The sequence below is a fragment of the Phyllobates terribilis genome, unplaced genomic scaffold, assembly GCF_046119375.1.
Source record: "Phyllobates terribilis strain yellow unplaced genomic scaffold, ASM4611937v1 Scaffold_7__3_contigs__length_470593459, whole genome shotgun sequence".
NCBI classification, from domain to species: domain Eukaryota; kingdom Metazoa; phylum Chordata; class Amphibia; order Anura; family Dendrobatidae; genus Phyllobates; species Phyllobates terribilis.
Genome location: NW_027362767.1, coordinates 119,563,050 through 119,707,228, shown reverse-complemented (window position 1 = coordinate 119,707,228; position 144,179 = coordinate 119,563,050).

Sequence of the window (144,179 nt, the reverse complement as noted above, 5' to 3'; positions counted from 1 at the left end):
AAAAGCAGGAAAATACAGATATTTGACCCGTGGAACTGCAAAACCACAGTTCTATTTCTCGGGCCTACACCAGACTATTTTCAACAGATATATTTGTGTCTGAACAATCAGGGAGACACTATTACAGTTTTTTTTTTTACAGCAAAAAATGCCAAAAGCAGGATAATAGTGATTTTTTTACCGTGGAGCAGCAAAACCACAGTTGTAATTTACTGGTGTATACCAGACTTTTTTAAATATATATATTTGCGTCTGAACAGTGAGCGACACACTCAAACTGTTTTTTTTTAGATACAAATGGCCCAAAAGTGGATAATACAGAGGTTTGAACCGTGGAACTTCAAAACCACACTTCTGTTTCTCTGGCCTACACCAGACTATTTTTAACAGATATATTTGTGTCTGAACTGTCACAGACACACTTTTTTTTTTTTTGGGGGGGTGGGATTAATAAGACTGGTATTTGTACAGTGTGAAGGAGGAAAAAAAAAGAGCATTTTGATGAAAAAAGAAGGATTTTTCCTGGCCCTCGAGACCTGAAGCTAAGTCCAGCAATTTCAGCAACAGGAGCACACAGGACTGTAATGAAGCGTTTGCTGGTATAACCACTGCATCTCCTATACAGCCTGCCTGCCTGCCTGATATCTGGGATAGATATTAGTCCTGAGAAGGACTGTTTGTTTGATCTGGCAGCCTTTACAGACCCTACACTAGCTATTTCGCAGTATATATCTCTCCCTAAATCAGCAGCGCTGTCCCTACACTGTCTGATCCCAGCCGTCTGTGTCCAAGAAGGCGGCGCCTGGTTTTAAATACTCGAGGTGATGCTGTGCGACCAGCCAATCAATGTAATGCCCACAACCAACATGGCTGCGGCATTACAGTGACTGGCTGGCAATCTCTGCATGTTGATTGGCTCTGTAAAGAGCGCCAAACATGCAGGGCGGAGACCGGAGATTCCGCCCGAGTAACCGGGAAATTCTCGGTGCTCGCCGAACATCCCGAGTAGCGTGATGCTCTGGCGAGTACCGAGCAGTGTTGAGCATGTTCGCTCAACACTAATGAACAACCACTCAACAGTCTCACACAGCCACGGGGGTGAGGGGTTGTTTAGTATTATACAGTAAATGCTCACAGATGAGGTTTGGATAAGTTGCCAGTCACACAGATACATGTGGTTCACCATGCTGGCTTATAGCCTATTAGTGACACCCATACTATTAGAACAGGTGGGCTGCCCAGCACTATGTAAGTGCGCTTCACAATTATGCATGCCTTAAGTTTGAAGTGCATTTATAAAGTGCTGAGAAGCCCACCTGATCCAATAGTATGGGTGTCACTAACAGACAGTATGCCAGCATGGTGAACTACATGTATTTGTGTGATCTGCACCTTATTCATGCCTTACCCTTGTACATGTATAAGACTAAAAGTATGGCTGATTTTTTTTGTGAAGTTTATAGGTAGAAGTGTTTTAGAATTATCACAACGTAAAGTGACACGTCAGATATGAAAAACAAAGCTTGGTCAGCATGTGTGCATATCAGGATAACATTCAGTTTGCATGAAGAGTAGTGTTGAGCGATACCTTCCAATATCGGGAAATATCGGATCGGATTGGATCGGACCGATACCCAAAAAGTATTGGATATCGCCGATTCCGATACCGTAAACCAATGCAAGTCAATGGGACAGAAATATCGGAATAAAAATAAACCCTTTCTTTCCTTGTAGGTTAATTCTACATGAAAGAAAACAACTAAGAATAATGTAGAATGTATTGGGGGAGGTGGGGGAGACAATAAAGGCATAGAGGTTTAGCCCAATCAAATGGAATAGCAGGAATTAATATATTTTTTAAGACGTTCGGAGTTACGGAAATATTGACTATGTTAAGCTTTTTTATATTTTGTCAGATATTTATGTTTCACTACTTCCATGCTCTTCACCTTCTTTTTTACTTCTCCCACACTTTCTCCTTCATCATCCTCAGCATCAGCATCTTTTTCATCAACTTCTTCTTCACCTTCTTCATCTTCTTCTTCTTCACCTTATTCATATTATTATTTTTTTTTACATTCTTCATATTCTTCTTATTCAACTATTATTCTTCTTCATATTCTACTTCTTCATCTTCTTCATATTCTTCTTCTTCATCATATTCTTATTTGTGACAGGCAGTCCTGTAGTTGTTATCTATAAAAGTTTGAACATTACACCTTTCGTTCTGCCTGTCACAAAAGATTTACAACAGGATTTGTCCGCGTTCAGTTTGGCCTGCAGCAGCAGGTCTTTTCCAGGGGCACCACGAGGAGGAAAGGACTCACCCCCATACACTGCTTAGTCTTCTTCTGCTTATAATTTAGATAATATCTTTTGCTCTGATTTTTAGTCTTATGCTTAATGTTCTTCCGCTTTTTGTTCTGCAGCTTCTTGTTCTTCTGCTTCTTGGTTTTCTGTCTCTTGTTCTTCTGTATCTTGGTGGTTGTCTTCTTGTTCTTTGTCCTCTTGGTCAACTTCTTCAGGGTCATCTTCTTGGTCTTCTTCGGGGTGGTCTTCAGGGTCGTCGTCTTCGGGGTCCTCGTCTTCTTCGGGGTGGTCTTCAGGGTCCTCGTGTTCAGGGTCGTCGTCTTCGGGGTCCTCCTCGTGTTCAGGGTCGTCATCTTCGGGGTCGTCGTCTTCAGGGTCGTCGGCTTCGGGGTCATCGTCTTCTTCGGGGTGGTCTTCAGGGTCCTCGTGTTCAGGGTCGTCATCTTCGGGGTCCTCGTCTTCTTCAGGGTGGTCTTCAGGGTCGTCGTCTTCAGGGTTGTGGTCTTCAGGGTCCTCGTCTTCGGGGTGGTCTTCAGGGTCCTCGTCTTCAGGGTCGTCATCTTCGGGGTCCTCGTCTTCTTCAGGTTGGTCTTCAGGGTCCTCGTCTTCAGGGTCCTCGTCAGGGAGATCCAGAGTGATTACCAAGAACCATTTCAAAAAGCTTGAACTTGGAAATGTAGCAGAAGGTACAAGAAGACTGAGGAACTGCCGAGAACCAGCTGATGGTACTGGAATCCGGATGGGTAGCAGAAGGTACAAGAGCAAATGGTACCGAGGACCAGCTGACGGTACTGGAACTCGGTTACTAAGCAGGAGGTACCTGTGCCAGAAAGCACTACCAAGGACCAGCAGACATTGGTGGAACTTGGATACCGAGAAGGAGGCACCTAAGCCAAAGGCACTGCCGAGAACCAGCTGACAGTACTGGAACTCGGATGGGTAACAGAAGGTACCCATGAAAAAAAAAGCTGCAAGGCCGCGAGCCGGCCGCAGTTACCGAAACCCACAGTCCTACAGGGGGTGCTTGTCTTATTGGCACTATTGAACCAGCCTTCATTGCCAGATCCCACAGCCCACATAGGGGTCACCTAAACTGCAGGCACCATAGAGTCGGCTAACCCGACCGCAACATGACAGGACAACGCATTGGAGGCAAAGTGACATTGACACTGCCCGGAAACAGCTGGCGTGCTGGAACCAGGCTGGGCCGGAGGGAGTACCCGTGCCAAAGACACTGCTGGGAAACAGCTGGCGGTGCTGGAACCCAGGGTAAATACTAAAAACAGAGTGGAGCCAGAGGCGTAATTGGAGCAACTTTAAAATCTGTAGTAGTGTGAATGTGGACAGAGCAGGAGAATTTGCCAGACACACAGCAGGGGAACAGCTGACGTTACTGAACCCCAATAACACTGGAGCAAGAGTTGACTGTGCAGACGGCACTTCTGAGCAGCAACTAGCGGTATTGGAGCCAAGGGTAAATACTAAAAACAGAGGAGCCAGAGGTGTAATTGGAGCAAGTTTTAAATCAGTAGTACAGTTGATGTGGACAAAGCAGGAGAATTTGCCGGACACACAGCTGGGGATCAGCTGACATTACTGAACCCCAATAACACTGAAGCAAGTGTTGACTGTGCAGACGGCACTTCTGAGCAGCAAATAGCGGTTTTAGAGCACAGGGTAAATACTAAAAACAGAGGAGGCAGAGGCGTAATTGGAGCAACTTTAAAATCTGTAGTAGTGTGAATGTGGACAGAGCAGGAGAAATTGCCGTCCACACAGCAGGGGAACAGCTGATGTTACTGAACCCCAATAACTCGGCAGCAAGTGTTGACTGTGCAGACAGCACTTCTGAGCGCCAACTGGTGGTGATGGAGCACAGGGATAATACTGAAAACAGAGGAGCCAGAGGTGTAATTGGAGCAACTTTAAAATCTGTAGTAGTGTGAATGTGGACAGAGCAGGAGAATCTGCCGTCCGCACAGCAGGGGAACAGCTGACGTTACTGAGCCCCAATAACACAGCAGCAAGTGTTGACTGTGCAGACAGCTCTTCTGAGCGCCAACTGGCGGTGTTGGAGCTCAGGGATAATACTGAAAACAGAGGAGCCAGAGGTGTAATTGGAGCAAGTTTTAAATCTGCTCCCTCTTTGTTCAGAGCTTCCTCCACTGCCTCGACGCACTGAGCTGCTTTGTAAAGCACTAGCAGCACTGCTCTCGGTTGTAATGGAGAACATGATGGAATGCACCAGTGCGTCTAGGTACTCCAGCATTTTACGCTCCCAGTTCAACGGTGTTATGAGGCTTTGTAAGTAGAGATGAGCGTTGTTCTACTCGAACTGTTCGCCAATCTCAAATTCGAGCTGTTTTGGGCGGTGTTCGAGCCGTTCGGCGAACACGAACAATTTGAGAAAAATTCGGCTGTTCGAGGATATGTTCGATAACTGTTCGTGCACCAAAATCATAACTGGATTTTTTCTCAGTAATGATGAAAATTAATGTTAATACGCAGTTTGAGTGTACAGCGGGGTGGGGGGAGGGGCAGGGGATGGATCTCTGCAGGAACAATGAAGATCTCCATTTTTTTTTCTCTTTCCCGCATTTACAGTGGGGAGGTGCAATCTGTCAGCCTATCAGCAGCGCACACACGGAGCGAAGTGCTTTTTTTCACACAAGCAAGGGCATGTGTCATTGGCAGTGTATGTCACATGTCCTTGCCCTATAAGAACAAGCCATTTTCCCCGTCGCCACCATTTTCTCACTGCTGCAGCTGCGTGTTAGACGGCACCGCTGTTGCTGTGTGCGCTATACCTTGTTAATTTCAAGCCAATTTTCGCACAAATCTACAGATAGCTTGGGAGTAGGGAATAGTTGTGATTGCAGTCCTTTTAAGGACTAGGTTACAACATTTCCTACGACTTTTATCAGGCAGGTCTGTGCTCTTAAATAGATCGGTTGTGGGAGTAAAGACTAATTGTGATTGGAGTCCTTTTCAGAACTAGGTTACATGAGTTCCTATCAGTTTTTGCCAGGCAGGTCTGTGCCAGTGCTGTGCAAGTTTTTTTCACAGCATTTGGCTGAATCTAGCAAAGCTAATCCTTTTTGGCCTATTGCAGAGTGTGTTAGTCAGTGGAGTAGCCTATCTGTGTTGCAAGATATACCACCTGTGTATAGAATACCAATTTTTTTACTGCACCTAGTGAAGTAAAATCTTTTGGGCATAGCATCATTCTATTAGTCCATCTATACTGACCTCCATCAGGTTGCAAATTAAAACTAATTTTTATCTGCATCTACAGTACCTCTGAAAAAATATTTGGGCTTCTAGCAATGTGTGGGACTTGCTCTATTAGTCCATCTATACTGACCTCCATCAGGTTGCAAACTGAATATATTTTTTTCTGCATCTACCTCTGAAAAAATATTGGGCTTCTAGCTGTGTGTGGGTCTTGTTCTATTAATCCATCTATACTGACCTCCATCAGGTTGCAAACTGAATATATTTTTTTCTGCATCTACCTCTGAAAAAATATTTGGCCTTCTAGTAGTGTGTCGGACTTTCTCTATTAGTCCATCTATACTGACCTCCATCAGGTTGCAAATTAAAACTAATTTTTATCTGCATCTACAGTACCTCTGAAAAAATATTTGGGCTTCTAGCAGTGTGTGGGACTTGTTCTATTAGTCCATCTATACTGACCTCCATCAGGTTGCAAACTGAATATAGTTTTTTCTGCATCTACCTCTGAAAAAATATTGGGCTTCTAGCTGTGTGTGGGTCTTGTTCTATTAATCCATCTATACTGACCTCCATCAGGTTGCAAACTGAATATATTTTTTTCTGCATCTACCTCTGAAAAAATATTTGGCCTTCTAGTAGTGTGTCGGACTTTCTCTATTAGTCCATCTATACTGACCTCCATCAGGTTGCAAATTAAAACTAATTTTTATCTGCATCTACAGTACCTCTGAAAAAATATTTGGGCTTCTAGCAGTGTGTGGGACTTGTTCTATTAGTCCATCTATACTGACCTCCATCAGGTTGCAAACTGAATATAGTTTTTTCTGCATCTACCTCTGAAAAAATATTGGGCTTCTAGCTGTGTGTGGGTCTTGTTCTATTAATCCATCTATACTGACCTCCATCAGGTTGCAAACTGAATATATTTTTTTCTGCATCTACCTCTGAAAAAATATTTGGCCTTCTAGTAGTGTGTCGGACTTTCTCTATTAGTCCATCTATACTTACCTCCATCAGGTTGCAAACTGAATATAATTTTTTTCTGCATCTAGCTCTGAAAAAATATTTGGCCTTCTAGTAGTGTGTCGGACTTTCTCTATTAGTCCATCTATACTGACCTCCATCAGGTTGCAAATTAAAACTAATTTTTATCTGCATCTACAGTACCTCTGAAAAAATATTTGGGCTTCTAGCAGTGTGTGGGACTTGTTCTATTAGTCCATCTATACTGACCTCCATCAGGTTGCAAACTGAATATATTTTTTTCTGCATCTACCTCTGAAAAAATATTGGGCTTCTAGCTGTGTGTGGGTCTTGTTCTATTAATCCATCTATACTGACCTCCATCAGGTTGCAAACTGAATATAATTTTTTTCTGCCTCTAGCTCTGAAAAAATATTTGGCCTTCTAGTAGTGTGTCGGACTTTCTCTATTAGTCCATCTATACTGACCTCCATCAGGTTGCAAATTAAAACTAATTTTTATCTGCATCTACAGTACCTCTGAAAAAATATTTGGGCTTCTAGCAGTGTGTGGGACTTGTTCTATTAGTCCATCTATACTGACCTCCATCAGGTTGCAAACTGAATATATTTTTTTCTGCATCTACCTCTGAAAAAATATTTGGCCTTCTAGTAGTGTGTCGGACTTTCTCTATTAGTCCATCTATACTGACCTCCATCAGGTTGCAAATTAAAACTAATTTTTATCTGCATCTACAGTACCTCTGAAAAAATATTTGGGCTTCTAGCAGTGTGTGGGACTTGTTCTATTAGTCCATCTATACTGACCTCCATCAGGTTGCAAACTGAATATATTTTTTTCTGCATCTACCTCTGAAAAAATATTGGGCTTCTAGCTGTGTGTGGGTCTTGTTCTATTAATCCATCTATACTGACCTCCATCAGGTTGCAAACTGAATATAATTTTTTTCTGCATCTAGCTCTGAAAAAATATTTGGCCTTCTAGTAGTGTGTCGGACTTTCTCTATTAGTCCATCTATACTGACCTCCATCAGGTTGCAAATTAAAACTAATTTTTATCTGCATCTACAGTACCTCTGAAGAAATATTTGGGCTTCTAGCTGTGTGTGGGACTTGTATTAGTCCATCTATACTGACCTCCATCAGGTTGCAAACTGAATATATTTTTTTCTGCATCTACCTCTGAAAAAATATTTGGCCTTCTAGTAGTGTGTCGGACTTTCTCTATTAGTCCATCTATACTGACCTCCATCAGGTTGCAAATTAAAAATAATTTTTATCTGCATTTACAGTACCTCTGAAAAAATATTTGGGCTTCTAGCAGTGTGTGGGACTTGTTCTATTAGTCCATCTATACTGACCTCCATCAGGTTGCAAACTGAATATATTTTTTTCTGCATCTACCTCTGAAAAAATATTGGGCTTCTAGCTGTGTGTGGGTCTTGTTCTATTAATCCATCTATACTGACCTCCATCAGGTTGCAAACTGAATATATTTTTTTCTGCATCTACCTCTGAAAAAATATTTGGCCTTCTAGTAGTGTGTCGGACTTTCTCTATTAGTCCATCTATACTGACCTCCATCAGGTTGCAAATTAAAACTAATTTTTATCTGCATCTACAGTACCTCTGAAAAAATATTTGGGCTTCTAGCAGTGTGTGGGACTTGTTCTATTAGTCCATCTATACTGACCTCCATCAGGTTGCAAACTGAATATAGTTTTTTCTGCATCTACCTCTGAAAAAATATTGGGCTTCTAGCTGTGTGTGGGTCTTGTTCTATTAATCCATCTATACTGACCTCCATCAGGTTGCAAACTGAATATATTTTTTTCTGCATCTACCTCTGAAAAAATATTTGGCCTTCTAGTAGTGTGTCGGACTTTCTCTATTAGTCCATCTATACTGACCTCCATCAGGTTGCAAATTAAAACTAATTTTTATCTGCATCTACAGTACCTCTGAAGAAATATTTGGGCGTCTAGCTGTGTGTGGGACTTGTTGTATTAGTCCATCTATACTGACCTCCATCAGGTTGCAAACTGAATATATTTTTTTCTGCATCTACCTCTGAAAAAATATTTGGCCTTCTAGTAGTGTGTCGGACTTTCTCTATTAGTCCATCTATACTGACCTCCATCAGGTTGCAAATTAAAAATAATTTTTATCTGCATCTACAGTACCTCTGAAAAAATATTTGGGCTTCTAGCAGTGTGTGGGACTTGTTCTATTAGTCCATCTATACTGACCTCCATCAGGTTGCAAACTGAATATATTTTTTTCTGCATCTACCTCTGAAAAAATATTGGGCTTCTAGCTGTGTGTGGGTCTTGTTCTATTAATCCATCTATACTGACCTCCATCAGGTTGCAAACTGAATATATTTTTTTCTGCATCTACCTCTGAAAAAATATTTGGCCTTCTAGTAGTGTGTCGGACTTTCTCTATTAGTCCATCTATACTGACCTCCATCAGGTTGCAAATTAAAACTAATTTTTATCTGCATCTACAGTACCTCTGAAAAAATATTTGGGCTTCTAGCAGTGTGTGGGACTTGTTCTATTAGTCCATCTATACTGACCTCCATCAGGTTGCAAACTGAATATAGTTTTTTCTGCATCTACCTCTGAAAAAATATTGGGCTTCTAGCTGTGTGTGGGTCTTGTTCTCTTAATCCATCTTTACTGACCTCCATCAGGTTGCAAACTGAATATATTTTTTTCTGCATCTACCTCTGAAAAAATATTTGGCCTTCTAGTAGTGTGTCGGACTTTCTCTATTAGTCCATCTATACTGACCTCCATCAGGTTGCAAATTCAAAATATTTTTTTTCTGCATCTAACCCAGCCAATAGTTTTGGCCTAATACCACAGTTTGGCCACTCAGCTCTGCTCGGTTACCATCCATTGTTTTTTTGTGCAAACAACTCCAGAGTTGTGAATTAGTTAACCACCAAAATGAGTGGAAAAAGGCCTGCTGCTGGTGGAAAGGGGAATAGGCGTGTTGGGAAGGGGAAAAAAGGTTGTGTCCGTGGGGTAGGTGTTAAAGCAACAGTAACATCTGCAGAAGAAAGACCATCTTCCAGCCAAACTAAAATGTCTACTTCTTTTAGCGGACAATGTGATAAGATCCCTTTCTTATGGCCACGCCAATCGCTACAAATTCCAGATGAGGCACAAAAACAGCAGGTGCTTCAACGGATATCAAGTGCTCCTTTAAGTGGGCTCTCCTCCACATCAACTTCAACATCACAAATACTCCAGTCCTCAAAGGTGTCACCCAAATCGCACTTGCTTCCTCACAGCTCCTAAATCTCCAGCTGCCCGTCTGAGTATGAGGTAGAACAGATGGTTGAGTCTGCAGAGCTGTTTACTCATACTATAGCCTGGGAATCAGAGGTCGACTCCAGCGCTTCTGTGAATCCAGACGAGGAAATGATCTGCACTGATGCCCAGAATCTTTATGAGTCGGATCCAGGACCAGACGCAGAAGGTTCTGACCATAATGTAGACCCTCATTCCCAAACTGTAACTCCTGTTGGTGGAGACAATGAGGAAGACGATGATAAGACTCAAATACCTGATTGGAGCGACAACTTTAGTTTTTTGTCAGGGCAGGAACAGGTTGGCTCTGAGGACGACGGGTGTGATAACGCACAGGGTGATGATGATGAGGTCGGAGATCCCACTTACTGTCAACCCACAGTCAGCCAAGAGATGAGGTCAGCAGAGGAGGTGGAGGAAGATGCTAGTGACAACGAGGTCAGGTTGCGCCTTCCTGGACAGAGACGTAGTACTGGAAGCACGTCAACAACTGCATCCTCAAACACAACTCTGCCTCTCACCACAAGTCGTGGTGGCTCTTCAGGTCGCATGGGTGCTAAGCCTTGCATAGCCTGGGCATTTTTTCAGATCGATAAAGATGACCCAACTCGTGTTATCTGTAACATTTGTCAGCAAAAGCTAAGTAGAGGCCAAAAAATACATAGTTTGAGTACTTCATGCATGAACCGGCACATGGACATGAAGCATAAGTTGCAGTGGGAAGCTCAGTGTGCTACAATGCGGCCTAGCCGGCCGGGCCAACCACCGTCTGCCATATCTTGTGCATCCGCGGCCTCTTCATCCTCTGTGACTGGGGGGACAGCAGTCACACCTGTTTTGGGGCGCAGACCTGCCACCTCTTTACCCGCAACAGCCAGCGTGATTGGCAGGTCATCATTTTCTTTGGAGGTGGTAACACCAGCTGGTGTTGAGCGCTGTCCGACATCGATAGCACCACCTTTGGATGAAGGCAACCTAACATGTCCGCCTGCATCTTCCTCACAGACCGGCAGTTTGCCGGGGACACCCTTATCAACCCCGTCTAAGCACAATAGCCAGCCCTCGGTCCCTCAGATGTGGACAAGTAAAAGACCATTTCCTCCTAGCCATGAGAAAGCTAAGAGGTTGAATTTCACCATCTGCAAGCTCTTGGCTTCAGAAATGCTGCCTTTCCGCCTGGTGGACACAGAGGATTTTCGAGACCTTATGTCCATCGCAGTGCCCCAGTACCAGATGCCCAGTCGGCACTACTTCTCAAAGAAAGGTGTGCCTGCGCTCCACCAGCATGTCGCGCACAACATCACCGCTTCTTTGAGAAACTCTGTGTGTGACAGGGTGCATTTCACCACAGACACTTGGACGAGTAGGCATGGACAGGGGCGTTACATGTCGCTGACTGGGCACTGGGTAACTATGGTGACAGCAGGACAAGGGGCTGCTGTCCAAGTCTTGCCGTCCCCACGAGTTGTGCGTCAATCCTCTTTATGTCAAAGTTCCTCCACTGCTTCTGCCTCCTCAACCTACTCTCGGTCTTCCACCTGCACCCAAAGCCTGTCTGGTCATGCCACAAGCTTTCTAACTGCGCAGAAGGGATCCTGCACACCTCCTTACTATGCTGGCAGTAGGGCTCAACGTCATCAGGCGGTTTTTACATTGAAATGTCTGGGAAATGTGAGTCACACAGCTGAGGAGTTGTGGTCAGCTCTGGAGAACCAATTTCATGAATGGTTGTCTCCACTGGACCTGAAACCAGGGAAGGCCGTGTGCGACAATGCTGCAAACCTGGGTGCGGCCCTTCGCCGGGGCAATGTCACACACGTGCCTTGTATGGCTCACGTGTTGAACCTGGTTGTCCAGCAATTTTTAGCCCACTATCCCAGACTACATGGCCTTCTGCAGAGGGCACGGTCGCTGTGTGCTCACTTCCGCCGTTCGCATCCCGCAGCTCAGCGACTTACATCTCTACAGAAGTCGTTGGGCCTGCCACTTCACCGGCTAAAATGCGATGTGCCTACCCGGTGGAATTCAACTCTGCACATGTTGCAGCGACTGTGGCAGCACCGACAAGCCCTGGTGCAATACGTTCTGACGTATAGCCTGGGCCAACGAGATTCAGAGGTGGGGCAAATCACGCTGGAGGAGTGGTCTCAGATCAGGAACCTATGCACCCTTCTGCACAGTTTTGAAATGGCGACGAAGATGTTTAGTGCTGATGATGCCATTATCAGCATGACTATTCAGGTGATTTACATGCTGGAGCACATGTTAAACAGAATTCGGAGTCAGGTGGTGGCACAAGAGGAGGTGGAGGAAGTAGAGGAGGAGGAGTTGTATGCGGAAGGGCTAACATCTGCAAGGTCCAGAAGGTCGGCAGCACCAAGGCGGCAGGCATGTGAGGGTGGGGGAGATGGTTTTACCAGGGCGCATGGTAGCAGCCAAACTAGTGAGGAAGGTGGAGGAGCCCAGGAAGAAGTGGAGGACGAACTGATGGAAGACTCATCAGATGAGGGAGACCTTGATCACATTTCTGTTGTGCGAGGTTGGGGGGAGAGGACAGAGGAAGGAAGCATGATTGTTACCTCGCCACCAACACAACAGGGACTTGGTGCTCCTGGATGCGCAACACACATGAGTGCCTTCTTGCTGCACTACCTGCAACATGACCCTCGAATTGTGAGAATTAGAAATAATCCTGACTACTGGGTTACCACACTGTTAGATCCCCGGTACAAAAGTAAATTTGCAGAAATTATTCCTGCCATAGAAAGGGATGCACGCATGCAGGAGTATCAGCAGAGACTGTTTCAGAATCTTACATGTGCTTTTCCACAAAATACCAGTGGTGCACGTAGTGAATCTCACAGTTCCAACTTGCCAACCGTGGGACCGTCAAGTGTTCAGCACTCAAACCGTAACAAAACCACAGTATCTGCTGGTAACATCAATTTTGCGGAATCATTTCACCACTTTTTTAGCCCATCCTTTGCAAGGCCACAGGAGACAAGAAGTCTGACACATAGTCAACGCCTAGAGACGATGGTACAGGAGTATCTCCAAGTAAACATTGAAGCCACGACTGTGTCACTGGACCCTTGCTCTTTTTGGGCTTCCAATCTGGATAAATGGCCGGAGCTAGCCACTTACGCCTTGGAGATCTTGTCAAGCCCCGCAGCCAGCGTTCTGTCTGAACGTGTGTTCAGCGCTGCTGGTGGTGTGCTGACAGATAAGCGCACGCGGCTCTCCACTGATAATGTAGACAGACTCACGTTCATAAAGATGAACAAATCATGGATCCGAAACGACTTTTCTACCCCTGTGTCATCCTGGGGAGAGTAAAAGCTTGATGATTGGTTAAAATCACCCTACCAAACGTTTTAAGCTTTCAAATTACTAATCATGTTTATCTGTATCTTGACTGGAAAATAATTTGGGCTTTGTAGCAGTGTGCAGCACTGATCCTATTAGGCCATCTATACTAAAGCTTCACCAGATTTAAAATTAATAATAATTTTTAGCTGCATCTAGCCCGGAAAATAATTTTGGGGCTCCGAGATGCGCAAGACACATAATTGCCTTCTTGCTGCACTACCTGCAGCATGACCCTCATATTGTCAGAATTCGAAGTAATCATGACTACTGGGTTGCCACACTCTTAGATCCCCCCAACTTTTCGATCAACCTTTTCATTTTAATAAAGACCAAAAAAATGGTCATTTTTGAAATTATAAGCATTAGCAGGTTGTTAGAAACTGAAATCAAACAGTTTTCAACTCAAAACTTTATTCTAGGTGATGTTACATTTTCACATAGGACCCCTTGTTCGAAAGGAGCTTCTGAACTCTCTCGTCCATTGAATTTGTCAGGTTTTGGATGGTTTCTGCTTCAATTGTTTTGCATGAGGACAGAATACCCTCCCAGAGCTGTTGCTTAGATGTGAACTGCCTCCCGCCATCATAGACACTCCTTTTAATGATGCTCCAAAGGTTCTGAATGGGGTAGAGGTCAGGGGAGCATGGGGGTCACACCATAAGTTTGTCCCCTTTTATGCCCATATCAGCCAGAGATGCAGATGTTTTATGTGCAGCATGAGATGGTGCATTATCATGCAGAAAAATGATCTTGCTGTGAAATACACGGTTCTTCTTCTTGAACCATGGCAGGAAGTGCTGTTTGAGAAAATCCACATACATTATGGAGTTCATCTTTAGCACCTTCAGGGATCCTAAAGGGGCCGACAATCTCTCTCCCCATGATTCCAGCCCAAAACATTACTCCACCTCCTCCTTGTTGGCGCTGTAGCCGTGTTTGCGTGGGGTGTCCATCAACCAGCCATCCTCCACTCCATCCATCTGGACCATCGAGCGCTGCACGGCACTCATCCGTGAACAAAACAGTTTTGAAATCAGTCTTCATGTAATGTTTGGCCCACTGGAGCCGTTTCTGCTTGTGTGAAGTGGATAGAGGAGGTCGACAGGATGGGGTATGCACAGCTGCAAACCTCTGAAGGACCCTGCATCTTGTTGTTCGGGGGACGTTGGAGGCACAAGCAGCTTCAAAAACTTGTCTGCTGCTATGACAAGGCTTTTTTGCCGCTGCTCTTTCAACCTGACGTAATTGCCTGTAGGAAAGAGTCCTCAATTTGCCCTTATCAGCACGCACACGTGTGTACTGTGAATCAGCTACATACTTCTTGATTGCCAAGACACTTCATCCTGATCATCGCACAATGTTGATTGTAGTCATGCCTTGACCTAAACACTCCACAATTTGTTGCTTCTCAGCAGCCGACACATCCTTTTTCTTTCCCATTTTGGCAGAAAATGTAGGCTGCTTAATAATGTGAGAGAGCCTTCTTAAGTAGTCTTGCCTTTCATTGGACACACCTGCCAAACTAATTAGCACAGGTGTCTGCAATTGCTTACAGTGATATAAAGAGCCCTGACACACATCACCATCAATGAGTTTAACTGACAAACAAACAAATTCTTCCCTTATCACTCCTAAACACTTTTTGCATAATAATTTGGAACGCGGTGTACATGTGCTTTTCCACAAAACACCAGCGGTTCACGTAGTGAATCTTACAGTTCTAACTTGCCAACCGTGGTCTGTATGGAATTGTTCAATAAAGGGCCCAAAATTAAGATAACATAGATGGGAGAGGTCTCTATGAATAGGAATTCCTAAGTATTTGATACCCTGTGAGGGCCAGGCAAAGGGAAAGTTGGACTGGATGGAATCCTATATGGATTTGGGGAGGGAGACATCGAGGGCCTCAGACTTCGCTGCATTGATTTTAAAATTTTACCATGTAACAAAGTGATCTATTTCAGCCATAACAGCATGGATGGATATATGCGATTGAGTGATATATACTAGGACATCATCAGCAAATAGAGAGCACTTGTACTCGGTGCCTCCCACCTCAATCCACCTAATATTGGGGTTATGGCGAATTGATGAGAGCAGGTGCTCCGTCACTAGGATGTATAAGAGAGGGGACAGAGGACATCCCTGCCTTGTCCCATTGGTGATTGTGAAAGGTGATGAAAATGTTCTGACGCACCCCCTGGGCCTTGGGACACCCGGAGCCGGACCCTTTTTGGTGGATGCTGGTGGTTGTAGTCTTCGTGGCGGCGACCCGGTTCCATGGATCAGGGCGGTCAAACCAGTGGCGGAACTATTTATGTGGTTTTGATTTTTAAATGTCCGACTACGTGGATTGCGGTCAGAGTGAACCGCCGCTACAGGGCAGACCGCTGAGGCTGGTGTTGTGGGTGCAGCAGAGCGTAGCATAACTCCCCACGGGAGGAGTATAGCCTCAGGGCAGTGTATGCGGAGGATGGGGGTGATGGTGCAGGGCAGCAGCAGTAACGACACGGAGTCAGTGATGCAGTCCAGGGCCTTTACTCACAGTTCTTATTATCCAGACCACGTCTGCAGGTAACGGCTGCCCACGTCGTACTGTGCTCACCAGGTGAGGGGCTCAGACAACTCCCAGATAACTTTGGAGCACTTCACAGGACCCCCTTTATGTGTCCTTTGTCTGGCCTTTCTTACCAACACTTCTGTCTGGCTGCCTCGGGCCTCCTCTTGGTAAACTTGGCGCCAGTTTCCCTGACCCTATGTGGTGCCTTCCTAGCGGGTGTAGCGAGGGGCTGCGCCACATAAAATGTCAGAGCCTCCGGTTTCTAGCTGAGGGTCGTTTCCTGCCTCCACTAGTTCGGGGACCGGTCTCCCCCTTTGGCCTGACCCCTCCACGCAGGTGGATTCGGGCGTGCGGTGGCGACTCGCCCGTCCGCACCCCTGGGATCCCTTCATTCCTCGTTCCTGGAGCCTTCTCCGCTCCTCTTCCTTCCTTCTCCCTCTTCCAGGCCTGGGCCTCTGTTACTAGGCCCGCCTCCGGAGCAGAGCTCATGCAGAGCCCCTGCTCCCTGCCACTTCTGCTCAGACTTCTCTGCACTGAACTAAGATGGTGCCCACCTTTTATACTCCCTTCTCAATGCACCCAGGAACTGCTTCCTCCCTGCTCCTGCACTACAGGGTTCCCCTTCCTCAGTGTTCCCTCCCCCCACTCCAGCCAGGGACAGGGACTGTCGTGCCCATCTCAGGGGCATATTGGTCGCCCTGCCCCACGGCAATGTGGTGTAATGCATGCAGGTGTCGGGTCCTGACCCACACTCCATTGTTACCTGAGAGTGAGATATCACACCTCTGGGTGAGGTGCAATACGTCTGTAGCAACCGAGCCCTCAGGGTGCTACAGTTCCATTTATCTTCAGCCTAGGTGACGTATTGCGATACAGGGCCGTGATTTTGGCTATAAAAGGGTCCCCTAGACCCCTACCCCAAGCTTTTTAAGAGAATCATATATGGCGTGCCAGGAGACTCTATGGAATGCTTTCTCAGCATCCAACGAGAGTATCTAATTACAAATTTTTAACTGCATCTAGCCCAGGAAATACTTTGTGCCTAGTAGCAGTGTCTGCTAGTCAGCGGATTATCCCGGCTGTTAAGCAAGCTACACCACCTGTAGTTTAGACACTTAATTTTTTCAAAGGAAATGCTTCGGGACCATGGGATACTCAGTGAAGAGCATCAGGAGGCACCCCAAGGCATAGGGGCTGGGACTGGCAGTAGGATGCCTTGCGGTGGACAGCCGAGCTCGATCCTTATAAAAGCTTTTTAACTGCAGCAGCTTTAGTGGACGCTACTGGAGCTGGAATTACGCGGCTGCTGGCATGAGACTTGCCCTCCAATAGATCCTTGTAAATGGATTTAAAGTGTATTCATTCAAATTAGAGAGACAATTTAAATTAAAAAGCTTAGAGCTGCCTCCACCACAGGGGGGCTCGCTCGACCCACCAGCGGACAGGCACCAGTATTGGGAGAGGGGGGCTGGCCATCAGGGTTCACCGCGGCTCTGGCACAAACCCGGCGACACGGAGGTGGCACGGGCAGGAGCGGACTGGCCGTGTCGGCTTCTCACTTTTTGGATTTTAGAAGGGCATGACATGCCTATATCTGTGTCTCCCCCTCCTTTTACTCCTCCACCTCTTTTATTTTCGCATGACTATATGTACTTGTCACTTTTCCATGTGTTAGTTGTGTCTTCTGAGCAGTTTGTCAGCTTTTGGACACCTTTGAAGGTGTTTTCTATGTGTTTCTATGTGTTTTTGTTTGCCTGCCATTGGTTTTAACGGTGTTCGAAGGTGTTCGACGAACAGTTCGACGAACAGTTCGGCGAACACACGGGTGTTCGACGAACCGAACCGAACTCGAACACTACGGGGGTGGCTCAACACTATTTGTAAGTTGTCCCGGTAGCGAGGATCTAGGAGGGTGGACACCCAGCCGTGTTGAGAATGTGGGCTATGCGGCGGTCGTTTCTCAGGCACTGCAGCATGAAATCAACCATGTGCTGCAGACTGCCAACTGGCCAAGAAATGCTATCCCCTGCTTGAGGCGTGATGTCTGCCTGCTCTGCATCACCCCACCCTCGCTCTAGATACTGACTACTAGAGCATTGTGTACCTCTCTCCCCTCTGGACAGATGTCTTCCTCCTCCATTGACTCCTCCTCATCCTCCTCTCAAAGTGTCCCCTGCCTAGGCCTTTGTGAGGAACCACGTTGCGCAGACCGTACAGAAGCAGATGGCATTTGTGACTCCTCATCCTCCACCTCTTTCAAAACCTCCTCCCTTAGTGCTTGCAGTGTTTTTTCAAGCAGGCAGATAAGGGGGATAGTCATGCTGACTAGTGCATTATCTGCACTCGCCATCCGCGTGGAATAATCGAAGGCACGCAAAACGTGGCAAATGTCCTTCATAGGGGCCCACTCAGTGGTGGTGAAGTGTGAATGGCGCGCACTGCAACTTGTTTGCGCCTGCTGCAGCTGGTACTCCATTACTGCTGCCTGCTGCTCACACAACCTCTCCAACATATGTAATGTTGAATTCCAACTGGTGGGTAGGTCACTAATCGGCGCTGAAGAGCTGCAATGCGCGATCTTGCGTTGCTGGAACGCCACAAGTGAGCGCAATTTACGCGGACCTTGTGAAGCAGTGCATCAAGATCCGGATAGTCCCTCAAAAAACTCTGCACGACCAAGTTGAGCACATGTGCCAGACATGGGATGTGAGTGAGGTTGCCTAGACCCAGAGCTGCCACCAGATTTCGGCCATTGTCACACACTACCATGCCTGGGTGGAGATTCGCTGGCACAAACCACAGGTCGCTCTGCTGCTTGATGGCATTCCAGAGCTCCTGCGCTGTGTGGCTTCGATTCCCCAAAGAAATTAATTTTAATACGGCCTGTTGACGTTTGGCCACGGCTGTGCTCATATCGGTCATCATAACAGGTAACCGTTCACGGGTCGATGTGGAGGTAGACCGTGACGGCTCCTGCAGCGCCGATTCAGAGGAACTGGAGTATGAGGAGGAGTCAATGTGTACAGACTGGATTCCTGCAATCCTTGGAGTTGGCAGTACACGTACAGTGCCACTCTCAAGATCTATACCCGGCTCCACAACATTTACCCAATGGGCAGTGAGGGAAAGGTATCGTGCCTGTCCATGCTTACTGGTCCACGCATCGGTGGTCAGGTGGACCTTGCTACTGACGTCGTTTTGTAGCGAATGTTTAATTTTTCCCTCCACATGCTGTTGCAGGGCAGGGACGGCTTGCCTGCTGAAATAAAAGCGGCTGGGCACGTTGTATTGTGGGACTGCCAATGCCATAAAGTTACGGAAGGTGTCAGTCTCCACCAGCCTGAATGATAGCATTTCAAGGGCCAGTAGTTTAGCAATGCCAGCATTCAGAGCCTCTGCTCGGGGGTGGTTTGCCGAGTATGGGCGCCTTTTCTCCCATGCCTGTGCTAACGATGGCTGTAGACTGGCCTGGGAGTGTGAGGATGACAGGGAAAGTGGTGCTGTGGGTGGAATTACACTGTGTCTCTGTACAACAGTGCCAGAGATTCTTTCATGGCTATCCTGTGAGGAAGCCGAACCAGCTGTGTGTGAGCTGGAGGAAGAGGCTACAACACGAGCTGAAGAGGTGGTAGGTGGTGCTGTAGGTTGGCCTAGGTCTTCAGTGTGTTTTTGTAACTCCACCACGTGCTTGGTCCGCACATGTTTCCACATATTTGTGGTATTGAGGTTGCTGACACTTTTCCCTCTTTTCACCTTCTGATTACACAGCTTGCATTTGACAAAGCAAATGTCATCTGCAACTGTGTCAAAATAGGACCAGGCACTGCAAGTCTTGGGAACGCCTGCTTTGGATTTTGGAAGAGCCATGCTCCTAATGGGTGCCGAAGTGGAGGCTACAGGCAACCAAGTCTGCCCCCTCCCTCTCCCTCCTTTTTGGGACGTTCAGGGAATCTCTTCCTCAGAGCTGCTCCCACCACCTTCCTGTCCCTCACGCCATGATGGGTCAAGGACCTCATCATCTACACCACCCTCTTCAAACAACTGCTTCTCCTGGGTAGTCTCGACAGCACAGAAAGTGGCACCTGAGTCTCATCATCAGATGCATACTGAGATGTGCTGCTGACCATAGGCATTGGCCCACCCGCCTCTTCAGATTCAGAGAGACAAAACGGTTGCACATCAATGCATACCACCTCTTCTTCAAATTCTCGAATTCTGCTTGGCTGGCCCCCTCTTTCCAAGCCAAGAGATTCAGAGAACAGAAGTAGAGATGGATCCTGTCCAGTGCTCTCTGACTGCCTGGGCAATTTGGCAGGTGCTGAAGAGACAGATGGGTGCTCTTCAGTGCTCAGGACCTGAGAGGATCTGGAACTAATTGAAGTCGATGCGTTAGCTGCCATCCATCCGACAACGGCTTCAATTTGGTCCTCCCGCAGCAGTGGGGTACGGCTAGCTCCTACAAAGCTGCGCATAAAGGACTGTTCCCTGGTAAAACTGGGGGATTCTGAGTCACTGGCACAGAATACCCACGACCTCTCCCTGCAGGCACAGAATCCTCACGTCCTCTCCCTGCAGAAACTCCACGCCCACGCCCACATGCCTTACTCCCTGCCTTCTTCATCTTGGTAGACTGATAAAGATAGGCAGAAAAGTACTAAGGGCTTAGTGTGCTTATTCCTGAACAGCTGCTAACAGGTATAAGAAACACTAATTTTATAAAGTGTGGACTAGACTTTAATATGAGCTAATGTGGCCTACACAACTGTAAAGTGGAGTGTTTGGTGAACTTTATTTAGTTTTTTTTTTTGTCACAAAAAGACACTGGATGTGCCCAAAGATGTAATACCGATAGTATCACAAACTTTTTGTAGCTATTACAATGTAGGAAGGTAACCTACAATGAAATAGATGAGGCTACAAAAAATAGGCTAATACTAATCTGGCTGGGGCTGCAGGGCACAATGCTGCAGAAAGGCTCCTCTATCTACTCCTATATGGTGTGTTTGGAACCAGTGTAGCTGAATACGGATGGAACCACCACACTAATAGGAGAAATCGGGAAAAATGTTCAATTAGCAAAAAAGGACAATGTATGAGGCAGTGATGCACGCTGAACGCACTACAACCAGACGCGGCTGAAGCACACACTACAGCGTGAGCTGCACTCACACACACAGACTTTGCAGACAGCCGTGAACAGTGCAGATGCAGAGCACTGTGCACTAGCGCTGCAAGACCAAAAAAAAATTCTCTATCTACTCCTATATAGTGTGTTTGGAACCAATTTAGCTGAATACAGATGGAACCACCACACTAATAGGAGATATCAGGAAAAATTATGAATTAGCAAAAAAGGACAATGTATGAGGCAGTGACACACACTGAGTGCACTAAAACCAGACGTGGCTGAAGCACACACTACAGGATGAGCTGCACTCACACACGAGACCTTGCAGACAGCAGTGAACAGCACAGAGAACTGTGCACTAGCGCTGCAAGGCACAGCGATTTATAAAGTAGCTTGGGTAAAGCAGAATAGACCAAATAGGTAGCTAAAACTGTCCCTCAGAACAACAGCGTCCTATACCTAACTGAATTCACAGCAGAGTGAGCTCAAAATGGCGGCGGCGGCTTTTATAGTGCATCATGACATCATTTCAGCAGCCAATCACAGCCATGCCATTAGTTAACATGCCTATGACTCGCCCCCTGGGCCGTGGGGCACTCGGATCCGAGCAATAGGGGGAACGATGGGAGTAGTAGTGGCAACCCGGTTCCGTGGCTCAGGGTTGTCAGGCCAGTGGTAGTCCGTTATGTGTTGTTGATTATGTCTGACTACGCCACCCGTGTAATTAGGAACCGCCGCTGCAAGGCAGACCGCTGGGGCTGATGATGTATGCAGCTGGGATGGTGTGACTCCCCACGGGAAGAGTGCGGCCCCAGGGCAGTGTAGTGGATGGTGGGAGTGATGGTAGTGAGAGTCCCAGTGCTGATAGTGCTGGAGGAGCAAGGAGCACACAGACAACAGGTTGCAGTCCAGGGTCTTTACTAGAACAGGTAAATTGACCCACAAACAGTCCTGGCTAGGAGGAGACCTGGATGTCTGAGAGCAACGGGGAAATTGGCCCTGGTCAGGGTGAGGGTGTAGGCCTACCGTGCTTTCTGCACTCCTTCTGGCTATCTCCTCGTTATAGGGTAACAGCCCACGTTTCCGAGCTTTCCGTGTATTCTCGCCTGTATGGCCTGCGACGTGGGTTCCTTTCTGCTCCCAGCCTTGTACGGCTTTACTGGTCCCTTCGGTTGTGGCAGGGCCTCCAGGCTTCTTAGGCCAAGGAATATACAGTCCCTTGCGGACTGGTTATCTGCTGGGGGATGTGGAATCCTTCCAGCCTCAGACACCAAAGTCTGGTAAATTAACTCCGAGATCTGCCAAGACAGGCTCTCTTCGCCTCTTGTCTCTGGCTTGTGGCTCTCCTCCTGCCACACTTCCTCTTAGGTGCAGTACAACTGTCTGTCCCTGCTCTGCTCTGGAACAAGTCTCAGTGCTGAGACAGGCCATCAAGTTCTTCCTAACCCTGCCCCCAGCACCAGCTTTTATAGGGGCAGCCTGCTCCCCCTACTGGCCTGAGACAGGAGGTACTGCATGCTAATGTTCCCCTGACTAGAGAACCTCCCCCTTGCTCTCAGACACAGCTTTAATTACATTTTGTGGCATCCAGGCCAGGGTGACACATTCCCCCCTAGTGAAATTTAGTACTTCGGGACTAAACAGTAAACAAGGATTATATGCATGACCATAAAACATTAGTATACAAGCGACGCACAGATTGAGTTCTTAAGGTCACAGTGTGGTCTGTGACCGGGTGTCCATATCACCAGCACAACGGGGAGCCTTAACCAGGTGGGGGTCTGTCCTACCCCAAGTCCTTCACAGTCTTAGTTCATTCCTTGGTTAGGCTCTGAACGCAGTCCATACAAGGTCCCGGTTATAAAAAGTCCATAACCTTTGAGTCCTTACGGTAGCTGCAAGAAACTGAAACACAGAATTACCAAACAAGCATGTAACTTGGCAAACATTTCAACATTTGGCAACAGGGTCATTTACAATTTTAGTGCACTCTATATTTTCCAGCGAGCGGGTATCTGCCCCTTTGTGCTCTTGGTTGACCTCCTTAACCCACTGTCTGGTGGTGGACCAACCTGGCTTTCCCCACTAGCGTTAGGGGTACAGCTACCAGCTGGGTGTACAGGTAGGGCAGGCAGCTGTCTGCGGGTGCTTTTGGCTTACCACAGGCATGGCAGGCTCACTGTCAGCAGAGGGTTGACTCTCCTGGGCTGCTGGTACAGGCTCTTCTGCCTCTGGAACTGCTTGCTCCTCTTCACCTTCCGGCTCTGGTGTTGGTTGTTGCTGTGCCGGTTGCAGGAAATGCAGGACTGGTACCACTATGGCATCATTTATGCGAGTCCAGGACTGAGGGAACTCTCCGAGAACAGTGCTGATCATTTCTTCCTTGTCCTCTGCGGGTTCAAGGTCACTCTGATCCTCTTCTGCACTACGGAGTTGCTCGGGGCATCTTTTGAGGTGGTCTCTGGAGACGACACTAGTGGTTTCTCCTCCGTCCTTGGTGATTACGCACACCTTTGGGTTGTCGTGGTCAGACTGCAGTATGGTGTAGGGTTCCCTTTCCCACTGGTCGTCCAACTTATGTAGCCTTCTTTTTCGCTTTAGGACTTTCTCACCAGGTTCTAGGGGACCAGCAGGGGCGTGTTGATTGAAGAGTTTTTCTTGCCTCTCTCTCACTTGGGCCAGGCTCTTCTCCACACTCTCCTGTACCTTCTTGTACTGCAGTTGCCTTTCCGTATCCCAGTCCGCATCCGGGGAGGTGTCCTTAGGTATTAGGACTCCCATCTCCAGGTCTACGGGCAGCTTACCTGGTCTAGCTCGCATCAGGTAAGCCGGGGTGCAGTTTGTAGCATTCACCGGGATATTGTTGTATAGGTTTATCAGGTCCGGCAGTTTTTCTGGCCACAGGCTGCGTTCCTCCAGGGGCAACGTCTTCAGGAGATCAATGACTATATTGTTCATCTTCTCTCACATCCCGTTGGTTTTGGGGTGGTAAGGCGTTGTACGAATCTTCTTACAGACATAGAGGTTGCAGAACTCTTGGAAGATTTCAGCCTCGAAGGCTGGACCCTGGTCTGTCAGGACCTGTTCCGGATACCCGTGTGGACGGCAGAAGTATTGCTGGAAGGCTCTGGCCGCTGTTTGGGCTGTCAAGTCCTTTACCGGGACCACCACTAGAAAACGGGAATAGTGGTCCACGATTGTCAGGGCATAGATGTATCCTGACCGGCTGAGAGCCAATTTGACATGGTCCTGAGCTACCAGCTCAAGAGGCTGCGTGGTGACGATGGGCCTCAAGGGTGTCTTCTGGCTGGCATGGTCCTTCCTCCTTAGGTGACAAGGGCCACAGACTCTGCACCATTTTTCTACAGCTCCTCTCATGCCGACCCAAAAGAACCTTCCTCTTAGCAGGAACTCCAGTTTCTTCCAACCGAAGTGTCCCGCTCTGTCATGGTAAGCCCCCAGGACCATAGCTGCATCCCGCCTTGGGACCACGACTTGCCAGGTCAGCTCGTGCGTCCGGTGGTTGACAATCCTTCTGCACAACTTGCCTTCGTAGAGGAACAGCTTGCTCTTCTCCTTCCACAGCTGCTTGGCTTCCTCTGGAGCATCCGGATCTATGCGGGCATCTTCCTGGGTCAGCAGATCTTTCACCAGGCGGATGGAAGGGTCACTATCTTGGGTCTTGGCCCAGCTGTGGTGAGGTAGGGGATTTATCATCACGGTTGTTAGATCCTCCTCCTTCACGCGGTGGGAGTATTGAGCGGCTCCATACCGGTGAAACGCGGGGAGTTCTACCTCCTCCAGCTCTTCTGGGTCTTCGTCACCTTCAGGTAAGTGAGGCATCCTCGATAGGGCGTCAGCGTTGGCATTGGTTTTGCCGGCCCGGTACTTGATCACGAAGTCATAGTTGGAGAGACGGGCCATCCACCGCTGTTCTAGGGCACCCAGTCTTGCATTGTCCAGGTGTGCCAACGGGTTGTTGTCCGTGTACACGGTGAACTTTGCGGAGGCCAGGTCATGCTTGAAGCGTTCCTTCACGGCCTACACCACCGCCAAGAATTCTAGCTTGAAGGAGCTGTAATTCTCCGGGTTCCACTCGGTGGGCCTCAACTTCCGGCTGGCGTACGCGATCACCCTTTCTCTGCCCTGTTGGTTTTGGGACAGTACGGCTCCCAGTCCCATATTACTGGCGTCTGTGTGGAGAATAAAAGGCTGGCCATAATCAGGGTAGGCTAGGATCTCATCCCCCGTGAGGGCCATCTTCAACAGGCGGAAGGACTCCTCTTCCGGTTTATCCCACTTGAAGGGTGGCTTTTGACTTCTGGACTTAGACTGTCCGATCAGGAGGTCCTGCATAGGAGCTGCCATCTTAGTGAACCCGGGGATGAATCTTCGGTAGTAGCCTACCACCCCGAGAAACTGTCTCACCTCTTTGATGTTCGAGGGGCTTGGCCAGCTCTTGATTGCCGTGACCTTGTCAGGGTCGGGGGCCACTCCTTCCGCGCTTACCACGTGCCCTAGGTACTGGACCTTTGGTTTCAGCAGGTGACACTTTGATGGTTTCACCTTCAGGCCATAGCCTGCCAGGGCTTCGAACACCTCGGCCAGGTGCTTCAGATGGTCCTCGTAGGTCTTCGAATAGACGATCACGTCGTCCAGGTAAAGGAGGACCGTCTCGAAGTTTCGGTGCCCTAGACAGCATTCCATCAGCCACTGGAAGGTCCCTGGTGCGTTGCAGAGCCCGAAAGGCATGCAGTTGAATTCGCTCAGTCCCATCGGGGTGGTGAAGGCGGTCTTCTCCTTGTCAGCCTCTGCCACAGGAACCTGCCAGTACCCGCTAGTAAGGTCCAAAGTTGAAAAGAAGTTAGCTGATTTTAGTGCGGCTAAAGACTCTTCTATTCTAGGCAGCGGATATGCGTCTTTGTGGGTGATACGGTTGATTTGTCTATAGTCGACGCACATTCTCATGGTGCCGTCTTTCTTTTTCACCAGAACCAAGGGGGCTGCCCAGGGGCTACAGCTGTCTCTAATGACCCCAGCTTCCTTCATTTCTCTTAGCATGCCCTTTGCATTCTGATAATGTGCAGGGGGTACAGGTCTGTGCCTCTCTTTTATTGGTGGGTGGCTCCCTGTGGGGATGTGGTGTTCTATCCCTTTTACTCTGCCGAAGTCTAGCGGGTGCTTACTAAAGACTCTCTCGTACTCCTGTACCACCCGGTAGACTCCTTGTTTTTGGTGCAGGGGAGTGGAGTCAGCACCCACATGGAGTTTCTGGCACCAGTCCTCCTTTTGTTTCTGGGAGCCATTACCCTCCGCCTGTGGAGATGGAGGCAAGGGTTCCACGGCCCTGATGGCTTTGTGTTCGACAACAAACAGTTTGGCGAGTGTAGCGTACCTGGGTAAGTGTACCTCCCTCTCCCCAATGTTGAGGATGCGGACGGGCACCCTCCCATGACGGACATCAACCACCCCCCGGGCGGTCAAAATGGTGGGCCTGCTGTCTGAGTGCACGGGTTCTACCATGGCTTGGTAGTCTCTACCTCTCAACCCGATTGCAGTCCGACACCAGATCATCATTTCACTTTTGGGAGGCATGGAAATGGGGAATGGGTCACTCAGTCTTACGCTACCGATCTCACCACCAGACAGTTCTACCTGCTGCTGTCTCATCAGGGCTTTTATCTCCTTGTTGAGGGCTCTCTGTTGGCTGGAACTAGCATTCATCGCCACCTGTTGTAGAATTACAATTACCTCTGAAAGACAATTTTCAATCACGTTAGTACCCACAGTTATTTTAGGGTGACTTTCACGACGGTCAATGTCCACAATAATCACTCCCTGTGCCGGCAGTTCAACTTTACCAATTTTAATGGTCATCTCCTTGAACCCCATCTGCGACACGGGTAAGCCATTACTGGCGATGATGCTCATGTTACTGTCTGGATACCGTGTGATATCAGCATCAGTCCAATACTGCTTAAAAAGTACATAAGGGATAGTGTTTACTTGCGACCCAGTATCCAGCAAGGCGCTCATGGGGATACCGTCCAGCACCACGGGTAAAACCGGGCGCCCCCCAACGTACTTATTACGCCAATTGTAGGGGCCTGGTGATCTTATGCCTGGGGGTTGGCCATCTGCCCCAGGTTGGACCCGTTTAAATTACAGTACCTGGAAATGTGTCCGGGCTGGTTGCATCGACGGCAAATGGGCTGTCCATCCTCTGCGTAGCGGTCTGTGGGCCTCCCTCAGAACGACGGGATCCTCCTCTGTCGACGCCACGGGACATCCTCCGGACTTGAAGCCAGCTCGATGGGTCTTGACGGGTCCACTTGCAACGCCTGGGCAGTCCTGGTCAATGCCGCGACGCTCCTGGTCAGCTCCTGGACTTGGTGGTGCAGGTCTTTCGACGGGGCTTGGTTCAGGGCCTGTCCATCAGCCCCCACGGAGTCCATAGAGGAGGGTGCCGCCTCCTTGTGGTAGGTGAGAGCAGGGCGCCGGGGGTTTATAGAGCCACTGGTTGCAGGTTCACGGAGCACCCTTATGGCCCTGTCCTTAAATTGGGTAAAGGTCAGGTCGGGGTTCTGAAAGAACATGAGGCGCAGTTGGGCCCTGTGGGCGCTAGACAGCAGACCTTCTATGAATTGTTCTGTTAGCAGCATATCCGTTTCCTGCACACTGCCAGGGTCAGTTTGTTGAATAGCCCTCAAGGCTTCCTGCAGATTTAGGGCATAGTCTCTGATGCTGTCCTGTGTCCGCTGCTTACATCCATAGAACCTCATTTTAATCTCTGCGGAGGTACGTGTGTCAAAGGTACCCCGCAGCCGGGCCAGAATACCCTTCACAGTCCTTTTCTCCTCAGTGGGCCATGATTTTACCTCCCTTTGGGTTGCGCCAGTTAACTGCCCTGTTAGTATGCTGACCTTCCGTTCCTCTGTCAGGGGGTAAACGTGGAACAAACTGTATAGCCTTTCCTTGAAGTCAGTTAGGGCATGGGGCTCCCCTGAGTATTTGGGCAGCCAGGCCGCTCCAGGGATGTAGGGCAGGGAAAAGGGCATCACCGCTGCTGCAGCTGCGTTGGTGGTAGTGGGCGCCTCTGTGTCCGACATCTTCCTCCCCCCTAGTTAAGCGTGGCCTACCTTCCGACGATCCTCTTCTGTAGGCCGCGGCTCCGCTGCTGCTGCTATGGAGGAGGACCTGGCGTCGCGTCCTGATGACGTCAGCGTCGCTCTCTCTCCCTTCCAGTACCTTGCGCAGTGTCGGTGCTTCAGATCTCGCGCGGTTTTGACGTCCACGCACCTCTTCTTCCCGCGCGGCGTCCTGAAGATGGCGTCCGATGGCGGGAAACAGCTGCGGATGGCGGGAAGACGGCAGAAGACTGCGGGAAACCGTCCAAGATGGCGTCTGATGGCGGGAATCGGCTCCGGATGGTGGGAAATGACTCCGGACGGCGGGAAACTTCGCCACAGGTAAGTTACAAAAGTCTTTTTCAGGCACGCAGTACCCGGTGGTTGCGGGCACGAAATCCTGCCGACTACGCCAAAGCTGACTCGCCCCCTGGGCCGTGGGGCACTCGGATCCGAGCAATAGGGGGAACGATGGGAGTAGTAGTGGCAACCCGGTTCCGTGGCTCAGGGTGGTCAGGCCAGTGGTAGTCCGTTATGTGTTGTTGATTATGTCTGACTACGCCACCCATGGATTTGCGGTCATTAGGACTCCCCACGGGAAGAGTGTGGCCCCAGGGCAGTGTAGTGGATGGTGGGAGTGATGGTAGTGAGAGTCCCAGTGCTGATAGTGCTGGAGGAGCAAGGAGCACACAGACAACAGGTTGCAGTCCAGGGTCTTTACTAGAACAGGTAAATTGACCCACAAACAGTCCCGGCTAGGAGGAGACCTGGATGTCTGAGAGCAAATTGGCCCTGGTCAGGGTGAGGGTGTAGGCCTACCGTGCTCTCTGCGCTCCTTCTGGCTATCTCCTCGTTATAGGGTAACAGCCCACGTTTCCGAGCTTTCCGTGTATTCTCGCCTGTATGGCCTGCGACGTGGGTTCCTTTCTGCTCCCAGCCTTGTACGGCTTTACTGGTCCCTTCGGTTGTGGCAGGGCCTCCAGGCTTCTTAGGCTACATGTCTGTAGTACGGGTATTTATCTGTTTTTATATCTTTATTATAAAGAATATCTAATAAATACATTATATTTTAAACCTAATACTTATTTGTTGTGTTTTGGATTTATGTGTCCTACACAAGTTGCTGATATCTAATCCAATGTGTATATTTGCATGAGATATACTGCTATTATTAAGTGTACTAAAATACAGCTATTAGCCTGTATGTTAATCCATAACCAAGTGCAAATAATGGTAATCAAATAGTATACAGTGGTAACATATCTCAGCAAAAGTCCAATGTAGTCACCGGCGTGATGCAAAGTCCCTCTTCCCCTACATACGTTTCATCACTTGACTTCCTCAGGGGGCGTGGTGTTGAATGGGAAGTGTGCTGGTTTTATATGCAGCATAGACCAATGTGTGCAGTGGAAAATGTCATAGGACCTAATTGACATCTGACGTTACCGGCGCATGCTAACCCCGCCCGCATCTCCTGATAACGTGACTTCCGTGGAACGCACGCTATCAGCGTTCCCACGGCAACATGAGACACGCTGCATGTGCGCTCCCACTGTGGCCAGATTCCCCGAAGTCAGGGGAAAAAATTTTTTTTGACAGTGATGTGATCAATAGGTGGAACAGGAACCAAGAGAAGTGGTGAGTTCTCCTTCAGTGGAAGTTTTCAAACAGAGGCTGGACAGACATCAGTTTGAGATGGTTTAGTGTATCTTCCATTGAGGGACATGATGATGCTGGAGGTCCCTTCCAACTCTAACATTCTGTTGGGTGTCAGGCATTTGCTGGATTTGAAATGGGTCCAGAACCTTCTGTGGTCTCCCATTTTGGCCCAGCCAGGGCTGATGCAGCTCAGCATCATCATCAGTCCCAACTCCTAGCTGGTCGATGAGAAGTACAGGCTGTCTCTTGGGTCTTTGTGCCTAGCAACATGAAGCATAGGTTGCGGAGTGAGACAGGGCTGCTAAAGCCTAAGTCCAGGTTTCTCTGTACTGAGCATGCCCATGACATGGCGGACCGTGATTGGTGGTTTGGGAACCAGCTGACCCATTGAACTGGCACCGCCTGATTGGTCTTGGGTGACGTCTCCAATGGTGCGATGATGGGCAGGGCTTAATCTTTAAATAGCCCGCCACAAACATGGCGGCGCTCTCTGATCATTGAGCAGTGATGGTGTTGTGTGGATGCTTAATCGTTTGAGCGCCATGTGTGCTTTAGTGGAAATAGGCAGGTTAGTGGAAATAGGCAGGTAGCTTCGTCTGACAGTCTGGCTCCGACTAAGGGGTCGCCATACACCCCGAGCAGTCTGCAGACCCCCTCTTCCCGCTACCACCTGTAAGCACGTGGAGTGATTCTCCTCAGTCCGGTAGCACGCCGGCTGAGAGCACTTACACACCGGTGTGAGTCACACACGCATCCTAGCGCCAACTGTGTAGTCCCTGTGCTGCAACAGGACTACAGATACTTTATTTATCACACATCTCTCGTACAGTTAACGGAGATAGTGCAAATTCCTATTCCTGCTCCTGTGCTATAACACGGAGGGGAGTGTCATTTACGTTGTTTGTTTTACCTTCTCACCCGGAAGGTGTTCGGCAGCAGTCCACCAGGCTGCATCGCGGACCCCGGGGACGGTTTCGTTCAATTATAATAAAGTTGTTTGCAACCATCCCCTTAACAGTATCAGAGCGCCAGGGTCTTGTCGAACATGGCTGACAACCAGAAACTGCAGCGCTATATATAGCAGCTTGAGGCCAGACTTAAAACTCCGGAACATGCTGACCCGGTAGCTGATATCACTGCAGTAGCTACCCAGGCGGCTTCTCAAGCAGCCAATCTGGTTAACTTGGTTGTGATAAATGCTGTGGCAGCTGCAATTGCTCCATTACCCCGTTTTGCTCTCCCGGAAACATTTTCTGGTGACAGCAGTTTTGCAGAGGTTTCATTAACCTATGCTCCATTTATTTGGAGATGATGGAGGCATGGTTCCCCTCTGAAAGGGCCAAAGTGGGTTATGTCATCTCGTTACTCTCCCACAGGGCTCTGGAGTGGGCTACTCCTTTGTGGGAGCGCAAAGACCCAGTAGTGGCTAATGCGGGTCTCTTTCTTAATGCCCTAAAGAGTGTTTTCCTAGGTCCTCAGGTCACGCATGATTAGGCTCTTAAGCTTCTTGCGTTGGTCCAGGGTTCGGTCACCGCCAGCCACAATGCCATCTAATTCAGAACCTTAGCGGCTGAATTGGATTGTTCTGAGCGGTCTTTAATCCCGGTGCTCTGGAAGGGTCTGGCTAGGCATATTAAAAATGCTCTATCTACCAGAGAGATTCCAACCTCCCTGGAGGAGTTAATATCTCTTGCTAACCGAATAGATTTGCGTCATGCAGAACACAAGTTAGAGCTGGAGGTCGCCAGACCTCAGTATCGGTTGGCACCATCCTTCTCAAGACCCATTTCCAAACCCGCGATTCCCGACCCGGAGCCTGAGGCTATGGATATATCCCGAACTGAGTCTAGCTCTTCTCGTTCCCGACCTGCACATCTCTCGGAGTCCCCCTGTTAATAAGGGTTCCAAGCAGTCGGGTAAATGAGTGTGTCTAACCACCGTTGGAGAAGGTGTGTTAGATTCTGGGGCTTCTTCCTCCAAATTATTGTATAAGGTGACATTGTCCTGCGGAGCATCCGCAGTTACTGCCAAGGCGTGGGTGGATTCTGGCACCGATGGCAATTTTTTGTCATCTACATTTGCCCAGAGGCATGCCATCCCTATAGAGTTACTGCCAAGACCAATGAACATTAGGGTAGTCAACGGTTCACTCCTGGACACACAAATCACCCACCAGTCGATTCCCCTCACCATGTCATTTCCTGAGGGTCATCGGGAGGTTATCTCCTTTCTTATTACTCCAGGTGGATTAGATGAGGTGTTATTGGGTCTTCCATGGTTGCGTTGTCACACTCCACACATTGACTAGAATACGGGGAGAATATCTTCCTGGAGTGAGAATTGTGTGTCTCAGTGTATGGTTACAGTCACCCGAAGGGTAGTCTCTGACCCTTCTACCGTTGTGGCCCCAGTGTCCTTAAACCAGGTTCCTTCGGGGAGGACGTTCGTTCCCCCTAATCTACAAAATGAGGTACTCTCCTGGGCTCATGTCCCTAAGATCGGAGCCCATCTTGGGGTCAAACGTACCACAAAGTCCCTTCAACGGTCCTATTGGTGGCCCCGGTGGCGCCAGGACGTTAAGGAATATGTTCTTGCGTGTGCCTTCTGTGCGAGAGATAAATCTTCCCGTCAAAGTCCGGCTGGCCTTCTCTTCCCGTTACCCGTGGCGGACTCCACAGATAGAGAATCGGCTGACACTCTTCGTCGTCCTGCTCCTGTATTCTATCGGGGCGACAGAGTGTGGCTCACGGCTCGCAATACTAAAGTATGCCGGGAATCTGCTAAGTTTGCCCCCCGCTTTATTGGTACTTTCAAAATTTTGGCCCAAGTGAACTCTGTAATGTACCAGTTACAGTTACAACGACACCTGAGGAGTCACGACACTTTCCATGTGTCGCTCCTTAGACCCGTTCACCTGACAAAACTCGCTGAACCCCAACCTGCTACAGACACCAGGGGTGATAATCTCGAGGTGCAGGCTATTATGGGGTCTAAGATGGTTCGTGGGAAAAAAGGTGACCCAGTACACTGGAGGGGCCATGGACCTGAGGATCATCCCTGTGAACCGGTGGACCACATTCATGCTCCCCTGCTCGTTGAGGAAAATGAGTGTCAAGTGGAGGGGGAGGTTAGAAAGGGGGATAATGTTAGGCATCGGGTGTTTGCTGGATTCGAAATGGGTCCAGAACTTTCTGTGGTCTCCCATTCTGGTCCAGCAGGGCTGATGCTGCTTAGCATTGTCGTCAGTCCCAGTTCCTAGCTGGTCCACGAGAAGTACAGGTTGTCTCTTGGATCTTTGTGCCTAGCGACATGAAGCATAGGTTGCGGAGGGAGACAGAGCTGCTAAAGCCTAAGTCCAGGTTTCTCTGTACTGAGCATGCCCGTGACATGGCAGACCGTGATTGGTGGTTTGGGAGTCAGCTGATCCGGTGACCTGGCACCGCCTGATTGGTCTTGGGTGACATCTCCAATGGTGCGATGGTGGGCAGGGCTTAATCTTTAAATAGCCCGCCCACAAACATGGCGGCGTGCTCTGATCATTGAGCAATGATGGTGTTGTGTGGACTCTTTGTCGTTTGAGCGCCTCATGTGCTTTAGTGGAAATAGGCAGGTAGCTTCGTCTGACAGTCTGGCTCCGACTAAGGGGTCGCCATACACCCCGAGCAGTCTGCAGACACCTTATTCCCGGTACCGCCTGTAAGCCACGTGGAGTGATTCTCCTCAGTCCAGTAGCACACCGGCTGAGAGCACTTACACGCCGGCGTGAGTCACACACGCATCCTAGCGCCAACTGTGTAGTCCCTGTGCTGCAACAGGACTACAGATACTTTATTTATCACACATCTCTTGTGCAGTTAACGGAGATAGTGCAAATTCATATTCCCACTCCTGTGTGCTGTAACACGGAGGGGATTGTCATTTAAGTTGGTTGTTTTACCTTCTCACCCAGAAGGTGTTCGGCAGCCACCAGGCTGTATCACGGACCCCGGGGTCGGTTACTTTCCATTATAATAAAGTTGTTTGCAACACATTCTATGATTCTTTAATGTTGCAATTTCCATTATTTATTATATCATTCCTATTTATTCATTTTTATTTTGGTCTCATAACAATAGACATTGTTTCACATGATGTTTTTGTAGCACCCTGAGGATTCTGCTGCTACAGGGGTATTACACCTCACGCCAGAGGTGTGGTATTCCACTCCCGGGTAAGGATGGAGTGTGGAACTGAGCTAGTAGGCTGCATGCACTACATACATCCCATTTCCGGGGGACAGAACGACGGTACTCCCACCAGTTTTGTGCAGGTACGACAGCGTCTGTCCCTGGCTGGAGTGGGAGGGGGGTGGAACATCCCAGTAGTGTAGGGGCAGATAGGGGGAGTAGTCTGGGTAAAGATAGGAGCTCATTGGGTGCTGGTCACCTGAGCTCACACATAGAGGGAGTATATAAGGTGGGCACCATCTTAGAACAGGGTCAGAGTTTAGCCTGAGGAGCAGAGCAGAGGAGCTCAGCCAGGAGGGCTGACAGGGAGCTGTGGCTCCGGCTGGGCCCAGCTCCAGAGCAGAGCCTGCAGAGAGAGAGAGAGAGGAGTGAGAAGGACCCAGAGAGGAAACAAGAAGGAACCCCAAGATCCCAGAATAAGGACAGAAGGGTGAAGGGTTGGCGGACACGGGTACCGGAACCCGAACTGGTGGAGGCCACTTATCCTCAGCCAGGAACCGGAGGTCGTGGTCAAGATTTGCCACGACCCTCACCAAATCCACTAGAAAGGCACACCGAGTATAGGGTCAGGGAGCCCAGAGGAGGCTTGACCACCAAGAGACCCGAGGGAGCCGGCCAAAAGTGGATCCCTGGTGGGAACGGCCAGAGGAAGGGAGAGTCAGAAAGGAGCTCAGGACCACGCTCCGGAATTGCCTGGGGGTTGGCCGAGTCCAGGACCTGGTGGACGCAGCACGGCTCGGGTGGTCACTCAAGGCCAGAGTGACCAAGAGAACACCAGTAAGTAAAAACCCTGAACTGCATCTCCTGACTCTGAATCTTCTTTCTGCATCATCACAACCCCCATCATCTACACCTGCTGCCCTGAGGCCATACCCCTCCCGTTGGGGGTTATACCATCACTGCTGCACATATACCACCGGCCTCAGTGGACTGCTCTGCAGCGGCGGCTTCAAAGCCGCACTCAACGGGTGGCGTAGTCGACAATCAAGTTAACATCTACTGCCATAGACTGCCACTTAGTTTGACACCCTGGGCACGGACCGGGTCACCGCCACAAGGACTACTACCCCCATCGAGATCCGGCTCCGGGTATCCCCTACAGCACTGGCCCAGGGGGCGCGTCAACTTTGGCGTAGTCGGCAGGATAACGTGCCCGCAACCACCGGGTACTGCGTGCCTGAAGAAAAGTTTATCTGTACCGTAAAAAGAAGTCTCCCGCCAATTCCGGAGGGTCCCCGCCATCGGACGCCATCTCGGATCGTTTCCCGCTATTTGCCCGCCATCTGCAGTCTTTTCCCGCCATCCACAGAGTTTCCCGCCACTGGGAAGCGGTTCCCGCCATTTCAGAAGATTTCCCGCCCTGGCAGAGCGGACGCCATTATGAGCGTGCCAGAGGGTGGTAAGAGACTACCTCCCATCGTGGGCCAGGACCAAGAGTGGCGCCAAAAACGAAGACCGCCCCCACCAGCAGAGACTGCAATGATTGAGATGTCCATCAGCGTGGGGGGTCTGCCCCTGGAACTGACAATCACCAAGTTGCCCCAGGACCGCCCTCAGTATGGGCGTATACAGAACAAAACAGAGAAGATGGGTGCAGCCTGGAGGAGTCTGGAGGAGCCGTACCCGGAGATGGAGGGAGAGGCAGGCAGCACCGACCCAGTGGTCAGGAGCCTGTTGCAAGCGACAACCCCAGAAGGCCTGGTGGAGATTCTGGCACAGCTCCCCCGAGACCGGGAGCGTGCACAGACCGCACTGGAGGGCTTGGCTCAGAGGATGGCCCGAGTGCAGCGGGACGTACTGGCCGCATGGAGCAGAGAGATGGCCCAGCAGGCTGGAACCCGCCAGCGAAGCACGCCACCCACAACAAGGAGCATGTCCGCCTCTGAGGACGGTGCAGGAGGGACGACGGCCGGAGACGACGCCGCGGAGGGAGTTGAAGAAAAGGGAGCAGGTAATGGGGACGACAACATCCTGTGCCCGATGGTCGCAAGCCTGCCCCAACTCCCCGTCGCAGAGCCCGAGACCCCACTCACCACTCACGTTGCTGCATCGTCACCGCTCCAAGCTAGGCCTCAAGCGGCAGGAGCCGCGGCCACGCCCCCTGTGACGTCACGCGCCGCAACCCTGAGCGCGGCCAAGCAGGAGACGCCACTGGCCTGGTCGCAAGGCCGAGTACCCCCGGGCGCCGCAGTGCCAACAGCGCCCTCTACCTCCACTAAGCCACCGGCCTGGTCGCTGGGCCAAGTAACCCCGGGCGCCGCCGTCTTCACGGTGCCCTTTACATTCAGGGTGCCCCAAGCCTGGTCGCAAGGCCTGGTGAACCCGGGCGCCGCCACCACAACAGCGCCCTCAACGTCCACAGCGCCACACCTGGGTGAAGACCTATTTGCCCAGCACACATGCCCGGATGGGCAGCCCTTTGTGTGGCCACCGGAGTTCCACCATCCCCGACTCCGGAAAGAAAGACCTCTGGATGAGCCCCTGATCCCGGCTCCGGCGCCCGTCAAGATGACCCCGCTCTCGTTAGAGGAGGCGCAGTTTGAGTGGGACCCCGCATGAGGAGACCTCATCGGGTTCACTCAAGAAACCCGGGCGGCTGCAGCGGAGCGTGCAGAGTGCTGCCGCCAGCAGTTGGAAGCCTTTGACCGAGAAAGAAGAGAGAGGCGGGTCCGCGAGCAGCGGCTGCAAATAAAAAGTGCAGAACAGAAGAGCCGGACCAGGAGGAACCCCCGTGCAGCCCACGGTCCCCGTGCCACCGGGACTGTAATTAAATTCCAGTTGCAGCACGGTTGGGGCTTCATTCGAGATCATCACACCCCCGGCGACGTCTTTGTGACCAGAAGAGATGTCGAGTCCCACCTACCGGAGGGACACAGAGGTCGTGACCTTTACCTGGGTGATGAGGTCACCTTTACCCGGCACCAGTGTGCCAAAGGACCCTATGCACTTCATGTACATCGCCTGACGGAAGAGGAGTTGCGGTGTGAGGAAGGTCAAGAGGACCCGGACGGGTCTGAAGCCTACCCTCAGGAAGGAGCAGGAGGGCATCGTCACCATTAAGAGGTGAACTGAAACTGTAAAATAGTTACCCGTAAGGGTATCTGCCATGCTGCTAATTTAAATATGTTCCCCGTTGGGACAAGTGTGAACTGTTCCAGTGTGTCCCATCTCCCCACAGGCTGAGGACTGTGAGCAGCCATCCCCTTTTCCCACTGGTCGAGGACTGAGAGCGGCCATATCCCTTGTAAATAGTTGCGCTTCCTAAAGTGCCCCCTACTGGTTTTATAGGAAAGCTGTGTTTTTCTTGAAGAGACTGTGGCACTTCCCTGGTCACAATTTGCACAAGTGGCCAGAGGTCAAAAATGTTTTATAGGAAAAGTTTTATTATGCTGAAAGAGTTAATATTATTATATGATGTGTCCGTAACATTTGATGCTGGTAACATTATAAGTAAGAAGTACCTCCCATAAAGGGATGATTGAAGGATAATGTTTATAATGTTTTATATGTTTATGATGTTTTGAAAAAATTGTATGTTTTTGGATGTTTATTCTTTTACAGCCCGAGGACTGTGATTTACCAGGGGGGAATGTAGCACCCTGAGGATTCGGCTGCTACAGGGGTATTACACCTCACGCCAGAGGTGTGGTATTCCACTCCCGGGTAAGGATGGAGTGTGGAACTGAGCTAGTAGGCTGCATGCACTACATACATCCCATTTCCGGGGGACAGAACGACGGTACTCCCACCAGTTTTGTGCAGGTACGACAGCGTCTGTCCCTGGCTGGAGTGGGAGGGGGGTGGAACATCCCAGTAGTGTAGGGGCAGATAGGGGGAGTAGTCTGGGTAAAGATAGGAGCTCATTGGGTGCTGGTCACCTGAGCTCACACATAGAGGGAGTATATAAGGTGGGCACCATCTTAGAACAGGGTCAGAGTTTAGCCTGAGGAGCAGAGCAGAGGAGCTCAGCCAGGAGGGCTGACAGGGAGATGTGGCTCCGGCTGGGCCCAGCTCCAGAGCAGAGCCTGCAGAGAGAGAGAGAGAGGAGTGAGAAGGACCCAGAGAGGAAACAAGAAGGAACCCCAAGATCCCAGAATAAGGACAGAAGGGTGAAGGGTTGGCGGACACGGGTACCGGAACCCGAACTGGTGGAGGCCACTTATCCTCAGCCAGGAACCGGAGGTCGTGGTCAAGATTTGCCACGACCCTCACCAAATCCACTAGAAAGGCACACCGAGTATAGGGTCAAGGAGCCCAGAGGAGGCTTGACCACCAAGAGACCCGAGGGAGCCGGCCAAAAGTGGATCCCTGGTGGGAACGGCCAGAGGAAGGGAGAGTCAGAAAGGAGCTCAGGACTAGAGATGAGCGTTGTTCTACTCGAACTGTTCGCCAATCTCAAATTCGAGCTGTTTTGGGCGGTGTTCGAGCCGGTCAGCGAACACGAACAATTTGAGAAAAATTCGGCTGTTCGAGGTTATGTTCGATAACTGTTCGTGCACCAAAATCATAACTGGATTTTTTCTCAGTAATGATGAAAATTAATGTTAATACGCAGTTTGAGTGTACAGCGGGGCGTGGGGAGGGGCAGGGGATGGATCTCTGCAGGAACAATGAAGATCTCCATTTTTTTTTCTCTTTCCCGCATTTGCAGTGGGGAGGTGCAATCTGTCAGCCTATCAGCAGCGCACACACGGAGCGAAGTGCTTTTTTTCACACAAGCAAGGGCATGTGTGATTGGCAGTGTATGTCACATGTCCTTGCCCTATAAGACCAAGCCATTTTCCCCGTCGCCACCATTTTCTCACTGCTGCAGCTGCGTGTTAGACGGCACCGCTGTTGCTGTGTGCGCTATACCTTGTTAATTTCAAGCCAATTTTCGCACAAATCTACAGATAGCTTGGGAGTAGGGAATAGTTGTGATTGCAGTCCTTTTAAGGACTAGGTTACAGCATTTCCTACGACTTTTATCAGGCAGGTCTGTGCTCTTAAATAGATAGATTGTGGGAGTAAAGACTAATTGTAATTGGAGTCCTTTTCAGGACTAGGTTACATCAGTTCCTATCAGTTTTTGCCAGGCAGGTCTGTGCCAGTGCTGTGCAAGTTTTTTTCACAGCATTTGGCTGAATCTAGCAAAGCTAATCCTTTTTGGCCTATTGCAGAGTGTGTTAGTCAGTGGAGTAGCCTATCTGTGTTGCAAGATATACCATCTGTGTATAGAATACCAATTTTTTTACTGCACCTAGTGAAGTAAAATCTTTTGGGCATAGCATCATTCTATTAGTCCATCTATACTGACCTCCATCAGGTTGCAAACTGAATATAATTTTTTTCTGCATCTAGCTCTGAAAAAATATTTGGGCTTCTAGCAGTGTGTGGGACTTGGTCTATTAGTCCATCTATACTGACCTCCATCAGGTTGCAAATTAAAAATAATTTTTTTCTGCATCTAGCTCTGAAAAAATATTTGGGCTTCTAGCAGTGTGTGGGACTTGGTCTATTAGTCCATCTATACTGACCTCCATCAGGTTGCAAATTGAATAAAAAAAATTTCTGCATCTAGCTCTGAAAAAATATTTGGGCTTCTAGCGGTGTGTGGGACTTGGTCTATTAGTCCATCTATACTGACCTCCATCAGGTTGCAAATTAAAAATAATTTTTTTCTGCATCTAGCTCTGAAAAAATATTTGGGCTTCTAGCAGTGTGTGGGACTTGGTCTATTAGTCCATCTATACTGACCTCCATCAGGTTGCAAATTAAAAATAATTTTTTTCTTCATTTAGCTCTGAAAAAATATTTGGGCTTCTAGCAGTGTGTGGGACTTGTTCTATTAGTCCTTCTATACTGACCTCCAGCAGGGTGCAAATTGAATATAATTTTTTTCTGCATCTAGCTCTGAAAAAATATTTGGGCTTCTAGCGGTGTGTGGGACTTGGTCTATTAGTCCATCTATACTGACCTCCATCAGGTTGCAAATTAAAAATAATTTTTTTCTGCATCTAGCTCTGAAAAAATATTTGGGCTTCTAGCAGTGTGTGGGACTTGGTCTATTAGTCCATCTATACTGACCTCCATCAGGTTGCAAATTAAAAATAATTTTTTTCTGCATCTAGCTCTGAAAAAATATTTGGGCTTCTAGCAGTGTGTGGGACTTGGTCTATTAGTCCATCTATACTGACCTCCATCAGGTTGCAAATTGAATAAAAAAATTTTCTGCATCTAGCTCTGAAAAAATATTTGGGCTTCTAGCGGTGTGTGGGACTTGGTCTATTAGTCCATCTATACTGACCTCCATCAGGTTGCAAATTAAAAATAATTTTTTTCTGCATCTAACCCAGCCAATAGTTTTGGCCTAATACCACAGTTTGGCCACTCAGCTCTGCTCGGTTACCATCCATTGTTTTTTTGTGCAAACAACTCCAGAGTTGTGAATTAGTTAACCACCAAAATGAGTGGAAAAAGGCCTGCTGCTGGTGGAAAGGGGAATAGGCGTGTTGGGAAGGGGAAAAAAGGTTGTGTCCGTGGGGTAGGTGCAGAAGAAAGACCATCTTCCAGCCAAACTAAAATGTCTACTTCTTTTAGCGGACAATGTGATAAGATCCCTTTCTTACGGCCACGCCAATCGCTACAAATTCCAGATGAGGCACAAAAACAGCAGGTGCTTCAACGGATATCAAGTGCTCCTTTAAGTGGGCTCTCCTCCACATCAACTTCAACATCACAAATACTCCAGTCCTCAAAGGTGTCACCCAAATCGCACTTGCTTCCTCACAGCTCCCAAATCTCCAGCTGCCCGTCTGAGTATGAGGTAGAACAGATGGTTGAGTCTGCAGAGCTGTTTACTCATACTATAGCCTGGGAATCAGAGGTCAACTCCAGCGCTTCTGTGAATCCAGACGAGGAAATGATCTGCACTGATGCCCAGAATCTTTATGAGTCGGATCCAGGACCAGACGCAGAAGGTTCTGACCATAATGTAGACCCTCATTCCCAAACTGTAACTCCTGTTGGTGGAGACAATGAGGAAGACGATGATAAGACTCAAATACCTGATTGGAGCGACAACTTTAGTTTTTTGTCAGGGCAGGAACAGGTTGGCTCTGAGGACGACGGGTGTGATAACGCACAGGGTGATGATGATGAGGTCAGAGATCCCACTTACTGTCAACCCACAGTCAGCCAAGAGATGAGGTCAGCAGAGGAGGTGGAGGAAGATGCTAGTGACGACGAGGTCAGGTTGCGCCTTCCTGGACAGAGACGTAGTACTGGAAGCACGTCAACAACTGCATCCTCAAACACAACTCTGCCTCTCACCACAAGTCGTGGTGGCTCTTCAGGTCGCATGGGTGCTAAGCCTTGCATAGCCTGGGCATTTTTTCAGATCGATAAAGATGACCCAACTCGTGTTATCTGTAACATTTGTCAGCAAAAGCTAAGTAGAGGCCAAAAAATACATAGTTTGAGTACTTCATGCATGAACCGGCACATGGACATGAAGCATAAGTTGCAGTGGGAAGCTCAGTGTGCTACAATGCGGTCTAGCCGGCCGGGCCAACCACCGTCTGCCATATCTTGTGCATCCGCGGCCTCTTCATCCTCTGTGACTGGGGGGACAGCAGTCACACCTGTTTTGGGGCGCAGACCTGCCACCTCTTTACCCGCAACAGCCAGCGTGATTGGCAGGTCATCATTTTCTTTGGAGGTGGTAACACCAGCTGGTCTTGAGCGCTGTCCGACATCGATAGCACCACCTTTGGATCAAGGCAACCTAACATGTCCGCCTGCATCTTCCTCACAGACCGGCAGTTTGCCGGGGACACCCTTATCAACCCCGTCTAAGCACAATAGCCAGCCCTCGGTCCCTCAGATGTGGACAAGTAAAAGACCATTTCCTCCTAGCCATGAGAAAGCTAAGAGGTTGAATTTCACCATCTGCAAGCTCTTGGCTACAGAAATGCTGCCTTTCCGCCTGGTGGACACAGAGGATTTTCGAGACCTTATGTCCGTCGCAGTGCCCCAGTACCAGATGCCCAGTCGGCACTACTTCTCAAAGAAAGGTGTGCCTGCGCTCCACCAGCATGTCGCACACAACATCACCGCTTCTTTGAGAAACTCTGTGTGTGACAGGGTGCATTTCACCACAGACACTTGGACGAGTAGGCATGGACAGGGGCGTTACATGTCGCTGACTGGGCACTGGGTAACTATGGTGACAGCAGGACAAGGGGCTGCTGTCCAAGTCTTGCCGTCCCCACGAGTTGTGCGTCAATCCTCTTTATGTCATTTTTCCTCCACTGCTTCTGCCTCCTCAACCTCCTCTCGGTCTTCCACCTGCACCCAAAGCCTGTCTGGTCATGCCACAAGCTTTCTAACTGCGCAGAAGGGATCCTGCACACCTCCTTACTATGCTGGCAGTAGGGCTCAACGTCATCAGGCGGTTTTTACATTGAAATGTCTGGGAAATGTGAGTCACACAGCTGAGGAGTTGTGGTCAGCTCTGGAGAACCAATTTCATGAATGGTTGTCTCCACTGGACCTGAAACCAGGGAAGGCCGTGTGCGACAATGCTGCAAACCTGGGTGCGGCCCTTCGCCGGGGCAATGTCACACACGTGCCTTGTATGGCTCACGTGTTGAACCTGGTTGTCCAGCAATTTTTAGCCCACTATCCCAGACTAGATGGCCTTCTGCAGAGGGCACGGTCGCTGTGTGCTCACTTCCGCCGTTCGCATCCCGCAGCTCAGCGACTTACATCTCTACAGAAGTCGTTGGGCCTGCCACTTCACCGGCTAAAATGCGATGTGCCTACCCGGTGGAATTCAACTCTGCACATGTTGCAGCGACTGTGGCAGCACCGACAAGCCCTGGTGCAATACGTTCTGATGTATAGCCTGGGCCAACGAGATTCAGAGGTGGGGCAAATCACGCTGGAGGAGTGGTCTCAGATCAGGGACCTATGCACCCTTCTGCACAGTTTTGAAATGGCGACGAAGATGTTTATTGCTGACGATGCCATTATCAGCATGACTATTCCGGTGATTTACATGCTGGAGCACATGTTAAACAGAATTCGGAGTCAGGTAGTGGCACAAGAGGAGGTGGAGGAAGTAGAGGAGGAGGAGTTGTATGCGGAAGGGCTAACATCTGCAAGGTCCAGACGGTCGGCAGCACCAAGGCGGCAGGCATGTGAGGGTGGGGGAGATGATTTTACCAGGGCGCATGGTAGCAGCCAAACTAGTGAGGAAGGTGCAGGAGCCCAGGAAGAAGTGGAGGACGAACTGATGGAAGACTCATCAGATGAGGGAGACCTTGATCACATTTCTGTTGTGCGAGGTTGGGGGGAGAGGACAGAGGAAGGAAGCATGATTGCTACCTCGCCACCAACACAACAGGGACTTGGTGCTCCTGGATGCGCAACACACATGAGTGCCTTCTTGCTGCACTACCTGCAACATGACCCTCGAATTGTGAGAATTAGAAATAATCCTGACTACTGGGTTGCCACACTGTTAGATCCCCGGTACAAAAGTAAATTTGCAGAAATTATTCCTGCCATAGAAAGGGATGCACGCATGCAGGAGTATCAGCAGAGACTGTTGCAGAATCTTACATGTGCTTTTCCACAAAATACCAGTGGTGCACGTAGTGAATCTCACAGTTCCAACTTGCCAACCGTGGGACTGTCAAGTGTTCAGCACTCAAACCGTAACAGAACCACAGTATCTGCTGGTAACATCAATTTTGCGGAATCATTTCACCACTTTTTTAGCCCATCCTTTGCAAGGCCACAGGAGACAAGAAGTCTGACACATAGTCAACGCCTAGAGACGATGGTACAGGAGTATCTCCAAGTAAACATTGAAGCCACGACTGTGTCACTGGACCCTTGCTCTTTTTGGGCTTCCAATCTGGATAAATGGCCGGAGCTAGCCACTTACGCCTTGGAGATCTTGTCATGCCCCGCAGCCAGCGTTCTGTCTGAACGTGTGTTCAGCGCTGCTGGTGGTGTGCTGACAGATAAGCGCACGCGGCTCTCCACTGATAATGTAGACAGACTCACGTTCATAAAGATGAACAAATCATGGATCCGAAACGACTTTTCTACCCCTGTGTCATCCTGGGGAGAGTAAAAGCTTGATGATTGGTTAAAATCACCCTACCAACCGTTTTAAGCTTTCAAATTACTAATCATGTTTATCTGTATCTTGACTGGAAAATAATTTGGGCTTTGTAGCAGTGTGCAGCACTGATCCTATTAGGCCATCTATAATAAGCTTCACCAGATTTAAAATTAAAAATAATTTTTAGCTGCATCTAGCCCGGAAAATAATTTTGGGGCTCCGAGATGCGCAAGACACATAAGTGCCTTCTTGCTGCACTACCTGCAGCATGACCCTCATATTGTCAGAATTCGAAGTAATCATGACTACTGGGTTGCCACACTCTTAGATCCCCCAAACTTTTCGATCAACCTTTTCATTTTAATAAAGACCAAAAAAATGGTCATTTTTGAAATTATAAGCATTAGCAGGTTGTTAGAAACTGAAATCAAACAGTTTTCAACTCAAAACTTTATTCTAGGTGATGTTACATTTTCACATAGGACCCCTTGTTCGAAAGGAGCTTCTGAACTCTCTCGTCCATTGAATTTGTCAGGTTTTGGATGGTTTCTGCTTCAATTGTTTTGCATGAGGACAGAATACCCTCCCAGAGCTGTTGCTTAGATGTGAACTGCCTCCCGCCATCATAGACACTCCTTTTAATGATGCTCCAAAGGTTCTGAATGGGGTAGAGGTCAGGGGAGCATGGGGGTCACACCATAAGTTTGTCCCCTTTTATGCCCATATCAGCCAGAGATGCAGATGTTTTATGTGCAGCATGAGATGGTGTATTATCATGCAGAAAAATGATCTTGCTGTGAAATACACGGTTCTTCTTCTTGAACCATGGCAGGAAGTGCTGTTTGAGAAAATCCACATACATTATGGAGTTCATCTTTAGCGCCTTCAGGGATCCTAAAGGGGCCGACAATCTCTCTCCCCATGATTCCAGCCCAAAACATTACTCCACCTCCTCCTTGTTGGCGCTGTAGCCGTGTTTGCGTGGGGTGTCCATCAACCAGCCATCCTCCACTCCATTCATCTGGACCATCGAGCGCTGCACGGCACTCATCCGTGAACAAAACAGTTTTGAAATCAGTCTTCATGTAATGTTTGGCCCACTGGAGCCGTTTCTGCTTGTGTGAAGTGGATAGAGGAGGTCGACAGGATGGCATATGCACAGCTGCAAACCTCTGAAGGACCCTGCATCTTGTTGTTCGGGGGACGTTGGAGGCACAAGCAGCTTCAAAAACTTGTCTGCTGCTATGACAAGGCTTTTTTGCCGCTGCTGTTTCAACCTGACGTAATTGCCTGTAGGAAAGAGTCCTCAATTTGCCCTTATCAGCACGCACACGTGTGTACTGTGAATCAGCTACATACTTCTTGATTGCCAAGACACTTCATCCTGATCATCGCACAATGTTGATTGTAGTCATGCCTTGACCTAAACACTCCACAATTTGTTGCTTCTCAGCAGCCGACACATCCTTTTTCTTTCCCATTTTGGCAGAAAATGTAGGCTGCTTAATAATGTGAGAGAGCCTTCTTAAGTAGTCTTGCCTTTCATTGGACACACCTGCCAAACTAATTAGCACAGGTGTCTGCAATTGCTTACAGTGATATAAAGAGCCCTGACACACATCACCATCAATGAGTTTAACTGACAAACAAACAAATTCTTCCCTTATCACTCCTAAACACTTTTTGCATAATAATTTGGAACGCGGTGTACATGTGCTTTTCCACAAAACACCAGTGGTTCACGTAGTGAATCTTACAGTTCTAACTTGCCAACCGTGGTCTGTATGGAATTGTTCAATAAAGGGCCCAAAATTAAGATAACATAGATGGGAGAGGTCTCTATGAATAGGAATTCCTAAGTATTTGATACCCTGTGAGGGCCAGGCAAAGGGAAAGTTGGACTGGATGGAATCCTATATGGATTTAGGTAGGGAGACATCGAGGGCCTCAGACTTCGCTGCATTGATTTTAAAATTTTACCATGTAACAAAGTGATCTATTTCAGCCATAACAGCAGGGATGGATATATGTGATTGAGTGATATATACTAGGACATCATCAGCAAATAGAGAGCACTTGTACTCGGTGCCTCCCACCTCAATCCACCTAATATTGGGGTTATGGCGAATTGATGAGAGCAGGTGCTCCGTCACTAGGTTTATAAGAGAGGGGACAGAGGACATCCCTGCCTTGTCCCATTGGTGATTGTGAAAGGTGATGAAAATGTTCTGACGCACCCCCTGGGCCTTGGGACACCCGGAGCCGGACCCTTTTTGGTGGATGCTGGTGGTTGTAGTCTTCGTGGCGGCGATCCGGTTCCGTGGCTCAGGGCGGTCAAACCAGTGGCGGAACTATTTATGTGGTTTTGATGTTTAAATGTCCGACTACGCCACCCGTGGATTGCGGTCAGAGTGAACCGCCGCTACAGGGCAGACCGCTAAGGCTGGTGTTGTGGGTACAGCAGAGCGTAGCATAACTCCCCACGGGAGGAGTATAGCCTCAGGGCAGTGTATGCGGAGGATGGGGGTGATGGTGCAGGGCAGCAGCAGTAACGACACGGAGTCAGTGATGCAGTTCAGGGCCTTTACTCACAGTTCTTATTATCCAGACCACGTCTGCAGGTAACGGCTGCCCACGTCGTACTGTGCTCACCAGGTGAGGGGCTCAGACAACTCCCAGATAACTTTGGAGCGCTTCACAGGACCTCCTTTGTGTGTCCTTTGTCTGGCCTTTCTTACCAACACTTCTGTCCGGCTGCCTCGGGCCTCCTCTTGGTAAACTTGGCGCCAGTTTCCCCGACCCTATGTGGTGCCTTCCTAGCGGGTGGAGCAAGGGGCTGCGCCACATAAAATGTCAGAGCCTCCGGTTTCTAGCTGAGGGTCGTTTCCTGCCTCCACTAGTTCGGGGACCGGTCTCCCCCTTTGGCCTGACCCCTCCACGCAGGTGGATTCGGGCGTGCGGTGGCAACTCGCCCGTCCGCACCCCTGGGATCCCTTCATTCCTCGTTCCTGGAGCCTTCTCCGCTCCTCTTCCTTCCTTCTCCCTCTTGCAGGCCTGGGCCTCTGTTACTAGGCCCGCCTCCGGAGCAGAGCTCATGCAGAGCCCCTGCTCCCTGCCACTTCTGCTCAGACTTCTCTGCACTGAACTAAGATGGTGCCCACCTTTTATACTCCCTTCTCAATGCACCCAGGAACTGCTTCCTCCTTGCTCCTGCACTGCAGGGTTCCCCTTCCTCAGTGTTCCCTCCCCCCACTCCAGCCAGGGACAGGGACTGTCGTGCCCATCTCAGGGGCATATTGGTCGCCCTGCCCCACGGCAATGTGGTGTAATGCATGCAGGTGTCGGGTCCTGATCCACACTCCATCCTTATCTGAGAGTGAGATATCACACCTCTGGGTGAGGTGCAATACGTCTGTAGCAACCGAGCCCTCGGTGCTACAGTTCCATTTATCTTCAGCCTAGGTGACGTATTGTGATACAGGGCCGTGATTTTGGCTATAAAAGGGTCCCCTAGACCCCTACCCCAAGCTTTTTAAGAGAATCATATATGGCGTGCCAGGAGACTCTATGGAATGCTTTCTCAGCATCCAACGAGAGTATCTACTTACAAATTTTTAACTGCATCTAGCCCAGGAAATACTTTGTACCTAGTAGCAGTGTCTGCTAGTCAGCGGATTATCCCGGCTGTTAAGCAAGCTACACCACCTGTAGTTTGGACACTTAATTTTTTCAAAGGAAATGCTTCGGGACCACGGGATACTCAGTGAAGAGCATCAGGAGGCACCCCAAGGCATAGGGGCTGGGACTGGCACTAGGATGCCTTGCGGTGGACAGCCGAGCTCGATCCTTATAAAAGCTTTTTAACTGCAGCAGCTTTAGTGGACGCTACTGGAGCTGGAATTACGCGGCTGCTGGCATGAGACTTGCCCTCCAATAGATCCTTGTAAATGGATTTAAAGTGTATTCATTCAAATTAGAGGGACAATTTAAATTAAAAAGCTTAGAGCTGCCTCCACCACAGGGGGGCTCTCTCGACTAGAGATGAGCGTTGTTCTACTCGAACTGTTCGCCAATCTCAAATTCGAGCTGTTTTGGGCGGTGTTCGAGCCGGTCGGCGAACACGAACAATTTGAGAAAAATTCGGCTGTTCGAGGTTATGTTCGATAACTGTTCGTGCACCAAAATCATAACTGGATTTTTTCTCAGTAATGATGAAAATTAATGTTAATACGCAGTTTGAGTGTACAGCGGGGCGGGGGGAGGGGCAGGGGATGGATCTCTGCAGGAACAATGAAGATCTCCATTTTTTTTTCTCTTTCCCGCATTTGCAGTGGGGAGGTGCAATCTGTCAGCCTATCAGCAGCGCACACACGGAGCGAAGTGCTTTTTTTCACACAAGCAAGGGCATGTGTGATTGGCAGTGTATGTCACATGTCCTTGCCCTATAAGACCAAGCCATTTTCCCCGTCGCCACCATTTTCTCACTGCTGCAGCTGCGTGTTAGACGGCACCGCTGTTGCTGTGTGCGCTATACCTTGTTAATTTCAAGCCAATTTTCGCACAAATATACAGATAGCTTGGGAGTAGGGAATAGTTGTGATTGCAGTCCTTTTAAGGACTAGGTTACAGCATTTCCTACGACTTTTATCAGGCAGGTCTGTGCTCTTAAATAGATAGATTGTGGGAGTAAAGACTAATTGTAATTGGAGTCCTTTTCAGGACTAGGTTACATCAGTTCCTATCAGTTTTTGCCAGGCAGGTCTGTGCCAGTGCTGTGCAAGTTTTTTTCACAGCATTTGGCTGAATCTAGCAAAGCTAATCCTTTTTGGCCTATTGCAGAGTGTGTTAGTCAGTGGAGTAGCCTATCTGTGTTGCAAGATATACCACCTGTGTATAGAATACCAAGTTTTTTACTGCACCTAGTGAAGTAAAATCTTTTGGGCATAGCATCATTCTATTAGTCCATCTATACTGACCTCCATCAGGTTGCAAACTGAATATAATTTTTTTCTGCATCTAGCTCTGAAAAAATATTTGGGCTTCTAGCAGTGTGTGGGACTTGGTCTATTAGTCCATCTATACTGACCTCCATCAGGTTGCAAATTAAAAATAATTTTTTTCTTCATTTAGCTCTGAAAAAATATTTGGGCTTCTAGCAGCGTGTGGGACTTGTTCTATTAGTCCATCTATACTGACCTCCAACAGGTTGCAAATTAAAAATAATTTTTTTCTGCATCTAGCTCTGAAAAAATATTTGGGCTTCTAGCGGTGTGTGGGACTTGGTCTATTAGTCCATCTATACTGACCTCCATCAGGTTGCAAATTAAAAATAATTTTTTTCTGCATCTAGCTCTGAAAAAATATTTGGGCTTCTAGCAGTGTGTGGGACTTGGTCTATTAGTCCATCTATACTGACCTCCATCAGGTTGCAAATTAAAAATAATTTTTTTCTGCATCTAGCTCTGAAAAAATATTTGGGCTTCTAGCAGTGTGTGGGACTTGGTCTATTAGTCCATCTATACTGACCTCCATCAGGTTGCAAATTAAAAATAATTTTTTTCTTCATTTAGCTCTGAAAAAATATTTGGGCTTCTAGCAGTTTGTGGGACTTGTTCTATTAGTCCTTCTATACTGACCTCCATCAGGTTGCAAATTAAAAATAATTTTTTTCTTCATTTAGCTCTGAAAAAATATTTGGGCTTCTAGCAGTGTGTGGGACTTGTTCTATTAGTCCATCTATACTGACCTCCATCAGGTTGCAAATTGAATAAAAAAATTTTCTGCATCTAGCTCTGAAAAAATATTTGGGCTTCTAGCGGTGTGTGGGACTTGGTCTATTAGTCCATCTATACTGACCTCCATCAGGTTGCAAATTAAAAATAATTTTTTTCTGCATCTAGCTCTGAAAAAATATTTGGGCTTCTAGCAGTGTGTGGGACTTGGTCTATTAGTCCATCTATACTGACCTCCATCAGGTTGCAAATTAAAAATAATTTTTTTCTTCATTTAGCTCTGAAAAAATATTTGGGCTTCTAGCAGTGTGTGGGACTTGTTCTATTAGTCCTTCTATACTGACCTCCAGCAGGGTGCAAATTGAATATAATTTTTTTCTGCATCTAGCTCTGAAAAAATATTTGGGCTTCTAGCGGTGTGTGGGACTTGGTCTATTAGTCCATCTATACTGACCTCCATCAGGTTGCAAATTAAAAATAATTTTTTTCTGCATCTAGCTCTGAAAAAATATTTGGGCTTCTAGCAGTGTGTGGGACTTGGTCTATTAGTCCATCTATACTGACCTCCATCAGGTTGCAAATTAAAAATAATTTTTTTCTGCATCTAGCTCTGAAAAAATATTTGGGCTTCTAGCAGTGTGTGGGACTTGGTCTATTAGTCCATCTATACTGACCTCCATCAGGTTGCAAATTGAATAAAAAAATTTTCTGCATCTAGCTCTGAAAAAATATTTGGGCTTCTAGCGGTGTGTGGGACTTGGTCTATTAGTCCATCTATACTGACCTCCATCAGGTTGCAAATTAAAAATAATTTTTTTCTGCATCTAACCCAGCCAATAGTTTTGGCCTAATACCACAGTTTGGCCACTCAGCTCTGCTCGGTTACCATCCATTGTTTTTTTGTGCAAACAACTCCAGAGTTGTGAATTAGTTAACCACCAAAATGAGTGGAAAAAGGCCTGCTGCTGGTGGAAAGGGGAATAGGCGTGTTGGGAAGGGGAAAAAAGGTTGTGTCCGTGGGGTAGGTGCAGAAGAAAGACCATCTTCCAGCCAAACTAAAATGTCTACTTCTTTTAGCGGACAATGTGATAAGATCCCTTTCTTACGGCCACGCCAATCGCTACAAATTCCAGATGAGGCACAAAAACAGCAGGTGCTTCAACGGATATCAAGTGCTCCTTTAAGTGGGCTCTCCTCCACATCAACTTCAACATCACAAATACTCCAGTCCTCAAAGGTGTCACCCAAATCGCACTTGCTTCCTCACAGCTCCCAAATCTCCAGCTGCCCGTCTGAGTATGAGGTAGAACAGATGGTTGAGTCTGCAGAGCTGTTTACTCATACTATAGCCTGGGAATCAGAGGTCGACTCCAGTGCTTCTGTGAATCCAGACGAGGAAATGATCTGCACTGATGCCCAGAATCTTTATGAGTCGGATCCAGGACCAGACGCAGAAGGTTCTGACCATAATGTAGACCCTCATTCCCAAACTGTAACTCCTGTTGGTGGAGACAATGAGGAAGACGATGATAAGACTCAAATACCTGATTGGAGCGACAACTTTAGTTTTTTGTCAGGGCAGGAACAGGTTGGCTCTGAGGACGACGGGTGTGATAACGCACAGGGTGATGATGATGAGGTCGGAGATCTCACTTACTGTAAACCCACAGTCAGCCAAGAGATGAGGTCAGCAGAGGAGGTGGAGGAAGATGCTAGTGACGACGAGGTCAGGTTGCGCCTTCCTGGACAGAGACATAGTACTGGAAGCACGTCAACAACTGCATCCTCAAACACAACTCTGCCTCTCACCACAAGTCGTGGTGGCTCTTCAGGTCGCATGGGTGCTAAGCCTTGCATAGCCTGGGCATTTTTTCAGATCGATAAAGATGACCCAACTCGTGTTATCTGTAACATTTGTCAGCAAAAGCTAAGTAGAGGCCAAAAAATACATAGTTTGAGTACTTCATGCATGAACCGGCACATGGACATGAAGCATAAGTTGCAGTGGGAAGCTCAGTGTGCTACAATGCGGTCTAGCCGGCCGGGCCAACCACCGTCTGCCATATCTTGTGCATCCGCGGCCTCTTCATCCTCTGTGACTGGGGGGACAGCAGTCACACCTGTTTTGGGGCACAGACCTGCCACCTCTTTACCCGCAACAGCCAGCGTGATTGGCAGGTCATCATTTTCTTTGGAGGTGGTAACACCAGCTGGTCTTGAGCGCTGTCCGACATCGATAGCACCACCTTTGGATCAAGGCAACCTAACATGTCCGCCTGCATCTTCCTCACAGACCGGCAGTTTGCCGGGGACACCCTTATCAACCCCGTCTAAGCACAATAGCCAGCCCTCGGTCCCTCAGATGTGGACAAGTAAAAGACCATTTCCTCCTAGCCATGAGAAAGCTAAGAGGTTGAATTTCACCATCTGCAAGCTCTTGGCTACAGAAATGCTGCCTTTCCGCCTGGTGGACACAGAGGATTTTCGAGACCTTATGTCCGTCGCAGTGCCCCAGTACCAGATGCCCAGTCGGCACTACTTCTCAAAGAAAGGTGTGCCTGCGCTCCACCAGCATGTCGCACACAACATCACCGCTTCTTTGAGAAACTCTGTGTGTGACAGGGTGCATTTCACCACAGACACTTGGACGAGTAGGCATGGACAGGGGCGTTACATGTCGTTGACTGGGCACTGGGTAACTATGGTGACAGCAGGACAAGGGGCTGCTGTCCAAGTCTTGCCGTCCCCACGAGTTGTGCGTCAATTCTCTTTATGTCATTTTTCCTCCACTGCTTCTGCCTCCTCAACCTCCTCTCGGTCTTCCACCTGCACCCAAAGCCTGTCTGGTCATGCCACAAGCTTTCTAACTGCGCAGAAGGGATCCTGCACACCTCCTTACTATGCTGGCAGTAGGGCTCAACGTCATCAGGCGGTTTTTACATTGAAATGTCTGGGAAATGTGAGTCACACAGCTGAGGAGTTGTGGTCAGCTCTGGAGAACCAATTTCATGAATGGTTGTCTCCACTGGACCTGAAACCAGGGAAGGCCGTGTGCGACAATGCTGCAAACCTGGGTGCGGCCCTTCGCCGGGGCAATGTCACACACGTGCCTTGTATGGCTCACGTGTTGAACCTGGTTGTCCAGCAATTTTTAGCCCACTATCCCAGACTAGATGGCCTTCTGCAGAGGGCACGGTCGCTGTGTGCTCACTTCCGCCGTTCGCATCCCGCAGCTCAGCGACTTACATCTCTACAGAAGTCGTTGGGCCTGCCACTTCACCGGCTAAAATGCGATGTGCCTACCCGGTGGAATTCAACTCTGCACATGTTGCAGCGACTGTGGCAGCACCGACAAGCCCTGGTGCAATACGTTCTGACGTATAGCCTGGGCCAACGAGATTCAGAGGTGGGGCAAATCACGCTGGAGGAGTGGTCTCAGATCAGGGACCTATGCACCCTTCTGCACAGTTTTGAAATGGCGACGAAGATGTTTAGTGCTGACGATGCCATTATCAGCATGACTATTCCGGTGATTTACATGCTGGAGCACATGTTAAACAGAATTCGGAGTCAGGTGGTGGCACAAGAGGAGGTGGAGGAAGTAGAGGAGGAGGAGTTGTATGCGGAAGGGCTAACATCTGCAAGGTCCAGACGGTCGGCAGCACCAAGGCGGCAGGCATGTGAGGGTGGGGGAGATGATTTTACCAGGGCGCATGGTAGCAGCCAAACTAGTGAGGAAGGTGCAGGAGCCCAGGAAGAAGTGGAGGACGAACTGATGGAAGACTCATCAGATGAGGGAGACCTTGATCACATTTCTGTTGTGCGAGGTTGGGGGGAGAGGACAGAGGAAGGAAGCATGATTGCTACCTCGCCACCAACACAACAGGGACTTGGTGCTCCTGGATGCGCAACACACATGAGTGCCTTCTTGCTGCACTACCTGCAACATGACCCTCGAATTGTGAGAATTAGAAATAATCCTGACTACTGGGTTGCCACACTGTTAGATCCCCGGTACAAAAGTAAATTTGCAGAAATTATTCCTGCCATAGAAAGGGATGCACGCATGCAGGAGTATCAGCAGAGACTGTTGCAGAATCTTACATGTGCTTTTCCACAAAATACCAGTGGTGCACGTAGTGAATCTCACAGTTCCAACTTGCCAACCGTGGGACCGTCAAGTGTTCAGCACTCAAACCGTAACAGAACCACAGTATCTGCTGGTAACATCAATTTTGCGGAATCATTTCACCACTTTTTTAGCCCATCCTTTGCAAGGCCACAGGAGACAAGAAGTCTGACACATAGTCAACGCCTAGAGACGATGGTACAGGAGTATCTCCAAGTAAACATTGAAGCCACGACTGTGTCACTGGACCCTTGCTCTTTTTGGGCTTCCAATCTGGATAAATGGCCGGAGCTAGCCACTTATGCCTTGGAGATCTTGTCATGCCCCGCAGCCAGCGTTCTGTCTGAACGTGTGTTCAGCGCTGCTGGTGGTGTGCTGACAGATAAGCGCACGCGGCTCTCCACTGATAATGTAGACAGACTCACGTTCATAAAGATGAACAAATCATGGATCCGAAACGACTTTTCTACCCCTGTGTCATCCTGGGGAGAGTAAAAGCTTGATGATTGGTTAAAATCACCCTACCAACCGTTTTAAGCTTTCAAATTACTAATCATGTTTATCTGTATCTTGACTGGAAAATAATTTGGGCTTTGTAGCAGTGTGCAGCACTGATCCTATTAGGCCATCTATAATAAGCTTCACCAGATTTTAAATTAAAAATAATTTTTAGCTGCATCTAGCCCGGAAAATAATTTTGGGGCTCCGAGATGCGCAAGACACATAAGTGCCTTCTTGCTGCACTACCTGCAGCATGACCCTCATATTGTCAGAATTCGAAGTAATCATGACTACTGGGTTGCCACACTCTTAGATCCCCCAAACTTTTCGATCAACCTTTTCATTTTAATAAAGACCAAAAAAATGGTCATTTTTGAAATTATAAGCATTAGCAGGTTGTTAGAAACTGAAATCAAACAGTTTTCAACTCAAAACTTTATTCTAGGTGATGTTACATTTTCACATAGGACCCCTTGTTCGAAAGGAGCTTCTGAACTCTCTCGTCCATTGAATTTGTCAGGTTTTGGATGGTTTCTGCTTCAATTGTTTTGCATGAGGACAGAATACCCTCCCAGAGCTGTTGCTTAGATGTGAACTGCCTCCCGCCATCATAGACACTCCTTTTAATGATGCTCCAAAGGTTCTGAATGGGGTAGAGGTCAGGGGAGCATGGGGGTCACACCATAAGTTTGTCCCCTTTTATGCCCATATCAGCCAGAGATGCAGATGTTTTATGTGCAGCATGAGATGGTGCATTATCATGCAGAAAAATGATCTTGCTGTGAAATACACGGTTCTTCTTCTTGAACCATGGCAGGAAGTGCTGTTTGAGAAAATCCACATACATTATGGAGTTCATCTTTAGCGCCTTCAGGGATCCTAAAGGGGCCGACAATCTCTCTCCCCATGATTCCAGCCCAAAACATTACTCCACCTGCTCCTTGTTGGCGCTGTAGCCGTGTTTGCGTGGGGTGTCCATCAACCAGCCATCCTCCACTCCATTCATCTGGACCATCGAGCGCTGCACGGCACTCATCCGTGAACAAAACAGTTTTGAAATCAGTCTTCATGTAATGTTTGGCCCACTGGAGCCGTTTCTGCTTGTGTGAAGTGGATAGAGGAGGTCGACAGGATGGCATATGCACAGCTGCAAACCTCTGAAGGACCCTGCATCTTGTTGTTCGGGGAACGTTGGAGGCACAAGCAGCTTCAAAAACTTGTCTGCTGCTATGACAAGGCTTTTTTGCCGCTGCTGTTTCAACCTGACGTAATTGCCTGTAGGAAAGAGTCCTCAATTTGCCCTTATCAGCACGCACACGTGTGTACTGTGAATCAGCTACATACTTCTTGATTGCCAAGACACTTCATCCTGATCATCGCACAATGTTGATTGTAGTCATGCCTTGACCTAAACACTCCACAATTTGTTGCTTCTCAGCAGCCGACACATCCTTTTTCTTTCCCATTTTGGCAGAAAATGTAGGCTGCTTAATAATGTGAGAGAGCCTTCTTAAGTAGTCTTGCCTTTCATTGGACACACCTGCCAAACTAATTAGCACAGGTGTCTGCAATTGCTTACAGTGATATAAAGAGCCCTGACACACATCACCATCAATGAGTTTAACTGACAAACAAACAAATTCTTCCCTTATCACTCCTAAACACTTTTTGCATAATAATTTGGAACGCGGTGTACATGTGCTTTTCCACAAAACATCAGTGGTTCACGTAGTGAATCTCACAGTTCTAACTTGCCAACCGTGGTCTGTATGGAATTGTTCAATAAAGTGCCCAAAATTAAGATAACATAGATGGAAGAGGTCTCTATGAATAGGAATTCCTAAGTATTTGATACCCTGTGAGGGCCAGTCAAAGGGAAAGTTGGACTGGATGGAATCCTATATGGATTTAGGGAGGGAGACATCGAGGGCCTCAGACTTCGCTGCATTGATTTTAAAATTTTACCATGTAACAAAGTGATCTATTTCAGCCATAACAGCAGGGATGGATATATGTGCTTGAGTGATATATACTAGGACATCATCAGCAAATAGAGAGCACTTGTACTCGGTGCCTCCCACCTCAATCCACCTAATATTGGGGTTATGGCGAATTGATGAGAGCAGGTGCTCCGTCACTAGGATGTATAAGAGAGGGGACAGAGGACATCCCTGCCTTGTCCCATTGGTGATTGTGAAAGGTGATGAAAATGTTCTGACGCACCCCCTGGGCCTTGGGACACCCGGAGCCGGACCCTTTTTGGTGGATGCTGGTGGTTGTAGTCTTCGTGGCGGCGATCCGGTTCCGTGGCTCAGGGCGGTCAAACCAGTGGCGGAACTATTTATGTGGTTTTGATGTTTAAATGTCCGACTACGCCACCCGTGGATTGCGGTCAGACTGAACCGCCGCTACAGGGCAGACCGCTAAGGCTGGTGTTGTGGGTGCAGCAGAGCGTAGCATAACTTCCCACGGGAGGAGTATAGCCTCAGGGCAGTGTATGCGGAGGATGGGGGTGATGGTGCAGGGCAGCAGCAGTAACGACACGGAGTCAGTGATGCAGTTCAGGGCCTTTACTCACAGTTCTTATTATCCAGACCACGTCTGCAGGTAACGGCTGCCCACGTCGTACTGTGCTCACCAGGTGAGGGGCTCAGACAACTCCCAGATAACTTTGGAGCGCTTCACAGGACCCCCTTTGTGTGTCCTTTGTCTGGCCTTTCTTACCAACACTTCTGTCCGGCTGCCTCGGGCCTCCTCTTGGTAAACTTGGCGCCAGTTTCCCTGACCCTATGTGGTGCCTTCCTAGCGGGTGGAGCAAGGGGCTGCGCCACATAAAATGTCAGAGCCTCCGGTTTCTAGCTGAGGGTCGTTTCCTGCCTCCACTAGTTCGGGGACCGGTCTCCCCCTTTGGCCTGACCCCTCCACGCAGGTGGATTCGGGCGTGCGGTGGCAACTCGCCCGTCCGCACCCCTGGGATCCCTTCATTCCTCGTTCCTGGAGCCTTCTCCGCTCCTCTTCCTTCCTTCTCCCTCTTGCAGGCCTGGGCCTCTGTTACTAGGCCCACCTCCGGAGCAGAGCTCATGCAGAGCCCCTGCTCCCTGCCACTTCTGCTCAGACTTCTCTGCACTGAACTAAGATGGTGCCCACCTTTTATACTCCCTTCTCAATGCACCCAGGAACTGCTTCCTCCCTGCTCCTGCACTGCAGGGTTCCCCTTCCTCAGTGTTCCCTCCCCCCACTCCAGCCAGGGACAGGGACTGTCGTGCCCATCTCAGGGGCATATTGGTCGCCCTGCCCCACGGCAATGTGGTGTAATGCATGCAGGTGTCGGGTCCTGATCCACACTCCATCCTTATCTGAGAGTGAGATATCACACCTCTGGGTGAGGTGCAATACGTCTGTAGCAACCGAGCCCTCGGTGCTACAGTTCCATTTATCTTCAGCCTAGGTGACGTATTGTGATACAGGGCCGTGATTTTGGCTATAAAAGGGTCCCCTAGACCCCTGCCCCAAGCTTTTTAAGAGAATCATATATGGCGTGCCAGGAGACTCTATGGAATGCTTTCTCAGCATCCAACGAGAGTATCTACTTACAAATTTTTAACTGCATCTAGCCCAGGAAATACTTTGTGCCTAGTAGCAGTGTCTGCTAGTCAGCGGATTATCCCGGCTGTTAAGCAAGCTACACCACCTGTAGTTTGGACACTTAATTTTTTCAAAGGAAATGCTTCGGGACCACGGGATACTTAGTGAAGAGCATCAGGAGGCACCCCAAGGCATAGGGGCTGGGACTGGCACTAGGATGCCTTGCGGTGGACAGCCGAGCTCGATCCTTATAAAAGCTTTTTAACTGCAGCAGCTTTAGTTGACGCTACTGGAGCTGGAATTACGCGGCTGCTGGCATGAGACTTGCCCTCCAATAGATCCTTGTAAATGGATTTAAAGTGTATTCATTCAAATTAGAGGGACAATTTAAATTAAAAAGCTTAGAGCTGCCTCCACCACAGGGGGGCTCTCTCGACCCACCAGCGGACAGGCACCAGTATTGGGAGTGGGGGGCTGGCCGTCAGGGTTCACCGCGGCTCTGGCACAAACCCGGCGACACGGAGGTGGCACGGGCAGGAGCGGACTGGCCGTCTCGGCTTCTCACTTTTTGGATTTTAGAAGGGCATGACATGCCTATATCTGTGTCTCCCCCTCCTTTTACTCCTCCACCTCTTTTCTTTTCGCATGACTATATGTACTTGTCACTTTTCCATGTGTTAGTTGTGTCTTCTGAGCAGTTTGTCAGCTTTTGGACACCTTTGAAGGTGTTTTCTATGTGTTTCTATGTGTTTTTGTTTGCCTGCCATTGGTTTTAACGGTGTTCGAAGGTGTTCGACGAACAGTTCGACGAACAGTTCGGCGAACACACGGGTGTTCGACGAACCGAACCGAACTCGAACACTACGGGGGTGGCTCAACACTACTCTCGACCCACCAGCGGACAGGCACCAGTATTGGGAGAGGGGGGCTGGCCGTCAGGGTTCACCGCGGCTCTGGCACAAACCCGGCGACACGGAGGTGGCACGGGCAGGAGCGGACTGGCCGTCTCGGCTTCTCACTTTTTGGATTTTAGAAGGGCATGACATGCCTATATCTGTGTCTCCCCCTCCTTTTACTCCTCCACCTCTTTTCTTTTCGCATGACTATATGTACTTGTCACTTTTCCATGTGTTAGTTGTGTCTTCTGAGCAGTTTGTCAGCTTTTGGACACCTTTGAAGGTGTTTTCTATGTGTTTCTATGTGTTTTTGTTTGCCTGCCATTGGTTTTAACGGTGTTCGAAGGTGTTCGACGAACAGTTCGACGAACAGTTCGGCGAACACACGGGTGTTCGACGAACCGAACCGAACTCGAACACTACGGGGGTGGCTCAACACTACTCAGGACCACGCTCCGGAATTGCCTGGGGGTTGGCCGAGTCCAGGACCTGGTGGACGCAGCACGGCTCGGGTGGTCACTCAAGGCCAGAGTGACCAAGAGAACACCAGTAAGTAAAAACCCTGAACTGCATCTCCTGACTCTGAATCTTCTTTCTGCATCATCACAACCCCCATAATCTACACCTGCTGCCCTGAGGCCATACCCCTCCCGTTGGGGGTTATACCATCACTGCTGCACATATACCACCGGCCTCAGTGGACTGCTCTGCAGCGGCGGCTTCAAAGCCGCACTCAACGGGTGGCGTAGTCGACAATCAAGTTAACATCTACTGCCATAGACTGCCACTTAGTTTGACACCCTGGGCACGGACCGGGTCACCGCCACAAGGACTACTACCCCCATCGAGATCCGGCTCCGGGTATCCCCTACAGCACTGGCCCAGGGGGCGCGTCATTTTACCGAAAGAGCAATTCTAACCAATAACAGCATCATCATGTGTCTCCATTATACTACAGAAATTGCAATTGATTGGGTTTCTCAAGTTTCCTTTCTGTGACATTGAAGTGTATCATGTGGAGAATATACCAGACCATGCAGGACGACTACCGAATGAGATCCCAGTATTCATCTTCAATCTAGTTATCACATGAATAAATTAGCATATATAAGCTGGTAGTGATGAGGTCAGAAACAACAAGTGTCCCACTGTGATAATGACGAGTCACGCATGGAAGATCCTGGAATTGTTGACCCTTTCTCAATGTATGTAATTTTCCAAATGACATCGGGCAACCTTAATGTTTTCTTATGTAAATATTCCATCCCCCATAGATTATATTTTGTGCTTGGATAACTTTCTATTATCTTCGCTGCTGGTTACTCAGATAACTCTTATTGCTGCCTGATAATGGTAACAGTGTGATATTGCGACTAATGAGCCAATATGACCTCTTAGAAAGAGACTCAAAAAATACATTAGAGGTTCTTCTTCTTCTTCACAGATCTTTGATTCATTGAGATTATTGGATCTGCTACATTAACCAAGGGGCATAATCTCATTGCTTTCTATTTCTTAAGTGCAAATTTAGAATGGACAGACAGGTTTTATTTTTTTGCATTTATTTGTTTTTATTTGTATTTATTGATTTATAACCACCTGCTTGGTGGCTTCTTCAAGGGTAGTGTAATGCCTTGAGGAAGCCTGGGGTTCCTTTTTCCTTCAAATTGTTGCCTGTGTACACAGACTCCTTTTTTATTTTATATAATGAGTTTCACCAGCTAACTTTGGTGAAGTATAATTCTCTTGTCATTGTGCCGATAGTATTCTGCTATGATAGACTCATTGCATGCTTTTCATGCAGGAAGCGCCCCTCACACCAAGAACTTGAGGATTGCTTTATCTTACCTTGCACTTTAGCCTTATTGGCTATGATCTTTTGCCCCATTTTGTCATGTTTCCTTGATATCTGACGTTTACATTTCCATCATCATCATGTATTACTGCATTATTGGTGCTACTAATTTAGTAAACGCAATTTTTCCTTGTTTAACTGAGATCATTTTTTTTTGCTCGGAGCTTCTCATTACTGCATTTTCTAACCAGCATTATTATATATCTTGGCAATTAGGGCTTCAGAATTTGTTGTACAGTGCATTGTTCTAACAGGCATAGGAGGTTAGACATTAATACTATTATAGGCATGTTGTGGTTTGCACATCTGAGAGCAGGATTTATTTTTCTATCTAGACAGCATTTTAGTTGTGTCTACGCGCATTTCTGTCACTCATGGTGTGGGAAAGACAAAGTGCAACATGAAGGGAAGAGGGGGAGGTAGCCCAAACACTAGGGAAAGGGGGAGTAGAGACCTCTAGGCAGATCTAATATCACCCTGGCTACCCTACCGTCCCTATACAAGTTCCACACCTATCGCCGAGCAGGATCCTAAACCCTGGATGACCCTAGAGCTTGGCCCTAGATATGGAGGGGGATGGGTGACCATTGGTCAGGCCCCACTACAAACTAAAGACAACATGGTAGACAAACAAAGGGGATTAACTTATCTTGAGCAGACACCAGAGGAGTAACCCCAACTGTCCTCCAAGGGCACCAGAGAAGATGTTAGGCGAGTGCTAGTGCTCCAAACCTGTACATAGAGGTATCACTGGCGATCGCCTGGAGCAAACTGAGGGTTTTTAACTCCCATTCAAGGGTGTATCAATCAACAGCAGGAAGGAGGTCGCTGCTGAGTGTTAAAGGAAGGATTAAGAAGGTCTACAATGCCAAGCGCAGTGACCTTCTACAGCTAGATCCAGAGCAACTGTCTATTACACCTGACACACCCGTGACAATCTCCTTCTTTGCAAGATGGAGGCTGAGCCAAAATGTGTATAGATTGAGTCATATGCATCTCTTTGTCTAACAAAACTTAGAGATAACACATAGGAAAGTTAGAGTAAAGAAGAAAATACCACACCTAGACTCGTAAGATGGGTGTAGATGATATCAACTTTAGCCAATGAGATTTATATATGCTAATGCAAGCACATATGTAAAGGTAAGCTGAGGCAATTATATTGCTACAATGTATGTCCAAGAAATATCTATATATAGAGTGACCTATGATGTAATAAACAGAGTTCTGTTCTGATACTTAAGGGCGTAAGTGTTGTACTTCTTTCCTTGTACGTACTTGGACTATGCAATTTAATTTGGAGCAGACATAACATCTCAGAACGTCCCACATTATGTGATGATGACAACACTTGTAGTCTTTTGGATATTTTAATTGTTCTTAACTGTATGTGGTTTCTTTTTGCCTTGTGATATAGCTAACAAAACAGTGATTGTTTTAGGTGATCCCATGTTTGGATTACTTCTTTTTCCCTTTCCATATTTCCCGTGGCATTCTCATCTGCTAGGAGTGCTCATGAATCCAATTCATAAGACTAATCTGCATTTTATCCCATTTTTTTAAACTGTTTGTGCCTTTATGTATGTCTTTTTTATTATTTCAGCTTTTGTAATCTTTTTTAACCACTTCGCACCAGAGCCTGTTTTTGCCTTCGTGACCGCGCCAATTTTTTCAATTCTGACCACTGTCACTTTATGAAGTAATTACTCTGGAACGCTTTGACGTATTCCTTTGATTCTGAGATTGTTTTTTCATGACATATTGTACTTCATGATAGTGGTAACATTTATTCGATATAACTTGCGTTTATTTGTGAAAAAATAGGAAATTTGGTGAAAATTTTGAAAATTTTGCAATTTTCAAACTTTGAATTTTCATGCCCTTAAATCAGAGAGATATGTCACACAAAATAGTTAATAAATAACATTTTCCACATGTCTACTTTACATCAGCACAATTTTGGAACCAAAATTTTATTTTGTTAGGGAGCTATAAGCGTTAAAAGTTGACAAGCGATTTCTCATTTTTCCAACAAAATTTACAAAAACATTTTTTTAGGGACCACATCATATTTGAAGTCACTTTGAGGGGTCTTTATGACAGAAAATACCCAAAAGTGACACCATTCTAAAAACTGCACCCCTCAAGGTGCTCAAAACCACATTCAAGAACTTTACTAACCCTTCAGGTGCTTCACAGGAATTTTTGGAATGTGGAAGAAAAAAATTAACATTTAACTTTTTTCACAAAAATGTTACTTTAGACCCAGTTTTTTTATTTTCACAGGGGTAACAGGAAAAAATGGACCCCAAATTTTTTTGTACAAATTCTCTTGAGCGTGCTGATACCCCATATGTGAGGGAAAACCACTGTTTGGGTGCACTGCATGGTTTGGAAGGGAAGGAGCGCCATTAGACTTTTTGAATGTAAAATTTGTCTGAATAATTAGCAGACGCCATGTTGCGTTTGGAGAGCTCCTGATGTGCCTAAACAGTGGAAACCCCCCACAAGTGACACCATTTTGGAAACTAGACCCCTTAGGGAACTTATCTAGATGTGTGGTGAGCACCTTGAACCCCAAGGTGCTTCACAGAAGTTTATAATATTGAGCTGTAAAAATAAAATGTTCACATTTTTCCCACAAAAACGTTTTTCATCCCTTAATTTTGCATTATCATAAGGGTAATAGGAAAAATTGCACCATGAAATTTATTGTGCAATTTCTCCTGAACACACTGATACCCCATATGTGGAGGCAAACCACTGTTTGGGCGCACGGCAGCGTTTGAAAGGGAAAGAGCGCCATTTGACTCTTTGAATGTAAAATTTGTTTGAATAATTAGTGGACGCCATGTTGCATTTGGGGAGCCCCTGATGTGCCTAAACAGTGGAAACCCCCCACAAGTGACACCATTTTGGAAACTAGACCCCTTGGGGAACTTATCTAGATGTGTGGTGAGCACCTTGAACCCCCAGCTGCTTCACAGAAGTTTATAATATTGAGCCGTAAAAATAAAATTTTCACTTTTTTCCCACAAAAAATGTTTTTCATTCCCTAATTTTCCATTATCATAAGGGTAACAGGAGAAATTGCACCATGAAATTTGTTGTGCAATTTCTCCTGAGTACGCCGATACCCCATATGTGGGGGAAAACCACTGCTTTGGTGTACGGCAGGGTTCGGAAGAGAAAGGAGCGCTATGTTGGCTGGGATAGGTGGCAGACACCATGTCACATTTGAAGAGTCGCTGACATTCCGAAACAGCAGAAACCCCCACAAGTGACCCCATTTTGTAAACTACACCTCTCAAGGAATTCATCTAGGGAAGTAGTGAGTATTTTTTAATTTTTACATTTATACCATTGGGCAGTGAAAAAAGCATAATTATATTTTTACCACAAAAAAATGTTTTACCCTCAGATTTTACATTTTCACACAGGGCAATGGGTAAAAATGGTGCCGAAATGTGTCACACAATTTCTTCTAAAAGTGGCAATACCCCATATGTGGCTGTATCGTACCGCTCAGCCATACGGCGAGATCTGGGGGGGACGGAGTGCTATTTGACAATAGGAGAACAAATTATTGTAGAATAGGCATTTGGATTTGGGAGCACAAAATTTTCTGAATTTCTTTTGGGGGGCAAGGGCCATTTCGCTTTTCCAGAGCATTTCTGCTACCAGTAACTTGGAAGTCCCTTATATTTTTAACAGATGACGGACCTGAGTGGGGACTAGCTTTTTTTGAGGACTGAGTTGAAGCTTTTATTGGGAACATTTTTCGTAACATTTATCCGGCGCTCTAGGCTAAGCACTTACATCGGGGTTTCCATCTAAATTTCCAAGTGATGTAATTCAGATGAAACCCCTGCGGGATCCATTCACTGTAATGAGGCAGCAGAGTTACTCTGGACTCCGTCTGGCCTCTGTTTAGCGGTGTCCTTTTTTTCAGAAGTGCACAAAACTTTGGGCAACCGCACTTTTATGCACGCCTAAAACAAATGACACCGTGGGATCCCAGGCTAGACGGCGTCCACAGTGGCCTATATCTGCCTCATTACAGGGAATCTTCCGTCATGGGTTCCGGCTGAATCACGTATTTCAGAGATTTACATGGAAACTCTAGTGTAAGCGCTTAGCGCAGAGCGCAGGATAAATGTGAGCAGAGCCTTACTGCGATCTTTGGGAGACATAATAAACAAATCAGTAGCAGGTGAAGAATTGGTTTTATTTATTTTTTACGCCGTTCCTAGTGTGATATAACTGATTATATTACTTTATTCTTCGGGTCGGCGCGATTACAGAGATACCAGATTTATATCGGGTTTTTATGACTGACAGCTGTCACACACTAAAAGACGCTTTTTTTAGCAAAATCTAGTTTTTGCATCACCATATTTTGAGAGCTATAATTTTTCCATATTTCGGCCGACAGAGTCATGTGATGGCTTATTTTTTGCGGGACGAGTTGAAATTTTTATTGGTACCATTTACGGGTACGTGACATTTTTTGATCGCTTTCTATTCCGTTTTTTGGGAGGTAAAATTAACAAAAACCAACAATTCAGGAATTGTTTTTTGAGGTTTTTTTTTATGCTGTTCTTCGTGTGGTAAAAGTGATCAGGCAGCGTTATTCTTCAGGTCAGTACTTTTACAGCGATACTACTCTTACTGTATTTTTTTTTATGTTTTGGTGCTTTTACACAATAAAACAATTTTATAGAAAAAAATATTTTTTTTGCATTGCTTTATTCTGAGTGCTATAACTTTTTTATTTTTCGCCTGATGGAGCTGTATGACAGCTTTTTTTTTGCGGAACAAGATGATGTTTTTAGCGGTACCATTTTTATTTTTATTTTGCTTTTTGATCGCATTTTTTTCCACTTTTTGTTTGGCAATCTGATGAAAAAGCATTTTTTTGCTCCGTTTTTTATTTATTTTTATTACGGTGTGCACAGATGGAGTTAATTAGTATGACAGTTTTATTGCTCGGGTTGTTTCGGACGTGGCGATACCAAATATGTGTACTTTTTTTGGTTTTGTAAAAATATACGGATTTATTGGTTTAATATTTTATTTATTTATTTTTATTTATTTTGTGATTTTTTTTAACAGTTTAAAAACATTTTTTTTAACTTTTTTTACATTTTTACTTAGTCCCTGTATGGGACATTCATTTTTATTTTTCTGATCACTGATCTCATGTAATGTAATAGACATGTATTACATTACATGAGATCTTCGCTGACTGTTTCACAGTCAGAGTTTCCTTCCTGGCTTCAGCTGCAGGCTGAGCCAGGCAGGACACCATATACGGCAGATCTGGAGGCGGTCATGTGACCTCCAGCTGCCATAGCAACCCCAGGTCCTGGAAGGTATCAGGGGTCATCGGAGAGGTAAGTAAGACGACCCCCTCTCCTCTGTCTATCTTCTATATGCCGCGATCACTATAGATCGCGGCATATAGAACATAGCTAAGGGTTAACATCACTGGGACCTGATCCAATCAGGTCCCGATGATGTTCCCTGTCAGAGCTAACGCTCTGCACTGGAATCGCAGCGCTTGCAGGACCCTGGGGGTCCTGAGCGCTGCGAGACCACCCACCATTTTTAAACGTCAGCGCTGCACAGAGCCCAGCCAGCACCGACGTTTATCTACAGTGGGCGGTCGGGAACCGGTTAAGCACTGTACTCTGTTTTGTAAATTAAATATAAAAAGTAATACGTTTGTTCCTTGCTGCTCTAACCGCACATACAATTCCTGGTGATGATGAGAATAGCTTGGTTGTGTTACAATATGAATGCCAGAGAGCAAGAAGAGTACTGTTACACACATGCCGCTAGGTTCAGATAGGGTGAGACGGGTTTCATGAATTCTTTGGAATCCTGGGGGAACCATTACTTAGGGCTACCATAGGCTGCAGCTTCTCTCAGGCACATGATAGATTCAACTGCTCTTTTTCAACAGATTAACAGTGGAATTTAAATTGAAGCACGGCCAGTGCAATTCAGGGATATTACAGCAACAATCTTCATTACAGTACAGTCTGAGTTTCTTGAGCAACCGGCTCCAGTAACAATACAGTAGTTTCTTCACAAGGCACAGTATTACAGTCTCTTCAGTAGCATAATTCAGCATAGGTTAGATCTCTTAGCAGCACACGTCTATGCATACACAACCACAGGCTTTTTCTTCACAAGGAAACAATAGTGCACAGCATTCTTTTTCCTGCATGGAGATGGAGGGAGGAGGTTTTGATGAGGGAGATGATCCCTGTGACACAATTATTTCCAATCCTTATCTTTCTGCCCAATAATACTCCACACTGTTAGTTCAGGGAGTTTATCAGACCTGTGTTTAGTTTCTCTCCTGATCTGAATCCTGTTCAGTTGCCTTCTGTCAGATCCAGATAACACACCACCTTTCTCTTCAGCTTCAGCCAGACTACAATAGTAAGTTCCCCACAATCTCCCTTGGGCTCTGCTAAAACACTCACTGTCTCCTATGACTGTGTTAACCCCTCTAGTTGCTGGATGTTTCTGAAGCACAACACTTCCAGTCTCCTGTGCTTGTGTTACTTCTAATAATTGCTGGATGCTTTTGAAGCAACAGCACTATTTTTGCATGTCACAGTACCTGTCAGGTACACAGGAAAACTTGGTGGCGTGTGTTGTAGTGTGTAACCGAGAAGAGGCGTGAGGTAAACTGGCATTTTTCTCATTTTCAGCCTATGAGTGAGTGTGGGAAGAGGAGCCCCCCCTTACAGTAGCATCTAAGGCACATGTGCCGCAACCAAGAAAAGAGAAAATTTTGATTGTTTCAAAATCACAACATGCAGACGAGCAAGTGACATATCGCTGGAATCAGGGTCTAGGCCCCTATGTAATGCTGCTCTCAGATTACCTAGCAAAAAACCTGGTGACAGATTCACTTTAATAATTTAAAACTACTATACTTGATCTCATGTAACCTTCTATTCTTTCTATATTAGTAGAGAAGTGTTTCTCACATGATGTAGATAAAACAAGACCTTGGCATTTAAGTATGTCTTGTTTTCTATTTCCAGGATATCAATCAGGAGCATTTCCACAGGACGGTGATCCGCAGTCCATTTATCACACACTTAAAGTTGAAATCATTTGACCTTTCTGATATTTTTGTCAAAACATCTAACTTCTGCTTTAGTGAACGGAGCGTGGATGACACAGAATGCTCACCCTGGGGGCAACTGTCTCCAGAAAATGCTTCTATTAATGGTAAATCCACAGCATTTTACAAACAAGAAAGGGGCAAAAGGTCTGTGAGACATAACACAAACATCTGCAAGATTTTTTTTTCCATTTGAAGTTTTGAAGATGAAGTTTCTGTACAAAGTAAAAAAAATGCAATTCTGATATGGAGCAATCTTATGCATCTCCCAACCCCTATAACTTCTTCCATCATGGCAGCTCAAATATGTAGATATAAGTGCTGGTGATGAGTTACTGTCCACAAGGCAGACCTTTTATTTCTACTCAATTCAGCCATCAGTAGTCGGCCATCATAAGGGAATGTGTGCATGACGTCTTTTTCCTGTCGATTCTGCCTGGAACCTGCCTGAAAAATTACTTAAGAAATGTCAAAAAGAATGAACATAAGCACAGAAATCTTTTGAAAATTCCCGTCTTTTGTAATTCTTTTAACCACATCAGGCTTTGAAAGCTACCTAAAGAAGTTTCCGGACCAATCTTTTAGAGGCTTCCGCTTGGAAAATACCACTTTGTTAGATCATAGAATCATAGAATGGTAGAGTTGGAAGGGACCTCCTGGGTCATCTGGTCCAACCGCCTGCTCAAAGCAGGATTCACTAGATCATCTCAGACAGATGTCTGTCCAGCCTCTGTTTGAAGACGTCCATTGAAGGGGAACTCACCACCTCTCGTGGCAGCCTGTTCCACTCATTAATCACCCTAACTGTCAAAAAGTTTTTTCTAATATCTAATCTGTGTCTCCTCCCATTTAGTTTCATCCCATTGCTTCTAGTCTTTCCTTGCGCAAATGAGAATAAAGATGATCCTTCTACAATGTGACAGCCCTTGACATATTTGTAGACAGCTATTAAGTCTCCTCTCAGTCTTCTTTTTTGCAAGCTAAACATTCCCAAATCCTGCAACCGTTCCTCATAGGACATGGTTTGCAGACCAGTCACCATTCTGGTCGCTCTTCTCTGAACTTGCTCCAGTTTGTCTATGTCTTTTTTAAAATGTGGTGCCCAAAACTGTACACAGTATTCCAGATGAGGTCTGACCAAAGAGGAGTAAAGACCGATAATGACTTCACGTGATCTAGACTGTATGCTTCTGTTAATACATCCCAGAATTGTATTTGCCTTTTTTGCTGCTGCATCACACTGTTGACTCATGTTCAGTCTATGATCTATTAATATACCTAAGTCTTTTTCACATGTACTGTTGCTTAGCTCTATTCCTCCCATTCTGTATATGCTTTTTTCATTTTTATTGCCCAGATGTAGTACTTTGCATTTTTCCCTGTTAAAAACCATTCTGTTGGTTGCTGCCCACTGCTCGAGTTTATTTAGGTCTTTTTGAATCCTCTCTCTCTTCTCTAGTATTAGCTATCCCTCCTAGCTTTGTGTCATCAGCAAATTTAATCCTCAATTCCTTCATCTAAATCATTGATAAAGATGTTGAACAATACAGGTCCCAGGATGGAGCCCTGTGGTACCCCACTTGAGACATTCATCCAGCTGGATGTGAAGCCATTTACAACCACCCTTTGAGTCCGATCACTAAGCCAGTTATGAATCCACCTAACAGTTGCCTGGTCCATTGCATACTTGGTCATTTTTTCAATAAGGATGGTGTGAGATACTTTGTCAAATGCTTTGCTGAAGTCAAGATATACTATATCTACAGCATTTCCCTGATCCACCCAGTCAGTGATTCTGTCATAGAAGGAAATTAAGTTAGTCTGACATGACTTGTTAGTTACAAACCCATGCTGACTCTGGTTAATCTCTTCATTCTTATCCATGTACTTACATACATGTTGTTTAATAATTTGTTCAAAGATCTTTCCTGGTATAGAAGTCAGACTCACCGGCCTATAGTTCCCTGGGTCCACCTTCTTCCCCTTTTTGAAGATAGGAACAACATTTGCTCTTCTCCAGTCTTCTGGGACTTCTCCTGTTCTCCAAGAATTTTCAAAGATTATGGTGAGTGGTTCTAAAATTTCTTCTATGATCTCCTTCAGTACTCTGGGGTGTAATTCATCTGGACCTGGAGACTTGAACTCACTTATGTTAGCTAAATATTACCTCACAATCTTTCTGTTTACAGATAACTTGGATTCCTCTATTCCTTTAAAAGGACAGTGAAGATCAGTTGATGTTACATTTTCTTTCTGAGAGAAAACAGATGCAAAATAGGAATTAAAAAGTTCGGCCTTCTCAACATCCTCTCTTACCATTTCTCCATTTTCATCCTGTAAAAATCCTATAGCATCTTTGACTTTTCTTTTACTTTTGACATACCCCCAAAATCCTTTTTTATTGCTTTTGACATCTCTTGCAAGCCTTAATTCATTGTCAGCTTTAGCTAACCTGATACGTGCCCTACAGGATCTGCAGACTGCATTATAATCTTCTTTAGATATGCCTCCCTCTTTCTATTTAATAAACATTTCTTTCTTTCTTTTTAGCATGTGTTTAAGTTCTGTGTTCATCCATCCTGGTTTCCTTAAATGCTTTTATGTAGAATTAAAACATAAAAATATAAAATGTGACTCTCTGTGTCGAGCACTGAGAGTCCTCCTTCGTGTGTCTGTTATTGTCTGCAGTGCTGACATCACCTCAACAGTGCAGCAGCCAATCAGTTCCACAGTAGCTATCTCTGTCTAGATGGCACGAGTTGCTCAGAGTCACTGATCTCAGTGTTTGGCTGAAACAAAGTCGATGTGATGAAGTTGCATTTTCCAAAAATGGAAACCCCTTTAAGGCCACGACCCAACTATCAGTATTTGGTCAGTATTCGGTCAGTACTTTTTCTCAGGAATGGGAGCCCAAACCACGAGTGGATGATAAATGTAGAATTGGTGCACTTGTTTCCATTAAACCTTAGTCTGTTTCAGTAGGCTCCACAATTATGGGGAAGACTGCTGACTTGTCAAAAGGCAGTCATTGACACACTCCACAAGGAGGGTAAGCCACAAAGGGTCATTTCTAAAGAAGCTAGCAGTTCACAGAGTGCTGTATTCAAGCATATTAATGGAAAGTTGAGTGGAAGGAAAAAGTGTGGTAGAAAAAGGTGCACAAGCAACCGGGATAACCGCAGCCTTGAAAGGATTGTTAAGAAAAGGCCATTCAAAAATTTGGGGTAGATTCACAAGGAGTGGACTGCTTCTGGAGTCATTGCTTCAAGAGCCACCACACACAGATGCATCCAGGACATGGGCTACAAGTGTCGCATTATTGTGTCAAGCCACTCATGACCAATAGACAACACCAGAAACGTGTTACCTGGCCAAGGAGAACTGGACTGTTGCTCAGAGGTCCAAGGTGTTGTTTTCAGATGAAAGTAATTTTGCATTTCATTTGGAAATCAAGGTCCCAGAGTCTGGAGTTAGAGTGGAGAGTCACACAATACAAGTTGCTTGAGGTCTAGTGTGAAGTTTCCACAATCAGTGCTGGTTTGGGGAGCAATGTCATCTGCTGGTGTAGGTCTGTAACGGGTGGCAGGGTGGTAGTCATTGGCGAGTGCCACATCTGTTTCAGTGACTTTATCTTCACCCTGGCCCGCTACAGAAATATGGGGACATGCCTGGGTGTGTGTGTGCTGTGGTGCTTCTGTGGAGCGAGCCTCTATATTCACTTCTGACCCGCCATCCCGTGTGTCGATTCTTTTAGCCTTCAGAAGGAGAAGAACAGACAGTTTGATAAAAACCAAGTCTATTTTACTTGTCAAACTATCAGCATACAATGGATAGCAGGAATTACACTTATTCACTTCTGCACCAAGCAGAGGCACATTCTTGGTGGTTACTGGCGACGTCACAATACTGGTGGCAAATGTTGCTGACAATTCACAGTCTAGGCAGGGGAACTCCATATTACGAATGCAGCGTCACCCGGGTCAATGTGTTTTGCCATGGAGCTGCACTCAGACCAATCTTTCCTCGGGAACAGATAAAAGGGAGCTTCTCCCACTATCTTCTTCTCTTTCTATTGCGGCGAGGTAGATCTGGTAGAAGGTCCTATCGGCCGTCGTCCGGGTCATCTCCCGTAACTTGTCCCATAAGAATTTATTGGCTAACCCAGAAATGAACTGATCCCACAACAGCCTGTCCACTTCCTGGAAAGCTCCCATGGCTTCAGGGTCCCGCCATTGAATTTCATTCAGCGTTTCTGGCAAAGCATTGGAGTATTGCATTAGAGTCTCGCCCTCACATTGCGGCCGATTAAAAACAGAACTTCGCAGATGCATCACTGTGACACCCCTTTACCTGTGGGTTCCCTCCAGCAGTGCAAGTATCTTATCTAAGGTGTCTCATTCAGACTCGGGCCTGACCATTACTGTCCGCCTGGCGTCACCGTGTAGTGCATTCAATGCTATCTCTGCTCGCAACTCCGGTATCAAATGGCTAATTTTAATCACACTCCGCTATTAAACATACTTTCTGTCCAATCTTGCAACAACATATTTTTACCTTCATACTTCGGCAAATGCTGTAATACTGTGCAAGTCGAGAGGTATCCCGCCGAAGCTAAAACAGCGGGAGGTTGATTCAGTACCTCGGCTGGGGCCACCGCTGCTACGGTGTCGTCTCCCTCCATGTCCTTGTCCAAGGCAACGCTGTGTCCTGCCGACTACGCCAAGTTGTAGACCGAGTACCGAGGGGGTCTCTCACAGAGCACAGTGGACCGAGGACAAAGGATACTAGAGTCAATTTGTTTGGATAACACCTTTTTACTAAAGACTGGAACTAGGTTGCCCCGGCAATGCAAATAAGGAACAACAATAAATCTCACACACACCTAGCTCAATATAGCTAGGACCCCTGCGCTACACAACCGGCAGGCCCAGGTTGTACTAACAACAGAACTATAATTTGCCTACCCAGTGGTTCCGCCTAATGCAGTAACCGAGCGTTACCCAGAGGAATGATGTAAATGGATGGGTGCACAAGTCAGCCCGTACAGTGGTGTAGTGAAAGAGTTAACAAACTTAACCAATCTCTATGTTTACAATACAGTTATACTAACTATACACCATCTTACCACAGGGGGATGTCTCTAACTAAGGTTTGCCCAAGACCTGCCTACAACCAATGTCTTTGAGAACTGGTGGTGTTTGGGACATCATTTGAGGATCATCTTCAGAAGCTTTGGCGGGTCCTTCAGCGACTTCAGACACTGAAGATCTACACATGCCTGATCCCATGGCGGACACTCCTCGGTCTACTACCACCTGGGCCCAAGAGCATTGGCGGCGTCTGAGAATGGTACACAGGGTGGCGGGTGAGTGGTTGAGACAGGTGACCCATCATGACCCGAGACCGGTACAGCAGGAGGTGTTTGCCCCAGGGAAAAGAGTGCTGGTTCGAGTAAAACAACAGTCTGGAAAGTGAGATGATTGGTGGGAGGTGGTACCATACGTGGTAAAAAGGAGAGTAGGTGTCGATATCCCTGTGTATGAGGTGAAACCGGTGGAAACTGGGGGGCCTATGAGAAATCTCGATTGCAACAAGTTGCGATGGTGCCAGTCTGGGTATTGCCCCACAACGCTATGGGCTAGATGACTTCATCTGGGAAGGTGTGTCGAGGATGCCAACCTCTAGCGGGGTGGCATGTAAGAGTGAGCTGTGTGGACATTGCCACTTTATCAGCCTCCGGCCACCAGAGGTCCCTGTCGCCTCTAAAAGAAAGGACCATTTTGGTGATCTTGTTGGTGTAAGTCAGCAAAAAGAGGAGCTAGAGAAGAGAGAGGAGAGAGATGGTGGAGCTTCACTCCAAGAGCTTGGTGTGTGCAGCATGCAGAGATCGTGATAGAGCTTTTCCTGAAGGAGAAGCTTTTCCTGTGACTCTGGCCAGAGGGAAATAGCTACCTTGAAGGGACAACCATTATTGGATGCAGAGCTGGATTCCTCCCCCGGGCATCTGAGAGACGTGAAGGACCCTCTGCTAGCCTTACAGACTGAAATCCTGTAACAAGTGCATGACCCTCTCCTCAGACTCCAGTTTCATCAGAGAGCAGTTACTGGCCAGTAAGATCTAAGCTCAGATATCACCACAGGATCCTGTTGGTATATGCAAATAGCAGAAATAGTTTGGCGACAAACAACAGTTCTCAAAAACATTGGTTGTAGACTAGTCTTGGGCGAACCTTAGTTAGAGACTCCTACCTGTGGTGAGACTTCATGCTTCCCTCTGCCGACAAGCTTTTTGGAGATGTAAATTTCATTCTCCAGCAAGACTTGGCCCCTGTCCACACTGCCAAAAGTACCAATACCTGGTTTAAAAACAACATTATCACTGTGCTTGATTGGCCAGCAAACTCGCCTGACCTTAACCCCATAGAGAATCTGTGGGGTATTGTCAAAAGGAAGATGAGAGCCACCAGACCCAACAATGCAGACAAGCTGAAGGCTGCTATCAAGGCAACCTGGGCTTCCATAACACCTCAGCAGTGCCACAGGATGATCGCCTCCATGCCACGCCGCATTGATGAAGTAATTGACGCAAAAGCAGCCCCGACCAAGTATTGAGGACATTTACTAAACATACATTTCAGTAGGACAACATTTCCGATTTTAAAAACATTTTTCAAGCTGTTGTTATAAAGTATTCTAATTTACTGAGATAATGACTTTTGTGTTTTCATTGGCTGTAAGCCATAATCATCAACATTAACAGAAATAAACACTTGAAATAGATCATTCTGTTTGTAATGACTCCATATAATATAGGAGTTTTACTTTTTGCATTGAAGAACTGAAATAAGTTAACTTTTTGATGATATTCTAATTTTGTGAGAAGTACCTGCAACTAATTTATTCCACTCTATAGCCTCTATTAAATGGTGTGTCCAGTTCAACATGAAAAATGTGTTGAAAGGTCCTCTTTAAATGCCACTGTAAACTTCTAACAGCGGCATATAAAGTGTGCAGTCTGGAGGGACACGTCATTCAATGTGCCCATCGATCTATAAGAGCGGCAGTTTCTGCTAAAGACCTTCTTGTCTAACCTGATGGTTCTCATTCTCCTGTGAAGATCAGCTTGTGGAAGGGCTTCATGGGAGATCATAATACTGTAGTATTGCAGAAAATAGTACAAGTTAAAAAAACAGTTCAATTAAGTTCCCAATTTGCAATAGATATTTGTCTGCCCAACGTCTCTCTCCCTACACTCCCACCCACATACAGGAACGCTCCGCTTAACCAAGTTCTCCTGAGTTTTCTATGAGAGAGCTGCTGCTAGGACAGTCTTATCTCAGGGAGAACAAAAGGATCAGACAAGCCGGATCCTTCTCTCTCTCTCCCAACATCATCTGTTGGGGCGAGTTTGGATGGTTTCATACACATTGGCCTTTCAGACGATTTTGTCGGGTTCAGAAGATGCTCGTTTAATGTGTATGGGGGCCATTCGTTTTTAACGGACTAGAAGGAACAATGCAATGAAGATTGTGCTAAGTTGGGCTGATACTTAGTAACTTATAAACCTGCAGGGAACAACTGTTGTTAAAAACAATGTCTGTGCACTGAAGAAAAGTCCTTAATGATGAGCGCAGTTAATATTCGGCTCATCGTGAATGGGTGTATGTAGTGTATCGAGCTGAGCCCTTCTCATTTCTGGCAGATGATGGATGTGTTATAATAAAATATAATACTGTAAACATAGAAATACACAGAAGAAATATAGACATACATAAATGCCTATTTTTTTATGTGTCTATATGTTTTTATTATAATTTTTATGTTTTGTTTTCCCGACAACTAGTTGGCGGTCATGATAATGGCCAATGTAAACATGCGCCTACATGTTGCATGCACATAAACTTATATTCCAGCTCATTTCTTTTGGTTTTGCGTTAGGTTTTCACACTTAGAGGAAATAAGAGCATGGCCTCCTTTACTTTGAGTTGGACATTACGTTTATATAGCTTGCCATGGCTGAGTGTCCATTAGTCTGAGTCTCGGTCCTGCTCGGCCCTTATTCACATTAGGTTACGACCGTCTTGAGTAGAGTCACCATGACGTGGTGATAGCTTTTAGGCTTTTTGATCAAAACAATGTTAACTAAGTACCATATGTAATATTCATGCACTATTGCTGTTTATTTACTTACTTTCTCATTTTGTTTTTATCTTCCGTTTTATTAAAAATTCATGTGTATCAAAAAGTGAGAGATTTACACTTTTCTTTTTGTTCTTCTCATGTTTTCATTGTTTGTACAGTAGTAATGTGGGTCCCAAGAATCAGTTTTATCTGGGGGTCCCAGGCACTACTCTCCGACACTGATTACCCTCATAGTAAGAAAATACATTGTATCATTTAATGTGTGAACTTTAATAACTTGCAACTTTTACATCCATTTCATATAATTCTTTGTGTTTCCATTAGAGCACATTTGTTTTCTATTTTTTCCCCAATTCCCTTTAATAAGTGGGTCACCCAGGATCACATCCCAAAAAAATTGTGCCTTTTATGTCTACTTGGTGACAGGTGCAATGATTTTATTTTCATTGCAAGGAAAGCGTAGTTAAAAAGGAATCAGAAGAAAGGAGCAGTCACGGTGTTCATCACAGCGCTCAATTTATGAGTAAGACTCTTGCTGTGCTTAAAAGAGATTAGAAAGGTGAATAAAATAACGGTTTTCCGAAGCCAGGAAAGGGTTCAACAACTGCTGAAAGTATTTTAAGTAAAGGCTGAGGTCTTGAGACTGGCAGAGATGTTGTATTTACTGAGGCTCTTTTAAGGGGTTATTCCCACTATTGCATTACTTTTCGCAAAGCACAGTACAGTATATGCATACTTATTGTTGATATACAGACCAAGCCAATCACAAAGATTCTTTCTCTATACATAAAGCTTCAAATAGCTGCATGGGCAGTCCTATTCTTACACTGCAAAAACTACATTTCCCAGCAGCACCCTGCTTTTCTTTAGTGCTGCAGGCCTCTCCCATCCCCTCATGTGTGATATTGACTAGCCTCACCTCTCTTAGTTGATGATTCAGAGATGTGATGGAAGCTGGCTGACTTATGAATGTGTAAAATAGCGTTGGCTTCCAGCGCATCTCCACTATGCTGTGTTGAGCTCAGCTGTACCGCTACCCCAGATACAGTATATGGGACATCAATCTAAACTATGCTAGTTCAGCTCTATTTCTTTTGTACACTGTATGGTTATATATGCTAGTTCTCACACTTTACACTGATGAGGAGCAGCACCCCAGAGCACTGTGTTTGCAAATTGAGATTTTGATATGACTTTTATCCTAAATCATGTGGCAAGGCTCGATAAAGAGTCAATATTGACTTTTATAATTGCTACTTCTAAGGATATGTGCACACGGTGCGGATTTGCTGCGGTTTTGACGCTGCGTTTTTATGCAGCGCCAAAACCGCAGTGGCCATATGTTACAGCTTAGTGAATGGGATTTCGAGAAATCCCATGCCCACTATGCGTTTTTGTGCACCTGCGGATCACCTGCGGAAACTGACATGAGGTGCATTTTTCAGATCCGCAGCATGTCTATTTCTCTCGTGGAAACGCATGCAGATTTTCCCCATAGATTTGCATTCGATGAGGAAAATCCGCATGTGTAAAAACCGCATGTGTGTTTTTGTGTGCGTTTCCGCAGCGTAAATAAATCAATCAATCAATAGATCAATAAAGTTTATTTAAAAATAAACTATTCTCTAATTTCAACATGAAGACATGTAAAACGTATGCATAAAAACCGCATCAAAAAACGCATGCGGCAAAACCGCATGTAAAAACCGCACCAAAAACCGCAAGTAACCTAATTTACATATTAGATGCGGAAATGGTGCAGAAATTCTGCAGCGTCAAAACCGCAGCAAATCCGCACTTAATAGGTGGCACTGGAGTTCTAGTCCTATTCCTCTCTGACGAGGCAATGTGCATATTGTATGTGCATATTTAATTTTCCATTGGAGCATTGAAAGGCTTTAAATCCTCCTCACATTGGCATGCCAGTCTTGGCATGTCAAGTTAATGTCACGAGAAACGTTACCCCTTGGATCCTAAACATAGAGTACACTCTATGTCAGTAGTAGAGGCACAGCAAAGTTATGCTGGAGACAACTGAGAGAGAATGCACTGCTTGTGCTCACCCAGGAGCAGTGGAACAAGAACAAGATGGATCCACTGGCAATGATTAAATAGTGCCTAGAGCGGCATCTTTAAAGGAATGATGTGCGCAAAATGGGGCAGATTGAAAAATTAGTTATATTTGCACAAATGAAAAAAATATATATGTACATTATTATAGGACAACATTATGATTTGGGGGTAACCCTTTAACACTTTTTGTAATGTAAATCATAGCATATACCATATTCCTGTGACTAGCCTTCAGGTCTACTGAGTATTAGCTTGACCAAGTGGGAAAGCATCTAGAATCGATGCAGTTTTGCTATGACTGCAAGGTGCATGCTTTAGCCTGCACTTACAATTACAAGGAGGAGAACAGGTTGAACGCTGAAACACAGGCAAAAAGAGAGAAGGGATTTCTTATATGTTAAGGGGAAATGAATGTTATATATCTGTCAAAAAAAAGTCTGGAGTAATTGTTTCTTTGTCATGCAAATGTTAAATAGATCCATTGATTTTTTTTTAAATACTTTCTAAAATGATTCCATGTGTAAGCGTTTTCTATATAAATTGACTGCAGGAAAAGCTACTTTCATAGACAAGAAAAAGTCATGTGGCTGACTGCACTTGGACAAAGAAAATCAAATCAGGGTTTATCTGGATTAAATCATTTTTTGTTATAAGAACACAGGTTTCTTTGATATGAAAATCATGAAACAAGAATAAGCTGCTCAAGTCTAATTCATGACATTTTTATTCTTTTCCCTCAACTCTTAGAAAACAAGCACAGGTAGCTGTGATGGATGGAGAGGTTACTCAAAAATGTTTTTTGTGTAAAAATTCATAATTAAAAATCCATTAACGGACGGATACAAAAGCTGATGAAAGTTCTGAATCAGCCTTACACGTTATAAAAAATATATATATATGAAAGGTGCGAACCCAGCCTTTTACCTGCATGTGAAGATGTTCGGTTGTGGGTTTTAATAATCAACTAGACAGGTTAACGATGCAACAATATTTTATTCCTTACACCAATGTTTTACAACAACTCCAGGTAAAAGGCCAAAATACCATTGTCTCAGTCCACAAGATCCCCTTCCCGGGATGGTAGTTCCATTGCCTTTGTGCCAGGCGATACTCACTTTCTCCCAACTTTTGGTTGTCCCACAGATTTCGTATCTCCAGCCATTACAGACTGTATACACATTCCACGATCATCCATGACAGATAAAGCAAAGGAAGCAAAGGTATCCAGTAGCAACAGTCCTTTAAGAAAGTTTAAATTCAAACGACATATCCCACAACTGTACTGTAGCACGTTTATCCAGTCCTGTCGGTACTGATCTCCAAATCTCCATAGACCATTCATCCATACCTCGGCTACAAGACCTCAGCTTCGATCCTATCCCTTCGACAACATGCCACACAACTCCCTGATGAAACATGTGAATTATTGTCATACCTCCCTGGGATCAGACTCCTGGATGGGCAGAAGCGTTCACACCCTCCCCCCCAAAGATAAGTGTGCATTAGTGGAAGTATTTTTTCTCAGGTCGAAACCATGACCTGAGACTGCGTGTGAGATCCCCTGTGGTGATGGCTCTGCTAGGTCTTAGTAGACCATCCACACAATGGGACTAGTGACTGTTATAACAATGGCCTGAGGCTCCCGAGATACTAATGAGATTAATGGAATTTACATTTAGCAATCTTTTGTCTGGTCTTATGTAGACATAAGTTCTAATCAGCATGTCTTCCTCTGCTTACTGTCATTGAATAGAAACATTGATTTCTGAAGCTGGACACTTTACAAGTGAAATTAGTGCAGATAAAGTGACAAGCAAGCACAACATTATTAAAACACAGCAGGCAAACCTCTAATAAAACATAATCATAACATCAACGGAAACGGAGCTCCATGCTGAAAAAAGTCTGAATCACTTGTAGCCGCGACTCCGCTCTTCATGCATTCAATAGTCTCTAGAACAAGGCCAGCTCCTATAATCGCCAAAAGTCGCAAAATTTTTGCGGAATTGCTGAGATGCGAAAATATATTGATACTTATTAAAGTGTTTACTCCAGATTTCGAGCAGAAGCACATTAACGAATTGTCCCCAGTTAGTTAAAATAATGGACAGTGGATTCTCCAAAATTAATCTAACCACTGGGATGCACCCTTACCCTTCAGGAATGCCATAGTCAGGCTTCCAAACAACCAGAAAACTATATTATCCAGATTCTTCTCACTGTATTAAGAAACAAGCCTGAAATAAAAATTCCTTTGTGGCCTTCATGGATATGATATTTTACAATGATGATGTGGAGCAAACTCTACCCTTGCAAGAAGAGTGCTGGTATCTTCCTTCCTTTGGAGTATATAATCTGGGGAAGCTTAAAGAGATCAGGGGGATGTTTGAATTAATTACCAAGCATCATCGTGTATCTCTAAATGACTTTCTCCTCGCTGGACCCAATCTGACCAATAACCTAGTGGTAGTGCTCAGGAGATTCAGAAAATAGGCAGTTGCATTACAGCTGACAGTGAACAAAAGTTCCATTGTTTTGTTGGTCAAAAAAATTGCCAAAATTAACTGGAGGAAGCCATGGGCACTGGGAACTGCACATCCTTGAGAAGTGTGTTGTAAATGCTACTTTCAGAGATTGACAGCTTGCTGCTGTTAAAGACAGGTGCTGGCTGTGCAGTACAGCAGTTAGCTGCTGACAATAATGCTCCTGAGCCAGCATCAAATACAAGAACCTGACATATGATATGTCAGGAATCACCACAGCGTTGACACCGGGCATATTTCACCGTTGCCGTCATGCGGTCAGCATTTCATCCGAAATCGCGAGCACACAATCCAGACTACTTGATAAGTGGGTATCGCCAAGCAACCAGTGAGAATATGGCTTCACACCGCTGGGTTCCAAAGCATGGAATATGCTTTTACGCCCTCCGTATGGTCACTGTCAGCTTCACAATAGCCCAATTATTAATATCCTCTGCCCCCACCGGCCGAGTTTGAAATATAATGCAGGCCTGGCCGGACGCTTGCATTTTGGTAGCGTATATGGCTTCAGGGAAGAGAATGATTACAGGACAAAAGAAACAGAAATTTTATATTTAATCCAAAAGGGAGGCAGTGTTTAAGAAAAACATATACAAGGATGTTACAAAGGAGACATTAAAATACACAAGCAGTTACATAAAATAAACAGGATAAAAGAAAACAACATACTCTATAAAGATTGCTGCGACAATTCAATATAGGTGGAGGAGGGGCTCCCCAGTTTGATTTGAGCGTTATCGAATGCGACCCGTTGCTTATAATCCTTATACCCCCTGGCAATGAGTGCTCCTCTATTGTCCATGGGTTCTCTTATACCTAAGAGGAGATCTGTCCACACGCCCCTTGTGGTGACATCATGTGGGCTGGTCTCCAGCCTGTACATTTTTATTAAAAACACTAATTTCTGCAATAACTCATTGCTCGTTGATTGCAGAATCTTGCAAAAGACGCCATTTTTTCCATTATGATTTTACCTTCATTTAGAGACCACACATCGCATAGCTGCAGTCTGCTATTCTGGTGTTTTTGCGCTACAGCTCGCTGATTCTGCTTACAGCCATGGAAAACTATTCATACATTCCTGGGCTGATTCTGCCACTAGAAATATAGGTCCCATTATTGCCGGACGTATGGAACTCACAATATTTTATATTTCATATCGGAGTCGGCGTGTCTATGGATTTTTTCTTTGAAGCTCGGGAAGCAAGCTCCAACAGTTACACGCGAATTATTCCAATCCTGCCATTAATTACCCCTGCGTCTTTCAGGGACAAGATGCTTGCATTCTACGTAGCTTGGTGGCACCTCTTGGCTGCCATTTGTTTGTGTGAGTTTTTTGGCTGTGGGTGATAATTTGCAGGAAGACACTGTAGATTGTCATCTCTGGACTGTCAGCTCTCAAAAGATGGATAAGGGAGGGGGTGAAGAGAGGTTGGGGAGGAATGGTCAATGTCTATGACAGACTTTCAATGTTCATCAATATTTCCCTGACATGATATAAATGTATGTAATATGTTGAGAAGAGGTTAAATTTATAATGTACTAGTCATTACCTAGGTTACCCACCACCTTGTAGTCCAGCATGGCTGGTTACGGTTACTTAGGGAAAGAGCCGCATGCCAACTAGGCTCTATTCTTTACTTAACTTCCTGTGATTCATCCAGCTTCAGTCTCCCTGTGCTTCTCTCACTCATGAGAGGCAAAGCTTCCTGGGGAGAGAGAGCACAGTTCAGGTCAGCGGTATGACTATGCCATGGGTCTGAACTGTCACTCTTCACAACCTGCAAAGTAGAAAGCCAAGGACCAGAAACAATCTGCTCCTAAAGATTCATCTTGAGACAACCCCTTTAATTGCTCTCAGTAAAATAAAATAAAATAATCTTGTACATATGATATAAAACTAAAATAAGTGATGTTGCAAATCAAACTTTCTAGACTACTTCATCAGGACTGGTAAAACAAAGTATCTGGAGAAACACATAGACATACACAAAAAGAGCAGAGACACGGGATAATAAGTGGATATTCAAGAAATACAATGAATGAGTGGTAATTTTCTCAGAAGTTGACTCGAGTAAATGCACATTTTATCATTTTGTGCGAACCCTTCAAAAGCTATAGGAATCCCTGGCCAAAAAGAAAATTTTTTTTGCCTTTTAAAAAACAATAGAGATACTTTCTGCATGGCAGAAAATATTTTAGGGCCAATATAAGGTGGTTTTCGAGTTCTCTGTGAATTAGGCCTCAGTCGCTACAGGAAGCTATGGCCTCAAGTCCAAACAGTTGCTCAACCGTGCGAGAAGCAGTGGCTCTTGATTGTGTGCCACAATGAAAGCTGCCCACAGAGCCTCAACGCAATTCAGAATCTCCACGCTTGGATATCTTCCACTTTCTCTTCAGTTACTGGACTTCTCCATACGGTGCACCCCAGATTTGGCCATCTGAACTATCCTGCACAGAAGGTGCGCACAAATTTAAGTTGAGAAAAGGCCTCACATTAAATCCCAAAGCGAAACAAACCTTCCATGCCATAGACCAGCTGCCCTGAAGAGGAGAGACAATCTAGTGTGAGGCTTGCTTTGGTTGTTTGGGCTGGTGCAATGTTCCTCTTTTTGACGAGCTGCTGAACTTGACTTTTATCCTGCTGCTCCTGCAATTGGCTCTCAATACTCACGCCTATCCTAGCAGCTATGGAACAATCTGGTCATATCATTACACAGATTCAATTTTTTATCTTTTGCTTTTCTCATAACCCAATTTTGCTTTAAAAGATAAGGAATGGCTATATGTTTGCTACTGCATTTTTATTAGCAGTCATTTACTGCCACCTTCTGAAATTATTGGTAAGTACAATTACGTTCTGTTCTATCTGGGTAGAACAGTTCTATATATGTTAATATATGATTAAAGAATAACACTGACCTCTCTTTTTTACAAACCTTCCTGAAACCTATAAAAAAACCTTCATGTTTTTCCATGATGCTCTGAGTATAGCCCCTGGTCTAAAAATCCAACAAAGTTATAGATAGATATAGATCGATAGATAGATAAATAGATAGATAAAATAAATTGGGTAGATGTCCTGTAGATATTTAATGTCACAAGTCTCCTGCATATAACAAACTAGCACCCTTTAGTGCCTTTCATGTGACACTGAAGGGTGTTTAGCCTTATTTAACCTAGTTAATAAATAATTAGTTTAAAAAATGGTGTGTGGTTCCCCCTTTTTTAATAAACAGCTAAGGGAAAGCAGACAGCTGTGAGCTGATGTTATTATTCTGGGAAGAAGAAAATATCCCTAGAGCTTCCAAGCCTCATAATATCAGCTCACAGTTGTCTGCATAGCCTTTCCTGGTTATTAAAAAGAAGGGACCGGACAAAAAATGACAATGGGTGCGAGAAAAAAATAGTATGGCACACAGACCATGTGTGTGACATCCAATTTTTATGCATACATCTCAAAGGAAACCCGACATTTCATCAGTCAAGTACAGTAAATTCACTGTCAGAATAGAATGGATAGAATAGAAAGAAATGTCAGTGAGATATATAATTTGTACTTTGCATGTGTAGTTTTCTAAACTTGTATCTAGCTAATAATTAAATAAATGAAAAAATGTTGTGAGGTCCCCCTTATTTTTACTAACCAGCTGAGGGAAAGCAGGCAGCTGTGAACTTGTGTTATTATTCTGTGAAGGAGCCAAAATCCATGGAGCTTCCCAGTCTATTAATAACAGCTCACAGATGTCTGCTTAGCCTTTATTGATTATTAAAAATGGGAACCTCAAAAAAATGAAGCGGGGTCTCCTCTATTATTAATAACCTGCTAAGGTGAATGTGATAGATGGGGGCTGATATTAATAGGCTGGGAAGTGCCATGGATATTGGCCCCTTCCCAGACTAGCAACACCAGTTCTCAGCCTCCCCAGAAATGGCACATTCATTAGATGCACCATTTCTAGAGCTTAGCCTCAGCACTTCCCAATTGGCCTAGTGTGGTCTCAATTGGGTTAATGGTTTTGAGGTTGATGTCAGCAGTGTAATGTCTGCTGACATCAAGCCAGAGATTAGTAATGGAGAGGTGTCTGTCAGACACCCCCATTACTAACTCTGTAGTCAAAAGAAATTAACACACACATACAAAAGTCCTTTAATTTAAAAAAAGCACTCCCTGATAATTAAACTCTTTCACCCATTTATTAGAAAAAAAATAATCCACAATCTATAATATGGACATCCCATGAAGATCCCCGATTATGCAACATTCGGAGTCTGTGATGAGCAGTGACTTCAGTAATGTTACCGCTCACCACAGCCACTGAAACACACTGAGAGTAGCGTGAGGACCAGAGGCAGTTATGAGCGGTGACGTCATTAAGGTTACCATAGGTCACAGCCGGGGGTTCTCATGATAACCTCTCTGTGAGCTTCTAGCTGTGAACTGCAGTGAACTACGTAAGGTTACTGCAGTCCACAGCTGGCCGGCTCACAGGAGAAGTGGCTATCCTATTTCATAAGGGTCTTCCCTACACAATTCAGGACACGTTAGTTGATACTCATGACAGATTTATTATGTTATTTGTGGATACTGCTGGCTGCAATGACATGTTATTAAATGTATATGCCCCTAAGGCCACAGCCCCACTCTCAGTATTTGGTCAATATTCGGTCAGTATTTTTTCTCAGGAGTGGGAGCCAACACCAGGTGAGGAACAATCAGAGAAAAGGTATAATAGAAATAAATGCACCAATTCTGCATTTATCACCCACTCCTGGTTTTGGCTCCCACTCCAGAGAAAAAATACTGACCGAACACTGACCAAATACTGATAGTGGGGCTGTGGCCTAATCAGCATGATCCTACCTTTCTCCCTAATCATCTAGCCATTCTGCAACAGAGAAACCATCAAAACATAATTCTAAGGGGTGATTTAAACTCTGTAATTGACCCACAAATGGACAGATCAAATTGTAGTACTCAATCCATATTGACTACTCTACAGCTCTCCCAGATGTTGACTGCATTGTCCCTTTGTGATCTCTGGCGACTCCGACATAGCTCTACTAAAGAATACATATTTTACTCTGTAGCACAGGATTCTTTTTCAAGAATAGATTATCTCTTTATCTTTGATACCATATTTTAGCAATCAACCCACACAGAAATATTCCCAATCATCATTTTGGACCATGTCCCAATCTCTCTCTCCAATCTCTCCCAAATCAATTACAATCTAAATTTTGGACATTCTTTTCTTACCTTGCCAAGTCTGAAGATTTTAGCTCCTACCTTGATGTACCATAAAAAGTTATATTGTCGTACTGTGTAAGCCAGGAAAATCAATGTAAATACTTTTATGCCCAAAGATGACAAAAGTATTCCCAGAGTGATACCTTTTTTGGCTATCCAGGAAAAATATATATTTGCATGCTTTCAGAGCACAGAGGGTCCTTCTTCAGGCTGATTTACAAATTAAATAATAAGACGAGAGCACAACATTTAAGAGATATTACAACAGAACATTTCTTCATGAGGTTGAAGGGGTGATGCCTCCAAAAGATAACCCAAAGACACTAAATTAGGGTTTTTGAAATTGAGAGGTGGTATGAATGTCCCGTTAGTTATCTCGAGTCCATCTGGTGGAGGGTTGAATTGTGTCCTTGTAGTGAGTCAACTTTGAGAAGTTGTGGGTAAACTTGATGGTTGGGTGGAACTTATTGAAGTTATTGTGGAAGGTAACAATCTACCCAGTTCATTGTTATATAAATTTGTGATTGAGGATAATGTCACGTTTGCATGTAGCTGAAAAGTGGGTCCTGGAGTTGGTTACTGGTGGACCCTTGGCACCCCATCAGACAAGGATTTAAGTGGCATGTGACGACACAGCTTTTCTTTTCTCTGCTCCATCTGCAGCACAAAACAAAGATTGTTAAGCCTCTGAAACGTGCAAAAAAATCCTAAGGTTGAGTCAAAGTTATCTCTGGTATTCGTATTTTTCATTCTAGGTTTAATACTAATAGAAAAAAAAGATAGTAACAAAAGTAGATTGTATGTCTTTGGTAAGTGATGTCCACTGATGATTGATTACACATATTGGCAGTTAATGACAATGAAAGATTCCAGGTGTAAGTTCTATATAATTACCCAGTCAATGCAAATTAAAAATTTCTGAAGAAATACAAAAACTCCAGAGATTTCACCTCTTCCTTTCGCAAAGTCATTTCTGCCAGAAAAAAAAGGGTCCCAGATTAATTGTGATGTCAAGGCTCCATTTCAAGCTGTGAAAATAAAGTATTAACCTCTGATCTTCAGCAAAAACTCAGAAAACCCAAGTGTGCATGAAATTGAGTCATTAACTCTGTGATTGATGCAGGCGCCGCTCATAATACAAGCCATGACTACCTGGACTGTAACTAGTTCTAGAAGGGGTTAATGGTTCTTTTTTCCCTATGGTGACATGTGGCTAGCCCCAGAAACCTGTAATTAACACTTTAGTCATGTTCTATATCATATAAGCATAAGTCATCGGCAAACATCCACAGGATACTATTCTCGCACTCTCTAAATGTCAAATATGAGCTGCATCTTATTATCATGCAGAAAGGAAACTTATATAATATAACCTCTATAACAAACACATCTGGAGTAGAAATCCAACAAATAACCCTTCAGGTCCACCCATTCACAGACTTTACAACTGGCCAAATTACTAACGCATGAGACACAGTATCACACTACAGGCTTTAGGCAAGGAACACACTGCATGCCCCTGTGCTTTCGTGGTTTCATAAAAGGCCACAGTCTGAATCCCATTATCAGAGCCCCTGATAGACCCTTCAGCACAATGAGAGAAACAAAGTTAAAAGGGGCATTAAAATACAATTTAATATGTCATTCTGAGGTTTGGTCAAAATGTGGTTTGGGAACGAGTGGCGTTAAAAAAACAGGAGTTGAAGAAAGGAGATCAAGGCCTGTAAGGACGTGATTTTTCCCTACCTTTTATTCTTCTTTATTGTTTTTTTTATTGGATAATGGATCTGTCACATCTATGTACTTCTGAAGCAGGAGTTCTAGGGTGAATATTGCTGTGGCAAATATGAGTATGTTCTGCACCTATAAGTTCGTGAAGAGATCTGAAAGAGCTAAATGCAATGCTGAGGGCGATTGACAATACTGAGAGGAGCATTCTTCTCGTTGAGAAAATGATTAGTGTGGTGCACATGAAGGGTGGAGAAGTGGGTCAGGATGATCAGGTGAGTAGCTAAGTTAATGCAGCAATGGGTGATGGACAAGGGTTTAAGAAAAGAAAAGGCTGCTCCTGATCCTGTACTTCCAAGCAAAATACTCAAATTGAGCGAATATAAAAGGGCATTAGTCTCAGGGATAGCAATCCTAGTTGATACTGCTTTCTCTGACTACCAGGAACACAGGCCACGTCAGCTAGTTGCCAGGTTAGAAGATAATGTAGTTGGGTTAGACAGTTGGTGGTTATAGAAGACTATATAATTAGGAAGATAAGGAGAATATTTGTCTCCAAGACCGCCTCAGCCAAATGGTTTGCTGTTTCCCTGGTGCCAGGGTTTGGCATGTGGTGGAAGATTTTGATAAATTACTAAGGCGGCCGGGTGATGATCCAGCTGTTATCGTCCACATAGAAATCAATGACAGAATAAGTGGTAGGAGGAGGATCTTTAAAAATAATTTTAAAGAATTAGAGTACAAGCCGAAATGAAAGGTCCATTAAGATAGTATTCTTCGGAATACTGCTTGTGCCATGCGCATCACAGTAGAGACAGCAGGAACTTTTCATGCTTGTACTTACTTAGCAACATTGTTTTTTAGGGTTACTGAATTTTTGTTAAGGGAGGGGGTGAATTTATATAGGAAATATTGAAATTGTCACACACCACACCAATATTACGGGCAAGCTAATGTCACATTAGCTTTTTTGATCAAAATCACTGTCTGCCCACTGTGTTTTATACACTGCTCAAAAAAATAACTCCAAGTAAATCAAACTTCTGTGAAATCAAACTGTCCACTTAGGAAGCAACATGATTGACAATCAACTTCACATGCTGTTGTGCAAATGGAATAGACAATAGATGGAAATTATTGGCAATTATCAAGACACCCTCAATAAAGGAGTGGTTCTGCAGGTGGGGACCACAGACCACATCTCAGTACCAATGCTTTCTGGCTGATGTTTTGGTCACTTGACGACGGACTCTACAACCCACAGAAGTTGCTCATAGATATACTGCCTATACAGTATAACATCCCCCTCTGTTGCCCCCATAGACTATAATGTCCTTCTCTGTGTACCTTATACAGTAACAATGTCCCTCACTATGGCAATCTTGATATGGTAATAGCCATCTGGCAAAGATCACACCATTTAATGACATAATTGCACCGTCTGTGATGGCCCGATGTCACTTGCTGCTGGCTTCAAATGGATGGGTGGCGTGTAGGCTAGTGCAGGGCAATAAGCGAGTTGTCCTCTGCTCCGCAGTAGTTTTCAAGTGGACGTGCATCTGAGGAAGCACCTGCAGCTGAACATAGAGCTGACACCAGTAGGATCCTTGACACTGGTTGCAGTCGCCTCCTTGCAATTATTAGTGTTAGTGCCTACGATGCAGATTTCATGCAGAGCGTTTTTGCCTCTCTCTGGCAGAAAAAAATGCATGCAGATTTACATGCGTTTTTTCTGCCAGAAAGAAGTGCTTTTTCAGCGTTTTTGCATGCGTTTTTGCATGCGTTTTTTCAAGCACTTTTCCAAGCGATTTTGAGCATCAAGTGCTTGACAAGTTGGTCACACAATATAAATCCATGCAACTGGCATGAATTTATATTGTGTGACCAACTTAGATGCTTTAAATGCTGCATCTATAGTTAAAAAAAAAAAGAATTAAAAAGTTAAAAATAAAAAAAGCCTGCATACTCACCTCTCCGGTCCCCTCCCAGCCGCGTTCTCTTTCCTCGGCATCCCGCGTTGTACTTACAGGACCTGCGGTGAAGTCATTTAGTCAGCTGATGGTCACGCGACCATCACCTGACTGCTAACGTCAGCTGTCGTGTGACCATCAGCTGATTAAATGACATCACGGCAGGTCCTGCCAGAAAACCGCGGGACGCCAAGGCGAGAGAACGTGGCCGGGAGGAGACCGGAGAGTTGATTATACAGTTTATTTTTAGTTTTAACTTTTTTATTTCTTTTTTTCACTGCGTGGTAGCTGGAATGAAGAGGAGTTGTAGTCTCCTCTTCATCCCCGGTACCACACGCACCGCGATTACGCTGCAAATTCGCGCCCATTGAATTTAATTGAAACGCAGCAAATCCACATATACCTGCGTGTTTGCTGCGTTTCAATGTTCCTCAATGGCCACTAATTTGCGGCGAAATCGCGGTAGAAATGGTCATGCTGCGTTTTGCAACACAATGCGAATTCGGCGCACTAATTAGCGCATCATGTGTACAGCACATCCGAATTCACATTGCTTTGCATGGCAGACAGTTTTACAAGCGTATTCGCTGCCATAAAAACGCCGCAAAAACGCTACAAGAACGTTTTGTGGGCACATAGCCTTACGCTGCATCTCAGGGACTCACCAGGGGATTCCACACAGACCTTTCTTTGTCTATTGAGCATTCATGGGGAGGGTAATAATGGTCTTGAATTTCCTTCTCCATTTTCCCACCTGATGTACATCAACAACTCTTCTGAGGTCCTTCGAAATCACCTTTCTCAAGGCAAGATACATATTTTCACAACATGATTATGTTAAGATCAGGATTTGATAGATCCCTGTTGTTTAAATAAAACAGGTCTGTTACTGACGGTTGATTGTCATAGCATTGATTAAACAGCCCAGAATAATTTCGCCTTCATGTTATGCGCAAGCCTAAAGGAAATATTGATAATTTTCCTCTTTTAAAAAATGACAAAGTGTAATATTTTCCTCTCATTGGTTTGCTTTGTTTCTCATTATCTATTTTTAGGACTCATGTTAACATCTGATGTAATTTTAGGCCAAATTTATGCAGAAATCTTGAATATTTTAAAGGGTTTGCAACATTTCAAGCACCACTGAGTTACTCTCTAGACAGATAATTAAATTTTGATCTTATAAATGAACATCCTGCATATTTCTCCTTTTAGTAATTACCTGAAAATTATACAAATTATCCACAAGAACTCACAATAATGAATTATCAGGGGTTTACAACCATCGCTGTTCCTAGGACTAGCTCTCTGAAGTGGCGTCCTCATTAGTGGTAATTAATAGAAATTTACGTGAACAATGGTGGATAAAAGTACCTCGGCACTGAGGTGGGGACAGAAGGTCCCTATGGACATTCACTCTCCAAGTAATAAAGGAATTATTGGAATCCAATTCAGGTTTTACATCCAATCTATTTTGGTGCAGCTAACAATGGATCAATGTTCTTCAGTCCACTTAGTCTGATCTTCCTACAGATTCCATCGCACCGCTCTCTTACCCCAGTGCTCCAAACTTGACAACACATCCATCAGCCTTCGTTACAGCAGTGAAGATCCTTGGTATTCTTATCAAGCAAGACCTCTTTCCACTATGAATATATTTTTTTCATTACCACATTTGGCAAGTTTACTTGTATATTTAATAACCGGATGCTTTTTGAAGTGAGATCAAAGTCAAAAACTTGTTTTTTGCTTACTCAGCAATTAGTCTGGATCCTAAATACTGAGCACCAGTCTTTTGACTGTCACATATGATGGAGCCTTTAGGGTACATTCACAAAGAGTATTTTGACGTGGATTATTCAAAATCCACATTATTGTTTATTTAATGAGCATTTAAAAAGTTTTTTGATATAGATTTTCAAAATCCATGTCAAAATGCTGTGAAAAAAACAACCTTAGCCTCAAACTTATCTTAGATTGAATAAATAGCATTTACCTCTGGACCATTTTTCTAAAATCTTATGTCAGAATAAGGCCTCATTTTGACGTCAGTGATTAACGAACATGTTCTGCTTATGTTTTTCAGGGATAGAACAAGTACCTATTAAAATCTATTGAGCTGTTCACATGTCCTTGTTATATTGCATCAACAAAAATATAAGAGACATGTCCGTTTTTAATCTAAATCATGGATCAAAACGACCCTTAGAAATCTATGCGTCTATGGACAGCACGAAAATGGCATCCATGAGCAATCTGCATGCTGTCTGTGATTTAACATTGCATTGTAGGGAAACCTTGTAATTAATTTTTTCATATGAGAAAATGATGAAAAAACTGTCCAAACACTGCTGAAAATCAAATCCAAACCACTAATGAAACACTTTTTGCATATGAGAAAAAGAACTCTGGATAAGGCCTACAGGTGCACTTTGAAAGGCCGAGAATCGGAGAATGAACGTTCATAAGAATGCTTATTCCCATTATTATCCAGTGTAAATATGTGAACATCCAAAGAACAATCAAAATTCTCATTTGTTGGATCATTAGATAGTTTATTGTGGCATAAAAATCATTGCTATTAGCAGCACAACACCCCAAGAAGACAGTACCTCTTTATGAAGAAGGTGCATTTTTTGGCTGCTTTGCATCAACAAAAGCCTCTTTATGAATTTGGCCCATCTTACACCAGCAAAGCATTCATCAAAACTGGCCTGCAAAATGCCATTTTTAGTTGCATTAAAAAAAAACATTCAGCCTATGCGTCTGAGTCTTAGCACAATAAGTACGATGACATCACTAGATCATGAATGCTGCATTGAGACTCATTCCACATGCTGCACATTGCACTTTATCAGTCAGTACTGAAGTCAGTAGATGGCTGTGGGGCCTCATAATTAGTGTTGAGTCACCCCCGTAGTGTTCGGGTTCGGTTCGGTTCGTCGAACACCGGGATGTTCGAGGAACTGTTCGTCGAACTGTTCGTCGAACACCTTAGAACACCGTCGAACACCGTTAAAACCAATGGCAGGCAAACAAAAACACATAGAAACACATAGAAAACACCTTCAAAGGTGTCCAAAAGCTGACAAACTGCTCAGAAGACGCTTTCTTTAAAAAAGCCGGCCGGCAATTCAGCAGCGGCATACACCGGTACCCGACAATTTAGACAAGAAGGAATAGAGCATCACACATAGATTAGATAGATAGAAACATGTCAGTCACATATATATGAAGTACAGTGACAGTGTTGCTTACTGTACTTGTCATTTAGTGTAAAGGATTTATTAAAAAAAATAATAGTGTTTTCATGCACCGTCTCTTTAAAAAAGCCGGCCGGCAATTCAGCAGCGGTACCCGACAATTTATAACAGACAGAATAGAGCTTCACACATAGATTAGATAGATAGAAACATGTCAGTCACATATATATGAAGTACAGTGATAGTGTTGGTTACTGTACTTGTCATTTAGTATTAAAATAAAGGATTTATTATTAAAAAAAATTGGCGTGGGGTTCCCCTTAATTTTAGGCTCTAGCGGAGGTTAAGCAGACAGCTGGGGCAGATGTTTGAAGCCTGTGAAGGGGGTAATACCCACGGAGCTTCCCAGGCTACTAATATGAGCCCCCAGCTGAATACATAGCCTTTACTAGCTATTAAAATGGGGGACCCCCCCAAAAAAATGACGTGGGGTCCCCCCTAATTTAATAGCTAGCAAAGGCTAGGCAGACAGCTGGGGGCTGATATTAATAGCCCAGGAAGGGAGCCATGAATATTGGCCCCCTCCCAGGCTAGAAACACCAGCCGTCAGCCGCCCCAGAAATGGCGCATTCATAGGATGCTCCAATTCTGGCACTTAGCCTCGCTCTTCCACGCTGCCCTGGTGCGGTGGCAGGGGGTAATAGGGCTGGGGTTGATGTCAGCTTATAATGCCAGCTGACATCAAGCCCAGGTTAGTAATGGAGAGGCGTCTATAAGACACCCCCATTACTAACCCCATAGTCAAAGTTAAAAGAAAACACAAACACCCAGAATAAAGTCCTTTAATTGAAATAAAGACACAATCCTTTATTGTTCTAAATTAAACCATACTTACCATCACGCCCATTCCAGCTGAAGCCAACGATCTCCTGCAATAAAAGAAAAATAATAAAGCAACATCATCCTTACCTTTCCATGGTTCCCACGACAGCTTCAGCTCTGCTACATCGAGATGACAGGCTGGACCGCAGCAGAACGCTGCCATCCAGCCTGTCATCCCGCAGACACTGAGAAGCGCAGGCATGCTTGCGCTCTGCAGTGTCTGGCTGTGACGGCATAAAGATGAGACGAGTTCATGTCCAATGAACTCGGCGCACCTCATGCACGTCACTGACAGCGTGGGAAAATTCTCACGCTGAAGCGCTGAGTGCAGGAGAATTCTCCCACGCTGTCAGTGACGTGCATAAGGTGAGCTCATGTCCAATGAACTCAGCTCACCTCCTGCACGTCACTGACAGCGTGGGAGAATTCTCCTGCACTCAGCGCTTCAGCGTGAGAATTCTCCCACGCTGAAGCGCTGAGTGCAGGAGAATTTTCCCACGCTGTCAGTGACGTGCATAAGGTGAGCTCATGTCCAATGAACTCAGCTCACCTCCTGCACGTCACTGACAGCGTGGGAGAATTCTCCTGCACTCAGCGCATCAGTGTGAGAATTCTCCCACGCTGAAGCGCTGAGTGCAGGAGAATTTTCCCACGCTGTCAGTGACGTGCATGAGGTGAGCTGAGTTCATTGGACATTAACTCGGCTCATCTGGATGCCCTCACAGAGAGACACTGTGGAGCGCAAGCAAGCCTGCGCTTCTCAGTGTCTGCGGGATGACAGGCTGGATGGCAGCGTTCTGCTGCGGTCCAGCCTGTCATCTCGATGTAGCAGAGCTGAAGCTGTCATGGGAACCATGGAAAGGTAAGGATGATGTTGCTTTATTATTTTTCTTTTATTTCAGGAGATCGTTGGCTTCAGCTGGAATGGGCGTGACGGTAAGTATGGTTTAATTTAGAACAATAAAGAATTGTGTGTTTATTTCAATTAAAGGACTTTTTTCTGGGTGTTGTGTTTTTTTTAAATACTTTACTAGAAATTCATGGTGGTCATGTCTAATATTGGCGTGACCCCATGAATTTTGGGCTTAGGGCCAGCTGATAATGCCAAGCTGGCCCTAACCCCTTTATTACCCAGTGAGCCACCGCATCAGGGCCCTGGATGAGTTGGGTACATCGCCAGAAGATGGCGCTTCTATGAACGCGCCATTTTCCGGGGTGGCTGCGGACTGCAATTTGCAGCGGGGGTGGCCCAGAAAGCTTGGGCCTCCCTGCGCTGCGGATTCCAGCCCCCAGCTGCCTAGTTGTACCTGGCTGGACACAAAAACAGGGCGAAGCCCCACGTCAATTTTCTTTAAATTATTTCATGAAATAATTAAGAAAAAAAGGGCTTCCCTATATTGTTGCGTCCGGCCAGGTACAAATAGGCAGCTGGTGGTTGGGGGCAGCCGGTTCCTGCCTGCTGCACCTGACTGGACACAAATATAGTGCGAAGCCCCACGTCAATTTTTTTTTAATTATTTCATGAATTTCCTGAAATAATTTAAAAAAATTGAAGTGGGGCTTCGCACTATATTTGTGTCCAGCCAGGTACAGCAGGCAGGAACGGGCTGCCCCCAACCACCAGCTGCCTATTTGTACCTGGCCGGACACAACAATATAGAGAAGGCCTTTTTTTCTTAATTATTCCATGAATTTCATGAAATAATTAAAAAAAATTGAAGTGGGGCTTCGCACTATATTTGTGTCCAGCCAGGTACAGCAGGCAGGAACGGGCTGCCCCCAACCACCAGCTGACTATTTGTACCTGGCTGGACACAACAATATAGGGAAGGCCTTTTTTTCTTAATTATTTCATGAATTTCATGAAATAATTAAAAAAAAAATACGTGGGGCTTCGCCCTGTTTTTGTGTCCAGCCAGGTACAACTAGGCAGCTGGGGGCTGGAATCTGCAGCGCAGGGAGGCCCAAGCTTTCTGGGCCCCCCCCGCTGCAAATTGCAGTCCGCAGCCACCCCGGAAAATGGCGCGTTCATAGAAGCGCCATCTTCTGGCGCTGTACCCAACTCATCCAGGGCCCTGGTGCGGTGGCTCACTGGGTAATAAAGGGGTTAGGGCCAGCTTGGTATTATCAGCTGGCCCCAAGCCCAAAATTCATGGGGTCACGCCAGTATTAGACATGACCGCCATGAATTTCTAGTAAAGTATTTAAAAAAAACACAACACCCAGAATAAAGTCCTTTAATTGAAATAAACACACAATTCTTTATTGTTCTAAATTAAACTATACTTACCATCACGCCCATTCCAGCTGAAGCCAACGATCTCCTGCAATAAAAGAAAAATAATTAACCAACCTCATCCTTACCTTTCCATGGTTCCCAGGACAGCTTCAGCTCTGCTACATCGAGATGACAGGCTGGACCGCAGCAGAACGCTGCCATCCAGCCTGTCATGCCGCAGACACTGAGAAGAGCAGGCATGCTTGCGCTCCTCAGTGTCTCGCTGTGACGGCATCCAGATGAGCCGAGGTCATGTCCAATGAACTCGGCTCACCTCATGCACGTCACTGACAGCATGGGAAAATTCTCACGCTGAAGTGCTGAGTGCAGGAAAATTCTCCCACGCTGTCAGTGACGTGCATGAGGTGAGCTCATGTCCAATGAACTCAGCTCACCTCATGCACCTCACTGACAGCGTGGGAAAATTCTCCTGCACTCAGCGCTTCAGCGTGAGAATTCTCCCACGCTGTCAGTGACGTGCATGAGGTGAGCCGAGTTCATTGGACATGACCTCGGCTCATCTTTATGCCGTCACAGAGAGACAATGTGGAGCGCAAGCAAGCCTGCGCTTCTCAGTGTCTGCGGGATGACAGGCTGGATGGCGGCGTTCTCCTGCGGTCCAGCCTGTCATCTCGATGTAGCAGAGCTGAAGCTGTCCTGGGAACCATGGAAAGGTAAGGATGATGTTGCTTTATTATTTTATTTTTATTACAGGAGATCGTTGGCTTCAGCTGGAATGGGCGTGACGGTAAGTATGGTTTAATTTAGAACAATAAAGGATTGTGTCTTTATTTCAATTAAAGGACTTTATTCTGGGTGTTTGTGTTTTCTTTTAACTTTGACTATGGGGTTAGTAATGGGGGTGTCTTATAGACGCCTCTCCATTACTAACCTGGGCTTGATGTCAGCTGGCATTATAAGCTGACATCAACCCCAGCCCTATTACCCCCTGCCACCGCACCAGGGCAGCGTGGAAGAGCGAGGCTAAGTGCCAGAATTGGCGCATCCTATGAATGCGCCATTTCTGGGGCGGCTGACGGCTGGTGTTTCTAGCCTGGGAGGGGGCCAATATTCATGGCTCCCTTCCTGGGCTATTAATATCAGCCCCCAGCTGTCTGCCTAGCCTTTGCTAGCTATTAAATTAGGGGGGACCCCACGTCATTTTTTGGGGGGGGTCCCCCATTTTAATAGCTAGTAAAGGCTATGTATTCAGCTGGGGGCTGATATTAGTAGCCTGGGAAGCTCCGTGGGTATTACCCCCTTCCCAGGCTTCAAACATCTGCCCCAGCTGTCTGCTTATCCTCCGCTAGAGCCTAAAATTAAGGGGAACCCCACGCCAATTTTTTTAATAAGAAATCCTTTATTTTAATACTAAATGACAAGTACAGTAACCAACACTATCACTGTACTTCATATATATGTGACTGACATGTTTCTATCTATCTAATCTATGTGTGATTCTCTATTCCTTCTATTCTAAATTGTCGGGTACCGCTGCTGAATTGCCGGCCGGCTTTTTTAAAGAGACGGTGCATGAAAACACTATTATTTTTTTTGATAAATCCTTTACGCTAAATGACAAGTACAGTAAGCAGCACTTTCACTGTACTTCGTATATATGTGGCTGACATGTTTATATCTATCTAATCTATGTGTGAAGCTCTATTCTTTCGGTTCTAAATTGTCGGGTACCGGTGTATGCCGCTGCTGAATTGCCGGCTTTTCATGTTTCACTGTCAGCACTGTTCCCATCGATTTGGGCAATCACAGTAATGCCACAACCACCATGGCTGTGGCATTACAGTGAGTGGCAGACAATCCCTGCATGATTGGTGCTCTAAATAGCACCAGACATGCAGGACACGCTTTTGGTGCACGAACAGTTATCGAACATAACCTCGAACAGCCGAATTTTTTGCAAATCGTTCGGGTTCGTCGAACAACTCGAACACCGCCCAAAACAGCTCGAATTTGAGATTGGCGAACAGTTCTAGTCGAACACCGCTCATCTCTACTCATAATGTTAAGGGGGCAGAAGAAGCATTATTCTGTGTGTAAGAGTGGCTGAGTGGGCTATCATACTGTGTGTGGTCTGTGGGGACCATCATGCTGTATGAAAGGCCATCAAACTGTGTGTGGGGGGATGTGGTGGCATCATACAGTGTGTGGGGCTATCATACTATGTGGGGACTGTGGGGTCATCACACTCTGTGACGGACCTTAGGCCATCATACTGTAGGAGGCCATTATGCTATGTGGGTGGCTGTGATATCCATCATACTGTGGGGGCCGTGAGGGCATCCTGCTGTGGGTTAATCATACTGTGTGGGGGCTATGGGTACACCATAATGCGGGGGCACCATACTGTGTGGAGGCTTGATAATGTGAGCTTTGGAGACATCATAATGTGGGGATGTACTGTAGGGGCATCATAATGTGTTGGAGGTGGTGATAAGGCAGCATATTGTTTTGGGGGTACTGTAGCAGCATCATACTGTGTTTGGAGTACTGTGAGGTCATAATGCTGTGTGTGTGCAGGGGGGGAATTACTGTGTGGGTACTACACTGTGTGTGTGTTTGTGAGGGCATTTTACTGAGGCATCATACACTATGGAGGATGTGAAAATGGTATTGCAGTGCATAAAATTACTAAGGGGCTTAAATAGCAGCACAATAACTGTGTATATGCTGAAGTGCATGTCCCTCATCTTGTCTTTTAAAGTTGCGAGGCATACCCTTCTGTATCTATGCCTGTGCACCATGACCCCAGCTAGTGACGTGGCCAACCAGTTTAAATAGCCGATTAGAGGGAGAGGCCTCTCTCCATACAAATGTATGAAAGCGAGGCTGTGCCCACAGGCTGGGAGTAGGTATAACTCATGGGTCAGAAACTGGCAAATCCCCGCAATGCTCAGTGCGTGCATTGGGGGGATTCATTAGTCCGCAGTCACACAGAGTGACTACAGACTTTCCGATTTGGACCGGACAACCCCTTTAACAAGATTCTGTACTGGAAACATTCCCTTTTGATAACTCATTGTTCCATAATACAGTATTGTATTTGAAAACGGGTCTTAAAATTACAATTGTCAGTTTTCTGGATGCTACCTGCTTCCATAACCAGATTCAGCTGTGTTTATGCTATTTCATGTGAACATTGTATTACAAGAATACACCATATGGCCCATATGAAACTCTTGTCATTGTCTAGTCTTCTACAAATTGTCTGGAGTTATAAAGGTAAAAATATGTAAAAAAAGAAAAAAATTCTGATCATTGTAATAATTGTCTCTTAAAGAAGTTTTCATGACCTTGCAGAACCACATTATGTGCCATCTAAGCAGGAAACACCATCTGTGGGCACGGGAGTTACTCAGATCAGAAAATGCTCAGTATGGAGATTTATAAATAGGTGTCTTATAATAGCATCAGTGATTAGCCAGCAGATAAATTGATAAATCAGTGGCCAGATGATAATACAGTATACATATAATTATACATATATTAATACACACATAGGCATTACACATGAAATCAGTGACTGCTCAAGTGAATAACATTATCTTGTGAAAATGGCACCCATCAGTGGTCATATATTACATAAACAGTAAGAGACGCAAAAATGATAGTGTTGGCCCCTTGAAAAATAACCTGGGTAAAATGGTGGAAGAGGATGAGGAAAAAGCCAATCTGCTAAACGCCTTTTCCTCTACAGCATTTACACAAGAAAATCCCATTACAGGCGATCAGGAAAACCATAAATTCTTCATTAAATGTCAACTGCTTAACCCAGCAGGAAGTACGGCGTCTTCTGAAAAAGGCTTAAATTGACAAATCACTGGGACCAAATGGCACATACCCTGGAGTACTGCAGGAATTATGTACTGTGATAGACAGGCCATTATTTCTCATATTTAATGATTATTGGGTTAATAACTGGCTCAGCTATAGGAAACAGAGAGTGGTTGTTAATGAAACACACTCTGATTGAGTCACAGTTAACAGTGGGGTACCACAGGGGTCAGTATTGGACTCTCTTCTTTTTAATACATTTATTAATGACCATATAGAGGACATGAGGAGTAGAATTACAATATGTGCATATGATACTAAGCTTTGCAAGGTAATTAACACAAGGTATTATAATTTATAGGGGTATTTCAGTGAAAACAAGCTATCACCTATCTTTTGGATAGGTGATAGCTAGAGATATGCAAACCAGTCGCTGAAAAACATCTACAAGTTGAATTTTGTGAAATTTGCAGGACAAAATGGATTCAAGCAGTTTGTGATTAGATTCGGGGCAGATTGCTCAAAAAAATGTTCAGTGACACTTCACACTTTGCCGAAGAAATCATCAGCCACAGAATGGACTTGCGTGATGTCAGTCGCGGAATTCCCCATAATTCCTTGCAGCTATCGCATCACATGATCTAGTTCTGCCAAAAAGGGGGACTATCACAGCCACTATTAAAGTTGAGACTGAGAAAGTAAGAGCCATCTTAGGGTTTTAGAGCCTAGGGGCTGGGAGGTCAAATAATACAGCTCATCATTAGAAATAGGGATGGAAGGCCTTAAACATAGTGTTGTGTACATACTTGTTTTACTAGTCCATTTCTACATCTGTACACACCAAACCAATACAGTACACTATTGCATTTTCTGGCTTTTGAGACATGTACCTATCTAGCATTTCTTGTCATGCTAATTTTGGAAAAAGAAGGGGGTATTCTTTTAATCAATTCAAGGAATAATCCAGCTTCCAAGATTCCATAAAAGGAATCTTGGAAGCTGGATTATTCCTTGAATTGATTGCTTTACCTGCGGCTCGGATGTTTATCCGTGCTTCGGACTCCACAAGGGTGAGCTGACTTTTCCTTATCTCTATTCTTTTAACCTCCCAAAAAATTCTCTTAAAGAGGATCTTTCACCATTTTTAGCATGCTAAACTGGCCATCACAAAGTAGCAGCTGCATAGCTGAGTAAAACATTGGTTTTATTTTTTTAATTCTCTTCTTTATTGCAGAGATATTAGCTTGCTAAGTTTAGGTCATAATATAGTGTATGTTAAAGTTCAACTGGGTGTTACCAGTGATTTGTCACTGGGGTGTGTACTTCTTCCCCTGCATGAGGTTGACCAATCATAAGCAGACAGCATCATGCAGGTGAATAAATAACACACTTTCCTCTCCTCAGTGATTTCAAGTGCCACTGCGTAGAGATACAGCAGAGCTGAGAAATGTACCATAACAAACACTTCCAGATCTCTTCTTACAGCATTCAGTGTGTGGGGGGGGGGGAGGTGACAGCACTGTGAGATGAGATGTGGAAGTGTTTGTAATGATGCAGTACATAGCTTAGATCTGCTGAATATCTACACAGCTGTAGAGATAAGTGAGGAGAGGGGGCGCATTGTCTTTTTTCCCCTGTGTATTTCTGCCCTTATTCACCTGCATGATTTTGCTTGCTTAAGATTGCTCAACCTCATTCAGGGAAAAAGTACAGACCCCCAGAGACAAATCTATGATAATGCCTAGTTGATCTGTAACATAAATTATAAACTAAACTTTATCAGCTAATTTCTCTGCAACGGATAGAAGAAATTAAAAGATAAAAACATACGAATTATATAGTTCTACAGCCACTATTCCATGATGTGGCAAGTTTAACATGATAAAACTGGTCAAAGGCCCGCTATAAAAAATACTTATACTTTTTTTCACACCTGTTTTAATAGTCAAATTTAGCAACCGCACACCCACAACAATACTGCATTCTGTTGCAACATGTTCCTTTATGTGTGTATAACTACCTAGAAAGAATGTTAACAATAAATTACATATTTTTAAAAAAAAAGTTAAACATTTTGCATTTAGTCTTACTCCAATTTAACAACCATTAAAAATGTATGGTAATTGAAATAGTGGCACTGGTAATGGAAGTGTAAAGGCCCCGTCACACATAACGAGATCGCAATAGCGATCTCGCTAGCGATCTCGTTATGTCTGACAGGTAGCAAGGATCAGGCCCCTGCTGTGAGATCGCTGATCGTTGCAAAGCTTCCTGGACCATTCCTGGGTCGTTGCGCTCCCGCTGGGCAGTGTGCATCGCTGTATTTGACACCTTATCAACGACCTCATTAGCGATTCAGAACTGACACACGTAGGCGTGCATAAATTGGACTTTTCTGCGCTCCTCGTCCCCAATTGGTGGTCACTGCTGCGTCCTTGTTTTTCAGATCCCACCAGCGCTCTCCGGCTGTGAATCCACTTTGAAGAAATCAGGCATCTTTAGCGAGGTGGGTATTGTTTGGGGTCTCAAATGAGTTTCCATTTTTAATGGAGACGCAGTAGAAATCCCATCTGACCGGAGACACAGTGTTAAACCAAGGCCACCTAATCAGAACACAGTAGCGTCCACCAATTGGAGATGAGGGGGGCGCGGAAAAGTAATTTTATGCACGCCTTTCTGACACAGTACAGTTCCTATCAAGGTGTGGATCGTTAAAATAGCTGCTGTGTGAAAGTGTCCCAATGACCGCCGAGATCGTTGGTTAGATCTCTGGGGCGGCCGAGATCGTTGGGAAGTTCTGCATGTTTGACATCTCCCCAGCGATCACGAAACGACTTAGCAGCGATCCCAAAACCGTGACGCAATAACGATCTCGCTAGCGATCTCGTTATGTGTGACGGGGCCTTTAGTGCGAGGAAATCCCCATACCATTGATAAGAATGTGGCAGCCGCTAGAAGAAGCAACACCACTGTCACCACCAGCATTGGCCATCTTGGCAGTATTACTGCCAAACACAGGTCCCAATTGCCCACTTTTAACTCCAGGAAGTGCATTAATGGGTAGGAAACCTAGGGCATAAGGAAATGAACTGTTTGTTGCAAAGCTCATCTCAGTCACAGGAGGATGATGACACCATCAGTTTGAGTCAGCAATCTGCACAGTTCACCTCCTCCACCGCAATGACACTGAATCTTTTTTACATTGTGGATAGAGTTGAGTGGATTACTTGAAGGTTGAATTCGCTGGCTTTTGTGAATATTTCCATAAAATTTGATTTGTTGCAAATAAATTTGCCATGAAGCCATGAATCATATAAATAAAAAAATTTTAATTGCCTGAAAAATGTGCGTATAAAACCCTGAGTTCCCTTGGAGTCTATTGAATCCATTTTGAGCTCTGTATTGCAAACACAGGCTTTTTAATGCCCAAGTGACCTTAACCTATCTAGCTACTGAAAAAGGATGGTAAAGGGTTTTAAACAGCAGCCAACTTAACCACACACTGCAGTTTCAGACTTTGTAGGCTTTATATATGGTATCAACAGTCTAAAAATTATCCTTCTTTGGGGGGTCAAATGCATGCATTGATGTTGTTTAGAAGTAGGTGGTGCATAGGGAAGAAGCGTTGGCATTTTCACACAGTTGGGTGCAAAAATTATCACTGTTTGGGGAATAGTCTGTAAATAGCAAGAGTTTAGTACTTTGCTAAGTGAAGAAATGATCATTTTTGGATTGCTTGTGAAAAAAAAACTATCTCTTTAATTAGGGGGACAAGTTATATTTACTGTTTTGAGCATGAAGAAGTAATGGCTTTTAACTAGGAGTGAAAAAAATATCCCTTTTCTGTGAGCCACAATAGAATTTCTAATCACAAGATGATTAGGCAATTACAAAGGCTTTTATTGAACCAAGCAAAAATGATCCTCTATTGAACAGGCGTACTGTTTTGAAAGTAAAGAAGTTATGACTTCTCATCAAGAAAATAAAAATTATACTTTTTAAGGGGCCCAGAACAGGTTTGCTAACCGCAAAATGATGAATAAATTAAAAAAGATTTTTATCAAGCAGTCCAAAAATTATCCCTTTTTTAAGGAGAGACAAACCAGGATTACTGTTTTCAAAGTGAAGAAGATATGGCTTGTTATCACAAAACCTTTTTAAAAATTAATCCTCTTTTGGGAGCTGTTTTATTCTTGTGTATCCTCAAGAGCGTCACTGCTTCTTTGTGCAGCATCATGGGAAAGTCTAAAGAAATCAGCCAAGAAATCAGGAAGATAATTGTGGACTTGTACAAGTCTGGCTCATCCTTGGGTACATTTTCAAGATACTTGAAGGTGCCTCGTTCATCTGTACAAACAATTATATGCAAGTACAAACAAGGTGGGAATGTCCAGCCATTATACTGCTCAGGAAGGAGACAGCTTCTTTATCCCACAGATGAACGTGCTTTGGTCTTACATGTGCATATCAACCCAAGGACAAACGCAAAAGACCTTGTGAAGATGATGGTGGAAGCTGGTAAGATTGTGTCAATATCCACAGTGAAACGAGTACTGTATCAACATGGGCTGAAAGGCCACTCTGGCAGGAAAAAGGCATTACTCCAAAAGAAACATAAAAAGCCAGATTAATGTTTGCAAATGCACACTGCACACAGGAACAAAGACCTTAATTTTTGGAGATATGTCCTAGTGAAACTAAAATGGAAATTTTTGGGCATAAAGACCATCGTTACATTTGGAAGAAAAAGTGAGAAGCTTGAAAGTATCTGAACACCATCCCAACTGTGAAACACGGGGATGGCAGCATCATGTTTTGGGGTTGTTATTCTGAAGGAGGGACTTGTGCATTTCACAAAATTGATGACATCATGAGAAAAGAAGATTATGTGGCAATACTGAAGCAAGACTCAAGACATCAGCCAAGAGGATAAAACTTGGGCGGAAATGGGTCTTCCAAATGGACAATGATCCGACGCATACTGCCAAAATGGTAATAAAGTGGCTGAAGGATAACAAAGTCAATGTTTAGAGGTGGCCATCACAAAGCCCTGATCTCAATCCTATTGAAAATGTATGAACAAAGCTGAAAAGTCAGGTAGGAGCAAATACCAGTTACACCAGTTTGGTCAGGAGGGATGGGCCCAAATTCCAACCAACTATTGTGAGAAGCTTATGGAAGGATATCCCAAATGTTTGACCCAAGTCATTCAGTTTAAGGGCAAAGGTACCAAATACTAATGAAATGCATGTAAACTTTTGACTTTGCAATAAGTAATGCAAATGACTTAACACATTCTCTCTCTCTCATTTTTCTGGCATTTGGCAAATATTTAAAATTATGGTAATCCTAATTGACCTAAAACGGGAAAGTTTTATTCTGATTTTATGTCAGATATTAGGAAAAACACGCATATGTGTCAGTTTATATAGTGTATGTAAACTTTTGGTTTCAACTGTATATGGATGTCCTCCTGTTGTTTTATCAGAAAATATATGTAATTGTGCAACCTCATACGTTGTGTTTGTGATTTTATATACTACTCCCTCAGCTCTTGACGCCCTTTTTAATTTTTTTTCTGTATTTAAACTATATATGTCTGTATTACCTCACTAATTATGTATGGTTGTCCGGAAGAAGGAGTCAATGGACTCTGAAATGCTTTGACAATAAACTTACATTTTTACCCACCACTGGTTTTGCCATGACTCCAGAGAGCACATAAATACTTCCAATCCTGGTACTTTAATCAGTTAATATTTATGGAAGCTGCTGCATCTGGATTCCAGGCTCTTAAATTGTTGTGTCTTACACAACCATATAAGGTGAGCGCTTTTACTGACATTCATTAACCTATTAACCTGGATAAGATCCTATTGCGCTTTTTTTTTTTTTTTTCCATCTTATTTTGGTTGGGATATAGCCCGTATTAGAAAATTATAACTGTGTGCCTTTAAGGGAAGGGTTATATTTGGTCACCTGACTACAACAATTTTCAGGGGAGCCGGAAGATCAAGGTTTTATATACTCTGCTCCTACCAACTTGTACTTTTGAATGATGGAGCATATGATGTGGACTTGAACCGCATACGTAATTGTATCCATAATTGGACACCCTATCTCTGGCTTAGAGGAACACATCCAGCTCCCTGTTGCGGGTGGAACGCCAATGCGTTCCTCCATTGAACCGCATACATCACATCCGGGAATGAGGGAAAGTGACCTCACTTCTCTGTAACTATATATGGCAGATGGGCTGGCTCCCATGTGCACGCAGTATATCTTGTTTGTGGCCACAGGAACCGGACTCCACACTGGTGGGACCTGCTCTTTTTTCAGGATCTTTGCAGCCCCCTGATGAACTTAAACAACTAGTGGTGGGAAACTCGTTGGGACAGTTGATTAGGAAACAATGCAAAGGATCCCGAACTCATAACTGGAAAAAGTAAGCACATTTCAATTATTATATAGAGCATGTAACAATTGTTCATAGTGTGGCACCCCAGAGGGTCTGGTTGCCACAGTGGTATTGCCTCCCTTAAAAGAGGTAATGCCATGTCTGGAGGCAAGCAGGGGTTTCCTGGTCAGGTACACTATACATGCAACACTTTCCTGGCTCCAGGCCAGCAAGGGGAGTCCCTCCCCTTGGCAACTGGTATCTGGGGGCGGGGTTAGTTTAGTCAGTGGCAGAGAGTTGAGTTTAGGACATTGAAGACAGAGGAGCTAGGGACTGGAGCTGGAGATAGCTCGTCCTAGCTGGACTGCTCAAGGAACCGGACACCGGAGTCCGAGGCTGTGGAACCCTTCAGGACCAGCAGCAGAAACTGCAGGGCAGGAGATTGCAGGTCTCCTGGCCCCATCAGACGCCCGGAGGCTCAGCAGCACCGAGGGACCAGTACCGCCAAAGAGGAGCGAGGCATCCACAAGGCCCGAGCTGCCAGCCATACGGGTGAGCACAGCACGTTACACTCAGGAACGTGGGCTACAACATAGCTACAAGCAGAATAGCCAAAGAGAGTAGTGAGCACGGCAGGCCTACAACTCCACCTGGCCAGGAGGACTCTATGCTTGCTCCCAGACTGACCAGACTTTTATCTCTAGCCAGTATTCCAGTCCAGGCCTGTCTAATTGCTACCAGTAAAGACCCTGGGACTGCACTATACGGACTCTGTGGTTATTTCTACACCGCGACACCCTGCACAACCACCATCATCCACACATGCTGCCCTGAAGCTAATGCTTCCTGTGGGGAGTTATACCACCTTTGCTGCTATACCACCGGCTTCAGAGGACTGTTCCGCAGCAGCGGTCTCTATTAACCGCACTCCATAGGTGGCTTAGTTGGACATTATAAAACCCCTATATACATCTACTACCCTTGGATTGACCACCTGGGTCATGGACCGGGTCACCCTTACGGTGACTACAACCCCCAGCATCTACAGGCCCGGCTCCGGGTACCCCATGGCCCAGGGGCGTGTCAACTTTGGTGTAGTCGGCAGGATAACGTGCCCGTTACCACCGTGTACTGTGCGCCTTCACGAACTGTGTCGCACACCGTGGTGAAGTTTTCCCTCCAATTACCGCTGTTTCCCGCCATTGGCCACCATTTCCGGATCGCCGCGTGGGAAGAAAAGGGGCATAAGCGCTGGAATCGCGCGAAGCCCAAGCCCCGCCTCACGCATTGACGCAGCGCCAGGTCCTGGATGGAGCCCCAGCAAGCGCTGACGTCAGACGCAAGCGACGCCAGGTCCTCAAAGGAGACCATCGCCTGCGGAACTGCGGCCTACGGAAGCAAAGTGAAAGAAGGTAGGCCACGGTTCACTAGGGGGGAGTAAGACGCCCAATATGGAGGGAACTTCAGCCACAGGCGCGGCCGCTACCACGGTAATGCCATTCTCCATGCCATATATACCGGGGGTGGCGTAGTTGCCCCAGTACTCAGGAGTGTCACACACCCTGAGTGACTTTAAAGAAAGACTGAGCAGCTTGTTTAAAGTGTACCCCCTGTCCGAGGAGCAGAAAGTGAGCATCCTCATAGGCCAGCTAATCGGTGCAGCCCAGAGAGAAGTAAAGTCCTGGTCAGCTAGAGACAAACGGACTGTGAAAGAGATACTGGCCCACCTAAAGGACACTTTTGACACCCTTACTACAGCTGAGATAAAAATGAAGTTTTATGGATGCAAACAACGGACGCAGGACAGTGTACGGGACTATGCTTTAAACCTGCGGGAGGTGCTGAGGGCCATCAAACAGGTAGACCCCGACAGTGTGCAGATTGAGAACAGACTGTTAACTGAGCAGTTTATTGAGGGTCTACTGTCCAGCGCTCACCGGACACAGCTGTGCATAATGGCTCTGCAAAACCCCGATCTGGACTTTGCACAATTCAAAGACAGAGCCATCCGGGTGCTGAGAGAACCAACACCAGGTGGCGCTACATCTTACCGGCGCCCAGCTATCACCTACCACCAGGAGGTGGCACCCTTTTCCCCAGAGCCTGTAGGAGCTGATGCACAGACTCTGGACAATGATCCGTCTACAGACCTGCACCTTCAGGTCCAAGAGCTGACTAAAAGTGTAGCTGCACTAACCAAAACTGTGCAGTCCTTGCAGGTGTCCCTCAAAGAGTAGATCCAGCTGGCTTCCAGTCCGGAGGACGTCCCGTGGCGACGACAGAGGATTCCACCAATCAGAGGGAGGAACAGTGACCGCTACGACCAGGACTGACAACCCATCTGCCGCCGCTGTCACAAGCCAGGACATTATGCAAGGTACTGTAATTTAAATGAGCAAAACCTGGGGCAGAGGGCCAATCCCCAGGCGTAAGACCACCAGGCCCACACAACTGGCGAGACAAGTATGTGGGGAGACGACCGGTCCTACCTGTCATGCTTGATGACATCCCAATGAGCGCGTTGCTGGACACTAGATCACAGGTGACCACTATCCCCTACATTCTTTACAAACGCTACTGGACTGATTCGGACATTACCCGCCATCCAGATGAACATTTAAGCATTTATGCCAGAAATGGTCAGCCTGTACCACAAGTGGGGTATAAAGAAGTGACCATAAAGGTTGGCAAAGTGGAATTGCCGGCGCAAGGAATGAAAATTGTTGACATTGATCGCCGAGAAAGTGATCCCATGATAACCTTAGGCACTAATGTCATTGAAAATTGTCTTTCAGAAATTATTGTCTTGTTACAGCAGGTTGCGGAGACTGCCAGTTCCAGTCAGCAGCGGGTTCTACTGAGAGAAATCAGAGCCCTGATGAGAAGACAACAGGTAGAACTGTCTGGTGGTGAAATTGGCAGTGTCAGGACGAGTGACCCGTTCCCCATTGCCATGCCCCCAAGAAGTGAAATGTTAATATGGTGCCGGGCAGCAATCGGTCTCAGGGGTAGAGATTACCAGGCCCTGGTGGAGCCCGTATACTCTGACAGTAGGCCCACCATCTTGACAGCCAGGGGGGTGGTTGATGTCCGCCATGGGAGAGTGCCAGTCCGCATCCTAAATATTGGGGAGAAAGAAGTACATTTGCCCCAGTATGCTACCCTTGCCAAATTATTCACAGTCAGCAACAATTCTATAAAAACAGTGGAAACCTTACCTCCATCCAAACCGGCGGAGGATAATGGCTCCAAGGGACAGATGGAGGACTGGTGTCAAAAGCTACATGTGGGCACTGACTCCACCCCTCAGCACCAAAAACATTGAGTATACCGGGTGGTCCAGGAGTATGAAAGAGTCTTCAGCAAACACCCGCTTGACTTCGAGCAGGTGAAAGGGGTTCAACACCATATCCCCACGGGAGACCATCCACCCATTAAAGAGCGGTACCGGTCTGTACCCCCTGCACACTACCAAAATGCCAAAGGGATGTTACGAGAGATGAAGGAGGCTGGGGTGATAAGAGATAGTTGTAGCCCCTAGGCAGCTCCATTAGTTCTCGTAAGGAAAAAAGATTGCACGATGAGAATGTGTGTAGACTACAGGCAAATCAACCGCATTACTCATAAAGATGCATACCCCTTACCCAGGACTGAGGAGTCACTAGCTGCATTAAGATCTGCTAATTATTTCTCTACTTTGGATCTCACTAGTGGGTATTGGCAGGTTCCTGTAGCAGAGGCGGATAAAGAAAAGACCGCAAGCACAACGCTGATGGGCCTCAGCGAGTTCAACTGAATGCCATTCGGGCTCTGCAACGCCCCAGGAACCTTCCAGCGGTTGATGGAGTTCTGTCTAGGACATAAGAACTTCGAGACAGTCCTGCTGTACCTGGATGATGTCATAGTATACTCCAAGTCCTATGAAGATCACCTGAAGCACCTGGCAGAGGTGTTTGAAGCCCTAGCTGGTTTTGGCCTGAAGGTGAAGCCGTCAAAATGCCACCTGTTGAAGCCCAAGGTACAGAACCTAGGTCATGTGGTAAGCGCTGAAGGCGTAGCACCAGACCCTGACAAGGTCACAGTAATCAAGGACTGGCCAAGACCCTCCACTATCAAGGAAGTGCGGCAGTTCCTCGGGTTGGTGGGCTACTACTGAAGATTTATCCAAGGCTTCACCAAGATGGCGGCATCCATGCAGGACCTCCTAGTAGGCCAGTCCAGGAAGGCCAAAAACCCGAAGCCTCCATTCAAATGGGATAAGCCGGAAGACGAATCCTTCAGCAAGCTGAAAATGGCTCTCACAGGAGACGAGATCCTGGCCTACCCTGACTATGGCCAACCCTTCATACTCCATACAGACGCAAGTAACGTGGGGCTAGGAGCAGTGCTGTCCCAGATACAGCAAGGCAGGGAAAGAGTGATTGCCTATGCCAACAGGAAGCTCCGGCCCACAAAAAGGAACCCCGAAAATTACAGTTCCTTCAAGTTGGAGTTCCTCACCGTAGTCTGGGCTGTGACAGAGCGCTTCAAGCATTATCTCGCCTCCTCCAAATTCACCATCTTCACGGATAATAACCCGCTGACGCACCTGGACACTGCGAAACTTGGTGCCCTGGAACAAAGATGGATGGCCCGACTGTCCAATTATGAGTTCACCATCAAGTACCGGGCTGGGCGCAAGAATGCAAACGCTGATGCGCTGTCCAGGATGCCTAACTTGCCAGATGGGGGAGAGGACCCGGAAGAGCTGGAGGAGATAGAGATCCCCGCTTCCCACCGTCATGGAGTAACCCAGTGCTCCCATTGTGTGAAGAACAGGTGCTACGCCAACAGAGAGGCCACGTTCAATCCATTGCCCCATGGATGGGCATAGACACAAGATAATGACCCGGCTGTCCGCCTAGTTAAGGAGTTGCTGACACGAGCTAACTCGTACCCTGATCCAGATGCTCCAGAGGAGACCAAACAGCTGTGGAAGGAGAAGGGCAAGCTATTCATCTATGAAGGGAAGCTGTGTCGAAGAGCCATCAACTCCCGGACACATAAATTGGTCTGGCAGGTGGTAGTCCCGACGCGGGATGCGTCAATGGTCTTGGAAGCGTACCACGATGGAACGGGACACTTTGGCTGGAAAAAGTTGGAAGTCCTGCTACGTGAATATTTCTACTGGGCTGGCATGAGGAAAGCAATCGAGAGGTGGTGTCGAGAATGTGGACCATGCAACCTGAGAAGAAAAGACCGTGACAGCCAGAGTGCTCCCCTGCAGCCCATCATCACCAAACAGCCACTTGAACGGGTAGCCTTGGACCACGTGAAGCTAGCCCCAAGCAGGTCAGGCTATGTCTACGCTCTCACCATCGTAGACCACTACTTCCGGTTCCTGGTAGTAGTGCCAGTAAAGGACCAGACGGCTCAGACAGCAGCCAAAGCATTCCAACAGCACTTCTGTCTCCCGCATGGTTACCCAGAACGTGTGCTTACTGACCAAGGTCCAGCCTTCGAAGCGGAGGTGTTCCAGGAATTCTGCAACCTGTACGGCTGCAAGAAAATCAGGACAACGTCTTATCACCCCCAGACCAACGGGTCGTGTGAGAAGATGAACCAGGTGGTGATAGACCTGCTGAAGACGTTGCCCCTTGAGGAAAGGAGCCTGTGGCCAGAAAAGCTACCAGATCTGGTGGACCTCTATAACCATATCTCAGTAAACTCTACCCACTGCACACCTGCTTACCTGATGAGACCAAGACCTGGTAAGCAGCCCATCAACCTGGACATGGGAGTTCTAAGACCAGAGATGACCTCACCTGATGCAGATTGGGACACTGAGCGGTCACAACAAAACCGCAAAGTGCAAGAGAGTGTTGAAAGAAGTCTGTCCCAAGCAATACAAAGAAAAGAGAAGACTTACAATCAACACGCACCTGCTGTTCCATTGTCACCTGGAGATCAGGTCCTTAAGAGAAAGAGGCGACTCCACAAATGGGATGACCAGTGGGAGGTAGAGCCGTACACCATCCTACCCTCGAGTCATGATAACACCAAGGTGTGCCTCATTAGTAAGGATGGAGGAGAAACATCAGCAACAGTTTCAAGAGACCACTTGAAGAAATGTCCCGAGCAATTACAACACACCAAAGAAGACCAGGATAGCCCTCAACCCACAGAGGAAGTGGAAGAAATGGTCAAAACAGTACTCAGAGAATTTCCCCGGTCGTGGACACAAGTGAACAATGCAATTGTTGTGCCAGTCCTTACCTTTCTCCAACCAGCCCCTCAGAAAGCTGCAGAAGTCCCAGAAGAGTTGGAAGAACAGTTTGCCCCGGAGGCAGAAGTTTCATCGACAGCAGACCAGGAGAATCAACCCTCTGCTAATAGTGAACCTGTTGTACCCAGGGTAAGCCAAAGAGTTCGTAGGAAATTGCCCAACCTACCAGTACTACCTCATACTACCTGTAGTGCAGTTCACACTGAACCCACCATACCAGGGGTAGACACAAGGGACCAGGGTAGCGCAGTGACAGATAGTGTACTCCGTAGATCCACCAGAAGTACAAGATGTCAGCCCCCTGCCCGTTGGAGAATTTAAAATGCAAAGTATGCTGTATATAGTTACCTGTAAAGGTATACAATAAACTTAAAAAATTTTTGAAATGCTCTATATGTGTGCATTTAACCTGTTTATCCAGTTACCTGAAAAGGGATCCAGAGACTTTTAGGTTATGGATGGTGAATAACCAAAGAACTTTCCCTTGTAAATAGTTGCTCTTGTTAAAGTGCCCCTTATTGAAAGACCACTGAACAAAAACCCGTTGGAGGTGGCCGAAGAAGTGGTCCAACACCTGGATCATCAATGCCGTGCAGCCACCCCAGGGCCTCCGTGGAGGGTTTTGGACGGGTCCCTCAAACTACATCTTGCTCCGTGGAATGGGCACCTGGTTGCAGATTATACTGTAACCTATCAAGGACTGTAGTGCTTGTAAATATTCTAATGTACCTTGTTATTGCTATTGTATTTGTTACCTGTTATTTTGAAAAATATGTTCAGTCCCTGAGTACTGAAATTAACAAGGGGGGAATGTGGCACCCCAGAAGGTCTGGTTGCCACAGTGGTATTGCCTCCCTTAAAAGAGGTAATGCCATGTCTGGAGGCAAGCAGGGGTTTCCTGGTCAGGTACACTATACATGCAACACTTTACTTGCTCCAGGCCAGCAAGAGGAGTCCCTTCCCTTGGCAATTGGTATCTGGGGGCGGGGTTAGTTTAGTCAGTGGCAGGGAGTTGAGTTTAGGACATTGAAGAGAGAGGAGCTAGGGACTGGAGCTGGAGATAGCTCGTCTTAGCTGGACTGCTCAAGGAACCGGACACCGGAGTCCGAGGCTGTGGGACCCTTCAGGACCAGCAGTAGATACCGTAGGGCAGTAGATTGCAGGTCTCCTGGCCCCATCAGATGCCCGGAGGCTCAGCAGCACCGAGGGACCAGTACCGCCAAAGAGGAGCGAGGCATCCACAAGGCCCGAGCTGCCAGCCATATGGGTGAGCACAGCACGTTACACTCAGGGACGTGGGCTACAACACAGCTATGAGCAGAATAGCTAAATAATCATCCACACATGCTGCCCTGAAGCTAACTCTTTCTGTGGGGAGTTATACCACCTTTGCTGCTATACCACCGGCTTCAGAGGACTGTTCCGCAGCGGAGGTCTCTATTAACTGCACTCCACAGGTGGCGTAGTCGGACATTATAAAACCCCTATATGCATCTACTACCCTTGGATTGACCACCTGGGTCACGGACCGGGTCACCGCCACGGTGACTACAACCCCCAGCATCTACAGGCCCGGCTCCGGGTACCCCATGGCCCAGGGGCGCGTCAATAGGATCCTGGGATATGGTTATTGAGACATGTCTCTCCCATGACGTCTGCACTTATATCATGCGTTTTATCTGACCTGGGGGGGTGGATTTTATTGCGCATACTGAAAAACATTTTATTATACTATTGGATCCCCACCCACTATCTCCGATATCTATTTATATTTATATTGACGTACATGATAGGGCAGTACTAGGATCTAAAACCAATTAAAGGTATAGATAGGGACTACAGAAACAATATTTCATGTATCATATAAATTGAATTATTATTCAATTAGACATAAAAAACAACACGACAATTAGACATATTAAAACAAAATATAAAACAGCTCAAGATGGAGAAGGGTATACCACCACATCAATTGATTTTTTAATATAGAGACCTTCTCAAAAATATTGGTGATAATAGCATATGGCCAGGATATTATAATAAAATATAGAATAGTTCATCGACTAGAGTAGCCAGATTTTAATTCATAATAAACCCAATACAAGGGACGAATAAAGTCAAGTGCAGCAAAAAAATAATAATATATAAATTCATGGAATAAATAAGCTGCTCAAGTAAATCAATTATAAGTATACATCATTAATGTGAATTTTATAATATGAAACTAAAGTATAGTATAATTATGGCAAAAATCTAACATAACACAAGCTGGTATATACAATAATATCATATTAAAAATGAATCACCAAAGAAGGATATACAAGAGACATATCACAACCCCCTCACACTACTCCAATGCCGTTTCGCTGCTGCTTCATCAGGGAGTGAGTACTAGGGTCTGTCCACGTTGACCGGGAGTGCCAATTCATACATAATTAAAGTCCTAAACTTAATTACTTTGGTGCTCTACCAACTTTTCCCTAAATATATATTATATATTTGTATACCTTTTTCCCCATTTTTGGCACCTCTAGTGAGTATAATAATATAGGTAAAGTGGTCCGCTCTTGGGGTAATTTTGGTCTGCCTGGGAAGGTTCACCACTGTTCCATGTTTTCACCATTTCTGGATAATTGCTCTCACTGTGATTCGCTGGAGTCCCAAAGTTTAGAAATGGCTTGATAACCTTTTCCAGACTGATAGATCTCAATTATTTTGTTTCTCATTTGTTCCCGAATTTCTTTGGATCGCAGCAAGATGTGTAGCTTTTGAGGATCTTTTGGTCTACTTCACTTTGTCAGGAAGGTCCTATTTTTTAAGTGATTTCTTGATTGAGAACAGGTGTGGTAGTAATCAGGCTTGTTTGTGGCCAAGGAAATTGAACTCAGCTTCCTAAAGATGTGATAAACCACAGTTGATTTATGTTTTAAGGGAGTGGGGGGCAATCACTGTTTCACACAGGGCCCTGTCGATTTGGATTTCTTTTTCCCTTAATAATAAAGGCCTTCATTTAAAAACTGCATTTTGTGATTACTTGTGTTATCTTTGTCTAGTATTTAAATTTGTTTTGTGATCTGAAACATTTAAGTGTGAAACATGCAAAACAAAAAGAAATCAGGAAGGGGCAAACATTTTTTCACACCACTGTATATCTCTTTTTTAACTTTGGAGTGTATAACTTTATGGTCTTAGTTTTAATAGCATCTAATAGAGTATCGTTTTAGGGGGTATTCTTTTCTTTAGTATGTACAGGTGCCTTCTAAAACCTTGATAAATCTAGATGAAAAAACATTATAATAAACTCTGGCACTTGGCACTTTATATAGGGATAAAATAGCCTTCATCATAAACCCACCATGAGAGCGCTCTTTATTGATAACTTTATGTCTTAAAGGAAAACCTGTCAACAGGTCAAAAGAGGCCAGTTTTTGCTTATATTTTATCAATTTTCAAATCTACCTTGAATTCTAAACCAGAGGTTATGGCAAACATAATATGCTACATAGCTAAGGGTTTGCTTCATCTGTAAACTGCACAACCTAGATTCTAAACTGATATATTTTCCCTGCACTGATACATTGTCCATATTGCTCAGGATCAGACATAGGATTGAACTGGGAAGATCTCCATGTGTCTCCCTCATTACCCACAAATTCTGACAGCACCAGTATTGATACCAGCACAGAAAGGTACCTTTAATGAGACAAGAGACGTCGATGCCAGGCTGAGGTTCTATTGACACCGAGTCTCATTACTGCACTTGTCCTCTACAAGAGCTGAAATCTATAGAATCCTACAAAGGTTTAGGTCATTGGTCGCACTTTAATGTCTCCATTTAATTCCTTAAGAAACTTTACAAGATGACAGGAGTTATATTTATATTGATGGTGGTCTCACTGCTTGCATTGATCCATGCCACAGTCACTGATGATGAGAAGCTGCAGTCTCTGTGAAATAAGATATTATTTTATACACAGGTCAAAATTCTGATCAATAATGGGGTGACGATCCCCCTCATACCCAAATCCATTATATAATCTGCACTGACCTTCAGAGCCTTTCATGGGCCTTTCTTAGTGGGAGTGATATTTCACTGTGAAGTTCTAATCTTTATATTACTATAGCCAGTCCTGCATTTTAAATATTTCACTAAAGAAAATGTCTCATCTCTGAAAATGATATAAGAATGAAAAATGTTAACATTTATGGCTTATGGAACATGCAGCACCAAATAGGGTGATGTAGCAATGTACGGTCATAGCAAAACTCCAGACTTCACAAGATATTGGAATAAAAAAGAGTTTTACTTAGAATTAGAGTTACAATTAAAAAGGGATAGGTATGGATAAGAAATAATAAATACGTGCACAGAGATCCCTATGGGGTAAGAGATCTGACCTACTATAAAACTATACAGAATTTAAGTCAAGTTTGCGGCTCACAACCATGGAGTCAGCGCACATGTCCAAACCAAAGAATATTGCACTTCGGTAATAGTTAAACAATTCATAAGCAAAGTATAAATAATCATTCGTTTTCAATAACTACTTCCACCTGAGTCTCAAATAAGTCATGACGCCTGGTTTCTGCAAGCAAGTTTTATTTCTTTAGCTGAAATTATTAAAAACTATATTTGTATCTAGATTTTTATGCCTGGCATATAACAAGTAATGTAATGTATTGGCAAATTATACAACAATATTGCTCCTAGTGAAACCTATTAGTTTTCCCAAACACTGCAGTACTCTTTTCATGGTGCTTATGTGGCACCCCTGCGGGTTCAGTCGCCACAGAGGTACTGCATCTCACCCAGAGGTGTGGTATCCCACTCTCAGGTAAGGGAGAAGTACTGCCCAGGACCCACCCACCAGCATCCAACACTACACCCTTCCAGACCAGCAGGCGGGGCAAGATGCACTGCCTTATGCTGAGCCCTGTCCCTGGTTGGAGGTGGGGGGCACCGAGAGAGGGGGAACCATGTAGTAGGTGTGGGTGGAGGAAGAATAACAGGGGAGCACTTCAGTAGGTGTATAAAAAGGGGAGCCATCTCGGGAGTGGAGTCCAGTCAGAGAGTTCAGTCTAAGGAGAGAGTGTGGGAGCAGGAGCTCTGTAGGAGCTCTGCTCAGAGAAGCTGGCCTAGACAGAGAGGCCCAGGAACACTGGCTGAAGAGGAAGGCTCCAGGAGTGAGGGGATCCCAGGGGCACGGTGAGTGCGGAAGCCACCCGTGCACCTGAATCTGCAGGAACGTGGAGGGATCAGGCCGCAAAGGGGACCGGCCCCTAACTAGTGGAGAACTACAAGGCTCAGCTAGAAACTGGAGACTTCTGTACTTTTAGGGTGCAGCTTCTCACTACCGCAACTATATCGCCAAAAAGGTGGCCACATAGGATTCAGGGGACTGCACGTTGCCCGCTAAAATCCGAGATTACCAGCTTGGGACAATATTTGCGAGGCGCAGGGCAGGAGGGTGAGAGCCAGCGCAGGAAGACGATCGAGGAAGGAACACAGAATGGGGTCCCGTTAAGTATTCCTGAGATACCTGGGAGATGGCTGAACCCTTCCCTTGGTGAACACAGGACGGCGTGGGAGGTTACCCTGGCACTGGTAACCTGTAGTCTGACAACTGTGAGTAAATCTGAAGACTGCGCCCCACTGTGTCCTAGAATTCTTATCTGCGCCATCACCTGCATTACACCGCACCAACCACATCTACCCTATAGTATCACTACATCTTGCTCTGGAGCTAAGCTCTGCCTGTGGAGAGCTGAACCAACTCTGCTGCGTCACCATCAGCTCCAGAGGATCTGCCCGGAAGCGGCAGCTCCATATAGCCGCATACCACAGGTGGCGTCACGAACATTATATATAAAAACTTTATTCCCCTTTCACTTTTCCCTTTTATTGACCGCCCTGGGTCACGGACCAGGTCACTGCCACTGTGACATCCCCCAGCATCGACCGGCCCGGCTATCGAGTACCCCACAGTGCCCTGCACACAATATGGTGCTCCCACAAAGTATGATGTCCCCAACATAAATTTCCCATACACAATATGAATCACCGACAGTAGATTCACCCACACACAGTATGATACAACCATACACAGTATGATGCCCTACAGTGCATTTCCCTACAGCCCCCGAGACACAGTAAGATACTTCCACTGTCATTTCCTCACGCCTTCAACACACAGTATGATGCCCCCATGGCCACCTACAGTAGATTACCCTACACTGTATGACACCCCAAAGTACATTCCCCCATAGCCCCACACACAGTATGACACCTCCACAGTATATTCCTAAGAAGTTTGATGCTCTACACAGTACTCACCACAGCACTCCACACAGTATTATGCCCTTACAGTGCCTCTTTACAGTATTATGCCCCCTCAGCCCCCAAAGAACATTTCCCCACTTTATGATGGGTCACCCACCACATAGCAGGAGCGTATTTAGGAGGGAGCAGTGTGCAGCTAGCAGGGATCCACCGAGGAGACTTGTACTATCTATGTTGGACCAGAGAGCCATAGATAGATTCCGCCCACCAGATCATTCTTTTGAGGCCAGGCATTGCAATGAAATAACTTTATTGCACTGCCTCAACACTCACCTCACAGTAAGATGCTCTCAAAGTCCTTCCCACACACACTACAGTATGATGTCCTCCAAAGGTAGCGCCACACACACCTAGCACGATGCCACAAATGCACCCCAGCTCCCACATAGTAAGATGCCCCAAAAGCCTATTTGTGTGTCCTGCTTCTCTGCTGAGCTGGTCTCTGCTGCCTCACATGTGACCTGAGAATCTCCCATAACCTGAAGGTCATTGCAGGGTCCGAGTTTCTAAACATACTGAACAGTGGAGAAGGGATGTGTTGGTTATGGTGATTTCACATTGCACTTTTCTCCACGTGAATGGGTCCCATCGGGGCTCTCATCCGAACCCTTGCATAAAGGGAATTAGACGTATGCGCCGACATGGCCATAGACTATAACGGTGTTGGCAGAGGAAATGTGAGCTCTGTCATGTGTCATTTTTGAGCGTATACTCCTATTGGAGGCGAACGCCTAGACGCAGTCTACTATGTCTGAGTTTCCGCCTCCAGTAAGCGTATACGCCCGAAAATGATGCACGTCAAAGCGCACTCCCCCAAATCTTTTCTTTCTAACTTTTTTGCTAAGGAGCCGCATGATTTCTATGTACGCCATTGCATGACTGCTTTAAATGTGACAAGCAATCATGTATGTAAACCAGTAGGTAAATAATAAACTGATATCATGGCTATTTTCAGTCTATTCATCAGCTGGGGAACATTTATGTTAAACTATTGCAGCATTTCCATGAGAAGTCTCAATTCCTGGTTCTTACGGTACATTCGATATTGAAGATTATGAAATATTATTTGGGGCTTTAGTCTTTGTGTCACTGTTAAATGATAAAGTGTTTTTGGTGCTGACATTTAATTGTTCTTCCCTGATGAGCCGAGCTTTTATAATTCGCTGAGTTGTTTCTTTATGACATGAGAATAGAATTTACAAGTGGAGAATGCTTTATCTGCGCTCTCCACAGGAACATTTCGGAATGATTTTTCTTCTGTTTGTGAAGTGGCCTCTCTCTCCGCATCTAATGATGTTTCCGCTGCCGATTAATCATCGCTGTATGTTTTTGGCTTTCCCAGACAAATCACAGTTTTTGTATTAGTTGTAAAGGTGCCATAAACCGGATTAACCCCTGAATGCTCCACAAGGACTGGTAGATTAATAGCCACACAGCTGCCTGCAAAATGCTTATCGTGGGGAAAAAAATAAAATCAACGGGCTTGAAGCTGTGAAGCCATTAAAAAAGATCTTTTATCTTAAAACTGTTTCAAATTGTAAAAGAAATGCTGAAACACATAGGAAATTTGAAATTTTACACATTACGTTGTTGCATTAGTAGTGTGATGATATATTCTCATGGGATAGAGTTGTCTATTGGCAGCCATGTGACATTACGTTACTATGACTACAGCGTCATCATGGCATTGGATGGTCATCATGACATTGGATGGTAATCATGATATTGGATGGATTGGATGGTCATTATGGCATTGGATCTTCATTATGGTATTGGATGGTCATCATGGTGTTTAATGGATTGGATGTTCATCGTGGCATTAGGTGGTCATCATGGTATTGGATTGAATGGTCATCATGATATTGGGTGAATTGGATGGTCATAATGAGATTGGATGGTGATCATAATATTGGATGGATTGGATGGTCAGCATTAGGGATGAGCGGACCTGTGGAAGTTCAGGTTCTGGTACCCGATTGAACTTTACTAGTCCAAAGTTTGGTTCGGATACCAGAACTGTACCCGAACTTCAACCTAAATCCGAACCCCATTTACATGAAAGGGGACCTGAACTTTGGAGCTGGAAAATCTCTCTCATACTCTCTCTTCTCCAGGAGGAGTCAGTGTTCGGAGTTCTGCAAAGGTGTCCGGTATGACTGCGAACTTTACAATTCGGGTTTTCGCATCTCTAGTCCTCATGGTATTGGATGGTCATCATGGTATTGGATGGATTGGATGTTCATCATGGTATTGGATAGTCATTATGGCATTGGATCTTCATTATGGCATTTGTCATGTGATGTCACTTCACCATAGATGCAACATAATAGCCTATTAAGCACACAGGACTAATAAAAATGTTGATACTGTAATGCATGTTTGAATTATTTGTAATATTAATTTATTAACCACTTCTATTTGTGAGCTAATAAATGAAGGTGGTAATTTACTAAAAAAAATTAAGGAGTATTATTTGGGCACTATATACTGTAGATGTATTATTTTCCCATGCATGGCAATATTACATTAGTTCTCTAAGATGTATTGTTTTGATACAACAGAATATAATATTTTGGCACAGTATGGAGGCACATTATGTGATGCTTATGGCAGTCTTGTTGTGACACTATATGGAGTTACCTGTGCAGTGTATAGCAGTATTGTTTTAGCCTTATATGATAATATTTTTAGGGCTTGAGCTGTTGAATATGGTAAAAGGATAAATAGTTTTTCATTGTCTCTAAAACTACTCCTAACCCCATCATCTCTTGGTGACAGCTGACGCCTGTTCTGGACATGACTTCTATGTGACAATTTCGTGTGTAGAGTCTCTATAGGAATGATACTCTTCTAAGAGGTGAGAAGCAGAAGAAGCATTGCCGATATAGGCTCCCAGAGGAGGATGGCGAGGGATATCCCATGGATGTATACAGCATTGTAACTCTTCTTGTGATCGTACACAGGATAATAGATAATGATTGATGGATGTTAATATTGTTTGCTATGTTTTTCACTCTATTTAGCACAGTCAGATGGGATGTTCTGCTAAATTTCACATCGGCCAGAAAATTCACAAAACCTCCTTTCATCGCATTTCTTACATTCTCTAGGTTCTTAATTCATGGAATTAGTCTGTGTTTTGTCAGATTACTGTCATTACCGAAAAGCCAACAATTGTATTCATGTCTTCTTGATGCCAGCTGTAATCATTCACAACATCAAAACATTTCTCAGCTTCTCGAGAAAAGCAAAAAAAACATAACAAGTCTGTAATTTATCAGCTGTAATATGATGATGTTAGTAGCATGATACTTCTGTTGACAGTTTCAAGTTCACTTACAATTTAAACAATGCAATTTAAAAAAACACAATTACTTTACGCAACCAAAAGTTCTTAATTATTTTATTTTAAAGTATAAGAAATAACCAAAATTGAGAGTATTTTTCCTGATTCTAAAGTATATGAATTACTATAGAAATGGTAATCCTCTATTACTATATGCACTTCCAAGGACATTATACTAAACATTAGGTATTGAACACCCAGGTGGCGAGCATTTTTATTGGAACATTTTCAATTTTTTTAATGGCGCCGGAGTCAGCATGTGCGCATACCGCTCTATCCTGCACCATTTTTTTAAAGACATTGTCTGCGAATTCGCATATACAGTGTCTTCAATATAATGTGGTATACACACATGCTGACTCCGGCGCCTCACTGCGCAGGCGCCACCCATCCCGACTTCGGACAGCATTTATAAGATGTACTGAGAATACAAGGGTGTGTACTCACTTACGTTGAGCGCTGTGTATATAACGTACTGAGAATACAGGGGGGTGTACTCACTTACACTGAGCTCTGTGTATATAACGTACTGAGAATACAGGGGTGTACTCACTTACGCTGAGCGCTGTGTATATAACGTACTGAGAATACAGGGGGTGTGTACTCACGCTAAGCGCTGTGTATGTAGCGTACTGAGAATAGAGGGGGTGTACTCACTTACGCTGAGTAGTGTTGAGCCACCCCCATAGTGTTCGGGTTCGGTTCGGTTCGTCGAACACCTGTATGTTCGCCGAACTGTTCGTCGAACACCTTCGAACACAGTTAAAACCAATGGCAGGCAAACAAAAACACATAGAAACACATAGAAAACACCTTCAAAGGTGTCCAAAAGCTGACAAACTGCTCAGAAGACACAACTAACACATGGAAAAGTGACAAGTACATATAGTCATGCGAAAAGAAAAGAGGTGGAGGAGTAAAAGGAGGGGGAGACACAGATATAGGCATGTCATGCCCTTCTAAAACCAAAAAAGTGCGAAGCCGACACGGCCAGTCCGTTTCTGCCCATTCGACCTCCGTGTCGCCGGGTTTGTGCCAGAGCCGCGGTGGACCCTGACGGCCAGCCCCCCTCTCCCAATACTGGTGCCTGTCCGCTGGTGGGTCGAGCGAGCCCCCCTGCGGTGGAGGCAGGTCTAATCTTTTTCATTTAAATTGTCTCTCTAATTTGAATGAGTACACTTAAAATCCTTTTACAAGGATCTATTGAAGGGCAAGTCTCATGCCAGCAGCCACGGTTGCAGGAGGAAGAAGAGGCGGAGCCTGCCGTGTGCTGCTGTGTTTGGTGTGTGGAGAGAGCTCCTGGGAAGGGAGGTTTTGCCTTTTCCATCTGGGACTTTTTGTCTGTCCCCTTCCCAGGAAAGGAGACTTGCTGTGGGATTGGCCTCCGGGGCTGGGCCCCCAGCTCCTGCCCCCCGGTCCAAGCCGGCGGGGGGGCAGGAAGAATACCATCGTGGCTGGGATGACCAGGTCCGGAAAAGGCAAGGGGTCCGTCATGAAGACCAGAGGGACCCCCGAGGCCACGGCCGCGGCAGCTCCTCCCCCCGGAGGTAGGCCGAGTACGTGCAGGGGTGCTGCAGCAGTGCCCCCTGATTGGGGCACCAAGGTGGCGAAGGAGTCCACTGTCATCTATGGCTCCCGCATCCATGCACACCTCTGCGAGTATGAGGACGCCTCTAGGAAGCTAAAATCCCTCTGGGGAGAGTTGAGGGTAGCTCAGGAGAGGTCCGACAGGGCCTCTAGCAGCAAGAAGCCTGAGCTATCTGCCGCGGTCAGGAGGATTAAGAAGGCCATCCAGGAGGTGGAGAACCTGCGGTGTACCATCCTGGCCGGCAGCGGGCCATTCAGAGAAAAATTGGAGAACGACGACCGGTTCAGAGCCATGGCCGGTGGATCTCTGGAGGGGTCATGGAGCTCCAGCCAGGTGGTGGCGGTGGAGGATGAGGAGGAAGAGGACTGTGAGGAGGAGGTTGCGCCCTACCCGCCATCTGGTGGCCTGGTAAGTGATCTCCAGGCATCGCATAGCGGGATAGCCCCTAAGCAGATGGCTCTCCCGTCTGACTCTAGCCCTTCAGAGGGCAGCGGGAGCGAAGGGGAGGATGAGGATGGTGGTAATACTAGTGAGGGGGGCTGCCTCGTCATGAAGCAGATCAGGCAGATTGAGTCCCCGGTACGTTTTAACCAGCTGACGTTCGGGGACGAGATCTGCGAGGACGAGGCAACCGGGAGGGGGATGAAGAGGAAAGCGAAGAGAGCTATGAAAAAGAAAACATCGGAAACACATAAATTTGTGTATGTCCCCCTCTCTGGGGCCCCCCGGTCCAGTTGTGCGGCACACGCCACCCACCCCGGCTCGGGCCCTGATGTGGGTCTGCAGCGAGGGGGCGGGGAGACTATAGGCCATGGCACGCAGAGCACCGCCTCTGTTTGCAGTAATGAAGGTGGTGTGTCGGATGTGTCTGACATGGAGCATGGCACGGAGGGCGGCCCGGCGGCGGGCAAAAACCATGGTGGTGCTCAGGCTGGGTCACCTGTGAGAGAGGGGGCTGGCCTGGCACCTGGTGTGCCTGCTGGCGTGCGGGGGGCGGCTAGCGTAACTGCCGCTGCCACCTGCACTGCTGGCGGCACACCGGCAGCCGGGGACACATCTCCGGCGGCGTGTGCTGGGAAAGTGTCTGGGTCCCTCACTCACGGATCCGTTAAATCTGGATCACTTTTGGGGACCCAGGCACCCGGTAAGGCATCTGGCGGGGCAAAAAGTGCGGGGCCTGCAGCTCCGGCAGAGCCGCTTCGTAAAAGGAAGGTGGTGGGGCCTGCTCCCCGGCGGGGTCGGTGGCGAAGTCGGGGCCCCCGGCGCAGGGGCCCAGTAAGGGGTCGGTGCTGAGGGCTCTGCCGCCGGTGGATGCCGAGGGGGAGTGGCCTAGCCTGGGGCCGGCCGCCGGAGTTGCTGTGGCCAAGCTCTTTGTGGCTAAGGGAGTGACGGTGGGGGGTGCTGTGCCTCCGGGAATTGGTGCCGCTGGACCGGGGACCCCCGAAAGTAGACCCGGCTCTGGGCCGGTTTTGGGGGTCCCGTCGCAGCCATTTTCGTGGGGCGTGGCCTCCGTGGCGTCCCCCACCCATGTGGGAGTGGCCACGGAGGGCCACACTGTGCTGCCGGGTGCAGGGGGTGTGGCTTCCCGAGCCGGGTATGCCAATGTGGGCGTGGCCACACCCGGGGGTGGGGCTTAGCGCCGGTGGCTGCTCCTGGAGCAACAGAGACCACAGCTGCGGCCAGTGCCACTGTGGGGGCTGCTGCTGTGGCTGATGCGGGTGCCTGTGTGCCGGGGTCCGCTGTGTCTGGGGGCTTACCTGGAGCAGGGGCTCCGGCACTGCGGGTATCCAGGAAAGCTGCAGCAGGGCTGGATGGTGCAGTGGGAGGAGCTACACCTGGCTCTCTTCCTGCCAGTAAAGCAGGAAGCTCCAGGTATGCTGGGAGCAGTGGTGCTGCACTGCTCAAGTCCTGCAGCGTGGTGCTTGATAGGCCAGCAGCATTAAAAGTGAACCCCCCGGCAGGGAAGACGCCACCAGCAGGCGGCAGTACCGGCAACACAAGTAATATGGACGGTGGTAGTGAAACTGTGCCCAGAAAGTGTACACAAAAAAAGAAAAACATTGACCCCGGTGCACATGGGAATGGGAGCGGGCGAGTGGGGTGATTGTGGACACAAATGGGGATGGTGTGGGTACGAATGTGTCTGTGGCTGGGGATGCAAATGGTGGGGTGTCTGCGGTAGGGTGCGTGAATGGAGTGTCTGTTGGTAGCGGGGAGCACGGGAGGGGGACTGGTCCATCTGCTCCCCCGGCCGCGAACCCCCTGAGTTTTGCGGGGGTAGTGGCCGGGGCCTCGGGGTCCTTTCGGGGGGTTTCCTCGCCTCTGGACCTCAGGGACGGTGACTTGCGACGCCGTTTTCTGGAGGCCCTCAAGAAGGGAGAACGGACGATCACGGTAGAGGGAAGAGAGGTGGATCTGGCCTTTTGGCTGGACAGGCATGGCCAGGCTGCCTTCCAGGATAAAAGGGAGGGGGAAACAGTGTGGTCCCTCCCGACAGCCGGGCAGGGGGTGGCCAGGAGGAATGTGGTCCGTCTTCGGTGGAGGGGCAGTGAAGCGTGCCCGCCTAGAGCGAGGGTCGTGGAGCTCCTCCTGAAGATGGACTTCAGGGCAATTGACATCTTTGCCCTGATCCATCCTTTTGGTACCTCCATCTTTGACATCAGTTTTGTTTGGCCGGAGGGCTTAGAGCTTTTCTGGTCGAATTTTGAACTGGTGAAGGGGGAGCCCGGCTGGCGAGACTTTGCCGTACAGGTGGTGTCTCGCCAAAATGGCGTAAAGAGGGTGACCATTCTAACAAATAACGAGTCACTCTCAGGGATCGATATTATGACGTGGCTTTCTCGTTATGGGGAAGTCACAGAGGTCCCAAAGAAGAACAGGGACGAGTTTGTCATTTGGTCAGGGGGCTGGACCTTCATGATGAAATTGAAGGTTTCAGGTGGTACTGTCACTCACATCCCCTCCTCGGCATTCCTGGGGAGGGACAGGATCCTGATCTTCTACCAGGGGCAGCCGAAGGTCTGCCACAGGTGCGGTGACCCCCGCCACTTCAGCGCGGGCTGCAAGCTGCAGAAATGTGCCTTGTGTGGTGGGGTAGGTCATCTGGCCGCGGCCTGTGGTGACATTAGGTGTCACCTGTGTGGTGATCTAGGTCACCCGTATAGCCGCTGCCCACATTCCTTTTCCAACACCATCTCTGGTCAGGTGGAGGAGGGCCGCGGGGGGGTCCCCAGTGGTTCATCTTCTGCTGGAACTGGAGGTGGGGGCGGGAGGGGAGTTGAGGGGTCAGGGAGGAAAGGCGAGGCGAATACACCTGCCCACCAGTGGCAACAGGTGAGGCGCCGAAGGGACAGGGGGCAGGATAAGCCCCAGGCGACTGGGGTGATGACTGTCCCCTCCCCGGAGGTTGCAGCCGGAGCCTCTGAGGCCCTGGGGGAAAAGGCGGTGAGCGAGGAGATCAGGAGGATGGAGAGGGAGGAGGCGGCTGCTTCCGATAACTCCTCCCAGTATGAAAGTCTGGATGAGGAGGTGGTGGAGCAGCCAAAAAAATCAGGTGACAAAAGTACCAGTAGTCGGAGGAAAAAGAACAGGAAAAGGGTAAAAAAACCTAAAGCACCCCCCCCCCCCGACCGCTACGGTGCCTACGGAAGGGCTCACCGGCTCCCCTCTGATCCCCCTCTCCAATCGGTTCCAAGCCCTCGATGACTCTGCTGTGTTGGAGGTCGGGGGTAAGGAGCCGGAGACAACATCTGGGGTGCCTTCAGGGGGCGGCGGGGTCTGTCCCCCGGGGGACTCGGCTGCCCCTGGGGGGGGGGACTGCCCCGGGGTCCGGAGGCGAGGAAACCTGTGCTAGGAAGGAGGTGTCCGATGCTGGAGGGGCGGGCATGGACACCTCGGTATCCCTAAAGAGGAGGGGTGATTCGGGCTCCTCCTCAGAAGGCGAGAGGAAAAAGGGGGGTACGGGGAAAAAGAAGGCCATCTAACTCAATCACCCATGATGGCGGAACCTACCCCGTTGACTCTGGCGTCGATTAATGTCGCCAGTATAAAGTCAGATGCGGCCAGATTTACGGCCTTTGATTTTTTCACCCGAGTTGAGGCTGACATTTTATTTTTGCAGGAGACCAGACTAACGGACATGGGGGCCATTTATAAAGCAAAGAGGGAGTGGAGGTGTGGGCCCTCATACTGGTCTCTTGCGGCCGAGCCGTATAGCGGGGTAGCGGTCCTTTTTAAGGCCGCTTCAGTGGAATGCAGACGGGTGATTGAGGTAGAAATGGGGAGGTGCTTGGTTCTTGACGTCTTCATGAGGGGACAGGAGCTCCGGCTCATTAATATATACGGCCCGCAATCTAAGTGGGACCGTAAATGTCTCTTCCTGAAGGTCAAGCCCTATCTTTTTACAAGCCGGCAGGTGGTCTTCGGTGGGGATTTTAACACTGTAACTAGATCCCGTGATAGGGGAGGCCCCGGAGACCGGCTGGCTTATGATAGCATAGCCCTGAATAGCATAGCAAGTGAAGCTTGCCTGGTGGATGTCCACATCCGGCACACCCCAGGTCACGGGGGTTTCACCTTTCATAGGGGTAGCAGTAGGTCTAGGATAGATAGGTTTTATTTAAAGGAGGAGGCCGTCTCTTCTGCAGTGTCCGCTGTTGAGGTGGAATTCTCCGATCACTGTTTCATTTTCTTTTCCTTGAATGTTACAGAGACCCCCCGGATGGGGAGAGGCCTGTGGAAGCTGAATTGTTGGAAGAAGCTGATGTAAGACAATCCTTTGAGGAATTTCTTCAGAGCCAGGTACCTCTCTTGGGTCTCTGTAGTACTAAGTCTGAGTGGTGGGAGATCTTCAAAAGAAGGGTTGCAAGGTTCTTCCGTCAGCTCTCGAGCCTCAGGGGCCTGAACAGGCACCGCCTGTATCGGGATCTGGGGAGGAAACTCGAGCAACTCGTCTCGACTGGAGGGGACCGTGAGGAAATCTCTATGGTGAAAGTCTTGCTCAAGGGGTGCCAGTATGATAGGCACACATCCTTGGTTTTTGAGAGGGATTTCGGGAGGTACCGCTCGCCCGACCCTTACAGGAACTGCAGGATGTCAGTGAGTTGTAAGGCGGTAACAGGACTGATCGACTGTACGGGGTCCCTGAACAGATCCAAATCAGGGATCCTGGAGGTGGTCAGATCCTTCTACTCGCACCTCTTGGGGGGGGGGGAACCTGATCGGGATGAGATGTCGGCTTTCCTGGCTGAAACCATCCCTGAGCCAGGGGATGACCCCTCTCTTCATGTTTTGGCGGAAGCAATCAGGGAAGAGGAAGTGAGACGGGCGATTGATGGGCTCCGGCCCAAAAAGTCGCCTGGTCCGGATGGCTTAACATCCGAGTTTTACAAGACTTTTAGGGACTCCTTGGTCCCCCTCTTGACTGAGGTGTTTAATGAGTGTCTCTCCTCGGACGCTCTGCCCAGTTCAATGAGGAAGTCAGCCCTGATTATTCTGTCAAAGGGTAAAGACTCGTCCCGTGTTGAGAATTGGCGTCCCATAGCGCTTCTCAATACGGACCGAAAGGTTCTGGCAAAGGTGCTTTTTAATCGGTTGGTGAAGTTTGCACCCTGGCTCCTTTCGGGGGCCCAGCACTGCTCTGTTCCAGGCCGCAGTACTTTTAGTGCTGTGCTCGGTGTCCGAGAGGCAGTGGAGCAGAGCAGGGCAGGTCACTGGAAGGGGTACTTGCTGTCCTTAGACCAGGCGAAAGCCTTTGACCGGGTTAACCACAAGTACCTCTGGTCCGTCCTTCTGAGGTACGGTCTGCCCGGGAGGTTTGTTGATTGGTTTAGAGTTTTATACAATGGGGCAGAGACTTTCCACTTGTGAACGGTTGGGTCGGACCCCCTTTTGAGGTGAAGTCTGGTGTCCGCCAGGGCTGTCCTCTGAGCCCACTGTTATACGTGTTTGCGATTGACCCTCTTCTAAGGAGGGTGGAGCGCGGACCGTTGGTGGGAGTCGGGATGGACCAGGCGGAGCCAGATGCCACCTTGAGGGTAGTGGCTTACGCCGACGACGTTTCCCTTTTTGTAACCTCGAGAGGGGAGGCAGATTGGGTCATGTCTGAGGTTGAGCGCTACTCGGTGGCATCCGGGTCCATGATCAACCGGGATAAGTGTGAAAGTCTCTGGCTGGGAGAGGGAGATCCTAGTTTTGATCTCCCGGACACTCTTCCAGGGCCTCAGGCCACAGCAAAAATACTAGGCATCAGTTTCGGCCCGGGGGACTACCCCCAGCAAAACTGGGAGGGCAGACTTAAGATTGCCGCTCAGAAGGTGGATCAGTGGAAGGGCTGGTCCCTGACCTTGAGTGAAAGGGTTAGCCTGGCCAAAGGGTATTTGCTTCCTTTACTAATATACCTGGGCAGTGTCTGCATCTTGCCAGAGCCTCTTTGGACACGGGTCTACAGCCTGTTCTTTCAACTATTATGGGGGAATAGGCTGAACCTAATCAAGAGGGAGGTCACGTACCGCACGAGGAGACAAGGAGGGTTGGGTATGGTCAACCCAGTGGTGTTCCTAGTAAACACCTTTATTAAGGCAAACATCGCCAACCTCTGGTTAGAGAGGGCTCCTCTGTGGGTATTCTCCTGTAGGGGGTGGTTTCAGCCTTTCTTCCAGGAATGGGAGACAGGAGGGCAGGTGAAGGACCTTCGAACGCCTCATGGGCATCTTCCGGCTTATGCTACCCCGGTTCTGAAGGTGATCCGTCGGTGGGGTCTGGGAGTGTGGGAGATCAGGACCTTGTCAAGGAGGTTACTTGACAATAGGGTCCTGTTGACCCACTTTCAGAAGCCCCTGGCGCTCAAGGATTGTCCAAGCCGGGATCTGGAGGTAGGGCTTGGGTTATTGAACTCTAAACGGATCCCCTTGAAGTTTTGGGACTTGGCTTGGCGCTGCTTCCATGGGAGACTGTATGTGAGGGACAACCTGAAGTACAGGAACTCTGATGACCGGGATTGTCCCCGCGAGGAGTGTGGCGGCATGCTTGAGAGCATGGAGCGCTTCCTGCTTCGGTGTCCCTTTAATACAGAGGTCTACAGTAGGGTGGGTGCTTCCATTGGCTGGCCCAGGCTGGCAGGCTTTTCCTATGTGGAGTGGGCCTATGGGGCATTCAGGTCCCTGGGTGGCCAAGATCGGGGCACTGTTTTCTTAGTTAGCTTAGTGACTAGGTTTTACACGTGGAACGCACGGTGCTTAGTGTCCACCCAGCAGAAAGCCCTCCCCCGGGAAGAGGTGATTAGGAACATCCTGGGTGACCTGGCAAAAGTGCGCTCGCTGGAGTATGAGAGGCTGGGTGCAGGGAGGGCTTCCCTTCTATGGAGGGGGTTCTCATTCAATGTGCAATAGGGAGAGTTAGGTTATGCGTGTCTGTGATAGGGTGAGTTAGTCTCCTTCTATACTTTATATTTATTTGTAGGGTCAGGTAGTCGTGTAGGGTCAGGGAGGGACAGACAGGGACAATCATCAGGGATAGGTAGTTTAGTATTAGGTTGGTAGTGAGGGTCAGTGAGGGACAGGTAGGGACAGGTAGGGAGAGATTGGTAGGGCGTTAGGGACAGGTGTTGTGTTTTTTTTTTTTTTTAATAGGGAGGGACAGGGTGTTGTGTGTTAGATTAGGGTGAGAGCCTCTGTAGTCTCCAGTTTCCTGGTGGTGGGCTGCTCCCCTCACATTGTAGTTTTTTGTTTTGCGGTATCGGAATCGGAATATAGGGCTTGCAAGCACTGAACTTGGGTCTGATTTTTGATTTATGGTTGGTTCTTTGGGGTTTGAAATTATCATGTTACTGCTAAGTGTTAAAACAGAATTTTTATGTTGTGTATTGTATGTATATGTGTATTCTATGTATATATATATGTGTATTGCGTGTGGGGGGGTGTAGTTTTAGGTTGGGTGGGGGGTTTCAGGGGGGGAGGGGGAAGGGGTGTTTTTGTAAAAAAAAGAAAAATGGACATCCTGCGGGATGCGGGAAAAAGGACCCTTTTTGCGTGTAAATGGCCACAAACTTTCGTGGGACCTTGTTGGTGTTAAGAGGCCACAGACTTTCGTGGGACCTTGGGTGTTTAAAAATGGTGGTGGGGAAAAAAAAATAAAAAAATAAAATAAAATAAAAAAAAATAAAAAAAATTGAAAAAAAAATATATATTTTTTTTTTGTGTTGTAGAGTGTTAGTTTTGGCCAGGTGGCCCATCTCTTATTTTTGGCGGTGGGCCAGTTATTTAGTTTTCCTTTTTGGGGTTAGGTGTGAATGTGCAGGTATGAATGTTGCGGATGTTAGGGGTCTTGTGCGCTTTAGGGCGTGGCCTGGCTGGTAGGTACGGAAGGTCTTCCCTTGCTGGGAGGTCTTTTGGAAAGAACGAAGACGTTTTGTGTCTTGTGTTTCGTGTCAAGTGTCATGTGTTAGTTTGTTGGACTCTATATAATTTTGGATTTGGGCTATGTCTTGCTGGGGTTTTTTGTTTTTCTTGTATAATGTTTGTATTTGTGGTTTATATTTGTGTTTTGTTTTTGTGTTTTGTACTTTTATATAAAATAAAAAAAGAGTTCCAGCTCCAGTATCGTCCACTAAAGCTGCTGCAGTTAAAAAGCTTTTATAAGGATCGAGCTCGGCGGTCCACCGCAAGGCATCCTACCGCCAGTCCCAGCCCCTGTGCCTTGGGGTGCCTCCCCGATGCTCTTCACTGAGTGTCCCGGGGGCCCGAACCATTTCCTTTGAAAAAATTAAGTGTCCGAACTACAGGTGGTGTAACTTGCTTAACAGCTGGGATAATCCGTTGACTAGCAGACACTACTACTAGGCACAAAGTATTTCCTGGGCTAGATGCAGTTAAAATTTGTAATTAGATACTCTCGTTGGATGCTGAGAAAGCATTCCATAGAGTCTCCTGCAACGCCATATATTATTCTCTTAAAAAGCTTGGGGTAGGGGTCTAGGAGACCCTTTTATAGTCAAAATCACGGCCCTGTATCGCAATACGTCACATAGGCTGAAGATAAATGGTACAGTTTCATCACCTTTCATAATCACCAATGGGATAAGGCAGGGATGTTCTCTGTCCCCTCTCTTATACATAATAGTGACGGAGCACCTGCTCTCATCAGTTCGCCATAACCCCAATATTAGGTGGATTGAGGTGGGAGGCACCGAGTACAAGTGCTCTGCATTTGCTGATGATGTCCTAGTATATATCACTCAATCACATATATCCATCCCTGCTGTTATGGCTGAAATAGATCACTTTGTTAAATGGTCAAATTTTGAAATCAATGCAGCAAAGTCTGTGGCCCTCGATGTCTCCCTACCCAAATCCATACAGGATTCCATCCAGTCCAACTTTCCCTTTGCCTGGCCCTCACAGGGTACCAAATACTTAGGAATTCCTATTCATAGAGTCCTCTCCCGTCTATGTTATCTTAATTTTGGGCCCTTTATTGAACAACTCCATACAGACCACGGTTGGCAAGTTAGAACTTTAAGATTCACTACGTGAACCACTGGTGTTTTGTGGAAAAGCACATGTACACTGTGTTCCAAAATATTATGCAAAAAGTGTTCAGGAGTGATAAGGTAAGAATTTTTTTGTTTGTCAGTTAAACTCATTGATGGTGATGTGTGTCAGGTCTCTTTATATCACTGTAAGCAATTGCAGACACCTGTGCTAATTAGTTTGGCAGGTGTGTTCAATGAAAGGCAAGACTACTTAAGAAGGCTGTCCCACATTATTAAGCAGCCTACATTTCCTGCCAAAATGGGAAAGAAAAAGGATGTGTCGGCTGCTGAGAAGCAACAAATTGTGGAGTGTTTAGGTCAAGGCATGCCTACAATCAACATTGCCAAGACACTTCATCCTGATCATCGCACAATCAAGAAGTATGTAGCTGATTCACAGTACACATGTGTGCGTGCTGATAAGAGAAAATTGAGGACCCTTTCCTACAGGCAATTACGTCAGTTTAAAAGAGCAGCGGCAAAAAAGCCTTGTCATAGCAGCAGACAAGTTTTTGAAGCTGCTGGTGCCTCCAACGTCCCCCGAACAACAAGATGCAGGGTCCTTCAGAGGTTTGCAGCTGTGCGTACGCCATCCTGTCGACCTCATCTATCCACTGTATACAAGCAGAAATGGCTCCAGTGGGCCAAACAATACATGAAGACTGACTTCAAAACTGTTTTGTTCACTGACGAGTGCCGTGCAACGCTCGATGGTCCAGATGGATGGAGTGGAGGATGGCTGGTTGATGGACACCCCATGCAAACACGGCTACGGTGCCAACAAGGAGGAGGTGGAGTAATGTTTTGGGATGGAATCATGGGGAGAGAGATTGTTGGCCCCTTTAGGATCCCTGAAGGGGTAAAGATGAACTCCATAATGTATGTGGAGTTTCTCAAACAGCACTTCCTGCCATGGTTGAAGAAGAAAAACAGTGTATTCTGCAGCAAGATCATTTTCATGCATGATAATGCACCGTCTCATGCTGCACATAACACATCTGCATCTCTGGCTGATATGGGCATAAAAGGGGACAAACTTATGGTGTGACCCCCATGCTCCCCTGACCTCAATCCCATTGAGAACCTCTGGAGCATCATCAAAAGGAGTGTCTTTGATGGCAGGAGGCAGTTCACATCTAAGGAACAGCTCTGGGAGGGTATTCTGTCCTCATGCAAAACAATTGAAGCAGAAACCATCCAAAATCTGACAAATTCAATGGACAAGAGAGGTCAGAAGCTGCTTTCGAACAAGGGGTCCTATGTGCAAATGTAACATCACCTAGAATAAAGTTTTGAGTTGAAAACTGCTTGATTTCAGTTTCTAATAACCTGCTAATGCTTATAATTTCAAAAATGACAATTTTTTTGTTCTTTATTAAAATGAAAAGGTTGATCAAAGAGTGTGGGGGATCTAAGTGTGTGGCAACCCAGTAGTCAGGATTATTTCGAATTCTGACAATCTGAGGATCATTTTGCAGGTAGTGCAACAAGAAGGCACTCATGTGTCTTGCGCATCTAGGAGCCCCAAAATTATTTTCCGGGCTAGATGCAGCTAAAAATTATTATTAATTTGAAAGCTGGTGGAGCTTAGTATAGATGGCCTAATAGAATCAGTACTGCAAACTGCTACAAGACCCAAATTATTTTCCAGCCAAGATAGAGATAAACATGATTAGTAATTTTAAATCTGGTGGAGTTTAGTATAGATGGCCTAATAGAATCAGTACTGCACACTGCTACAAGGCCCAATTTATTTTCCAGCAAAGATACAGATAAGCATGATTAGTAATTTTAAATCTGGTGGAGTTTAGTATAGATGGCCTAATAGAATCAGTACTGCAAACTGCTACAAGGCCCAAATTATTTTCCAGCCAAGATACAGATAAACATGATTAGTAATTTTAAATCTGGTGGAGTTTAGTATAGATGGCCTAATTGAATCAGTACTGCAAACTGCTAAAAGGCCCAAATTATTTTCCAGCTAAGATACAGATAAACATGATTAGTAATTTTAAATCTGGTGGAGTTTAGTATAGATGGCCTAATAGAATAAGAACTGCAAACTGCTACAAGGCCCAAATTATTTTCAAGCCAAGATACAGATAGACATGATTAGTAATTTGAAAACTTAAAACGGTTGGTGAGGTGATTTTAACAAATCATCAAGCTTTTACTCTCCCCAGGATGACACAGGGGTAGAAAAGTCATTTCGGATCCATGATTTGTTCATCTTTATGAACGTGGGTCTGTCTACGTTATCAGTGGAGAGCCACGTGCGCTTATCTGTCAGCAAACCACCTGCAGCGCTGAACACACGTTCAGACAGAATGCAGGCTGTGGGGCATGACAAGATCTCCAAGGCGTAAGTGGCAAGCTCCGGCCATTTATCCAGATTGGAAGCCCAAAAAGAGCAAGGGTCCAGTGGCATAGTCATGGCTTCAATGTTTACTTGTGATACTCCTGCACCATCGTCTCTAGGCGTTGACTATGTGTCAGACTTCTTGTCTCCTGTGGCATTGCAAAGGATGGGCTAAAAAAGTGGTGAAATGATTCCGCAAAATTGATGTTTCCAGCAGATACTGTGTTTCTGTTACGTTTTGAGTGCTGAACACTTGATTGTCCCACGGTTGGCAAGTTGGAACTGTGAGATTCACTACGTGCACCACAAGTGTTTTGTGGAAAAGCACATGTAAGATTCTGCAACAGTCTCTGCTGATACTCCTGCATGCGTGCATCTCTTTCTATGGCAGGAATAATTTCTGCAAATTTACTTTTGTACCGGGGATCTAAGAGTGTGGCAACCCAGTAGTCAGGATTATTTCTAATTCGCACAATTCGAGGGTCATGTTGCAGGTAGTGCAGCAAGAAGGCACTCATGTGTGTTGCGCATCCAGGAGCACCAAGTCCCTGTTGTGTTGGTGGCGAGGTAACAATCATGCTTCCTTCCTCTGCCCTCTCCCCCCAACCTCGCACAACAGAAATGTGATCAAGGTCTCCCTCATCTGATGAGTCTTCCATCAGTTCATCCTCCACTTCTTCCTGGGCTCCTGCACCTTCCTCACTAGTTTGGCTGCTAACATGCGCCCTGGTAAAACCATCTCCCCCACCCTTACATGCCTGCCACCTTGGTGCTGCCGACCGTCTGGACCTTGCAGATGTTAGCCCTTCCGCATACAACTCCTCCTCCTCTACTTCCTCCACCTCCTCTTGTGCCACCACCTGACTCCTAATTCTGTTTAATATGTGCTCCAGCATGTAAATCACCGGAATAGTCATGCTGATAATGGCATCGTCAGCACTAAACATCTTCGTCGCCATTTCAAAACTGTGCAGAAGGGTGCATAGGTCCCTGATCTGAGACCACTCCTCCAGCGTGATTTGCCCCACCTCTGGATCTCGTTGGCCCAGGCTATACGTCAGAACGTATTACACCAGGGCCTGTCGGTGCTGCCACAGTCACTGCAACATGTGCAGAGTAGAATTCCACCGGGTAGGCACATCGCATTTTAGCCGGTGAAGTGGCAGGCCCAACGACTTCTGTAGAGATGTAAGTTCCTGAGCTGCGGGAAGCGAACGGCGGAAGTGAGCACACAGCGACCGTGCCCTCTGCAGAAGGCCATCTAGTCCGGGATAGTGAGCTAAAAATTGCTGGACAACAAGGTTCAACATGTGAGCCAAACAAGGCACGCGTGTGACATTGCCCCGGCGAAGGGCCGCACCCAGGTTTGCAGCATTGTCGCACACGGCCTTACCTGGTTTCAGGTCCAGTGGAGACAACCATTCATGAAACTGGTTCTCCAGAGCTGACCACAACTCCTCAGCTGTGTGACTCACATTTCCCAGACATTTCAAAGTAAAAACTGCCTGATGAAGTTGAGCCCTGCTGCCAGCATCGTAAGGAGGTGTGCAGGATCCCTTCTGCGCAGTTTGAAAGCTTGTGGCATGACCAGACAGGCTTTGGGTGCAGGTGGAGGACCGAGAGCAGGTTGAGGAGGCAGAAGCAGTGGAGGAACTTTGAGATAAAGAGGATTGACGCACAACTCGTGGGGACTGCAAGACTTGGACAGCAGCCCCTTGTCCTGCTTTCACCATAGTTACCCAATGCCCAGTCAGCGACATGTAACGCCCCTGTCATGCACCAGGCGGAAAGGAAGCATTTCTGTAGCCAAGAGCTTGCAGATGGTGAAATTCAACCTCTTAGCTTTCTCATGGCTAGGAGGAAATAGTCTTTTACTTGTCCACATCTGAGGGACCGAGGGCTGGCTGTTGTGCTTAGACGGGGTTGAGAAGGGTGTCCCCAGCAAACTGCTGGTCTGTGAGGAAGAATCTGGCTGACATGTTAGGTTGCCTTGATCCAAAGGTGGTGCTATCGATGTCAGACAGCGCTGAACACCAGCTGGTGCTTCCACCTCCAAAGAAAATGATGACCTGCCAATCACGCTGGCTGTTGCGGGTAAAGAGGTGGCAGGTCTGCGTCCCAAAACAGGTGTGCCTGCTGTCCCCCCAGTCACAGAGGATGAAGAGGCCACGGATGCACAAGATTTGGCAGACGGTGGCTGGCCCGGCCGGCTAGGCGCATTGTAGCACAGTGAGCTTCCCACTGCAACTTATGCTTCATATCCATGTGCCGGTTCATGCATGAAGTACTCAAACTATGTATTTTTGGGCCTCTACATAGCTTTTGCTGAAAAATGTTACAGATAACACGAGTTGGGTCATCTTTATCGATCTGAAAAAATGCCCAGTCTATGCAAGGCTTAGTACCCATGCGACCTGAAGATCCACAACGACTTGTGGTCAGAGGCAGAGTTGTGTTTGAGGATGCAGTTGTTGACGTGCTTCCAGTACTACGTCTCTGTCCAGGAAGGCGCAACCTGACCTCGTCGTCACTAACATCCTCCTCCTCCTCCTCTGCTGACCTCATTGACTGGCTGACTGTGGGTTGACAGTAAGTGGGATCTCCAACCTCGTCATCATCACCCTGTGTGTTATCACACCCGTCGTCCTCATAGCCAACCTCTTCCTGCCCTGACATTGTCTCCACCAACAGGAGTTACAGTTTGGGAACGAGGGTCAACATTATGGTCAGAACCTTCTGGGTCTGGTCCTGGATCCGACTCATAAAGATTCTGGGCATCAGTGCAGATCATTTCCACGTCTGGATTCACAGAAGCTCTGGAGCCGACCTCTGATTCCCAGGCTATAGTATGAGTAAACAGCTCTGCAGACTCAACCATCTCTTCTACCCCATACTCATACGGGCAGCTGGAGACTTGGGAGCTGTGAGGAAGCTAGTGCGATTGGGGTGACACCTCTGAGGACTGGAGTATTATTGATGTTGAAGTTGAGGTGGAGGAGAGCCCACTTAAAGGAGCACTTGATATCCGTTGAAGCACCTGCTGTTTTTGTGCCTCATCTGGAATTTGTAGCGATTGGCGTGGCCGTAAGAAAGGGATCTTATCATATTGTCCACTAAAAGAAGTAGACATCTTAGTTTGGCTGGAAGATGGTCTTTCTTCTGCAGATGTTACTGTTGCTTTAACACCTACCCCATGGACACAACCTTTTTTTCCCTTCCCAACATGCCTATTCCCCTTTCCACCAGCAGCAGGCCTTTTTCCACTCATATTGGTGGTTAACTAATTCACAACTCTGGAGTTGTTTGCACAAAAACAGTGGATGGGAACCGAGCAGAGCTGAGTGGCCAAACTGTGGTATTAGCCCAAAATATTGGCTGGGTTAGATGCAGATAAAAATTATTTTGAATTTGCAACCTGGTGGAAGTTAGTATAGATGGACTAATAGAACAACTCCCACACACTGCTACAAGCCGAAATATGTTTTCAGAGCTAGATGCAGAAAAAAATTACATTGCATTTGCAACCTGGTGGAGGTTAGTATAGATGGACTAATAGAACAAGTCCCACACACTGCTACAAGCCCAAATATTTTTTCAGAGCTAGATGCAGATAAAAATTATTTTGAATTTGCAACCTGGTGGAGGTTAGTATAGATGGACTTATAGAATGATGCTATGCCCAAAAGTTTTACTTCACTAGGTGCAGTAAAAAAATTGGTATTCTATACACAGGTGTTGTAGCTTGCAACACAGATAGGCTACTCCACTGACTAACACACACTGCAAGAGACAAAAAGGATTTGCTTTGCTAGATTTGTTTTGCTAGATTTAGCCAAATGCTGTGAAAAAAACTTGCACAGCACTAAAACAGACCTGCCTGGCAAAAAGTGATAGCAACTCATTAACCTAGCCCTCAAAAGGACTGCAATTACAATTAGTCTTTACTCCCAACCTATCTATTTAAGAGCACAGACCTGCCTGATAAAAGTGATAGGAATTGATGTAACCTAGCCCTGAAAAGGACTGCTATTACAATTAAACAATGGTGCAGCGGTCTCAGCGGTCTTGAAGAAAAAAATCGTAAAAATGTTAAGAGGAAACCTCCCCATGATGAACAAGAGACAGAAAAGGATAGAACCACAATAGATGAAATGATACATGTAGAGATCAAACACCCAAATAAAAAATTTTATCCTCTACACCATAAGGGGTCACATATTGAGGCATTCCAACAATTAATATTAAAGGAAGTAAGATCAATTCCCCGCATGAAAATGAGGGATAATTTGAAAAAAGAAGAGAGAGCAGCCATTGAATCTATCAGAGAAAATAATGATATTATCATTCATAATGCAGATAAGGGAGGAGGAATTGTCCTTATGGATAGATCTTGGTATGTGGAAGAGGGCATGAGAATATTGAGTGATATGGAATTTTATGAGAAGTTGGAGAATGATCCTAATATCAGTATCTTTATAAAGTATAATCTTCTAATTAAGAAGGCTTATGAAAAGGGGATACTCAATAAAAAAGAAAATAACTTTTTAGATATTGCGCAATATAGAATACCTTTTTTCTATTTTCTGCCCAAACTGCATAAAGATCCAAAAAATCCTCCTGGACGCCCAATAATATCAGGGATCCAATCCATTAAAAGTAATCTATCGCATTATGTAGATTTATTTTTGCAGACATATGTGCTGAGATTAACATCATATCTAAAGGACTCGTCACAATTAATTTAAGAATTAAGGGCTCTACCACCCATGGAGGGATGCTGTTAGAACCTTGCTCTTAGGTTTTTTTTCCTTTGCTGGTCACATGACCTTGTTGGCCTATTTAATCCTGCTCCGCCCTTCTGGCTTTGCTGGACTTCATTGTTTAACTACTTTCTAGCTATCCTGTGCTCTGTATCTAACTCTGTTAGTTTGCTTGGTCTACGGACCTCTTTGTTCTATATATTTTGTTTGTTCGTCTGTCTGCTACTATTTCTGTTAGGAGGTGTCCCATTTTCCTCCCAGTCCTTAGTACTTGTAGGGATTCTTTCCCCACATCTATAGGTCTCCGTACAGACTAGCTTAGGACTTTAGCAGGTCTGATCGCAGGATCAGGTCCCCTGTTACATCGTAGGGATTAAGCTGAGTTCTATCGTAGGGACAGATCTCCTCTCTTTCCTTAGCTCTGGTAGCAGAACATAACAGTAAGTCCAGCCCAGCAAATCCTCTAAGGAAAGATTTTTTCTGTTCCATCATGGTGTCGGTTCTGGATTTGGCTAAACACCTGCAGGGACTCTCTTTGGAGGTGACTGAGCTCCGTCAACACGTGAGTAACTGTCCTGGAGCACATTTCTTGGAGCCTAAGGTACATTTGCCGGATTTATTTTTTGGTGAACACCGAGAATTTTTTTCATTTAAAAATGCTTGCTTATTATATTTTCGTTTGAGACCCAAGTCCTCTGGGGATGATTCCCAGCGCATAGGGTTTATAATGTCACTTTTGCGCAAAGAGCCTGAGGAGTGGGCCTTTTCTTTGCAACCTAGTGATACATGCTTCAGTTCAGTGGATAGTTTTTTTTTTGCTTTGGGACTATTATATGATGATCCTGATCGTGTCTCATCAGCTGAGACTGAGTTAAGACGTTTGAGACAGGGATCAGGTAATGTGGAAAAATATTGTACTCATTTCCGTCGATGGTCTACTCAAACAGGGTGGAACGATTCTGCTCTGAAAAGTCTATTTCTTTCTGGGCTCAGTGAAAGGGTTAAAGACCTGCTAATTGCTTATCCTACACCTGAAGATTTGCAACAGGCTATGCAATTAGCTATACGGGTGGATAGGAGACTGCGTGCAAGGGTTAATGAGAGCAAATCCTCTGCTATGTCAGTTTCTGGTTATGAGAATGTGTGTACTAACAGTGGTGAACCGATGGAGATTGGAGCGATGGCACCTCGCTCTCAAGAAAAAGATCGCAGATTTTCTGAAGGCTTGTGTTTCTATTGCGGAAAATCTGGTCATTTAATTAAAGACTGTGAGCTTCGTATCAAGAAAGAAAAAAAAATGGTCAGTCATGCCCGTATTGCCTGTTTAAATTCCAAGGGTGTATTTTTAGCTGCTTCCACGATTGCTCAGGAAAAATTAATGGAATTTCGGGTGTTTGTTGATTGTGGGTCTACTCTGAATGTTATTGATGGGGGATTCTTGGAAAGACTCAATTTAAAACCCGAACCTTTATCATCCCCCATTGCTGTGGTTTCGGTGGATGGTTCCCCTTTGAAGAATATTACTCTCAAGGTCTGTGAATTTCCTCTCACTATTAATGGTGTTCACCACGAGAAATTGGATTTGGTAGTTTTGAATAACTTGCCTTCTCCAGTAATATTGGGATTGCCCTGGTTAAAATTTCACAATCCTGTACTGGATTGGTCTACCAGTGAAATTAAATCCTGGAGCCATGAATGTTATGACAAGTGTTGTAACGGGCGTATTGCAGCTTTGGATAGGGGAGAATTGCCTGTTCCTATTCAGGATTTTTGGAGAGTTTTTTCTGAGAAGGAATCGCAGGTTTTGCCTCCCCATAGAGACTATGATTGTTCTATTGAATTTGTCCCTGGAGCGACTCTTCCTAAAAGTCGTTTATTTAACCTTACTATTCCTGAGAGGAAGGCTTTGGAGGAATACATACAGACAAGTTTGGCCGCCGGTCACATTAGGCCCTCTAAGTCTCCTGTGGCGGTTGGATTTTTTTTTGTAAAAATAAAGGACGGCGGTTTACGTCCTTGTCTGGATTTTCGTGAGATTAACAAAATTACTGTACGCAATCCTTACCCACTGCCATTGATTCCTGATCTGTTTAACCAGTTAATGGGGGCCAAGTGGTTCTCTAAAATTGACCTTAAGGGGGCATACAATCTGTTGCGCATGAAGGAGGGTGACGAATGGAAGACTGCTTTTAACACTCCTGTGGGTCATTTTGAGAATCTGGTTATGCCTTTTGGTCTTACTAATGCTCCTGCATTTTTTCAGAATCTTATTAATGACATCCTTAGACCTTTGATCGGCAAAAATGTGGTTGTGTATTTGGATGACATTTTGATTTATTCGCCGGATCTGGAGTCTCATTGGCGGAGCGTACGTGAGGTATTACAGTTATTAATGGACAATTCGCTTTTTGCTAAGCTGGAGAAATGTGAGTTCGCTGTACAGAGAATTAGTTTTTTGGGTTACATTATCTCCAGCGAAGGTTTTGAGATGGATCCGGTTAAAGTTCAAGCTGTACAGGAATGGCCTAGGCCTATTGGTTTGAAATCGATACAGAGGTTTTTAGGTTTCGCCAATTATTACAGAAAATTCATAAAAAAATTTTCTAGTATTGTCAAACCTCTGACCGATCTCACCAGGAAAGGTGCTGATGCGGTTCAGTGGTCTTCTGAGGCCATTGAAGCTTTTGTGTATCTCAAGGAGAGGTTCACCTCTGCTCCCATCCTTATGCAGCCTGATGTGACTAAGCCGTTTTTGGTTGAGGTTGATGCTTCCTCTGTGGGGGTTGGCGCAGTATTGTCTCAGGATAATGGGGATGGATTACATCCCTGTGCCTTTTTTTCAAAAAAATTTTCGGAGACTGAACTGAATTACGATATTGGTAATCGGGAATTATTGGCTATTAAACTCGCATTTGAACACTGGCGTCACTTCTTGGAAGGTGCGGAATTTCCCGTTCAGGTTCTTACGGATCATAAAAATCTGATATATCTTGATGCTGCCAAGCGCCTGAATGCCCATCAGGCTAGGTGGGCACTGTTTTTCTCGCGATTTAATTTCTCCGTTACTTACATCCCTGGTGCTAAGAATGTTAAGGCGGATGCCTTGTCTCGCAGTTTTTCTCCCATAGTCGGTGCTGAGAAAGAGGAGAACATTTTACAAGAAGGTGTTGTGATAGCTGCTTTGGACTCCGTTTTGGAAGATGAGATTCTTAAAGCACAGGAGAATGCCCCATCTAACACTCCTCATGGGAGGTTGTTTGTGCCTGGGACCTTTAGGAGAGATTTGTTTGTTGAGTGTCACGAATCTCGGTTGGCAGGTCATCCCGGAATCTCTGAGACCAAGAGACTGGTGGGTCGCAGTTTTTGTTGGCCTGGATGGCAGAAGGAAGTCATTAAGTGGGTGCGTCAATGTACTATATGTGCTAGATCTAAGTCCTCACATACTCCTGCTGCGGGGTTGCTTTGTCCTTTGGAGGTTCCCAGTGCTCCTTGGACACATTTGGCTATGGACTTTATAACTGACCTTCCCCCCTCTGAGGGTTTTACTGTCATCTGGGTGGTCGTGGACCGTTTTAGCAAGATGTGTCACTTGGTTCCCTTCGTCAAACTGCCCTGCGCTAAAACTCTCGCTAAGGCCTTTGTCAAGGAAATTGTCAGACTTCATGGCGTTCCTACTGACATTGTTTCTGATAGGGGTCCTCAGTTCGTGGCTCGTTTTTGGCGTGCCTTTTGTGACAGGTTGGGAGTTCATTTATCGTTCTCGTCCGGATATCATCCTGAATCTAATGGCCAGACAGAAAGGAAAAACCAGGATGTTGAGCAGTTCTTGCGTTGTTTTGTGGCAGA